General features: G+C 43.6%; 1 protein-coding gene and 2 pseudogenes across 1 annotated transcript; 2 read left to right on the top strand and 1 right to left on the bottom strand.

Moving 5' to 3' along the window:
• Positions 1-8,594: 8,594 nt before the first annotated feature.
• ATP8B4 (ATPase phospholipid transporting 8B4 (putative)) lies at positions 8,595-90,080 on the bottom strand. Its single transcript, XM_066635425.1, has 27 exons — positions 90,047-90,080; positions 88,913-88,971; positions 78,408-78,521; positions 76,504-76,602; positions 74,470-74,531; positions 65,706-65,778; positions 64,611-64,681; positions 58,702-58,784; positions 51,761-51,919; positions 51,319-51,407; positions 47,837-48,033; positions 45,075-45,283; positions 43,810-43,853; positions 41,434-41,599; positions 35,841-36,029; positions 32,893-33,008; positions 28,732-28,896; positions 26,747-26,858; positions 26,114-26,219; positions 24,438-24,579; positions 22,972-23,155; positions 18,918-19,141; positions 14,200-14,283; positions 13,618-13,863; positions 13,034-13,172; positions 9,821-9,951; positions 8,595-8,798 (listed from the first exon to the last, which is right to left on the bottom strand). The coding sequence occupies exons 1-27, from the start codon at positions 90,078-90,080 to the stop codon at positions 8,595-8,597; spliced, it is 3,501 nt and encodes a 1,166-aa protein (XP_066491522.1).
• On the top strand, positions 31,105-31,224 carry LOC136659536 (5S ribosomal RNA; annotated as a pseudogene).
• LOC136659713 (5S ribosomal RNA) lies at positions 43,078-43,190 on the top strand (annotated as a pseudogene).
• Positions 90,081-111,450: the final 21,370 nt, after the last annotated feature.

The raw sequence follows: 111,450 nt of genomic DNA, 5'->3' as shown, positions 1-111,450 counted from the left end.
GTGTGCACTAGCCTCCTCGTATGCAAACGTTTGGTGCAATGGTTGCATATAGTTGTCAAGCCAGTAAAAGACCTCAGGTAGGAATGGCCTAGGATTTGGAAACAGAGGCAAGGATAGGCTAAGGGTCTGTGGTCCGGTCCACGAGCCATCCACAGCATAGCTCCAGTGTGAGAATAATGCTTGATTTGGCCCACTGTTAATACAGAATAAGTGCTCAGCATGAGTAACACCCTGGAATCCAGCCACACGTGGAAACCACGGGTAGATCTGTTGCTCGTACTTCCCCACACAGAAACCCACACTGGGTTTCCTTTGCACCCAGGTAGCAAAGGATTCTCATAGAGACTTCGAGAGGCATATCTGTTTCTGAGTGCATTGGCAAATCTAGTCTATCCTCCCACAATAGTCAACTGCATCTTCAGGCAAGGCAATTGGGTGTTCACACTTTGAAAAACCATCAGTACGCTGACCTTTAAAGAACAGTATTTCCTAGACACCAGAGTCACTGATACCAATTTTCAAAAATGAGGTCTGCTCTGTTAAAGGTCTAAAGTCTTTATAGCACATGAACACCTACTTTGTTCTTTCCAGAAAAAGAGGTTGAAATGCACTTTGGGTCACAGAGATAATGGAAAGGGTGACCCATTGGGTAAAAGACAAACACCAGATTTTTATTACGTCTTGTAACATTCAGCCAGAGGGCTTACGGGCTTTGCCAAGGACAAATGAATAATCCATTTAGTACAGTCACATCCTGCATATAGGACTGTACAATCTCATGGCAGAAATATTATTTTATGTGCTTTGCGGGTGGAATTTTACAAGACAAATTATCATTTAAATATTAAATGACTGAAACCAACATTTGCAAATCAAAAGAACATCTGAAACACACTTACAAGACTTTTTCTTACTGTGATGAATGAGCAGATAAAATATTTCCTACAATTTATTTTTTATTTATCACGTTTATTGGCCACTTTTCTGCTGAAAAATTACCAAAAGTGGATTACAACATTAAAAGTCCAAGCAACAATAATTCAATGTTTGAACAGGCAATGAAGATGTATAAAACAGTCTAAAAAGAAAATATAGCTAAAAACTAAAAAGTAGCAGTGTTTCAAATCTCCATATAAACAACCCCTTAGTAGCTTGCAGGCACATGAAGCTGTAGGAAAAGCTTTTTAGTATAAAAAAAAGTTAGAGTGCAATTCGGTCTTGGAGTCAACCCAATACAAGTTCCTTGCTCCAGCTTCTGAGTATTGCAAATGTGCCATAAAGCATATTTGTGCCACTGCAGGAGTTGCGGATGCCGAAGCAAGGACACACACCGGCCTCCCATGCCAAATCCAGCAAGTTCAGTGAGTTCACCAAACTAATGACCCAGTGAGTTCAGACCTGGTGAGTTTATGCTGGCCGAGGGGGTTGAGCTGGTGGAATGGGTTTGTTTTGGAGTGGGGGAAGGGTGCAGGGAGGGTGAGGGAAGTGTGGACTGGGTCCGGGAGGGGGTGGGACCTGCCTTCGGCACTTAGGCCAGAGTGGGGTTAGGCCAGTGAATGGACATGCGCAGGCCTCCCTACGCCGATGTGGGCCATGGGGAAAGGGTGAGTTGCATCGGCCGAGCCTGGGGCGGGGGGGAGCGCAGGCAGCGGATGGTCCCAGGGGTGCGTGGGCAGGGAGTGGGAGGCAGGGCCAGGCTCCGTCTCTTAATGGGGCAGCCTCAGGCTGCTCAGATTTGCGCCACCGATTTTGGTGATGCAGATCTGAGTAGCCCCATTGGGGCTGCAGTGGCTCTCCACAGGGTAAGGGGAAACGATTCCTCTTGCCCCGGGCTGAGGTCGGCGCCCACCCAGCGGTAGCCTGGCGCCAGCCAGCGCAAAGCTACCACCGGCACTCGCCTGGCAGTAGGGCCCACAAATGTGCCTTATGGCACATTTGCAACAGTGCACGCCGGCAGTGAGCCAGTGCACCGAGCCCAGGTTTAGGCTATCAGTGACAAACTCCTGCCTGTCTTCCAGACTGCACCTTGACTAAGCCTTTGCTTTGCCAGTACAGACATTGCAAAGGTAATTGCTTCTGATGCATATCCTTTTAAATAATTGCAAAAGAGGAGGGGGCGCACTGCAGCTCTCTTTGCCGTTTACAACTGGAAACTTTCACTGACCAAACCACTGATCCACAAAATCAGGCATCTTCAGCTCAGGCTATTCCCATAGCCATGAAGCATCACCAGGTGCCCACAACACCAGCCCATCTAGCCAACATATCAGACCCAATGTGGCACTCACCGTTGATTTTTCTTCTGGTTCCAATTTCATCTCACATGAGTGTGTTTTTGTGTGGGTTATTTATCTGGCAAGGTTAAATATGTATATGTGAGATCTCCCTGTGGGGGGAGGGGAGGGCCCACCTGGCCTTTCCAAGGGGGGACCCCCTTGTGGAGGCCTCACAATAATTCACCAGAAGAAGGGGGGGTTGTGTCACCCAGTTCCCTCTTTGGGTTGGCAGCATTTGCCAGTCAGGAGCAGGGGCTGCCAGCAGCAGATCCCCCTGCCTGCTCTTCTAACTCCCAACTGCCTTGTCCTCCCTGGCTTCCAGGTTTATGTAGGGCAGACCCCTCCCCTTTGGCCCCTCCCCTTCCCTTACAGGGATGGTACAAATAGGGCCTGTCTCTGGGACTGCCCTCCCCTGGGATTACCACAACTCCTCCCCTCCCTCTCACCTGGAGCTGCCAGGGTTGTTCCTGAGAGAGCTGGGAAGGCTACTGCCTCTGCTCTGGTCTCTGCCTTTGGGGGGCGGGCTGGCCCTGCCCGTCTGGGTCCTGTAGCTCTGCAGATGACGTCGGGAGGTCCAGTTGTGGGCCCCCTATGTCATAGCCAGGTGCCCTGCCTGGCAAGGCAGGTCCTGGCTGGCTGGGCGAGGGAGTGCTCCCCTTTTCCCCCAAGGCAGGGGAGGGGTGGCTGCCCAGCAGCTGAATGGCCTGCGTCCTGTCTCCCCCCTCCCTCTTCCAAGGTGGAGGGAGAAGTGGGGGGTTCAGTGCGCCGTGTTCCTCTGCTGCGCTTTGCCACCTACAGGAGTGCCCAGGCAGCCTATGGGGAGGTGGCCCCATGTTCCACCAGCTTCCTTCCTGATCCTCTGGTCAAGAAGCCTTCTCCTTGGGTAAGTTGGGGACTTGTGGGAGGAGGGGAAACCCGACAGTGTACTAAAATGTGGGCAACTGGAGCATGACATTTAACCAGATTTTAGAAGCCTAAGAAGGTATTTAATTATGATCTGTACAGAATAATTCCAGATTAATTCCAGATAATTAATCTGGAAATAATTCCAGATTTAACCAGATTTTAGAAGCCTAAGAAGGTATTTAATTATGATCTGTACAGAATAATTCCACAGATACGTCTGTTCCATTGCTGGGAGTTAATGGAACAAGGTCTTCTTCTTCTTATAACTCTGGAAAAGGAGTAAAAATCCACATAAGAAGTGTGGATGAAATAGGCTGCCTGGAACTAAAAACATCTGGCTGAAACACCCCCCCCCCACCCATCGACCCATACATGTAGAAATGCTAGTTGTGTTGCTTTAAGTGAAATTGGTAGACTTCAAAATTATAATTTAAATAAAAGTGTACAGAAGCCCCCTACTTAAGAACATTCAATTGAAGAACTTTCAAGATACAAACATGCCTGGCCATATGTCCATAGGTGGTGTTAATGCCCACTTCCAGCATTCCAGAACATTCTTGGTCTTATTCCAGCCAGCTTCCACAAGTACTATTAACCTACTTTTCAAGGTAAGACCACACAATACAGAGTACTGTAGGTGTATTTTTCATACACTTTTTTCCATATTTCACAATGTGTTTGCTAGAGTGATGTTGGACTTAAGATCAAAACAACTTACACAAATCCCAGAACCTAATCTGTTCTTAAGTAGGGGAGCTTCTGTACTAGCTCCAACAGGGCATTTTTCCCAAGTGAAGTAGCATCCACAGGGTCCTGATCAAGACGGGGGTTATGGTGGGGACAAAGCATGAAACCCCCTTTCCCCTTACACCACAGTCCCAATCCAGGTCACATGACTTATAGTTAGCTAAATAAAACAGGCCCACAAATGCCAATTGTGTGCTTTCCATTACATGTAGTTCAGGTAACTTTAAGTATCTACAACCAACTTCCTCATGTCTGGAGTTAAGGGCTTCCTAGAAGGATTAACACCTATACCAATACTTCATTTTTTAAAAATACCACACCAAACAGATGATTCAAGTGTCTAAATATTTTATGGCACAATCCTACGCATGTTTACTTGGAAGCCAAGTTCTACCATGTGCTACCATGGCGCTTCTGCCGGAAACGGTAGTTGCAAAGCTGGATCCAGGAGAATCCCTCCAAGCTGCAAGTCTAATCTTTCAGGGGCAGTACAACAACCCCATCAAGAACAGGTTGCAGAACATGTCCCAAATTGGGTTTCTTTCTGATCAACAAAACATTAGTCTTGATTGGATTAAGTTACACGCCATATCCAATCCTTGACAGCTGTCAGGCAGACAAAATTTTCAGTCTAAAGAGTGTTAGAGATTGTTAGAACATAGTTTGAAAATCTCTGAACTAAGGTCTATCTGAGGTCCACCTACCTAAAGCCTACTACCCCCCCAAAAAAGACACAGACGCTTGTAAGCCACTTGTATGTATAAAAACTATATTTGTAGAAAATGTTTAATATATACATGCCACATAAAAATGGAACAATATTTACAAGGTCATCATAGACTATAAACAGGCTAGTAAGTGACCCAGACACTGGAGTTTCGGGAGGGGGGGGCAAAACACTACGTTTCTTCAGATGCCTGGCCCCTGGTGTAAAGTAGCCCCTCCTCATCTTCAGAGCTATTTGCAGTTGCAAAAGCAGAAGATTTTGCAGCTGCAATTGGCTGTGAAGGCAAGAAGGCCAGGGGCCAAGCTGTGAAGGTGAGACACCAGGGGCCAAGCACCTGAAGAAACTTAGTGTTTTGCCACCCCCCCCCTCCAGGAACACCAGTGGACACAGATAGTTTGAAAGTCAACAATTTTTAAGATATATGAAGGTATCTTTGCTGCAGGCAGGGAGGATTTTATGTACTGTATGGCTGAAAATTGTCCACATTCCACCCCCCTCCACTTCCTGTGTCTGAAATGGTGTTTCGAGTGTATGGCTGCACCAACCAAAATAGTCTGGGTTGTGTTCAATTCTGCTGTAGACAGATCCAATGAAATCAACACAGCTGCAACTATGCAGTTGTAGACATCTGCTACTTTTTTAATGTCTTCCTGAATTATCACACATACAGTTGCTAATTTTTTTCTGGCAGGACTCATATCCTTAAAAGCAGATTTAGATAGAAAAAATAAACCATGTGATTTTCCTCATCATTTTGGCTTGGTTCAGATATAATGTTTGGAGGATCAGGAAGGAGACCTCCACTCTAATGCTGCTTTCTTGTTCCACTCTTAATGAACAACTTCCTAATTTTTCAGTTTTCATTTGAACTGGAAAACTATAGTTTTCATGAAAAAGCAAACCCAGTGGTGGACCTCCCATTATGGACAATGGGGCAAATGCCCCAGGCATGAGCATTTAGGACCCCACAGAAGCCCCTCTTAAGGCTCCTGATGGGGTTGGAAACTGTGCTTCCAGAAAAACAAAAGCACAGTTTAAAGCCTTGGGGAAGCCTCAGAAAGCTTCCCTGATGCAGCCTGTGGTCGAGCGAGGCTCTGTGAGCCTCAGGTGAGTGGGGGGGGGCAGATTTGATGGGGGACAGCAGCATCCTCCTGGGGGTGCCATCTTGGACCTTTGCCCCAGGGCGCAAGGCTGGGGAGGTCCACCACTGAGCAAATCACAGTGCAATCCTAGGCATGTCTAATCAGAAATAAGTTCCATTTGTTCCCTGGGCTTACTCCAAGGAAAGTGTGTCTAGGATTGCAGCCCAAAATTGCATACTGCAGCTCTGTCCTTGTTTTCAACCAACCATAGCTTGTTGTTACATCCAAACCAGCAGACAATAGTTGACATCAATCCTTCAAATCAGGTTTGCAATTCTGATTTGAAGAATTGATGTCAACCGTTGTCTGCTGGTTGGGATGTTATGGCAAACTATGGTTGGTTGAAAACAAGGACAGTATATTGAGCACACAAGGGGCTCAGGGAGAGAGAGGAGGGAGCACACAAGCACAGAGCTCATTTTCTCTCTTCCAAAGCATGGTTTGGGAAATGTGAAACATGATGTCTGAACCAAGCCTTTATACCTATGCCATGAAAAGCATCATCTCTTAAATTTCTGCACACCATTAAATGCTCATGAGCAAGGCCAGAAAGAAATAGTGCTAGGAACCTTAAATTATACATAATTCTCTTTGCTGAGTGCAAGAACTTCATAAATGAGGCATTACAAATAAATTGTTCAGATGTGTCTCTTGCAAACCTTATGATAACAAAACCAGTCTTCTCTTTACACTCGCTATGAAAAGGAAGAGTCAAGCCCCATGAGATATATATTGGAAAGGGAGAAAAACAGATACTATTTGTTATGCCAGATCCCATTTTGCAAAGCTTTTATAAGATGTCTACTGAAAAACACATTTCAGAATCGTTGTGCGGAGGTCTGCCATGGAAGGCTGCTGTCTACAAATGCTTCTGCTGCAAGGATCAAGGAGGCCCAGTCCAGTTACTTACCTGGGCTGAAATTCCAGTTCTTATTCTGGAAGGGACCCTTTTCATTGTGCTTATAAGGAAATGTGGAACCTCATGTGGACAGCCATATCAGCAGAGGTCCCAACACACCAACACACACAAACGTGGTGGGGTGGGGGTAAGATCTTGCAACTTACAGCCCAATCCTGAGCTGTCCGGCGCCCAGAGAAGCAGCAGCGCCAAAATGGCTGCTGCAGCATCCTATGTATGCTAGGCAGCTGCTGCTATCTCCTTGTGGGAAGTGGACTATTGTCGCCCTCCTCTGGGTAAAGGTACAGTACCCACAATGGGGCTACTCAAGTCTGCGCCAGCTATTTTGCCAATGCATAATTGAGAGGCCCTGTGTTGGGCCAGAAGGCCTGACATGGGGTTCAGGATATGGTGGAACAGAGCTCTGCTGCTCCTGCCCTTTCTCATCCCACTGCCTCCCCCCCTCCCAAATTGACTAACCTCTCCACTGCCCAGAGCTCTTCCCTTGCTCTGGGCAGCATGCAGTGGACCTCCAGCTGGCACTGGACTCAGCACAGACTGGTGCTGAGCCAGCGCCAGCACTGACCCAGCGCTGACTGTTGCAGACGTGCCTTACAGCACATTTGCGACATTCACCACTGGCGTAGAGCCCATTGCTCCCTGCCCATGTGGGTGGAATCCTCATGTCACATTTTACATTAAGAGTATCATAAAGGGGATATGTACAGCCTGGGAAAAGGATCTTCAGCCAAGATAAGCATCTGAACTAACCTTAATTTGTAAGGGGTCACAAGATTCTTAGCTACCTTCCTGGAACTTAAAGCGTAGTCCCTTACAGATATTTTTATGCAGCAAACAAAATTGGGGGTGGTGGTAGTGGCGGTGTTGAATTTTTTTTAAATATTGTCATTGTACACTTAAATATATGTATTATATAATAAAGATGCTCATAGCCTGATAGGAATTTAAACTAAATTAGTATCAATGCCGCTAATGCAGTTAAACCCACCTATTTCAGGGAAACCAAATCAGGTTCAATCCAGACTGTAACCATATCATGTAACTGCAACCAAAAGGGTGGAGACAAATGAGTAGTTTTTAAGCAAATTGACAGTGGTACGATGGAAATTCCACTGTCATTGAACTGACTGGGCATTTCTTTTGGCCCACTGTCATCTCTAGTTAAAAAGATATTGCAGGGTTTTGAAACACTCCAAAAACTTGCAAAACCTGTCAACCAGAAAATTTAATGAGAAGAGTCCAGAAGCCATGGATAATGGTTCCTCTGTCATATCACCAACACTGGGGTTGGGGGACTGGAATCTAACACCAGTCCAAGTCACATATAACCAGCTCACTGTTTGCTTCACATATCAATTTCTCAAATGTATGAAAGAAAAAGGGGTAAAGACTGAAAGAATTACAGCTAGTAGCATCTCTAGGGTTTGTGCCACCTGGTGCAGGAGAACAGCGCCCCAAGATAGACCTCCTCCCATACAGTGGGCGTGGCAACACACCAGGCAGTGGGCATGGCAATGCATCATTGCCCCACCTTTGCTAGATTTTTGTGGCTATAACTTTTGATAGAAAAAAGACATTTCAACCCGGTTTGTCTCATTGCATTTTGCCTGAGATTGCATATCTAATGATATATAACATGATGGTATTATTCTTAAAAACTGTGGTTTTAACAATTTTGACCAGTAGTGGTGTCACCCACCTGGGGACGTCACCCAGTGTGGCCCGCACCCCCGCATCCCCTGGCAACATCGCTGATTACAGCTGCACACTGAATAGCAAATGTGCTTATTCATAGGTTTCTTGATCAAATGTCATGCAGTCCTTTTGCAGCTGAAGCTATTCACCGGGCATTACGTTTTCTTTTGCAGGTTCTCAGTTCAGCTATTCTGCATGGCTTTTTCTGTGACTGATACTGAATGTAAATTATTGACACGCATATTTTTTCCTGATGTTATCAGCTCCCCATAGCCCTCTTGATGAGCAAAAGCATACGCAGATCTTCGCGAGCTCGTTCTGTGTACTTGGTGCATGTGCCTCTGAAACGGTGTCTCCTTCTTTTTAGCCCTGTGCAAGCTCCGTACCTTAGAAGAAGAAAGTTTGCATTTGATAAGAAAAGTGTTCTTATATCATAATCCCTGGCTGGTTTACAGATCTGAGTTATTTATTTTACTTATTTAAAACATTTATACCCTGCCTTTCCTAAAGCTGAAGGCAAAAGTTGACAAAACTTAACACGTAAAGCACAGCATAAAATTATAAAATAAATAATTGAGATCTAGAAGATCATTTAAAACCAGCACAGCAGTAATATAAAAATTCCAAAAACCCATAGGAGGTGACAAGTAGAAAAAGCAATATACAACAAGCTAATAATAATAATAATAATAATAATAATAATAATAATAATAAAAAACTTTATTTATATCCCCCCCTTCTCCCCGAAGGGACCCAGGGCGGCTTACAACATATTAAAAACAGATTAAAAACATAATTTAACTGCAAATAAAAACATATTAAAAACACATTAACAAATACCCATAAAAACCGTAGTCAGATAAAAAGTCAGATAAAAAGAGCAAAACGCAGCAATCATAGAGGAATCAGGCCTGTAAAAATACTAAAAGATATAGAAAAGATGTTTAAAAAGGCCATGAACTCAGAAGGCTTCTTTAAACAAAAAGGTCTTCAGGCCTCGCCGAAAAGTCTCAAGAGAGGAGCCATTCTCAAATCAAGGGGAAGGGAGTTCCATAATGTTGGTGCCACTACTGAGAAGGCCCTTTTTCTTGGCGCCTTTATATATTCATAAACATGTGAGTATATAATAAAAACAACCTACATAAAAGAAAATTAGGGCTGTTCATGAGCCTTGAAAGTTTCTGGTGCCCCAGAAAAAAGGCAGAAGTGAAGAACAGGTCTTAGGCCAGAAACAAAAAAAAATATGTCAGCCTGCTCAACTACACAAAATGGATTGAACTTTATCAGAGCTGAAAAGCAGAGTTTGCCAAGCTAGATGGGCAATACCTGCCAACTCAAAAGGTTAAAAGGGGTATACCAAAAAAGGATGGAAACCATTATTTGCTTTTTTTTTTTAAGTGAGCCATACCTGATCACTGAGCGTTGGATTTATATCCACCTTCAGAAAACGATGTGTTATCACTGGCATGACCGAAACCACAGTAGTCAAGAGAATGATGAGCCAAACATTTATTTGGCCTAAAGAATTCCAAGCATTTCCTATTAGCACAGGAGAATAAAATATTTTGGTTTTGGAATATCAGGTAGATGATGGTCGTTGGCAGTTGTGTGATATGCTAAGTTACCTTTAATTCATTCGTTAACATATGTTTCTAGTTCAAAGTAATTAGATTTTTCTAGCTATACACAAAGGTTCATTGAAGAAAAATTAAAGAAATAAAGGACAACATTTTTTTGAAACCTCTAAAAATCTGATGTCATACAAAATACTGCACAGGTTCCAGAGGATGGTATGTGTTTAGTATTGGTATGGTCATGGTTCAGATGTTTGCAAGGGAACTCTCCCTATGGAGATGTCCTATAGAGCACATTTAGCACTGGGACCCACTTTTTAGAATGAGAATCTGTCAGGATCCACCGGAAATGGTGTCACAACCGGAAGTGACATCATTAAGCAGGAAAAATTTTAACAATCCTAGGCTGCAATCCTATCCACACTGATCCAGGAGTAAGTCCCATTTACCATCATTGTTAAAAGAATATACATAGTAGCTTGTTAAAAGCACAGGTCTGTAACATTTCCCCAAATGCAGTCACATGCCATGGTAGCATCAAGTCTAATGTATTAAAAATAAAATATTGAAATGAATAGGGACCCACCTGAAATTGGTTCATGTCCCAACCCACATTTTAAGAAATGCTGCTATAGAGTAATCAGTTGAGAAAACAGGAAGAGCCAAGGTAAAGAAAAAGTAGTATGGCAGAGTGACCCTAAACCTACATAGAGTGGGAGGTGGTTCTTACTTTTGGAGAACCTCATTGTAAATGCATTAATATTCCACTTTACATATATGCACAGCCCTGTTGGTATTTTATTTATTTAACTTGTTAGGTATTTGTATGTAAGAAGTCCAAGACAGTACTGGTTTGGTTCCAAGTCCAAGAACTGGTTTGGTTCCATGAGAGAGAGAGAGAGAGAGAGAGAGAGAGAGAGAGAGAGAAGACCTTGCTCTTGGGTGTGCCTTGGCCAGTGATTCCTTTCTGCCTCACCTCATTCCCACCTCTGCTTTGCAGTGCCTTGCTTTGGCCTTGCTGCCCCTCTCCCAACTTAACAGAAGCTGTGGCTAACATAGTGTTCAGAGATGACCCAACTCAATCAGTTTCCAGTTCCATGAACAATGGAAATAAGAGCTGTTTGGACAACTGCTTGGACCACTCAGATTATATTTGTTTTGGGATGTCAGTGGAGGCACACTTCCTAGCCATGCAGTGATCAAAGTTTAAGTGGAAATGCAGAATGCATAAGCAAAGTAAAACTGGGAGATTAAAGATGACTGGCCAAGGGTTAGTTAATGACAGGTATTCCTGTTCTGAGGGTTGCCAACAGGGTCCAGCTGTTTTTCCTAACATAAACTTGTTTGTCTCAAATCTTACAATGGGTCAGAAAACCTCTTTTTTTTCTTTCTTTCTTTTTTTAAGTATCTGCAGCTTCCTGCTGCAAACTTCTGGCTACCAAAACTACTGCATGAAACAACAGAGTCATTCTCCAAGATTAGTCCATCTGGGGTGTAGCAATTCCTGGCAATGCCTTTTGGGTGAATGACTTCTGCCAATAGTATGCTGTCCTGACCACACTGAACATGGCATAACTGGAAATGAGATCCACAAGGGCTCCCAGAGGGCCTTCTCAGTGACTGCCCCTCAATGCTAGAATTCTCTTTCCCAGGAGACACAACAAAATCCAAGCTTGTAGGTCCTCTTGAAGTGGTGAGTTGTTGTTTTTAAACTGGCTGTCGGTGGCCAGAGGTAGGTAGAACATACTGTTATTTGGGGTTTTTTCCCCCACATTTATATTCTGCTCTTTATCCATGGAGAACAGGACACTTGATATGGTTCCTCCCTTTCCTTTCATCCTCACAAAAACCCTGTGAGATAGGATAGGCCAAGTTGTAGCAACTCACCTATGGTTACCCAGTAAGCTTCAAAACTGAGTGGGAACTTGAACCCAGGTTTTCCTAGTCCAAATCCATTAGCCACTACACTGCCATCTTAAGTCCTTTGGGTGGGATGGGCTATAAACTAGTCTTATTGTATTGTATTTATCTTATTGAGTTTTTTAATGTATTGTTTTTAGGTATTGTAAATTGTTTTTATTATGCTACATGTCACTTTGAGCTTCTGGAAAAGCAGACTATAAATCTTTTAAATAAATAAATTAGCTAGCTAGCTAATCTGACAATTCAATCCTATCTAAACCCCTCGCCCAATGCAGCGGTACCACCAGAGTGCATGCTGGATTCTTGGGGCGGGGCAATCCCAGAGATTCCTCCAGGTATGGGAACATTTATTCCCTTGTCCAGGGGTAAATCTCTTCTACCTGAATGGGTCTACTTAGACCTGAGCTAGCATTTTTCCTGTTTCAAGTTCAAATGGACCCGGAAAGGTGGATTGAGGCTGGAAGGGGGTAGGATAGAGGCGGCACTTCTGCTGCCAATACCACCCCTTTCCAGCCATGACACATACTCCTCCCCACCCCAGTCTCTGCCATGTTCCTCCCCAGCCCCATTTCACCTCCACACACCTCCCGACTTAGTGCCGGGGCTCCTTTGAAAGCAGCTGACTTGTGGTCATGGCTGCCTGTTGCTTATGACAGTGGCCCAGATGCTGTGGCAGTGGCCCAGCACATTGCCTTTTGTGAACACCATAAAGCACACTGTGCTGCCAGAATGTGAGGTCTATCAGCACAGTGTGCCCATAGGACTGGGCCAAGAGTGAAACAGCAATTCAATGTGGATGGCGCATTGGACCTGGATGAGGGTTAAAAATCATGACATCCCTGAAACCGATGGGCTAGCCTTGGGAAGTCATTCTTTTAAAGCCTAATCTGTTGTATAGGGGTTTATTGTGAAGAGAAAATGGAACAACCCAATATAGACTGCCCTGAGCTCCTTGGAGGATGGGTGAAGTAAAAATGTCACAAACAAACAAACAAAGCTTCATTCTCACGTTGGCTATTGTCTTAAGCATCATTAGCACTTTATTTTCTCACCAGAAATATAAATTTTTTTGTTAAGCAATGAAAATGTTGCATAAGCAGCTCTGGACTTAGTCGGAGACTCACCTACAAAAGGGAAATAGCTGGGAAATAAATCAAAAATTCCATAAGAATGTAGTATGAATAAGATTGCAAAATACAGAGCAATGCTACCCCAGATGAAGAAATGATTGATGCCTGTCCAATAACTGGTATCCAAAGCAATCTGTAAAGGAAATAAGATAGACTTATGTCTCATAGAAACCATATGCTAGTCCTGGAGCTAGTATAGCTTATGTCTCACTGGCAAAGTCTAAGTGGAGAGTATAAGTTTCTCTGTGTGCAGACCCAGCAGAGATGCATTGTACCCCCTAAGGTTCCCTGCCAGATTAGAGTAGCACTGCATGCTAACACCTCCTAGGTTCTTGCCTTCCTTCACAAACCCCATGCCAAACTAGCCCAGTTTATCTGTCTTTGGCAATGCAAGATGTTATATCAGAGGATACCAATTACACATCTTAATATTGTCAAGCTCCTGAATGCAAATTAAAAAGGGAAAAAGCTAAATAAATAAACGCTGAAATAACATAGTCTACGGTGAGAAGAATAAGGTGTTTCAAAAATTAGATGATGACCAAATACAATTATAAGTCTCAGAATTTCCTTTTTACCTGAACACTGACTACTATGATCAAAGAGGTTGCGATGGTGACGGCAAAAGTCTGGTAGTCAGTAATATGCTTTCCATCTTCTCCGGCAGCATCATAAAATGCACCATAAGGGACGAAGAAAAGAACAGCTGAGGTATAGATTCCATGTGCTATGCAGATGAAAAATCTGCGCTTGTTGAACAGGAGATTTAATTGCCCGGGTTCATACAGCTTTGGAAAATCAAGACAATCTTGTTCATCCACATCCTGCAATATATAAATTCACCGAAGTGTGAATTCTGGTGCTGACACTGTATATTTCCAAACTATGTGACTGTGATTGCAGTTGTTTGTTACATGTGGTCTGAAAAACAGATGGGCATAGGCAGGACCTTTTCTCATGTGAGGCAAGACCTCAGGTCCTAAAACCCATTACTTTACCCTTGAATGACCATGTACAACCATAGGCCAAACTTATGTTCTACTATATATGTGGCTGGAGGTACAGTGAATTTTGTGCTGGGTGAAAGGTGGCATATAAATGTAAAAAATAAATTAATGAATTGAAAATTACATTAAAATTAGAATTTGTCAAGTGAGTACCTGATCAAACAATCCCATGGCCAGCACAGGCATAGATGTGTATACAATGTTGAACAGAGTAATAAACCACTGGTCATAAACAGTCTGCAAAGATAAGACAACTAGTGAGTGAAAGTTCTCGTCATCCACCATCACATTCACTGTGTTCTCTTGCAACATTTTAATTTTTGCTTGAGGATAACAGCTTTAAGATATTAGGACAAGCAAGACAACAGCATCTTGAAAACAAATTAGACTATTTCTTTCAGGGAAATGGATTAACTGACAGCATGCATATCATTTTGAATTGCTATATAACAGATGATGCCAATCACAGCCCTGAGATCATTTATAGTCATGTGCTGTCCAAGAGACACCTCTAGAAGCTATTCTGTGAAACACCTTTCAGGCTGTACACAACTTCACTGGTGCCCCTAAAAATAGGTGTCACTTTGAATTGACTGTGCAGTCAAGCCGGCCCTGGTTGCACTGCATGCTCGATCTCCAATGACAGTAGCTTTCAAATCTTTTTGGGTCAAGGCTCACTTTTAACGTCCGCCTACAACATAGAACCTGTTTTGGTTAGCATTGTTAACTATATATGCCTGGCTTTCCGCATCCCTCCCTCCTCTTGTTTTTCCCTTCTCTCTCTTTGTCTCCAACTTATTATTGTTTTATTTGTAAAAAAAATAATTTAAAATTTCTTTTAAGTAATATATAGATAAAAAAATGACACAAGACCCAGGCACAGGCTTATAATCTAACATACACATAAAAGGGAAAGAGTATGGGGAGAGGAGAGGAAGAGAACACAATTCAAACGGCAAAAATATTCAAGTTACAACCAGTTCTACTCTTCCCACTTTCCCCTGAAAAGAGGCAAAAAGCAGAATTTAGCACGAGAGATCCAAAGACTGATATCGCTTGAGTTCTCCCTGAAACCCGAACTGGACCAACAGGAAAATATAGCAAATAATCCTTCACCACCACCCCCCAAAAGATTCTTCATGAAGATCAGTATTGATTTATTTGCAATGTTCCTTACTGCCTAGGTAAACAGGGAGCATATCTGATAAACTCCTACCAGTAAAAATTTGCAATATTACCTACTTAACATTCCATTCTGTGAGAATGACCCCCTAACAATCTATCCTGTAAAAGTCATACTTATATCTTTACATTCCCAAACTTATAATGGGATTTATAAACACAGCCTGAAGAAACAGCATTACCATTATAAATAGGAGGTGCCCTGCTCATGTGTTTCTCATTGAGTCAATTAGCAAAAAAAGGCGCTGGAGAAACGAACGGAACTGAACAGCAAGTATTTCTTCTGAAACATTAGCCAGCCACTACATTAGCCAAAGCCTTTGGGGAATGACACTGGGTGGGTTAGATGACTATTTCACAGATCAGAATCTGTGAATCTATTATCAGAATCTATGACATTATCAAAACCTTTGAGAGTTGACAAGCGCTCACATCAATTTCAAAAAGCTTTCCATCCAGAGTTTTTATATGGCCTTGGCATTAACACAATTGTTTAAATACTGTATATTCATGGATAGGATAATAGCTTCCACATTTTATTAAGAAAGCTTTTCCTCAAAACTGTTTCACAGTGACAGATTGTCATCAGCCTCATTTACAGGGCAACATTACATGTCACTGGCTTGAACCGCTACTTGCCAAAAACTATGGTCAAACAGATTCGAACAAGTAACTGATACGTGCCTGCCAAATTCTGAACACCCAAAAGACAGGGATATCTACACCACAACTAAGAAACCAGTTTAATTGGTTTGGCTTTCCCCCAAGAATCCTGGGAGATTTAATTTGGTGGGTAGGCAAGTAGGCAGACGTGCCTTGGCTGGTGGTCAGGCCAGGCAAAGGGGAATGTGAGGACACCAGAAGGGTCCAGATCTGATGGAACTGGAGTGCAACAAATGCTCCAGAAGGCAGCTTCCCCTCCCCCCCCACACTAAAAAGGACCAAAAAAGAGGCTTCAACTGATAAGGGGAAAGTTTTCTATTTTGCACTTGTAAAGCCAGGAGGGTCTTTACCTTGATATGCTTGAAATAGAAGAACTTGAAACTGGGCACTGGGGAGGGCTAGAAATCTCACTGCTTCTTTTTGGGGGGTTGTTATTGCAGGCAGACTACAGAGTAAGCTCCATTGACCACTATGGGACTTACTTCAAAGTAGACATGCATAGGATTGGGTTCACAGGCTGCAATCCTACCCACACTTTCCTGAGAGTAAGCCCCATTGACCACAATAGGACTTACTTCAGAATAGATTCACTTGCTGGAACAGGACTGGCTCCCCTTTATTTAATTATTTCTTTTATTTTAATTTAATTATTTATAATTATTTATTTTAATTTGCTTGATGATGTCACTTCTGGCCATGACATCACTTCCAATGGGTCCTGGACAGATTGTCATTCTAAAAAGTGGGTCCCAGTGCTAAAAGTTTGAGAACTGCTGCAATAAGGTGTTAGTAAATTGACACAGGTGTGTGTGACTCTTGGTTGTTGGCAACCTTCAGTCTCGAAAGACTATGGTATCGTGCTCTGAATGGTGGTTCTGGAACAGTGTCTAGTGTGGCTGAAAAGGCCGATTCGGGAGTAAGAATCCCTTCCACACCGGGAGCAAGTGCAGTCTGTCCCTGGTCTGTCTCCCTGGCTATGGGCCTTCCTTCTTTGCCTCTTTGCCTCAGACTGTTGGCCAAGTGTCTCTTCAAACTGGAAGAGGCCATGCTGCACAGCCTGCCTCCAAGCGGGCCGCTCAGAGGCCAGGGTTTCCCACCTGTTGAGGTCCACTCCTAAGGCCTTCAGATCCCTCTTGCAGATGCCTGTAGGGCGCTTTCCCTGCACGAGTTCAAGTTTTCAAAGTCACTAAAATCAGAATTTGGAGGAATAATCCCATCATGTTATATATCAATCAATGCGTAATTTCATGCAGAATGCAATGAAACAAACCACATTGAAATATCTGTGTTCTAAGAAAAGGTACAGCCAAAAAAACCAGTGGGGGTGGGGCGATGGTACATCACCACGCCCACCACCTGGAGCATTGCCCCGCCCACTGCATGGGGTGACACGCAGGCCTCCCACACAGGGTGATGCGAATCCTAGTGACACCCCTGCCCACAAGTCATTTTTGGTTTACTTTAAGCCTGAGGCCCTGTGGGAAGCTGTGCCACAAGAGATATTAGACAGGAATTCAGTCTGGTGCCACCTCCTAACTCTGGCTGAAGAACAAACTGCAGGATATCCAGCTGGATCAGCAAACATCACCCATAGGTCAGAGTAGGTGATGTAGTATGCTTCATTCAATACTTCCAGCTCAGGCTTAATCTCAAACCTAGGCAATATATGGGTCAGTCTGCCGCTCCATTCCCCAGCAAGCTTACATAGACCTTGGGTCTACCTCTTCCTGGATCTTGCTTCCCTCCACTCAGATTTGGCAAGAGTCAAGTCTTTTGTTTGTAGGTGGCATGTTGAGTAACCTGCTTTTCACTTCAGGAATCTACATTGTGAATTCTGTGGCAGCATGGCATGCTGTTGTTCTCTCATGACGTCATGATTGATGACACTATATGATAATTTGAGACACAGCTTGATTGGAGTCATTAGTTCATTCAAGTAGTTTGTGAGGGTGCCAGAACTGGTGCTCTTAGAAGACTGTCTAGGTTTTCAGGTGTCTATGGTGGTGTCTCAAAGTACTGGCATCCTTTGCCTGACTGGTTTGTGCAGCTGCAAAAGTGTCTAATTGTGCCGAGACAATCTAGGTCAGTGGTTCTCAAACTTTTTAGCACTGGGACCCATTTCTTAGAATGACAATCTGTCAGGATCCACTGGAAGTGATGTCATTAACCTGGAAGTGTTGTCATGACCAGAAGTGACGTCATCAATGTAGGCTTCAAACGTAAGCTGCAATCAGCCAAAGGTCCCATTACACAGCACACTCATGGTGTTATTTTTCATAGCTCGAAATTAAAACATTCCAGCTCTGAAGTCAAAGCAGAATGCAGAATTGAATCCTTCTCCAACCACACAGTCTTCCCCCCTTTCCAACATCCCTTCTTTCCACCTATTCAGGTCAAAGCACCAGGTCTCTCTCCCACAGGGAGCTCACACTGCCCAGTGGCTCTGTACCCTGTATTTTCAGTGGCAGCTGACCTAGATGATACGTGACCAACCTGAAATTGGGTCACAACCCACCTAGTAGGTCTCGACCCACAGTTTGAGAAATGCTGAACCACATGTTTAGATCTCTGTAGTCTCTAGTTAAAATCATGGGATTTTCTTTCAGACAGATGTAGAAATAAACACCTTATAACATCCTACTTGACCAAACTTACCATGCATCAATGATGTATCATTAAGAAATAAAAATAACAGATGTGGCAATGTTTGCTTGCTCCTATATCCATAGGAGTCATGTCTGCATTAGCTCATATTTTCAATTTTTGGTGAAATTAGAAAAAAAAACAACCCACAGTGTGACATGCAGAAGAATTGATTTTAAAATGATTACAAACAATCAATGCATTTTAAAACCAACATCTTGTGAGTTTCACTTAACTTCATTGGTGCTAAAATTTAGATTGCATGGTTCACTACTTTCACTGTAATGTCTCTGACCAGTAACAAGTAAGCTTTAAGGCTGCCCTATTAAATACAAAGAAGGCATGATTCTTCTGGCTTATAAAACTAAATGCCAAGAGCCTACCTGAGCTGAAAAGCCACAGAAGAAAGCAAACCAGAAGTGCACAAGAGTGAAGGCAACGTTTTTGTAGAAAAAATAACACAAGAATTTGCACATTCGGAAATACGACCACCTGCCATGAACGAGCAAGAGCCTCTGAAGGTATCTGAATTGAGCAAAAGAGTAATCACTATTCCAAACAGCTTGCCTTCCTTCCTGGCCGCTGATGCCAACACCTATGTGGGCACCTACAGGTAAACAAAAAAGGCAAATGAGAATTCATAAGAAACATGAGAAAAATAAGCTAAGGCCCCAATCCTAACCAACTTTCCAGCACTGACACAGCAGTGCCAATGGGGCATGTGCTGTATCCTGCAGTTAATACAGGTTGAGTGGCAGTCACGGAGGCCTCATCAAGGTAAGGGAACGTTTGTTCCGTTACCCCGGAACTACATTGCCCTTACCTTGGTGCTGGAAAGTTAGTTAGAATTGCACCCTAAAGTAGCTTCTTCCACTTCACTTATATGTACTTGCAACTGGGTGGAGCAAGCAACATGTCAAATTAATAGAATTAAAAACAATCATTCCCTGCTTTTCAGAACTTTTCAACCACAACTATTTACATTAATGCATTAAACTCTTCTATGGAACCACTTGGTAGAAACTTTGGGGTGGCACAGTGTCATAGCTAAAGGGGGTGCAAAGCACTAAGTTTTGCAGGGCGCCACACCACGTCGTGCAAACAGCCCTTCCCCTTCCCTCTGGAGCCGTTCCTAGCAGTGGGAGCAAAATGGAGGCAAAAGCTATTTAAATGCCTCTGTTTTGCTCCTACCTCTGAGAATGGGGAGGGGGCGAGGCCACTTGCATGCCGCGGTGAGGCTCCCTGCAAAACGCACTGCTTTGCACCCCCTCTATCTATGCCACGGGGATGGTGGCACTGGAATTTTTGAAAAAAATTCTTGATGCAGCCAGCATCTAACAATTCCTTTAGCAAGGGAACAAAACAAATTGGGGGGGAAAATGCTTCAAGATTATCAGTATTAATAATAGGGATTACACTAACTGAGATATTTTATGAAACCTCATTATACTTTGTCCTGAGGAATGTTTGCCAACTGGAGCATTAATTCTGTTGCCTGTGTACAATTAAATGATACTCAGGAGGCTACGTAATTTTTGTAATGTTTGGAGACCTACAGTCCTCTGACATTTCTAAAAAATCTTTACTCCCTGCCAATGTGTAGTTGAAAGTCCAAGACTTGAAATCAACCTCTTGCTTGCATTTGTAACATGGCGGAGCATTCAAATCACTGGTCACTGTTCTATTCCAAAAGAAACAAGCAAACAAAGACTGTTTTGTGGCAACTTCTGCTGGAACCCACCCTACAATCCTGAGTAAAGAATGCTGTTGTTTTTTTAAAAAAATAGCAGCAATTCTAGCATAGGAAGATATGAAGCTGCCTTATACTGAGTTAGATCGTTGGTTTCTTTAACATAAGAACAGCCCCACTGGATCAGGCCATAGGCCCATCTAGTCCAGCTTCCTGTATCTCACAGCAGCCCACCACATGCCCCAGGGAGCAAACCAGATAACAAGAGACCTCATCCTACTGCCCTCCCTTGCATCTGGTCTTCTGACATAGCCCATTTCTAAAATCAGGAGGTTGCGCATACACATCATGGCTTGTACCCCGTAATGGATTTTTCCTCCAGAAACTTGTCCAATCCCCTTTTGAAGGCATCCAGGCCAGATGCCGTCACCACATCCTGTGGCAAGGAGTTCCACAGACCGACCACACACTGAGTAAAGAAATATTTTCTCTTGTCCTAACTCTCCCAACACTCAATTTTAGTGGATGTCCCCTGGTTCTGGTGTTATGTGGTGTTAGGTGTCTAGCCTAGAACAGTGGGCGCCAAACCCACAGGCCAGATCCAGCACCCATACAAACCCCTCCCCCATGTGAACAGAGCTTATCATTCTGCAGGGGAGCCTCTGCAAAGTGCCTCCATGCACCCTCATTCCTTGCCAAATCCAGCTGCTTCCCACTTCTGATACCCCAGCAGGCTTTGCATCCAAATTTCCAGGCAGAAGTGGCTGGACGTGGCAAGGAATGGGTGCTCCCCCATGGAATGGCAAGAGCTGTCCATGCTGGGGAAGCCCTTGCCAGTGCACAGCAGTCTCCACTTTGGACACCACTTGCCTAGAACCATTAACTCTGACTGGTAGTAGCCCTTTCTTAGTCCTGCTACCAAAGATCCTTGGACCAGACAGCAACGGGAAGATTTGAACTGGGCATTTCCCTTTTATTGCATTGTTATTTATTTTTCCTTAGATGGGAGTGGGATGGGCTGAGCCTGTTGATGGCACTGGAGAGATACGAACTGGGCACTTCCCAGTTCAAGGCTCAGATTCTTGGCTGTAATCCTAAATACACTTTCCTGGGAGCAATTGGGCTTACTTCCAAATAGACATGAACAGGAGTGTGCTGTTCCATTGCAATCCTATGCATGTCTACTCAGAAGTAAGTTCCACTGAGTTCTGAATGGCTCACTCCCAGGAAACTGTGCATTGGATTATCACCTTAGCCATTATGTGACACATCTGTCATTATGTTATCATGGATGTGACATCATCAGACATCTTCATGGATGGAAATTAACCTCCTGAGGGTGTCCTATGAATCTGCCTGTGAAGGCCGTTTGGTATCTACTTGTGAGAAATGGTTGGCATAAGAACATTTTGTCTTATCTAAAGACTCTTTGGCTTCCTTCTAAGTTCCTCAGATGTTTTAGCTAAATAGGGAAGCCCCAAATTCATTCCAAAAGCCACTTCGGGCACAAACCTAACCAGATCTACTCAGAAGTACATCCTATTTTGTTTAATGGGGCTTACTCTCAGGAAAGTGTGGTTAGGATTGCAGCCTTAATAAGGCAACATTTCAGTGGCAATTCAAGCAACTGTGAAAAAGTATCCCTATTTTCTTCATTAACACAAATGCCACAGTATGTCCCTCTTAATCCTGAATATTCCCTTTAAAACACAGCTTCCCAGTTCCAAATTCATTTATGAACAAGCAAGTCCAATGGACTATTATGTGGAAATCAATCAATCCTGGTGTGCTTAAAGTCATTCTTCAAAAAGCTAAGCAGATGGGATTTTTTCCAATGGTACAATATTCGTTACATGAAGTGATCCTTAAGAAGTGATTCTGTTATAGAAATTCAGCCTGTTTTGGATGGGGCAGCCCAGTTTGGGTGTGTTTCTAGATCTGGTGGCAACTGCAACTGGAAGTACCATTGCCCAGCTTAGGCTGCTGTGCCAACTGCATTTTTGGAGAAGGCCAACATGGCATTGATCACACATGCCTTAGTCATGTGAAGACTGGATTACTCAATATGCTGTATGTCGCAATCCTTTCAAAGAGCACTCCGAAACTTCAGCTGGTTCAAAGTGCAGTGGCAAGTCTCTTAAAAATAAGTCAGGGATTTGCAACAAACGATTCCTCCCATATACCAAGTGCACTGCCTACTGGTTAGTTTCCAACCACAATTCATAGCATTACTCACCAGCTTTCAAGCTCTAAACAGCTTTGGACCAGGATACTTAAAGGCCCATCTCCTACTTAGGAATCCTGCCTGTTCATGATGGTTGGCGGGAGAGGCCCGCTGTGCGTCATGCAAAACCACAGTTGATGGGGACAGCAGAAAGGACCTTCTTTGCTCTCTTGTCCAGGATGTGGAGCTCCATACCCAGAGAGATCTGACATATCCCCTTCCTACCCCTTTCTATCGCTGACCCTTTGTATAATTTTTCTTTGCTCCCTCCTAAAACTGTTTTTTTAGAGTTTTGTAAACTACTGGGTTTTTTTTTGTGTGTGTGTGCTTTTAAGATTGATTGTGTGCTTTTAAGATTGATATTTTTATTGCTATATTTACTTTTTTATCTGTTAGCTGCTTTGACCTCTTTGTTGTGAAGTAGGACAGGATACAAAACCCAATACAAAAGGCGAACTGTAATATGTAACTAGATTTTTTTCAGAATTCCTCCAAATGAACGGCATATAGAACACCCTCTTACTTTTGATCATGCCAATATCATTGGCTCCGTCTCCTATGGCCAAAGTGATGGCTCTCCTATGTTTCTTAACCAGCTCCACCACCTGTGCTTTCTGTAAGGGAGTGACTCTGCAACAGATCACGGTTTTACAAATGCAAGCAGCTTCCACGAACTCGTGTTCCAAATCAGCCTCGAGTGCATGAGCCTGTAGATAGAAAGAATTATCAATCCAACAGCTGCATTTCAAGGGCCCAGCTAACTCTGGAACATTATTAGGCCTTCACTTGGCACTGCTGGGTACAGGAAGATGTGCAGAGGAGACACAAATCAGCAGTAGACCCCAACAGGGATAGAATTGAGCTGTCAATTAGGACTCATGACCTCTTCTCTCCGCCTCCCCCAGCGCCGCTTCTCTCGCGCACGCGCTTCCAGACTCATGACCTGATTTGTCTGTTGATCGCCTAATCATGCAGATCCACTCAGTTGCTTCTCAAGTATGAGGCTGTTGGCAGGCAAATTTAAAGAACTAGTGGGTTTTGCCTATACCTACAATGTTCCTGAAAAAGGGCGCTGCTTAAAACTTATACATGTTATAAAATATTCAAATATTATATAGATATAATTTTCCCCTTGAACCTTTGTGCTATTCCCCCTCCCATTTTTTTTTTTTTTTTTGCACTGCTGGGGTGGGGGGGGCACTTCTGTTTTCAGCTTGCTATTTTTAAAAATGCCGAAAGAGACATTTCTTCTACAAACCAAAAAGGGAGAGGGGAACCCTTACCAAAGCGAAGATCAAAGTGAACATAGCAAGTTTATTCTGTGCCTTCGTAACAAGCTACATTCAGAGTTCAACCAGAGCTTTTTATGGTCTTAGTAATTCAGGAGAGCATTTCTGATACTTGTTCAAGAGCTGGAAGTTTACCAACATACAAGAACAGCTATAAAAGTAAGATTTTTCTGTTATGACAAGAACCAGGTTTCTTAATCAAAGCCAAGTATTTTGGTATCCCTCTAAAAGGCTGATATTTAGAAAAACCACTTGAGGTATCTTAATGACATTAATTTGGTGCAGTAATGACTTTCGGGTCAGTCTGTGCTCTCAAATAGCAGACATCAGGAATATATTCAGCATTGCAGCTGAATAAAAGCCTGCCCAGGCTTTGTTGCTTTTGAGAGTAATTGGCAATGATTTGTGATATTCCCCTCACACAACTCCTTAAACAGGACCAGTGGTCAATTTCTAATTAAGGCAGTTAATTTTTTTCTTTTTTTTTTTAAAGGCTGCCCTGAGTTACTAATGTGATTTTCATCCAAAAGTTAAGATGTCTTTTCTAATTGGTTTTTCCAGTTCAACCAGCCTTTGTTTCCAGCTTTCTTGCAAAACAGTTCTGGAGTTTTGCAAGAAATCTGCCATGATCAGAACACCGAGGGCACACAACTATTAGTAGAGAGGTGGGGTGGAAATAATCCAAGAACAACTCACTCACAAGGCTATGTCCATTTATCACTAATGCGTAATCACCGGTGACAATTTCTTCCACATTTTCCAATGATTCTTGACGTTTGTCACTGGCGGTACTGCCACTAGAAGAATCTCTGCTGAATCCAAATATATGACCTTTTGCTTTCCTGAAAAATCAAAATAAAAAACATGTAGAGTGGGACCTCGGTATCTACTGGAGTTCCATTCCGGAAACCTTAGTGCAGTGGTTCTCAAACTGGTAGGTTGCAACCCACCAGTTCGTGTAATGCTTCCCCTGTCCCTTTAAAGGGCGGAGGAAGAGGAAGGAGGCAGTGACGCGATCCCCAGGATCGCATCGCTAAGGGTTACTTGTGGGGTGCTTGTGACTTACTTTCAGAAGGTAGGGCTGCAGCAGGCTGCAGGAGGTGAGGGGAGCCCTGCACAGCTCTCCCAGAGGCTTGGAACATTCACTAAAAGCGGGCACAAAGCACTTCCGCTTTGCAGGAATGCAAAATCACATTTTTTAATTGATTTTGATTTTTGAGGAGCGCAAAACACAAATCTGTTTTGCAAAATCACATACAGCTTTTTGGGGTCTGGTTAAGGATTTAGATGTGCACAATTTCCAAAGAATAGAGCATGTCCTTCCGAGTAAGCACCTTAGTCTGTCATGTGCGCAGATCTGCTGATAGGGAAGGGTGCCATTTCCAGCAGCAGACTAAAGCCTCTCTGTCAGCAGCTCTAACAATCCAAGCAACTCACAACTACCATTTCAAACAGGAGGCTATGCTACTTACTCATTAAATGCCTTCAGATATTGTTAGAGAACATCATGATGAACGGCCCAATTCAATGGGCCATTTATGCTGCCAGAGTGAGAATTCTGGTGTGGCATGAACAGCCTTATGGCTGTCACGAACATGACAATGCTAGCAAACATGGCCTGGCTGCCACCATAAGTGGTGAGAGGCTGGGTTCATGTGATGACGGACACGGGACACCTACCACCAACCATAAGACTGTGTAGGTGAGTAGGGGGGTAGAGCAGAGTAGAGTGGGCAGGGGGGGGGATCTGGGGCAGGGAAGAGGGCAGATCGGGCCCAGGAAGAGGACCAGTTCAATGGCAGCTGTGCCCATCAAATTCGAATGCTCTTCTTAGGCCTGACCTGCCTTTACTGGTCAATGCAGGCTTGCACTAGTAATATCGCTGGTGTGGGTCTGAGTTGACCTACAGGGGCTTACCTCAGGAGAAGGGAACAAACATTCTATTCCCCCAAGGAGGCTCCCAAATGCCCAAACTCCCCCATGGGGTAAGGTGAGTGCCACGCTGGTGCTGTTTCATCAGCATGCAGGAGTTAGGTAAGATTGGGCTAGAAATGAGATCCTCATTAACCAGGAGGATCAAAGGTGGAAGTGAAGCACTTATAAGGGATGTTTTGTCATACACATTAGAGGCCATCTTTTTTGTCAAGACATAGCCCAGATTGTGCTATTTTAACTGGCTATCCACACCATTTATAACATTTGAAGCCCGTATATCTCCCCACGGGGGATACTTGCAGGTTTCCTTATACAATACAACATCATGCTCCAGAAAGTAAAAGTGTGGTATCTAGTAAAACCCAAACTTTTATGGAAATTTCCTACTGAAAGGAAAAAGAACACTTTCACAACAACTGAAATAGCTTAAAATACGGATACCTAAGTTCTTCACAAACTTCCTTTCTTGTGTGACCAGTCACTATGAAAATCTCATCCATGGCATCAGTGAGCATACCACAGGAGTAACCAATATTCATAGCTGTTTCTAAAAGCAAATTAAGAGTGGCTCAATTAAAAAAAATCACGATGATAATGTCAATTCCCAACGTAAACTGTAGTTTCTCAAATACGCACTTGTGCTATTGTCCTTGAGAGCAAGAACACATCTGTCAATCGGTATATAAACAAGACTCTGCAACATGCTCTCTCTCAGAGCCCCTCCCAAGAACACTTTCAAGAAGCTCTGGTTCATATGGAAGGAGAGCCCCTAAACAGAATGGATGTTGAAGTAACTGGTTGAAGGGCTCTCAGAACTGTGTCACTGCATCAGATTCAAATGTTTCCATCTTTCTCTTAGCTTTCCCCAATGAGAGTTTGATTAGGGTATTCACAAAATTGTGATTCCCAGTGTTCCCCATTAAATGATTCCAGCTGTAGTGCAAATACATCCAGAGAGGAATAGATCCCCTTGTTCAGACTTTTTGCCTTATTTCTCCATTACGATCAACTGGTTTGAGAGTCTTCGATTAATCCTTCCCAGAGGAGCAACTTACACACAAACATGAAATTTACCTTGTTTGTCTCCTGTTAGGACCCAAATCTTAATATTGGCTAGTAATAAGTTAGCGATGGTTTCTATGACTCCTTCCTGCAACTTGTCTTCTATAGCAGTGGCACCTAATAACTTTGTAAGGAAGTAGAACACAAAATTGAGTGTGCCATTAATATGTACACAATTGTCAGTAAGCAAGTGCTTTGAGCTACAAGAATGAGAGCCCAATCCTGTGGTCCGCAGCATGGACCACAGTCGCAAACGTGCCATAAGGCACTGGGCTCCTGCCGGAGCTGGCTCAGCTCTGGCCGGCACTGAGCCAGCGTGCAGCGGGCACCCGCGTTCCATGGCTCGGCGGTGTCTGTGACTGCCGGGCTGCGGAACGGGAAATGGGGGCGTGTCTGGGGGTGTGGGGGAGGCGTTCCGGGGAGGGGGAGGCATAGCTGGGGGCATGGGGGAGGTGTGTTGGGGCGGGGGAGAATTAGATCCACAGAGCCGAGCTCTGCAGCATCCAGGGCGCTCGGGCAGGGCTGCACACCCTACACGAGCACCTTCACTTTAGTGGCAACCGAACAGTCTCCGCTAAAGTGAGTAGTCCCATTGTGGGACTGCATGCCTCACTCGGGGGAAGGGGACGAATGTCCCCTTCTCCTGAGGAGCCTCCCGTGGTAGCACGGGAGGCTCTGGATCCAGCGGGAGCCCTTTGTGGAGCCGCTGGGTCCCACAGCTCCGGGCAGCTCAGGATTGGACTGTGAGATTCCTTGTATAATTTGAAATACCTCAGCCAAATGACAACTTGGAGCACAATCCTATCCTTCCCCTCACTGGTACAGCTGTGCCAGAAACAGTTGCAATTTTCCCGGGGGGGGGGGGATTGAAAGCCCGTCAATATACTCAGTGCCGTCGCCACCAGGTGCAGCGGCTCCAAAATTGATATCACTGAATCCAGCGGCACTGCCTTGGCTGCTGGAGGTCTCCTTAGGGGAAGGGAACAAAATTCCCCTTTCGTTTCGTTCCCCCAGGAAAGCCCCAGGCCCCACAATGGGTTTTCTCAAGTTTGCGCCAGCTATTTTGCTGGCAAAGACTTGAGAACCTCCATGTCAGGCTTTGCAGGAGCAGGGCTCTGTTGGTCTCACCGCAGTTCCTGCCCCAGCCCAGCCCTCTCCTGTGCTTCCCCAATCCTGGAACACCTCCCCTGCCATCAAGACCCTTACCGCTACCCAGAGCTCTTACCTTGCTCCAGGCAGAGTCCACCTGGTGCTGGGCCCAGTGCTGACTGGCACTGGCCCAGCATCAGTGGTCCCTACTCACTGGTTGTTGTAGGTGTGCCTTACGGCACATTTGTGACTCCCAGCACTGGTGCTGGAGTTGACCACCAGTGCTTGGCCCACATATGATTAGGCCCTGAGAAGCTTCAACTGGGAAAGGTGATTTAATTCCTCTTACTCCTGTGTACGCCTCCAGACACACAAGGGGTCTCCACGTACTTGTGACAGCAATTCTGCAAGTGCAAATCCAAGGAGAAGAAGGGGGCAGCGAGTCTGCTGCTGGAGGGGATAGGATCCAGCACGTGCCTTTGGTGCCAGAGCTACCCCCTCCTGCAGCTTCCCCCTCCCCACCCCGTTTCACCCTCTCCCCACCCCCGCTGCTACCTTTCCGATTTCAGCCAGAAAAATGGTGTGGGGAGAAAGGGCTAATGTCCAAAGGCTCAGCACTTCCGTCCTGACCCAGTTTGCATTTGCATTTGCCATCAACTGAGGTCCAGTCACGGATATCCTACCCTCTTATCAAGTTTGGCCCTGAATAAATAAGTATATAAAGTGCCAGCACCAGATTGCTGGGTTGAGCCTTCTGTGGTACATTGAGTGCTACCAGTAGTACTGGGGGTTCAGAGCTAAGCCCAGTCAGGTAGTGCCTCTGATGAGCATGGGCCCTCAAGCCTGTGCTGGCTGGTCCCCAATGTTACTCCTGAGAACAAATGTACAAAAATTGCCTTGCAAAATACCTTCAGATCTCGCTCGATCTCTTCACATGCTGAAGCAACCTGTTCATCCCTGCAATCCTGTGACGCGTTTGCCATCTGATAAACTTCAAACCACTCCTGAAAGTGCTCTTGGTCCACAGTTTTGTATGCCAGGGCTAACGTTCGGAGGCCTTCTCCAGCAAACTCCTATTGTGTGAGCATAACAAAAACACAAAGGTTGTAAAAGGGTTACTAAATAAAACAGCTATTTATTTCAGCTTTGCTTTGCTTTCCTTTTCAAGTTACAGGGTCATCAAGCAATCCTAACCTTCCCACATTAGAGCCTGTCTAAAATATTCTGCTTTAATTCACTTAGACATGAATCTGAGGATAGTTTTTCCTCCCACAGTTACATTTTATTGTTTTAAAACACAACTTGAAGATTTTGTGCTGGTTTCATGTGAAAGAATGCACACACAAGAATGCTGTGGTTTATGATTGGACTTCCAATGCTTTGCTTGGCACTTGACCCTCGATGCAAACAGCAAACTCAAAAAGCCAAAGCCTCATCAGCTTGATTGATGAACAAAAATGGAAAGTGCTAGTTGGTTGCATGGAGCTCCTGGAAACGAGCTTTGCTCCTACTGACAAAAGTTGGTGTCACTCATAAACTGGGATGCAAACATTTTGTGGTTGCAAAATTTGACCAGTAGATTTGTCTTGTACAGTGGTTCCCAACCTGGGGTACATGTACCCCCAGGGCTACTTGCAGGGCCTCTGACAGGAATTTTCTTAGGGGGTACAAAGTTTCTTTCAGGCCGCTTTGCAAAGTGGGAGGGGTGAAACAGAGAGGGGGAGGGTGGTGACAGGCAAGCAGAATAGGGGCAGGGAGGGGCAAAGCAGGGTAAAGGGAGGGTAGAGACAGCTGGGAAAGTCTTTGGAGCCCAGGTCTACCCACCCACGTGGCATCAGTAGTGTCCCCAGCATCACCAGTCATGGTAGTGTCCCCAGCATCCCGTACGGGCAACAAGTCTGAGTAGATAGGAAAATGTCAGATCCCAGGAAATTTCTGGGGCCCCTCCTTTGGCTCCTGGGCCCCCATTTTGACCCTGGGCCTGGGTACAAATTACCCAGTGGATAGGGATATGCTCTTTACACTCTCACATAATACCAGAACCAGGGGACATCCACTAAAATTGAGTGTTGGGCGGGTTAGGACAGACAAAAGAAAATATTTCTTTACTCAGCGTGTGGTCGGTCTGTGGAACTCCTTGCCACAGGATGTGGTGCTGGCGTCTAGCCTAGACGCCTTTAAAAGGGGATTGGACAAGTTTCTGGAGGAAAAATCCATTACGGGGTACAAGCCATGATGTGTATGCGCAACCTCCTGATTTTAGAAATGGGTTATGTCAGAATGCCAGATGCAAGGGAGGGCACCAGGATGAGGTCTCTTGCTATCTGGTGTGCTCCCTGGGGCATTTGGGGGGCCGCTGTGAGATACAGGAAGCTGGACTAGATGGGCCTATGGCCTGATCCAGTGGGGCTGTTCTTAAGTTCTTATGTTCTTACCCCCTTTACCCCCATCTCCTAGGCCCTGGGTACTTGTCAGGACCTTTAGGGGTACTCGAAAAAGAATTGAATAATGGTGGAAAAATGCAGGTCTGTATTCAAATGCCTTGCAGGGCTGGTAAGGCAGGGAGGAAGGCAGCTAGCTGGCTGTGAAAGTCCCAGCAACTGCTAGTTTCTGGTTATCAATTTGTGTATTATCAGGTATGGATCAGTAGTTGAAAACACATAAATTTGAACGACAGCAACTATATTCATTACAAATATTTTGCTAATATGAGGGGTACAATTTATGGAAATGGGCTGCCAAAGGGTACACAAGTGGAAAAAAAACATTGGGAACTACTGGTCTAGTACCTAGACTGGAGAATAGAAGAGATGGAGAGGTGGGCTCCTGTTCTTAATGGTGCACTCTGACCTGGTCTCTTCCTCATGTTTCATGGGGCCTCCCATTGCAATATTTATCAAGAAATGTACCCCCCCCCCAAAAAAAAAAAAAAAAATCTGGCTATCTCATGCATTTAGGAGCACATCATGCTTTGACCCTTAGCATAATTAACGACTAATGGGATTTGCTGAACGTTATCCTAGAAGAAAAAGCAAACCCAAATCCATGCATACAAATGTCAGCATCAGAACATCTGATGTACTAAATGCTCAGGGACTAATGACAGTGGATTTGTCTTCTTCCAAAGTCAGTAAATTCTGTTGCAGAATCATGGATTTGCGTAGATTCCTATTAGGCAGTTCCATGCTTGTCGGATGGTTCTACAACATTAATTGACAGCCCAATTCTAACCAAATTCCTGTGCTGCTTTGCAGCGAGGCTGGTATGGCTTTCATCACATCGCATGGGAATTGTGTTACCCTGCACATGCCCGATCTCGTCTGATCTCGGAAGCGAAGCAGGGTCAGGCCTGGTTAGTACTTGGATGGGAGACCGCCTGGGAATACCGGGTGCTGTAGGCTTATACCATAGTCTTTCGAGACTGAAGGTTGCCAACCATGGGAATTGTGGCTACTGGAGATCTCCTTGAGGTAAGGGGACCTTTGTCCCCTTACACCAAGTAAAGCCCCAGCAGCCTTGACGGGGCTACTCAGATCTGCACCAGCTCTATAGCTGGCACAAATCCAGGTCATCAGCTTTTCAGGCTCAAGAGGGAGGATAAGATATGGTGGAGGCTTCCTTTGCTGTCCACTCCCCCTCCTGGGTCTGATATGTCCTCCTCCCTGCCCTCTTCCCCACCTTCCACCTGTCCAGAGACAACCCCCCTGTCCTGTTGCACTTTCCCAGCACCACCCAGGAGACAGCCTACCTGCTCCGGTGGGAGCTGGCCTCTGACTGGCGGTGGAAGGCTGGTGCAGGCCTTTCTGTTGGCAGGACAGGCTTCCTTGCAGCCCAGTGTGCCTTACTGCACAGGCTGGCATAGGATTGGGCTTCCCCGTTGGAGCCATCTTACAGGTTGCAAATCACTTGTCATTTTGTTTTATTATTCAGAATATATTTTGTTTAATTTATATATAAACAGTGTGAATACATTTTAAACCCCACAGAATTTGACTTTTATAGTGAAAATTGCAAACACATTTGATTTTGACCTTGCTGAGCCTAGCAAAAAACATGAATGGTTTATAACACTTCACTAAATGCAGTGTTTTAAGCCATAGATGAAAAGCAGAGTGTGTTTTATTTTAGGAAACAAAACTGTTATAAATGAAGAAATAAATAGGAATAAAACAAGTCGAGCTTTAATGACCTTGAAAAATGCTGACAAAAAATTGCCACAGTCTCAGTTTAGCTATGAAAATATGAGATGTCTGGAATGGCTGTGCTATTTTCACATATAAATGTAATTCCCTTAACTTGACTGGCTGTGTTATAAAATTCAAGGTCTCTATATTTTAACCGCAAAGTTCAAATTCTTGCGATTCTAGCCTTCCTTTCGTTAAAGAAAATAAAAATATGGAACTTCTGGAAAAGATTAAAAGAAAGCCAAGAAAGTTCTATTATGCAGACAAACATAATAGTTATGTTTGTAACCAATATTACTAAACCATCATACTGTATACGAAATGTCAAAAGCGTATTTTGGTTAGAAAGTCATGGAATGGTTTGTGTTAAATGTGAACACTTACAAAGAACACAAATTCTAATTTTTTTTCTAAAAAGGATAGGAGAACTTTATCTGGTTTTCCTTGAAAGTTCACATTAGGTTAGAAATGAGTAAAAGGTGTTTTGAAGAGTCCTTAAAATGCAGTAATTACCTCTGAAATAATTTCTGTTCCAGAAACCATTGAAGCTTGTGTACAAGACCTACATAAACAACTGGCATGTGGAGAAACTGTTCTTGAGCTAAACTACAGGAACTGCTATTTTCCTCCACAAGGAAATCCTACAGAAAGAAAACTAGCCTATTAGGCAGAAGGATTCTAACCAAGCTTGCCTCTTGATGTGCTAGATTTTATGTTCAGTATATAGATCTGGGGGTGCAGGAAGCATTAGATAACATGCTCCTCTTGCCCCAAAAGATCAACTTTATCATGTGGTTTGTGTGAACCATGGTGAAGTAGTTCTTAATGCTTCCTTCACACACAATGAATTTCTTGGGACAGAGGTTAAAAAATTAAAATACGCACCGCAAGATGGTCTGATGTTAAAGACATTAGCTCTTTACTGGATAGATGAAGCCTTTCAAACAAAATTGTATCTGCTCCCTTGGAGTAAAGTTTTATCTGTCCATCAGGGTTTTGAACTGGAAAGGAAAAATAGAACAAGAAATATCAGTGAAAACTTGAACATTATTCCAAGAGAGGTAGGCAGAAGGAGGTTGGGGTTGGTCTGTCTGTCTGTCTGTCTGTGCATGCATATGTGTGTGTATGGAGGTATGGGAAACTCCACAGATACCATTAGTGTATCATAAATACAGTATGTTCTTTCTTATCTGGAAGCTATATTTCTTATTTGCCACCCAGGGCAGATAATGTAATAACAAATAAGGTAAAAATTATGGAATGCTTGGTACACTTTTTTTCCTTACCACTTTTTTCCTTACACCCCTTTTAGTTTTGTTTTTTTAATGAGCTTTATTAAATAACTATTATTTTTCCAAAATAAGAGAAAAGATTATAACTTAAAAAGAAAACACTTTTTAAAAAAGGTAAATATAGTCAAATAAATATGACAGTAATGGCCGGAAGTGCGTTTTGCATTAAAGTTTTATCCTACAGGTGAATTCTGCAGGCTGAGCAGCAGGGAAAGGAATAGGAGAATTGCAGTCAAAACAGGTAAGGATTATGCACATTTGTGTATCAGAGGTACATGCTCAGAGATATAAATTATAACCAGACTGAACATCAATACATTGCTATAGCTGGGTTCCTAACTTGCTGAATTAGCTTGTACACTATCATACATTCCCAAATCTACTCCATCCATTATTTATGATGAATTGTTGGGCTGTTTTTCACAGCCTAGCAATGCAAATTTTGGCAGCTGATTAAAGGTTTACAGCATTGATCAATGGAAGCGATCACTTGCTCAGTATTGGTTCTCCGGCAAATGGCAAAGACTACTTTAGACAGGCAAGCTTCTGCAGAGTAAGTATTCCCAGACTGCACTGAGAATTTATGAAAATTGTTCAGACATTTTATGATTTTTACTGATGTTGCTTTTTTATTGTTGTTTGCAGAAAACTGCAAACAAAAACTTTTATCATTAAACATGCAATGAAAAAATGTTTACATTTTTATATTGATTAGGCTGTTTGTCTCTTGTTCTGGAGACAGGGGCCTGCTAATGGGGCCAGCTGGGGCATCCTAGCCAAGCATGGAAAAATGCAGGTGAGAAAGCAAATGGTCAGGACCATGGAGAGCTGACTGGTGGGGGGGCAGGATTAAAGATCAAACCAGATACCAAGCTCACTCACAATCAGGAGCTTGGAGTGGCCCTCTATGATCTAGAGCCAATTCATAATAGGTTCTGCAGAGAATGGTACACCTCCTTGGAGAGACACTGTTCAGGAGTTAAAAGGGCTATGGAGAAGTGCACTTCTGCAAGGTTGGAATGTCTCTTGTGATCACTGGGCTTGACAGGGTGATTGAGAAGAGTTTTCCTGGACTGCAGGTGCTTCTGTGAAAAAGTTATCGGAGTCAGAGAATGGACTCATGGGATGGAGTCTTCACTTTTTCCTGGGGCTCCTCCTCATCCATGGAAGCCTCCAGTTGAGCAGCCAATGTGCTGATTGCCTCCCATGTGATGCAGGAACCCACTGCTCTTTGTCATTGGAGTCATCACAGCTCTTTCAGACAAGGAGGGCTTTCATGAGCCATAATAGTTTACTGGACCATTAGTGGATTGGGCCATAGCTCAGTGATAGAGTAAAAATTTGCATGAAGTTCAATCCCTGGCATCTCCAGGTAGGGCTGGTAAAGAACTCTGTCTGAAACCCTGGAGAGCTGTATCTAGTCAGATTAGACAACACTGACTTCATGCAGCCATTGCTGCTGCTGTCCTAGGGATTACCTTAGAGCCATGTGACAGGAGATGGATAACCAAGAGTCAAATCAAATAGTTGAGTTGGATTATCCTGACCTAGCATGACAAAAACATTATGTTCTTATAGAAAGGCATTATGTATTGGAATGCGGGGAGGGTCTCAGAATCATGATATGATATTTTAATATTTTATGGGTTCATGCAGGGTTGGAATGATATGGTACAGTTTTATATTCTTGTATAGTTACTATTTTTACTATACCCTGTCAATGTCAAGAGGCTAGAACACAGAAGAATTGCTCAGATTAACCAGGGTGGAGTACACATTGAACAGGGCCAAAGTGAAAGATGCTTCCCCACTGTCAGGATAAACACACCAGTAGTTGGTTTACATAGAGGAGTAACTGCCTGGCTCAGTATCACAGTTTTCACATTATATTCTATTTTTATAGTTTGATCTTTAAGCACAAATCAACCACCAATTTGAAAGGAAGATTTTTTTTTTTCAGCATGACATGTCTCCATGACATGTCTCTTATACAGCTTTATAATCATCCAAACTATTTTTTTTTAAGTTGTGAAGGTATTTAATTTATTTTTCTTTAATGGGGAGAATTGTTTTGTTCCACCATTTTGAGGGCAAAGAAACATTTCAGATGTACTGCTATAAAGACATCAAACATAGTATTTTTTTTTTTTTAACAAGAATTGGTGGATAAAAAGATTCACCCATTTGAAATGTAAGGTTTATTTGCCCTCTTTTAATTTCCTGTACTTTTTCCCAACGGACTGTGAGTCCCTTGGAAACAGAACTACTACTAATATGGACAAACGAAAAGTAATGTCAGCTGCCTTAACTACTAATAGGAGTGTGCACAAACGTGTGTGTACTATTGCATTTTACACTGTTGTACAATGTTTTACTATTTTATTAGGATTACCACAACTTGCCTTGTGACTGCAGGTGGAATCTGGGTACAGGTTTTATTAAAAACAAATGAGCAAATCCTAGTTGCAAAATCCTTTGAATCTACCAGCATGTTTTCATAACACATAAAACACACACAGAGAGAAATGTAGAATTTTGTACCTATCACAGACATTCTTTTCCTATCATTATTGAAGTCCAAAATAGCCAAGAGTTGGTAAGTCACAAGTTTGCCCATCTCTTCTATCGTGATCGTCTCCGGGGTCCGAGACTTAAAGATAAACCCAAAATTCCTGGCAGCAGTTACGAGAGCACCTTCATCTGGTGATTGTGCTTGGTAGATCAGCTCACCTACAACAATGAAAAACCAAAATACCAGTTGAAGAAACAAAATTACTCATCATGGCAAACAATTACAGCTCTAACAACAAATGAAGTTCCATGCAAAGCCTATTGCATCTCCAATGGTTTCCAGGTAATTTGGGTGAGTTGCACGGAAACAGGAAAATCATGGGTAACGTTTGCTCCTGGACTGCACCACTTCATCCCAGGTGGGAAGGAAAAAGGCATACTTTGTGATTATAACAGTGGACAAAGGATCAGACTTTGACCAGAGAGATATGCAACCTAATCCCCACTCATCCATGAAGCTCACTTGGTGACTCTGGTCCGGTCACCAGCTGTCAGTCTAATCTATCTCATTAGGTTGTTACAAAAATAAAATGGGGTGGGGAAGAACCCTGTGTGTATCCTGAACTCTTTGGAGGGAGGGTGGTTTAAGACTGTAATAATGGGAATATCTTGGACAACTTAACCAAGACAGGTGAGGCTAGCATGCTGTAAAACGTTTCAGTGGGCCTTGTGGCTATTTTGAAGGAACAGTCCATTTCAAAGACATAATCCTTTGGGAACTCTTTTCCAAGCAAGCTACATTATAACCAGCTGAAGAAGAGATTTAATTCATTTTAGAGAGCAATACTAACTTGCGCTGGAAACAGGTAGGCCAGCATGCCTGTGCTGTATCCAGCGCAAGTTTCAGGCAACCAGAAGCTCGGCCAAGGCAAGGGGAAACTTTTCCCCTTACCCTGGGGTGGGCCACTGCAGTCCCAATGGGCTACTTGGATCCAGGCAACCTCCAGAGATGGTGCAAATCCTAGCAGCCTGGGACTGCCCTGGGCTGCCTGGGGACGGGGTCAGGATCCAGCATAACCGCTGGGTCCTGGCCCCACCTCCCATTCCCCACCCCGCTGCCCCAGGAATACCCACTACTTGCCCTCCCCCTGCCCCGAAATGCCTCCCTCCCACCTCCTCCCCGCCCTCCCAACCTCCCCCCAGACCCCTGCATCAGCCGAGCGCGGCCGATGCAACTCAGCCTCTCCCCAGGCCTGCAGTGGCAAGGGGAGGCCAGCACACATCCATGCGCTGGCCTATCTTCCCAACAAGTGGCACAAAAGTACTTTACGGCACTTTTGTGACACTCCCAGGCTGGCGCAAGGGACTCGTGTCAGCCCCATTGTAGGGTTGCACCCTTAATGTTACATGAACTGCAAAATACAGAGAGACGCTAGGTCAGATGTACATAGTGCTGGTGTAGAATTAGTCTAGATCCCACGTAGTGGTTGCTTCATAGTATATGTTGTTCCATGACGCAGAGCAGGGATTTGGAAACAGAGAACTCAGATGCTACCCAAGTGATTCAGTAAATACACATAAAAAGATATCCTTTTATGGCTGAAAACTGCCTCTGTGGAAAGGTCAGGAGATTTTGTATGAGATCCAGCCAATAAACAGATAAAAATGAGTAATTTCCTCTGTATCAAAGTTTAGTCATAGTAACATAAAATGCCCTTCTAAAGCATGTTTGTGTGACAGCGGTAGGGATTAATTCAAGCCTGGAACCTACTTCTCTTGCCAGGATTTAATTAAACCCAATACATGTCAAATGTAATATAAATTAGTTTCTATTCAGGACAAGCTTATAATTTACAGCTCTCCTGGGGTGAATAGGAATCACCCAGCATGCGACCTCATGAGCCTCTGCACTTTCACTCTTCTAGAAGAGAGGGAGAGGCCAAGCCACAGGTGCTCTTGTATTAGTGTACAGTTGGATTCTCCCTCTTTCAGGCTGCAGTGGGCTACTGGAAGATGAATACAAGCAGTGTGGGTGAGCAGAGCAAAGGGGCACTGCCTCCCTTCTCTAGTAAGTGCAGACCAACCCCCTCCAAGAAAAGGTATGCATCTTATAGAAACTTATGTGGCTTCCCTTGATCATTCTCAAATGTTTCTTCTTTGGAGGACACCTACAGGTTGCTGAAATTTCATTTTTTTTAATGTTCGGCGTCTACCATTCAACAATGACTGGAAAGGCTATGTTAGTTTCTCCTGCTAAAAGAGATATCTCCCAGATTTTGTTTGCACCCTTCCAGTCTCACTGCTGCTCCTGAACAAAAGGAATACAATTTATGGTCTATGTAATAAATTCACAAAAAACACCAATCAATGGGGTTTTAGTAACATTATAATCAGAGCCAGGCCTGTTGGGGTCTTGCCTGAACATTCCTAATCCTGCCCATCAAGGAGAGGAAGGAGGAACATGAGAGGTCAGGGAATGCTAAGCTTGCACAAGCCCTCCCAAAAATGCTACCAGTATCCATGGAATCTCCGACACAACCTGTCATCCATGAATTCACATCCTGACATCAGTGCATCACAGATCCAACACGGTGTGAGACCATCACGTTATATACATAGATTTGAATTGTGACACTCAGCATCACAAATTTGTCCCTGGTCAGATTCCACCACATTATCCACTACACTGTGCATGCCCTTTTACAATGGGTAAATGTAATAAGAATTTGCACAAAAGTCTAGGCCAGGGGTGCCCAAACCCCGGCCCGGGGGCCACTTGCGGCCCTCGAGGCCTCTCAATGCGGCCCTCAGGGAGTCCCCAGTCTCCAATGAGTCTCTGACCCTCTGGAGATTTGTTGAAGCCCGCACTGGTCCAACGCAACTTCTCTCAGTGTGAGGGCAACTGTTTGACCTCTCATGTGAGCTGTGGGATGAGAGCTCCCTCCACTGCTTGCTCTTTCACATCTGTGATGCAGCAGTGGCAGTGAAGGAAAGGCTGGCCTTGCTTTCTGTAAGGCCTTTTATAGGCCTTGAGCTATTGCAAGACCTTCATTCATTCATATAAGTTCATCTTTAATATATTAATTTATGTGAACTTATGTAAATTTATTCAAACTTTAAATGCAAATTAATTCCTTTTTTTTTTCCCCCGGCCCCCGACACAGTGTCAGAGAGCTGATATGGCCCTCCTGCCAAAAACTTTGGACACCCCTGGTCTAGGCAAAACTTAAGAATAGTTAATATCCTGATCCCTAAGAGACATTTTCCTAAAATATACTTGTACCTTCACAGCATCAGCACCAGCTGCATACTAGCCAACACAGCTCATTTCTAATTGCTCGGTGCTTTTGAACACAGAATCCCTGACTTTTCCTAGCCAAATATATTCATCAACTTCAATCAGTTTCAAACCAGCAACAAGGCTTTTCACCATAAATTGCAGATTTTGCACTGTTTGAAGTAGAAATATCTGCACCCCTACAAACTGAAGCAAGACAATTACACATTATGAGATCATGTCTCAAAACAGATATGTGGAAGTGCTAGCCAAGATGTGTTGCATCCAAGTTAATCACTAGAGTATGGGCCATTTTATTCTCTTCAGATCTGCCACAGCAGCAAGAGGACTATGCTTTGTGATCTGGTTAAAATAAAGCATTCTTTAGTGGACATGCTTGAATCACAATAACCAAAAACAACCACCACCATCCTGAAGATATCAGTCATATACACAGGAAGTTTACTAACCCGTCAAACCACTGATCATTTAGCTATACAGACTAGAAACAGCTTTCCAGGGTTTCACAGATTTTTTTTTTCCGCCCTGCCTAGAGATGTTGGGGCAAAGCATGCAGTCTTACACTGAGCTATGGCATCTCCCTGAATGTTCAGACCACATTACATTAGGTTTTGTATTTATGAATTCACCTTGCAATCATTAAAAAGTGATGGCATTTCTGAACACACGACAGGAATGTATTAGTCTCATAACATGTCCATTTGTTACTTATTTCCAGGCCCAGTCAAAATGCCGGTTTTTAGTTATAAAGCTATAAATGGCTAAGACGTGGGACTGCTGCCTTCCATATGTTGATAACAACACTCAAAAGTTCTTCACCTTGCCACCTGAGGCTCAGGTACTGGATACAGGAGACAGGGACTTTTTAGTCATGGCACCTTTGGTATGGAAATCACTTTCCAGGGAAACCTGCCTAACCCCATCATTGCTGAACTTTTAATTGTGTGGTGAAGAGTTGACTTTTTTAGATGTAATGACTCTTTTACAGTGGTTCTCAAACTTTTTGCACTGGTACCCACTTTTTAGAGTGACAATTTGTCCAGGACCCACCAGAAGTGATGTCATGGCCGGATGTGACATCATCAAGCAAATTAAAATCATTATAAATAATTAAATTAAAATAAAACATATAATTAAATAAGGAGAAGCCAGCCCTGTTCCACCAAGTGAATTTTCTCTGTAGCCTGCCTGCAATAACTGTAGCTACACTAACTCTGTAGCCTCCCCTGCAAAAGAAACCAGTGAGATTTTCAGCCCTACCCAGTGCTCTGTTCAATTTAAGTTCTTATATTTAAATCATATCACTGTCAGGACCTACCTGGCTTTGCAAGTTTAAAAAAGAAAAAAAATTCACTGAACCAGCTCAAGCCTCTGTTTTATTATTATTATTATTATTATGGGGGAGGGGCTGCTTTCTGGAGCATTTGTGGATTCACATTCCTCTTTGCCTGACCTGACCATGAACCAAGGCATGTTTGCTTACCTGTGAGTAAACGCAACCATGTAACTTAGTTTCGCTTTCCATAGGGCTCAATACATTCGTCAGCTTGGAGGGAGGGACACTCCTTCTCGGGTGTTTTTTGCGGGCTGCGTTCATCAGATTGGGATCATTCTGGTGTTGCTGGATTCCTCTCAGCCTGCCCTTTCCAATGGACTAGGGCAAGTTTGCCTACTCATGAGTAAACGCACAATATGGCTCAGTTTCACTTTCGCTAGGGCTCTATTCCCCTTCTCAGCTATCAGCTTAAGCGGCTATTGTCAACCTTTTTCATCTCATGGCACACTGACAAGGAACTAAGATTGTCAAGGCACACCATCAGTTTTTGGACAATTGACAAGGTACACCACACTGACAGCATCCCCCAGTGGCCCTGCTAACAAATTGTACGCTCCCAATCTCCTGTGGCACACCTACAGACCATCCACAGCACACCAGTGTGCCATGGGGTTGAAAATGGCTGAGCTAAAACTTCGTGACCCACCAACAATCAGGTTGCAACCCACATTTTGAGAAACACTGTTCAAACAGATTCAGGGAAATCTTGTGTCCAAATACACAAGCTTACGCTGGCTTATTTGGTACCCTCTCTCTTGGCAATTAATTTGGCTGACCTTTTCACACATCCTAATAAACTGTAATATATAAGTTGTGAATTCATTTTATGTACTGCCTTTATGCACTACCTATGGCCAATATGAAATAAAACTGAACTAAGTGCAACCTTTCCACAGTGACACGAAAGGGGGATGAACAGTGGAGCAAGCATATAGGCCTGAGGGCCCTCCCAACAAGGTCTGAAATATCCCATTTTTTAATTAGGTTACCTGGAGTTTTCTCTTCAGGCATGACAGTGTGGCAGAGAGAAAGAAGCCTAAAGAACTCATGTACTTCCGGATTTCCTAATTTAATAGATTCCATCAAGCTGTGGTCATAAAAATGAAATTTGCTGTTTGCTAAAGGGTTAAACGAGAAGTCTGCTGACACTATTTTCTGGATAGGAAAGCAAGAGAGAGAGAAAAGCTCAGTGACAATAGAGGAAAAAATTACAATGGAACATGATAGCTTATCTTAAAATATCTAGATTTTGGCCCTTTTCTCAAGGATATGGTTCCAATCTGTTGCTTATGTGGTGCTTGTTTTTTAAGCATGGACTCAGATATTCATTAACTTTGGGCAGATTCTGTTGACTGTTTTAAAGAAAACCCAACAGAGCTGTGGCTGCCTGACATTAGAATGACTGTTTCCTTGGACACAAATTGCTTGAATGCAAGCTGGATCAGGGCCTACAGCAGAGCAGTTTAAGACAGATTTCACACACTGAACTAGGCTGTGGTGAGGTCCAGCCTTATCAGATACGCATTGCATCGGAGCAGTCAGACAACCAGCCACCACAATCACAGCTGATTCATATGTTGCAAGAGCAATACAGAGTTGCTTCCCTGCCACTGTAGAAATATATGTAAGAAGCAATCATGTGTCAGGAAGGTGGCGCAGTTATTCCCAGGGAATTGCAGCTCCAAGTCACAAGTCGAGCCACAAGTTTCCACCCCTTCACTTGAGTTGCCAACAAGTCATACCAGGCGGCCATCGCAACTTGTCCAGAACTGTTTTTCAAGTCATTTTGACTCAAGTTCAAATCTTTTTGAGAAACAGGTCAAGTTACAGAAGCGGCAAAAAAAAAAAAAGGAAATACACAAAACAGAGTCACAAGCACACACAAAAGCAAGACTCGAGTCTATTGGAGTCTTTTCATTTTTAGGGTTAAACCCCAGATTCACAAGTCAGTGCTTGAGTTTTTGACATGTGTGACTCGTGTTGTAACGAGCTGCAAAAAACACACTTTTTGGCAACTCGAGTCAAGTCCATGAGTCAAGAGTCCCCATCCCTGGTTATTCCTATGCCAGCATTATGGTAACACTGATGCAGCATGGGAAGTAACCCCCATCACCAAATATCTAGGCTGACTGAAGCCTTACTTGATGAAATAGACCATTGTACATCTACCCCACTTTTCAAAAACAGCTACAGACCCTTTCAACAAGATCTGCACATAAAACACACTGTTAATTCCTGCAGCAGTGGGTGGCAAACATTTTGGCAAGAGGAGAATTACAGTTGGAAGGAGGGGCATGTCACTCAACGGAAGGCTTTGGCCTTCATGCTGGCAGGCTCAGATGGTGCTCTGTCACAACGTGCTTTACAGCATGTTTGTGACAGACTGTGCGGTGGTGCACTCATTCCACTGGAGTAACCCTTCCTTAGGACGGTGCCAACAATCTTATTCCAGTAATGGTGAAACTATTGGCAGGGATTAAGAGACAGAGATAATTTTTAAAGCATCATATGATGCAATGGAGAGTGGAGTGGGGCTGGTGATCAGGAATGACAAGTAAAAAGCCCTGCAATCTCTAGATTACGGCTATTATCATCTAGGTTTTGCTCATGTATAACTGAAAGATCATACAGATGCCTGTGTTACCCTGCACATGCCCAATCTTGTCTGATCTTGGAAGCTAAGCAGGATCAGGCCTGGTTAGTACTTGGATGGGAGACCGCCTGGGAATACCAGGTGCTGTAGGCTTATACCATAGTCTTTCAAGACTGAAGGTTGCCAACCATACAGATGCCCGTGTGAAGGTTTTAGATCCGGTGTTATCAAAAAAGAATGTACATCTGGAGCGTGAGGTATTGATATATATTTTGTCAGTTAGTTACCCTGAGTTAATGGAAAGGTAGCTGCCTTTCAGAAACTTGTAGTGAAGAGTAGTAGATCAAGACATTGGGTGTTGGGGGCTCATCAAATGTTTCATTGTCGTGACTTGTATTTATAACTATTTGTATATAATGTATATGACAATAAAGGTTCTGATGATAATGATATAACTGAAAGTTTGATTTTCTATGAAGTTTAATAACTTAGGCCCAAATCCTAACCAACTTTTCAGCACTGACACAACGGTGCCAATGGGGCATGTGCTGCATCCTGCAGTTGGGATGGCGACATGGAGTCCTCTTCAAGGTAAGGATATGTTTGTTCCCTTACCTCGGAGCTGCATTGCTCTTACCTCGTTGCTAGAAAGTTAATTAGTATTGCACCCTTACAGGATATTTTTTTTACACTATACTATGGTTACTGTACAGCCAAAAGTAATAAAATGCAAAATGAAACATTTTACATTGTCATCAAGTCACTACTTTACCTTGCTAATCATTGTTTTCCGACCAGGATCATCCTCATTTTCACCTGCAAAATTCACATTTACATTTGCAAAAGTCAGAGAACAGTCAGTTTAAATTCAAAATTTAACCAGCTTTCCTTTTCTGAGGGTCTGAAGGATTAAGAGAGAACCTAGCAAACCCGTTCCTCTCACATATTGTGATCCAAGTAAGACGTTTGAAAAAATCTTCTCACAAGGCGAGTGTATTCTCCCTGCAGCTTGAAATGCACTGGAAAGAGGAGACTTTTGAAATATCAAAACTTATGCCTCAGGTTTTGTACTTATGGGTCATTTTCCTATAAGAAACAATTTATCTACATGTACTAACACAATGGGAGCGAAACATATTTGAGGCGAGGCAATCCTGAATTGGAGAGTCATTAATTTGAAAGTTCTCCCACATTAAATCTGCACTTTAGTTGAAGTATCTACCATATCAGAAGGAAGACTTGAAAACTAGCCTTCTGCCTGAGAGATCAAGCTTTCATGCAGAATGTCATCTATCATTCACACAACAGCAGCCATGCCCAAACTGTACCCACAAGAGAACTGTTCTATCTCAATCCAGCATTTCTGATGTATAATCATCTGTTTAGTTACTTCTATTAATAACATAACAAATTTATATAAAATGTTATATTTTACTACTTTGCACATATCTATCCCTTACTATCCTTTGCCTCTCCCTTTCCCTCTTGTTCTCTCCACCATTGAAATGTGGATTGAAAGTGCCTCAGAGCAAGGACCTTTTATTAGGGCTTATTACTCTATAAATTGCCATGCCCAGGATGCAAAATAAATACCCAGTGCCCTATATACTTAATTTAACACACCTGTAAGGTATAATCTGTGCATTACATGCAGAAATCCAGTTTTAGTTCTTGTGTCCTCCCTCCCACATTGATTGATTGTTCTCAATCAATCAATCAATCTTGTGTCCTCCCTCCCAATTGTCATTCTCTCGTCAGCATCCCACCTCTTCTGGTTCTCTTCAGTCCCTCCCCAGAATTCTCAGGCTTGCCTCAGAGGCACTCCCAATGCTCTTTCCCAGAAGAGAATGTGTACTACATCCAGAAACATTTAAGTTGGACCTATGGTGGTGTTTGCTTGCTTACATTCTCCCAGAAGTGCTGTTCATCTTTTCAACTTAAATCGTAATGTGAATAAAGAGAATCCCAAAAGATCTCAAATGAGATGGACATTTTGAAAGAATGTAATATTGGTCAAATTAAAGGCCACTGACTTACCATAAACTTTCCCGTTAATTGAGCACTTCTTAAAAGTCATGATGTTTTGAGTGAGTGTCCCAGTTTTGTCTGAAAAAATGTACTCTATTTGTCCCAGTTCCTCACTGAGAGTTGTTGTCCAAACCTGAGCAGGGCTATCTTCTTTGGAATAATACATTTTGCGATCCCAGTTGACAAAGAAGCTCTGTCCAAGCCGAATGATTTCCACACTTTGAAAGAATGCAGACAAAAAACACTTTTAAAATGTTTTGAATATTGCAGATAAAAAAGGGTCAGTCAAGCAGCTGGCTGAGAGAGGTGTAAAAGATAACAATAAATAGTTATTAACAGGCAACAAAAGCATGGGACATGTAACAAAAGCATAGTAGTATAATAACGTACCCACTTCAGTGATATTTCCCCACCCTTTCCAAACTCAGCAATGAATTCCAGTGATCATCCCAAACAGGCTGGTCTTACAATGTATCTGTAGGTGCTCAGATTTGGACTTTGGATTTGGCTTCTCTGAAGTTGGAGAGAGTTCTATAAATGCTACATTGCCATTCTGAATAACCCAGTTTGCATTACAGGTTGTGCCTAGTTATTACAGGTTGTGCCTAGTTTACATTACAGGTTATGCATTTCAGGTTGTGCCTAGTTCTGTTCCAGAACCCCCAGTGGATAAAAAAAAATTAGTGGATACCAAATCAGTGGGAAAATAGCTTTAAAGACCCACTTCAAGGTTTCTTGCCCCTCTATTGTCACCCAGAATACATTTATGTCATGCATTCTATTCCATGCATTCCAATGAAATTATTCCATTATTCACCCCATCTAGTGGCTCAATGTGGTATTGTGTCTATACCAGTGATTTTCAATCTTTTTCATCTCATGGCACACTGGCAAGGCACTAAAACGGTCAAGGCATACCATCAGTTTTTTGACAATTGACAAGGCACACTGTGCTGTCACATCCCCTAATGCACCTACTAATAAATGAGCCTCTCCCAAATTTCCAGGGCACACTTGGGGACCAGTTGCGACACACCAGTGTGCCATGGCACAGTGGTTGAAAATAGCTGGTCTATACTGAAGCATTCTAGCGTGACAATGGAGGAGCAAGCAAGTAACCTGGAAGTGGATCTTTAAAGCGATCTTTAAGCCTGAGTCATAACACAGTCCTGGAGTGTGCTGGAATCCCTAGCATGTATGCACTGCTGAAACAGAGACGCCTGCGTTGGCTCGGTCATGTTGTGAGAATGGATGATGGCTAGATCCCAAAGGATCTCCTCTATGGAGAACTCGTGCAAGGAAAGCGCCCTACAGGTAGATCACAGCTGTGATACAAGGACATCTGTAAGAGGGATCTGAAGGACTTAGGAGTGGACCTCAACAGGTGGGAAACCCTGGCCTCTGAGCGGCCCGCTTGGAGGCAGGCTGTGCAGCATGGCCTTTCCCAGTTTGAAGAGACACTTGGCCAACAGTCTGAGGCTAAGAGGCAAAGAAGGAAGGCCCATAGCCAGGGAGACAGACCAGGGACAGACTGCACTTGCTCCCAGTGTGGAAGGGATTGTCACTCCCGAATTGGCCTTTTCAGCCACACTAGACGCTGTTCCAGAACCACCTTTTAGAGCGCGATACCAGAGTCTGTCGAGACTGAAGGTTGCCAACATGTAAGCCTGAAAAGCTTGTAACCAGTGTGGTTTAACAGCACAAAGGTAGAAAATTGGATTTTAGTGCTTTTTTCCCTTGTTACGAGGCATTTAAAGGTGGACCCCAGTATCAATGGATGCCAATCAGTGGATACCGAGGTCCTATCTGTATTTCTATCCAAAGTCCAAACCAGCCACATGGACATAGTAGTAAAAGGTCACTCTCAATGGATTTTGGAGGTCATAATGGGGTACATAAGAGGAGAGAGTGGCTTACTTTGTTGTGAAATTCTGCATAGAATAGCTGTTGATTCAGTCTTGAATAGTTAAAAAAAATATCTTCGTAACTGAAGATGAGTCAGTAGGAAATAGCTTCACAATATCCTATTCTTACCACAGCACCACTGGCAATTTGTGGTGGGGCTTACTACTGCCAAATGCCATTGCAGGAAGCAACATTATCCACTGCCTGGCATCTGAAGAATTTGAGCAAACAAAGGGCGGGGAAGGAAACTTATACAGAGTTTATTCTACCACAGCATACTATTTTAACTTAAATGTAAAAATTGTGCTAGATGTTACATATTTATATCTATATGCCCATCACAATTATAACTAACTGTTTGCCTTTGCTCCCAACAGCGAGCCAATGACAGATGAGGAACGGACCAGCCCACTGAGCAAATCAATGTTATAATTGATTATGCAGAAAGATGGAGAATCTAGCTAAAGCAGGAAACTTCGGGAAATTTCTAGAAAAACATGTTATACCAAAATGAAAACGTGTTTTCTCACAAACCAGAGTACCTCAAAATAACTCTGTAAGAAACTTCCCCAACCCATTTTTATGACGATTGTCATCTTCCTACTTTCCTCTTTTGTGTATAAAAACTCAAAATAAAAGAATTGTAAACATTTGTAAAGGGCAAATCTCAGTTCTTTGAACTCAATGATATACAGCCAAGAAGTACAGCTGAGGATCTTGGCTTCCTAGGCAGTAGACATGGCAAATGTCCCTCCATGTCCCCCCTCCCACACACACATACACACACAGTGCTGCCCTCTGCAGGGAGAAAGCAGGATTATACACGTAAAGTTTAATACATATTAAAGAACAATCTAACATCTTACCTCACATATAAGGAAATGGGCACAACTGAATTAAGTACAATAACATATGACCAAAATGTTAGGAATCCTGAGAATAGAGAGCTGTTTAGAGCTTTGTTCCAATACAGGTAAATTTGGAAATGGATTCCAACCTGATGCTCCCAAACCGAATTGCCTACTGCAAGAATTAGTCCCATGAATATCAAAAGTCCAAAGATCTGAAATTAGAGTTGATAAATTTATTAGGTTTTTTTTTTGTTCCTTTTCAAAATGACTAATTTTAAAGCTTATCTGTGCAATAAATTGATATAGAATTATCTCTCTACTTCCTGTGTGACAACAAGGTATGCTCTTGCATAAGTAAATAAGTACTTTAGATAGAACTGCACAGGATGCAAGAAAAAGTCAACTCAAACAAAAAAAAAAAAGAGAGGAGAGGGTTTCCATGCCAACCATTCAATATTCATCAGATCCTGCCCAATTCCACTGGGCATTATTTCTACCATAACGACCTACATATCAGCTTCATATCCTGACCCCATTCCCTGCCCAATTAGGGACAGTACTTCTTTATTCTTTTATAAGGTTGCACACTGATAGGGGATCTGACTTTTTTCTCAGTTGGCTATAGAGACACATTCAAATTCGGAATCATTCATTAGATTTTGTTGTTATTTTTTTTAGCAGGCATATCAGGTACCATTAGATAAAAACTGTGACACCAGCCTTTAGTATGGAGGATCAGCGAACCACCCTGAAAAAATTGAAGGGCTGTGTACAAATTCAAAATGTAAATAACTACAACAGGAAACTGGAAGACTTAGTTGGAAGGCTAATTTGAAAACTTTAGGTAATTAACCTAATAGGTATATAATTTGTATCCAGTCCTTCTATTTTGAAATAGACTTGTAAAACTCATAACTTATTAGGAACTCGGAGTCCCATCTAGATAAGGCACGGAAGTGGTGAAACAAAATTCCTCTTCCCTCAAGCATTTCTGATCACATAGGATCACACTTCAGGAGTGCCAATGTTTCTAGCCTATGTACTCATTCCACACATCAAGCGTGTTTTATATTTACAGCATTGTGCTTATCCTACAACAGTCATAAACTGAGCTAGGCCTAAAAGAAATTGATGCAGGTAGTTAGAAACGTAGCAAATTTGCAACCCAAACCTAAAGGCGGCGGCAGCACTAAAGCAGCTACCGGAGATCGCCCCGGGGAAAGGGACTTTTGTCCCCTTCCCTTGGTGAAAGCCCCAAGCTCCACAATAGGGTTTCTCAAGTCTGCGCCAGCTATTTTGCCAGTGTAGACTTGAGATGCTCCATGTCAGGCCGGAAGGCCTGACTCAGAGATCAGGATCCGGTGGAGCAGAACTCTGTCGGTCCCACCCTCTCCCACCCCAGTTCTGCCCCAGTTTCTTACAGTGCTCCATTGTAGGAATTTGGGAAGCACTGCTCTAAAGGAAATTGTGCAAATATACACATACATCAAAAATTCCCAAATTGTTCTGGAAACCAATGCAAGAAGGCTCCCTCCCTGTTCTTTGTACAGTGTTCAAAGGCAGAGCAGAATTAAAATTACAGAACTCTGTATTCAGAAGAGATGCTTCCTTCCTTTCTACAGTGGCCTTAACTGGGATTGGCATTATATAGTCCTTGTGTATGCCAGAACATTTAGGGAGATCCTCCTAAGACAAACTGTCTCCTTAAATTCCCTCCAGAGTGACATTATTCCCTACTGCCACCTTGAGAGGTACTGCCTCACAGCAGATCCTAGTCCACAGCACAGATTTTAGAATTTGGTCCCAGATCAGTGTAATCCAATATTAAGCAAATACGTGAAGAGCTGGCAAAGATAAAAACCTTTCTATTGTTTTAGCAGCTAACGAAAACCATGATGACTACTTAGTGCAAATATTCTAATAAATGTGGGTTTAACTTGTATTTTTCTAAGTAATTTCATTGAACAAATAACATTAATGGTATGAAGGGAGTTGCCTGGAAAGTCTACAAATAATGTTGAAAATGCAAATGGAAATTTTTCCAACAGGACAGAGTTTGCTTTTCTCACATTAATGCTCTGTCTTCATATGCAAGATTTCTGAATTGACATGGAAGCATTGCAAAAGCCTATGATTTCTTCAGTGACCCAAAGGACAATGCCTTGCTTTAGAAATCAACCATGTCATCAATTAGTGGAGTGGGGCAGTGCAGGAGGAGAGAGGTTCTCCTGAATCCGAATGTTGTGATGTGTGCTGCATGCGGAATGTTTGTTATACTTTATTTTTCTATTTTATATCCTTCATCCTGAAAGGAAGCATTACCAAGCAATGGAAATTTGTCTCTGAATGCCACCTGAATGCCAACATTTGCAAATACCTTTCTCTCTTGCAAAGGCATCACTAGGGTTTGCACCAGCTGGTGCGAGAACCGATTGAGGGTCAAAACCTATCCAACTTTCTAGTGCTGCTGCAGCCACAATGTAGCCTCGAGGTAAGAAAACAAACATTCCCTTATCCGTGGCAGGACTCCGTGGCTGCCTCCCTACTGCAGGATACAGCACATGCCCCATTGGTATGGCTGCATCAGTGCTGGAAAGTTGGATAGGATTGGGCCCTAAGTCATTCCCATGATGGACCTCCTCCCTTACCAGACCATACAGGATAAATTACAAACTCACACACACAACCTAAATGCAGTGGCATCACTAGAGTTGGTGTAGCCCCCATTAACTTTATTTATTTTAATCTATAACAGTACAGGTCCCCCAACAAATCACTAACCAACAAAAAACCAGTAGCCAACTTGATGACACACAACTGAATAAGAGTTCTAGCATTAGCTCTGATTCATGGAAATGAGAGCTGACTCATACTAACACCTTATTGGTTCCCTGCTGTGTCGTAATAAAACCTCATTGGCTCTCAGAACAATCAGTCTCATTGGTCAGTTTTGAGTAAAAAAAAACCCACTTTTTGTTACATAAGACAGTTGTGTTTTCCTTTTCTGGTTATTTTGCCATAACTTTTGACAGAATACAGATATTTCAACGTAGTTTGTTTCATTGCATTCTGCATTAAATGACTCATCAAATGATATATAACATGATGGTATTACTTGAAAATACCAAGATTTCACAATTTTGGCCAGTAGTGGTGTCACACACCACCAACTGTGTCATCCAGTGTGGTCCATGCTCCCCCGTACCCCTCTAATGATGCCACTGCTCTCCTGTTCATAGCTGGTGAACCACTGTAGGAAACAAGATGCTGGACCAGATGGGCCTTTGGCCTGATCCAGCAGAGCTGCTTTCATACTGAATTTCTTGTGATTTGTAATTAGCAAGGACCAGCATGTGTCCATGCAAATCCTTCAGGAGATTATCAAAGAAAGGGCAAAAAGAAACATGATTGCAAATACATTCCCCATTATGAGATATTTTAAGATGCCAATATGCAACCCACATATTTTTATGGTCTCAGTGCAGCAATGTACTTACCCATAATACTAAAGTATTCATCAGCTGATCAATGCTTGTTCGTTTAAGTTTTGTTTTGCCACTGTTCTGCATTAATTTAGTGTCAGGGCCTACAAAAATAGCAATAATATTCTTTTTTAAAGCCTGCAATGTTTGCTCAACAGAATACTGTCCATTACTTTTTTTTATTTTAGATTATTTGCCCATGGAGAAAATGATTAATGGGAATACTACTGCTTTCCACCATTAGGTTTCACAGTTCTGTTCACTGAGGCACAAGTCTTTTTGTACTTTCCTACTGTTTTCATGGGGAGGGGGCAGTATAGCTGTTATGATTTGCTTTATGATGATTTTATGTATTGTAAATTTTTTTATCTTCCATATGACACCCAGGGCAATCAATTACATTGGAAAGTAAGCTTATAAATGATTTTAATGAATCATAATAAAAGTTCCACTGTACCTGCAAAAATGACCATTCCAAAGCACCAGGCTGTATTTCTCAACACACAACCACGTAGCAAAATTTTTTCAATGTTAAGACAATGTTTGTCATCGTTCCAGGAAAGAATTCCTGCAAATCTATCAAACTTGTCATTAGGAGCTTCACAGTCAACTGTTCCTAAAAAATGGAGATCAGGTACACTGGTTATTGCTTTGTATATCCTGTCTGGTTCTGATATTTTCTTATGTTCCACATTTATTTAGGTTGTATTTCTTTCCTGTATTAGGAGAAAAGCTCTGTCTGGCTCACTAGTGGATGATACGCTTCAGCAAAAACCCAAACTTACTTATTGCTAGTTCCAAATAGTAAAATTAGAAACTCACAGGCTAGGTGTGATGGACCCCACATGTGTTGCCTGGTGCAATTAACCCCCCTTGCACTCCTTTAGCTATGCCACTGCTCCCAGCTGTCTTCTGAGATTCTAGTTCTAACTCGTAGTTGAAACTCGAAACTACTGTACTGGGTGTGTTTATCCAATACTTTCTGATTTTTCTGTGTTAGAACTAGGATGTCCTACGACGCAGTTTCTAGTTTTAACTAGTCATAACTAGAGTCTCTGAGGACAGTTGGGAGTTTTCTTGTTTGAATCAATATTTTCTTGTTGGAATTAGTTCAGACTGAATGTTGGGTTTTTACCGTAATGGATACATACGGTACATTAACATTAATCAACAGAATTTAGGACCTATATAAACGCATGCATTAGATAGCAATTCATGTTAATGCAACGCCATGACATAAATGACCTTTTTTTTAATTAACATACTCATCAAGAGACTGATTTGAAGGATTGCTTTAATATCACAGAGATCTGTTTCAAGGCTGAATGGAATTTTTAAAAATGTGACAAGCTTCATGTGAGAAGATGTGTAAATGCCCCCATGTAAGCAAGTCGAGTTTCCATACCAGAGAAAGTTATTAAAAGCTAGCATTTTATTTGACATTCATGTTTTTCATGTGAGATCTATTTCAAATAGATGACACCTCATACAAAAATGTTGACTGACATTTTTGCTTTGTCAGAACATGGTGATTTGGGAATTAAAAGTATGGGCAAATAACAACTAAAATGATTATGAAATGGGAAAAAAAAGTTTCACTGAAGAGATGCGACAAAGAGCAGCTCTCCTGTGGCGCAAATCTCATGCCATTCCCAGAAGTTATGTATGAAGGAACCATGATGTTGCTTTTTCCCTCACACAAAACATTCTCTTTCCAAACCAGGCAACATCTGTGTGGAAGAGCGCCATCCTGTTGGCCACATTCATGTGGTTCTCTGTACACATGTTCCCAAAGTGTTGTGGGGCCACACAATACAAAATTGATCTAGTGTCTCCAAAGACTTCCGACCTCAAATTACTGAAAACCTGGTACTTGATTGGCCAAAACCCACTAGTCCAATGCAGCCCCACTGGAATTTGCATATGAAGGAACCATTCGGACAGTAGAGATGAGGATGTGGCTTCTTCCAACAAAATGTTCTTCTTACAAAGGAGGCAACATTTGTGGGACAGAACTGTGTGGTTGGTCCTGTACACATAATGGTTCCCAGTATTGTGGTCTCATGAGGGCTTGATAACATGCTTGACTTTGAAGTCCCATGAAGGCATCGAAAACAGATTTTACTGAGCCCTGGGTGGTCCTCTATACAGGGTTGGTAGGCTGTGCTTTGCTTGGTGGATCACAAGTTGTGCAAGCCCCAGTTAAATCAACAGTGTAGCGCTTTATACAGCTCTCCTTTGGTTTCACCCCTGCTAACTGGTTAAGAGGCACTTTTTCAAGTGGGTGCTCCTCTTTTATTCAGCAGGGGGAGAGTAACTGGCCCACCTCACCCCAGCAGTGTCTTTTCTAGTGGCTGTCTGCTGGTGTTGCATCTTTTTAGATTGTGAGCCCTTTGGGGACAGGGAGCCATTAGATATTTGATTTCTCTGTAAACCGCTTTGTGAACTTTTTGTTGAAAAGCGGTATATAAATACTGTTGTTGTTGTTGTTGTTGTTTCTCTTTCTTCCACCTAGGCCTCCCAACTAACATGAAGGGCATATTTAAAGAATTGAGCAGGGGCATAGTTAAGGAGGCATGGGAGAAAAAAAGACTTCTCCAGAACCTCTCATATAGTAGGAGAGGTGATGTCATCAGCAGGAGTATTCAAGTTCTGCTTTTGCAGCCTTTATCAAGGGACCTTAGCCAAGAAAACACATCATGTTCAGCAGGATGCAAGCTGAAAAATTTGGCTAGGGGTACGTTATGTTCTAGGTCTGCATGGGAGATAGTATGAAGCTCATATGACATTAACAGTCCAATCCTAATACCCACATGGTGATGCAGTGGCACCAATGCAGCGCCCACTGTATGCCATAGGGGAGTTTCAGCCTCCAAACACCTCTTCGGAGTAAGGGAACATTTGTTTTTTTGTTTTTCCATAGACTTGATTGATTGACTGTAGGATAGCCTTTTTTGTTTTCCCATAGACTTGTAGAATAGCCTTTGCTATCGTTACAGGTTGCCAGGTTGAATGTATGAAACAAACTTCCACAGAATCATATCATTGGGCTATCTAGGTCAGTATTGCCTACACACAGGGACCAGCTTTCCAGGTAGGGTCTTTTCCAGCTATACATGGAATGTCAAGGATTATATCTTCTACATATAAAGAATATGCCCTGCCACTGAACTATAGCCTTTCCTATTTTGGAAAGAAAAAGAATCAATAATATTAAACACATAAACACTATTAATGGCATCTCATTCACCAGGGTAAAGAGAAAGAAGACCACACTGCAGGCAGGTGGGATGAGTGTATTTAAACTGGAAATGGCATCCCTTAATTGGAGAGCCACCAAAGGCACAGAGAAGAAGTCATAGACATCCAAAAGTTGCACACATGCCCGTGGTTTTGGTCATGCCTTTCAAATTTGCAGTCCATCTGACCATAATCTGCATGCCCCAAGGGTCATAAGCTTGGCTGAGCATTCATTGTAGAAGCTGAACTGCACAAGACTATGTGTAGGATGCTAAATATTTATGTAGATGAACATAAAGTAGTATTAACTTGCTGGATTGTATGAAAACTCATTCGCATTTAGCGTCACCAAAATGCAGTTGTAGAGGTTATAGACCCATTTCGTGTCCAGATTTTTCTTAATGTTTTCCCATATTTTAGATATTGTCAATAGTAAACCAACAAAGTGTATTGGTTTCCTGTAATATTTTGTTGACACGTTGAAAGTAGACATTACAAAAAAAGTTTCTCAGACAGCAATTATAGATGTGTGTAAGCCCCACTGAATACAATAACAGCTCAATCCTATCGGGCTGTTCCATCACCTGAAGGATGCTGGCAGAATGTCACTTCCACCGGTGAGCACTGCAAAGCCACCAATGCAATTGCTGGTGGCCCAGCGCACTGAAAGGCAGAGTGGACAGCATCCACTACTGTCAGTGAGTTGGCACGGAGAGGGTGAAGCAACAAGGGAGTTTCTGGATAGAGAGGGGGCAGGGAGGGAGGCAGGATGAAGGGCCAGAAAGGCAGGTTCAGCAGCACTTGCATGCAGCCAAATCCTACACTTTCCCTTTCAACCCTCTTCACTTCTCCGTCCAGTGGCAGCAAAATAGCTGGTGCAGGACCAAGAAGACCCATTAAGAACGTAAATGCTCTTGCCAGGGCAAGTGAACCAAAGTTCACTTACGCTGAGGAGACCTCTTAAAATACCCCCCACCCTAGGATGCAGCACACGCTCATTGGCACAGTATGGGCAGGGATTGGGATGTAAGTTACTCGTTCAGCAAGTCTATAGCCAAACCCAATACCATGTCCAATTTACTGGACTAGTCAACATACTAATAATTTAAGCCATTTGTGCACCTTACTCTGCCTGCTTGCGGCTATATGAGTGTCTTAAATGCTTTCCATTCCAGGTGCAGGCAGCCAAAAATATTTGGGTTTCTTGTTCTCAGCCTTTACTCAAGAAAACCAAAAGATTTACATTTAGGATTTTCTTTTTCTTTTTTAAAATATTTGACATCCAGAGGTTGCACACAGGTATTTGGAATTACGAGTTGTATCGCAAGGCTTCAACTGGAAATCTGCAAGTCATGCGACGTGGGTATGGCCCTTTGCCCCTCTCGATCGCTAACCATTCATGTTTTATATTTCTGCTTTTGGGTTGCATGATGTGCTGTCAGGGCGACCACAAGATAGTTGCTGTTTCCTGCAAGACTCCTGTTACTAAATGCTGTGCCACCATAAGGCTTAACAGTCATGCAAAATATGTAAACTTGTCTGAAGTGGCAAAAACCAGACTACCACAGCAGTCAAAATCTGAAGATGGAAAAAAAGAAAAAGAAAACCCAACTGGCATTAAATAGGAAAAAAAGAGAAAAACACACATGTTGTAATTTTTTCATCAACTACAATTGGAATCGTAGCTGATCGAGGGCCCAATCCTATCCAATTTTCCAGTATCGGTGCAGTCGCAACGCAGCACCACGGTAAAGGGACAAAGGTTCCCATACCTTAAGGAGGCCTCTGTGACTGCTGCCCCACCACAAGATGCAGTGCATGCCCCATTGGCATGGCTGCACCAGCACAAGAAAATTGGATAGGATTGGGCCCTAAGTTGGCTGTCTGTCTTATATTTTTAGATCCCCTCTGGAAAACACTTTAATGTCTGTAAAATGCTAAGTAACAAACTTAGATTACGACAAAACTAAACTGAAATACATACCACAACTTTAGGTTTACAGGAGTTTAGGTAATGCTAACAATTCTTAGAGAAAAATTCTTCACCTCTTTTATTTAAGAGATAGGGAGGGGGCATGTGGGAGGCATGTGGGGCATGTGGGGCCCAGGAGGGGGGCTGGAATGGCAGAGGCTGCCTCTGGCAAATCCTAACCCCTGCTACCAGGCAAGGCAGCTCTACACGGGCTTCCTGGATTTGAACCAGCTATATAGCTGGTGCCGATCTGAGAAGCCCCATAGGGTGGCTGGGGCGTTACTCAGGTGAGGGGGAAAATATCCCTTACCCTGAGGAGACCTCCAGCCTGTTCCTAAACTGCACTGGGAGCAGCACAGGCCATGTGGCCTGGCTGCAGCAGCGGAGCTTAGGATTGGGGTGTGAGATTTCTTGGAGTCCAAAGTCACGTGTCTTATTTTGACTTCTGTTTAAACTATTAAATATGCTGTGACTGTATGAAGTTGTCCTGTGTATTGTATTATACCTCAAAGAACACCTCTGGTTCATGAATGAATCCCCCCCCCCCATCCACAAACCAGAAAAGGCATGCTCAGCAGGGCTGGAAAATCTTTTTAATTGCAAAGACCACATTTTGGAACACCTAACCCCAGGAGATTCGTGTTGCCCCCCCCCTCCACCAAGGTAATTTTATAACACTTTATTCTAACATGTCTTTGATGTGAATTTTTCTTGATTTTAACCTGGCCCTGCTCGATAATGTTCAAAAGTTGCAATTTTAGTTTGCTGTTACGGTTTTTATTTTATTTTAATCGGTGTGTTTCATTTTTGTTAGCTGCCTTGGGTGGTCTGTTTTTGGACAAGAGAAGTAGCATATAAATAATAAACAACATCATAAATAAATACCAGCCTGTGGGTGCCATCTGCAGTCCATTAAAGTTTTTACCATCCCCTGAGTTGTGAAAATAATATTTCATAAGACCACAGGGGCTTCAGAGAACACTGAGAGATTAACACAAAGTTTTGCTAAGGAACTCTTCCATCTTTCACTCTGCATAAATAATGTCCAAATAAACCATTGTCAAGTCATCAGGAAACAACATAATATTTTCCTGAAAAATCTCCCAGGTTGTGTCAAACTACTGTGACCAAATCTTTAGAACACAATTATTATTATTTTTTTAAGTAGCAGGTTAGATTCTCACATACTGACACATAATAGTAAACTTTACTATCTGTATTTTCAATAATCATACAATAATTTTATAAGTATTTGCACTACTTTCTGTAAAGAGGAGCAAGAAAACACAGAGGTATATCAGGGTGGATCAAGGAGTCAGATCAGATCCCTTGGACATCTAGAATGAGGAGTGAGGGGTCACGGAGCTTTAGCACTTCCCCCACCATTATCCCAACCCAGACTGCCTTTCAATCTGGCAGCAGTGGAAGCTGGATTCTCAAGGATTCATGGAAGTTATATGAATTGGGACCATGGCAGGTGCAAAACGTTCAATCAACTTCTTGCCTCCCAATTTGCCCCCCATAGCATGCAGCACACTAGCAACCCAAGGAAAGGGGTCAAGAGAGTCCTTTGTCCCCAGGCGGCATGCTTGGCTATCTCTGAACCTGATCTTCTTAAAACGTGATGTCCAAAACAGGATGCCGTATTCCCAGTGAGGTCAGACTAGTGCAGAATACAGCGGAACTGCTTCTCATGCTCTGAACCCAGTGCCTTTTTTCATGCAGCCCAGTATGCATTAGCAATTTATGCATCAGCATTGCACTGGCCCAGTTCGGCTAAACTATGGTTTATATGTATTAAAATTATTTGTGAACGCTTAAATAGGATCTGAGGGTGTCAGCAAACACTGGATTTAGCTACAGTTAAGATACTCCTTTACTGCAGTTAAGGAGACAAGGGGGAATCTGAGGGGGAACCTGGCTGATAGAATTTCTTTCCCCTTTCCAAAGTGAGAGGCATGTTCCATAACTCTTTGCCAGCAGCTGACTTCAGGCTCAGTTCTGCACTTCTGGTCCAGGAATCAGTCAAAGCTCTCACCATATCCCTCCTTGGTGGCTCAGAGCCCTTGCACCTGCACGAAGGAGCTGGCCTCCATTATTAGACACATGTGTGCACCAGGATTTTTTTGTTACAAAACAAGAAATTTATAGTAATTGAGTTTATAGGAATTAACTTCAGTGCTTACCATCAAATTCTGCAAGCCTTCTAAAGTCAGCTCCAAGTTCTGAGGTGACTGGTAAAGCCTGACGAACCTTTAGGTTGGTTTCCCTGTAAAAGAAATTAATATTTCTATTTGTACATAAAACTGTTTGTAACCTGCCCACTTGCCCATAATGGCTGGAGACATACAACAGAATTGTTTTCCCCCAGTGAGATAACAGAGTACCCCACTAACTTCCCTGATCAAACAGTTTCTGTAGGTTTTGGTAGATCTTCAAAAACCTGCAAAATCATTTGACCTGTAGCAACAGCAGGATAAAAAAGGTTGTAAGTAGTACAGGTGCCCCCCCCATATCTGCGGATCCAGTGTCTGGGGTATAAATTATCCACAGTTCCAAAATTCCCCCATCATGCAAATGCCTTGTCTGCTTTTCATTCTAGCCTTCATGTTGCTGTTGCTAGGTTTGCTGGCTATGGAAGCAGGGAGCACTCACAGCGAGGCAGAGGGCTGAAAAGAATGTGACATGCATGAGTTTAAAGAGCTTAGTGCCACATTCCTCACTTCCTGTGAGTGCTTCCTGCTTCCAATTTGGAGATAGCAAAGAGCCATCAAGTCCAGGAACAGTGACAGGAAGGCTGGAATCAAAAGTTGATAAGTTATTTGTGTGATGGGAGGATTTTTGAACCTCTTTTTAATGGGTCATCCATAGTTTCCATATCCGTCGGAGGTGCAGGGAACATATCCATCGTGGGTATGGGGGCATGCCTGTATTACCATCTCAAGCGATCATGGCTCTAACTTATTGCCATTGACAGCACAATCTTAAGCATTTCAGAAGCAAGTCCTTTTCAGTTCAGTGGGACTTACTCCTGTGTCAATTGGATTGCAGCCAAACTCTCTTAACAACAATGTTGGTATTCATCCTTTGTGACTTGTGAAGAATGGAATTGGACATTATGATAATCTTGTCTTACAGCCAAAAGCAGCAGCTTTGCATATCCAGCTTCTTCTCCTGTAATATTTAGTAATACCAAATGTATGACATGACGTTGTTGCATTTGCCCCGAAAGTGGCAGCCAATGGAGGACAGCAATGGATGGGGAAACCCACACCATGATTATGTCATATCACGTTTTGTTGTTTGATGTTCATTAACTTTTTCCAATCTAGAAATTATATCACCTAAATCACTTACAATAAAGAAAACAATCTATTTGGTTATACAGTCATAATTATCATTCCAATTTGATACAAACAAAACACCTCAGGGGGGACATGATTGAGACATACAAAATTATGCAGGGGATGGACAGAGTGGATAGGGAGATGCTCTTTACTCTCTCACATAACACCAGAACCAGGGGACATCCACTAAAATTGAGTGTTGGGAGAGTTAGAACAGACAAGAGAAAAGATTTCTTTACTCAGCATGTGGTCGGTCTGTGGAACTCTTTGCCACAGGATGTGGTGATGGCGTCTAGCTTAGACGCCTTTAAAAGGGGATTGGACAAGTTTCTGGAGGAAAAATCCATTACGGGTTACAAGCCATGATGTGTATGTGCAACCTCCTGATTTTAGAAATGGGTTATGTCAGAATGCCAGGTGCAAGGGAGGGCACCAGGATGAGGTCTCTTGTTATCTGGTGTGCTCCCTGGGGCATTTGGTGGGCCTCTGTGAGATACAGGAAGCTGGACTAGATGGGCCTATGGCCTGATCCAGTGGGGCTGTTCTTATGTTCTTATGTAAAACCCATTTTTCAACAAATCTCTCCACCATGTCATCTTCTTTTGCCTTTTTATAATAACTTAGTTTTACTAAGTCAATGTTTGTCCTCACTTTCTTTAACTACAAGAAGTGCTGCATCAGTTTCTTCCAGGATCCTGAACCTACCATTAGTGGCATCACGAGGGTTTGTGTCACCTGGTGCGGGAGGCCAGTACGTCACCCCCATGATGGACCTCCTCCCATGCAGTGGGAGGGGGCCACACCCCGGCTGGTGGGCATTGTGACACACCATTGCTCTGCCCCGCTGGTTTTTTAGCTATCACTTTTGATGGAACAGAGATATTTAAACACAGTTTGTTTCATTGCATTCTGCATGAAATTATGCATCAAATAATATAGAACACCAGGATTTTAAACATTTTGGCCACCCCTCCGTGTGTATCACTTGGTGCAGCCCACATACCCCATAGTGATGCCACTGTCTAATATTCTGACTACATTTGGGGAAATTACAGATCTGTACTTTTAACAGGCTATTATGTATATGCTTTTAACAATGATAGTAAATGGGACTTACTCCTGGGTAAGTGTGGGTGGGATTGCAGCTACGATTGTTAAAAATATTCCTGCTTGATGATGTCACTTCTGGTCATGACATCACTTCAGGTGGGCCCTGACAGATTCTCATTCTAAAAAGTGGTTTGAGAACTACTGGTATTATACGTTTGAGAACTACTGGTCCAATTCATATGTTCATAGAAGTAGGAAGATGAACAGACTTCACTAACATTCCTAGGGCGCAATCCTAATCAACTTTCCAGCACCAACGAAAGGGCAATGCAGCTCTAAGATAAGGGAACAAACATTCCCTTACCTTGAGGAGGCCTCCATGACGGCCACCCAACTGCAGGATACAGCACATGCCCCATTGGCACAACTACGTCAGCGCTGGAAAGTTGTTGGGATTTGGACCCTAGATGGTTTGGCTTCCAAAGGCAAGCCAAACCTTGAAATTAGAAGAAAGGGCTTGAGCGCCAGCCAAGACCATCCAGCACCAATGCAGCCATGCCAGTGGGTTGTGCACTGCATCCTGCGGTGGGGGGGCAGGCACAGACACCTCCTCAAGATAAAGAATATTTGTTCCCTTACCTCAGGGCTGCATTGCAGCTATATCAGTGCTGGATATTTGGTTAGAATTGGACCCAACAAATGTCACACAAAGAACAGCAGGGGTCGATTTGGTACCCAATACCCTCAGTTATTCTCCTGGAGATTCAGACAAACCCCATGCCAGTTGATAGACTGGCTTAGTATGCTCAAAAGTCCCAGGGTTTCTTAAGAAGAACCCCTTTCAATGTGTTACTGCTTAGAGCCCAAAGCTGTTCAACCCAAAGGCCGGGTCTCTATAACAAAGAACCAGTCATGAAAGCCATACTGGAGATATAAAGCTATATATATGAGGGAAGCCATATTTTAAAAAATTGGCCCATATAATGTCAGTCTGCGCAGGGAGGCCCAAACCCCGGCCCGGGGGCCACTTGCAGCCCTCAGGGACTCCCAGTCCGGCCCACGGAGAGTCCCCAGTCTCCAATGAGCCTCTGGCCCTCTGGAGATTTGCTGGAGCCTGTGCTGGCCCAACGCAACTGCTCTTAGCGTGAGGATGACTGTTCAACCTCTCACCTGAGCTGTGGGATGAGGGCTCCCGCCACTACTTGCTGTTTCACATCTGCGATGCAGCTGTGGCAGTGAAGAAAGGCTGGCCTTGAGCTATTGCAAGACCTTCATTCATTCATATAAGTTCCATTACTAATAAACTCATTTATGTAAATTTATTCAAATTTTAAATGTAAATTAATTCTTTTTTTCCCGGCCCCCCGACACTGTCAGAGAGATGATGTGGCCCTCCTGCCGAAATGTTTGGACACCCCTGGTCTATCACCCCAAACATATTCCTTCTGGCAACCAGTCAAAATCTGTTATGACCCACTGCACTGTAAGAAAAACCAGAATGCATGGTGCAGAACTAAAGCGTTGCTACAGATTGAGGCCAAGCCTTCTTAGGAAGGCCACAAGTGGACCAGATTCCCCCTACCCAGTGCAAATAGAAAAGCAGGAGCTGCCCTAAATGGAGAAGAGTTTGCTTTTCCATTAAAAAACTGGCATTGTTCATGTTCGACATCTGCACTCCAATGTTTTGTCTTGAGGCTTTGAAGAAAGAAAATAACAAAGACCATTTAGTCAGGCCCCATCCAGGCTGTCCCACACACAGCTTGCAAATTATATCAGGAATGGCAAAGCCACTGCTAGGGAATAGAAGTTCACCCACAGACGCTTGAACTGAGGAAAGGATTTTTACTTCAAAAGGGAAATTAAATATAATTTTACAGTAGCAGCCACCAAACTGCAAAATACGGGATTTGAAACAGTTGTTGGTGTCGTCCCTGTCGTCCCCAGGAGGCATTAGAAAGAAATCTTTACAGCTAAATACCAAGTTTTGGTGCTTGAAGCTAGTTGTTAAATCTGTATTTTGGCAATGAGTGCCAAGGTTTTAAACGTTTTAAGAATATTGGTGCCATGAGCAGAGATTAAAAGCTGTTTTCTGCTTGCGTGAAGTCGGTATGAATTCAAACTACAGGTGTCCCTCCAAAACCAGTTTGGTTTAAAAGGTGTAGGAAGGGCAATTTAGTTTGAAATTCCCTCCCCAATGGCCAACTTGAAAGAAGGGGGGAGCTCTGAGATGAAGCACAGGAGCAAAATCACTGAACTAAAATCACCAAGCTGCACCACTGCCGAATTGCACTGCTGAACTAATTAAGAGAAGTCTTGCTACCAACACGTCCCTGTAAACAAACCCAGCTTCACTTGAAGAGCTGCATTGTCTCTACTGCAATCCTTCCTAGGTTCTGGTGGAGTGCAAGGTTACTGGAAGGTAACCACTGGGTTTGAGAACCTGAAAGGGAGCGTTCCTAATCCTTCAAAGCCTTGTGGAGAGTGAGGCACCGGCAAAGCTAGGAACTGGTGGTAGTGGATGGACAACCAGACAGCATCAGACATTTCAGGATCCCAAGTCAGGATCCAACCTCAGTTGGTCACTCATACTTCTTGCTACACCCTGCTGGATCAGGCCAAGATCCCATCTAGTTCAGCTTCCTGGATCTCACAGTGGTCCACCAGATGCCTCAGGGAGCACACAAGACAGAAAGATCCCTGTGTCCTTTTGCCACCCCCTTTAATCCAGCATTCAGAGAGAGGTTACCTCAAAAACCTGTTGCATATAGTCATAATGGCTTGTAACCGTTGATGGACTTTTCCTCCATAAATCTCTCCATTCCCCTTTTTAAAGGCATCTAGGCCAGGTACTATCACCACAACCTGTGGCAGGGAGTTCCACAGGTTACACACTGGGTATCAGTCACTGTACGGTCCTTCAGAAAAACAGAAGCGCTATGTCACTTGAAAGTAGTTTTTATGAACAGTAGCATAGCTACAGGGGCCAGCATGATAAGTATGGTAGGCACCGCAATGAACCATGTAAGCATCCCCTCCCACTCATCGTTGCAGCCATTCTGGGCAACCATGGCAAGTTTTTCATGAGGAGGGAGATTTCAGCCAAGGGATGCTTTTAAACAAGTCATCTCCCTGTGCAGTCTGACGTGGTACAGTCCTCTGTGAAGAAAATGTCTAATTAGAAGCTACGTATCTGAATCTGTTCCCATTCATGGTCCCCACTGTGAGAAACATCAGCTCTGTTCCCAGTTTGCAGAGAACTGACTTACTGAAGGCTCTTCAAGCAGAACAGGAATCTGAATGCATGTCGCACCGGTTGGCAACCTTTAGTCTCGAAAGACTATGGTATAAGCCTACAGCACCCAGTATTCCCAGGCGGTCTCCCATCCAAGTACCAACCAGGCCTGACCTTGCTTAGCTTCCGAGCAGACGAGATCGGGCATGTCACACCATCTACAACCATATGCTTAAATCATAAGCTAAACAGGTTGGTGGTGCAAGTTGCTGAGCAAAGCAGAAACATGACCCTCTCCTCCGCCACACAGCTAAAGGAACATAAGCATCTGAACAAGTCTTTGCAACGGGCCTATACATCACAAGTACAGCAGGGGTCTACATCTCCATGCTGAGTTTTCCATCCCACCCTGGCGTAACATTTATGAGAACTTACAACTCTCAAAATTAAAACTTGAAAAACATACCCATCGAGTTCAGCAGTTTCAATGTAGCAGAGACCATGTGGCTCACTACTGGAAAGCAGTAACAAGTCAGCCTGCAAAAGAAACAGCATTAAGGTGATGGCAGTAAGAACTGGCAGTCCAGTCCTGACCTGGCTCCTGCCGGTGGGATGGGCACACGCGCTGTCGCAAACGTGCTGTGAGGTATATACCAACCAGTGGAGGTATGTATCCACTGATGTTGGAGCGGCACCCACCAACCAGGGTAAGTCCGGCACTGGGCGACAAGGAGGCAGGGGGAGGGTGGAGCGGGGGATGGGGATGGAGAGGAGGCCATTCAGGTGCAGGCGGGGGCAGAGACCTCCATCACATCCTAACCCCTATCCCCGTCCTAAAAGCCTTACATGGGACTAATAATAATAATAAAATAATAATACAGGTATTTATATACCGCCTTTCTTGGTCTTTATTCAAGACTTTATTCAAGGCCGTTTACATAGGCAGGCTTATTTAAATCCCCGTAGGGATTTTTACAATTGAAAGAAGGCTCTATCTTTCAAGAGCCACAACAATTCAGATGTTTCATTCTGATCTGGCCTCCATCCTGGCCTCCATCCTCCCATGCTCAGAGCAGATGGAATAGCTCGGCTTCAGCTTGTCAGCTGCTTCAAGGTCGCACGGTGCCGGTGGCCTCGAACTGGCGACCTTGTGGATGTTATCTTCAGGCAAATGGAGGCTCTACCCTCTAGACCAGACCTCCTGCCAGTGATTAGCTGGCACAGATCCAAGTAGACTCATAAAGACTGCTGGGGCTTGACGTGGGGTAAGGGAACAACTGTTCCTTTATCACCTCTTTGCCCGCACAGGATACAGTGGTGCTATTTCGGCAGTGCTGTAACACCACATGGGCAGCCCAGTTAGGACTGAGTTGTAAAGCACTACCACAAGAGTTACAGGGATGCCAAATAAATACACTCTCTGTGGGGCCACAGCTCCAGCACACTGCCTAGCAGGACGAGGTGCATGTATTGCCTCTTCTCACAAAGCGCGCTCTGGTGCCAGAGTGGGTATAGTTCTCCGTTACATACATTGTAAGGTAATAAAATCAAAATGACTTACAACCACAACCTGGTTATTTTCCAATTTAATGACATCTCCAGCTCTCACATTCATCCATTTTTCATTCTGTAATCTGGAGTGAAAAATACTTTATCGTTCATTTAGCATTTATGCTATTGATCCTGACATTAGCAATACTTCTGTCTCACACTTCTTTGCTGGAACCGATATTTATACATGAGAAGTAACAACCCAGACACACAAAAAGAGAAATTGAAAGATGGAAAATATCAATGGAGGCGGAGAAACAAGCATCAAGTTGCTTTATGGATTAAGAAATGCTTTACTGTATCAGTTTCAGTTAGGAAAAAATATAAATAGCTGGAAAATGTAGAATTAACCCAGAGGATAAATACTTAGGATGAGATAAGCCTTCCAGCACATGTGGACACTTTAAACTGAAACTGCAAGTTAATATTCAGGTTTGGATTTTTTTGTATCTGGATACAAATGGCAAATAAAGTTATGGTAAAGGTGGTGTCGCATAGTAGATTACTAATTAGGAAGTCTCCAGTTTGACTTTCATCTCTGCCATGAACTTGCAAGGTTGCTATAGGCAAGCTACTGTCACGATCATTTCTGCTGTTGGTGCTATGGAAATAATAATACTGGCCTAGAGATTACTGAGCTAATGGGTTGGTTGAAATACCACATTCCTTGCCTGAGAAAGTCATACCATTACAACCAAACCAGGCAAACCATTCAGAGGAATGAAATCCAGTTTGAATTGAGTTTCCAATTCCTGGTTTGCAGGCAAGCCATAGTTTGCCCACTTCAAAACCAACAGCAAACTATAATTTACCCAAACAGGGAAGAGGAAGCATACAAGACTGTGGCAGGATCAGAAACCTGGACCAATCCAATTTCTATGAGGGGTATTGAGTCCCTGAAGACTGCCTGGAATTTGCAATTGGTGCAGAATGTGGCCATGGGCGCTTAGTGATTTGACTTGGTCAACCACTACTCCTGCAGCTGTACAGGAGTTTGTTTCTGGGCACAAGTAAAAGTAATGGTGTTGATATTTAAAGCCTTTCATGGTTTGGGACTAAGGTACTTGAGGAAATACCTCACCGATGGCCTATACTGTAAGGCAGGGGTCTCCAAACTTTTTGGCCAGAGGGCTGCATCAAATACCTGACCTGGTGCTGAGGGCCGGAAAAAAAACTTAAATATAAAATTTAAATAAATAACTTAGAGACAGAACTTAGATGAGTGAATAAATGAATGAATGGGCTCATTCATTCAACCTCTCTGGCCCTCAGAAGACCCTCCAGACACAATCAGAGCACAGTTCTGGTCATGCTCAGTTGAGTGGGCCAGAGGCTTTCAGGGGACAAGAGGTTGGCCACGGGCCGGAAAGAAGCTTGCTGCGGGTCGCATCTGCCCCCGGGTCGGGGTTTGGAGACCCCTGCTGTAAGGTCATCTAGGGGCCTTCCTACATGTGCTACTACTAGCTAAAATTAAGTTTGTAGACCTGTGGAGTAGGGTTTTTTCTATGGAAGCACCACAGTTGTGGAACTCTCTCCTTTTGGACTAAAGAATCTCATCCTTTTAAAAGGATTTAAAAGCTTTCTTAGGGCCCAATCCTATTCAACTTTCCAGTGCTGATGGAAATGCACTGGGCATGCCCTGCATCCTGCAGTGGGGAGGGGGGGTCAGCCATGGAGGCCCCTCAAGTTAAGTGAACATTTTTTCCCTTACCTGGGGGGCTGTATTGACACTAGAAAGTTGGATAGGATTGTGCCCTATCTTGCCTGTCTTGCCTTCTCAATGCTGTTTTTATCTATTGATTACTGCTCCTGCTATTATTTTGCTGTCGCTATTGCTTATTAGAATCATTTTTGTTGTATTTTATATTTTTAATTATTCTATAAGTGCTTTGGGCACCCTGAATAGAAACTTAAATATGAAACATCATTTCCCCCTCATTTGCAATGCAAACTGGGGTGGAGTTAAAGGAAGCCTTCAGGAAATCAGGAGATGTGAGCTTGAGTGAAAAATACGGGACTATAGTAAAATCCTAACAACAGTTTTGAAAAACCTCTCAAATTAGGTAGGCTGGCATAGAAAAGCAGACTGGAAGTAGATTGTTTTTCAGATATTTTAAAACCCAACCAAACAATTACCCTAATAAATTTTGTTTCTCCTTGTGATGATGAAATATTAATATATGTTTCTTTCTCCCTAGCAATAAATATAGCACTTACAACCTCAATAAACTTCAGTCTGTGTGTCATTCTATTAAAAGGTACAAGAAAGGTAAACAATTTGATTTATTTTTAGGTTACATTTTTTTCCCCAATTCTCCATGCTTTATAGGCTTTAAAAAAACAGCTAAATATTTATACAGCCATGAGAAATGCCCTGTGCTATCATCTGGCTAGGTCATTCAGCTTACATTTTTGAAGACCTTCTCTTTAATATCAATCCAAGGACATGTTGTCCTGGAAAGTTTCAGCTGCAACATTTTCATCTAGAGCCAGCATACCACTAGCCTTCCATGCCTATTCACTTCTGCATTTTATCTTGCTCAGAGGAGAAAATGGTATTAGTTGCAGTAGACTCAGCCTCATTCTTAAACTATGTGTAATATCAAGGAAATAACTCAGGAGAATAAAGTCTCCAGTATTGTTTGTTTGCATAGCTTATGTAGCAAGATTTGAGAAGAAAGCTGTCATCAGCTGGACTTCTTAATTATAGCTACGAAATCTTCAAGCAGGTATCCAGTGGGGGTGACAGGACCATACCACTTAGGGAACATGCCCCTTGAGGAACACTTCCTTGGAGGGAAGGGAGGGAGGAAACACTCCTGTTCGGCTTTGCATGCAATGTGTATTTGTTTTTGGAAGTTGTGCATAACACAACCCTATTTGTTGTGCTGCATAACTAGGTTTTTCAGATTCAACAAACATGCTGCTCTCTCTTGACCTCCTTTAGCCCAGGCTGATTGGATACAAAGCTCACTTGGGGCTTCTGAATGGCTAATCTACGGTAGCCTTGGGCATTGGTACCAAGGCTGGTCAGGCTATTCCCTTCCGTAGGGAGCAATGTTGCTCTGTAATGGTGTTTTTAAAGTCCTAAATTCTTGAAAACATAACCTGATAAACAGTGGTGTAACCAACACCAAGTTTTGAGCAACATTTATGACAAGATTACCTGATTTTCATTAAGTGCCAGTGTCCTCAACAACACCCCATTCCACAAGCTTTCTCATAGTTGCCCTATCGAGCCTGGGGAAGCTCCAAGAGGTGTTTGTTTCATTCACGCAATTAAACAGCCTTCCATTTGTTACACCAGGGGTGGACTGACTTCTGGGAACTAGGTTCACTTGCCAGAGCCCTAGAAGCTACCCGTGCAAAAAGGGAACCCAGATCATGTTCCAAAATGGCAACTTGTACAATATTTTCACATTTTGGTTGAAAGAAAGTGTATTGTACAATCAATAATTATGCACGTGTTCCAAACAAAGCTGGGCTAGGGTTTGCATCTGGGTTCCCAGGAGCCAGGGAAAAACCAAGGATAAACAATCAAACCTCCTGGACTAGGGGGTGGGTAGAAGATTCAGGAGTGATGCTGGAGCACCATCAAAGCTACTTATAGCTCCAGAATAACCTTTTGCCCATTACATGGTGGCAAATCCAAATTGCAACTCAGTTTACAACAGACAGGACCCATCAGCTAATCTTATAGTCCAATTCTATTGGGCTTACTGCATGCGCTCTAGCCTCACAGCCGGCTCCAGGTGTCATAAAAAGTGCCATAAGTCACTCCAGTGCTGGTGGTAAGGCCGCAGCACCCACGCTGAGGCACTGGGCCTCAGTGCTGTGAAAATGTGTCAGAGGAGCACCAGGTGGTGAGTATTGCTGCCAGTTGGCAGCGAGGTTTTGGGGGGCAGGGGGAAGATGTGGGAAGTGGGGGAGGGCAGAACTGGAGGGAGGAAGGGAGGGCTGGAGGATCATGCTTGGGAGGGGGCGGAGACAGTGGCAGGGACTGCCACCAAATCCTAAACCTCCCTTGAGCTGCGGAGACCAACACGGGTCTCCTTGGTTCTGTGCCCGCATCCAAGTAGACCCATCAGAGCCACCTGGGCTCGATACTGAGTAAGTAAACTGAGGAGCTTCCCTGGCCCCACAGGATACAGAAGTGGCCACTGCTGCTCCTCCAGGGGCTGGGGAAGGACAGGACTGGGCCCTTAGTGTTCTAATCAGTGTGCCTTTGATCTGTTTCAGGGTTCCCAAACACATTTGCCTCATTCACACAGCATTCTTCAGTATACACCCAAAATATCTTAAGAATACATCTTTAAAAAAATGTGAATTGGCCCACACACTAATGATGTTTGAAAATGCTACTTATGCTTTCCCGCACGGGTTATGAACAGCTTGCTCAATGATATCTGATATTACACCATGACATTCACATGGGTCAGCACAGCCCATTTACAGAATTTTTTAATGCCCGTTCTCGTTACAGCTGCAGTCTGTTAATAGTGTATTTACAATCTTAAATCCCATTTCAAACAAACACAGTCTCAGAAAATGACTGGTTTTTGGTTTGTTTGTTTTTTTTTTAACTACTAAACATGCTATTTAAAACAACCTAGCATAAAAGTTGAGAGTTCAGTTTATCCTCCCCAAATTCAAAACTGGGAACAACAGTCCTTCTTTCCATGTCCTCTTCCCAAACCGTATAGTAGATAAAGCCAATAAAACAAATTGCATTATCCCACTCACAAGCAGACATGTGGACAAGTGCCTTACACGTGTGCCAGCATGTACATCTGTAGGTCCTCAGAAGCAACTGAGAACTACTATGTTGAATAAAAATCATCATAATACTGTTTATTTAAGGGTAATGGATCCTGCCATTTGGTGTTCTTAGAACTTGATCCTGAAGATTCAGTATTGGCCCTCTGATGTTGCTAAGTGTTGCAAACGTGCCATAAGGCACACCCATGAAGCTCAGCACTGGGTCAGCACTGACACTGGCTCACCACCACTACCCACTGAGTTAGCACTGGCCGGAGGCCTGCAATGGACAAGCTCCAGGCAGCAGAGAAATGATTCAGGGCGAGGGGAGGTATTCTGGGGTGGGGAGAGGGTGGGGGGAGGGAGCAGTGCAGGCCGGCAGAGCTCTGCTCCACCAGATCCAGAACCCCGCGTTGGGCCTCATGACCCAAAACAGGGCCTTAGCTGGCACAGACACAAGTAGCCCTATTGCTCCCTTACCTGGGTGAAGGGTATAAATGTCCCCTTCCCCCAAGAAGCCCTGCAAGCTGGCAGCTGCCCAAAGCACTCAGGATTCAGAGGTTGCCATTTTAGCACCATTCCTCCTCTGGGCGCCAGAGGATTAGGCTGCTCAACCAGCATTTCTCAAACTGTGAGTTGGGACCCACTAGGTGAGTCACAAGCCAATTTCAGGTCAGTTACATAGCACCTAGCTCAGTTGCCATTGAAAATACAGAGCTTAAAAAACAGGGAACAGGACTGCTGGGCAGGGCAGACTGCCAGTCGGAGAGAGGCCTGGTGCTTTGCCCTGAATAGGTGGGAAGATGGGATGCTGGAAAGGGAGGAGGGTTGTGTGGTTGAAGAAAGATCCAAGTCTGCATTCCGCTTCGACTTCTGAGCTGGAATGTTTGAATTCTCAGCTATGCAAAATGAGACTTTTGGTTGACTGTGGCTTCGGTTTGAAGCCTGACTTTATGAGGTCACTTTCAGCTATGACATCACTTCCAGAAGGTCCTGACAGATTGTCATTCTAAAAAGTGGGTCTCGGTGATAAAATGTTTGAGAACAGACTATTAGACCGTCTTAGACTATTTAATGCTCTCTGTTGCTCATGAAAACATTGAGCACCTTGCCAATTGTCAAGCCTACTAGGAAATACGTTTGTAGAACAATCTTCTGCCCCAAAGGAAAAAAGATAATCAAGCTTGTCCATAATGACCTTCCCAGCATGGAACCTATTTATTCAAATTTCACTTGTATGAGGCATAAGATATGACAATACACAACTTGATGAACAGACTGCTTTTCATTAGCGCTCCATGTGTGACTTACATATGTCATTAATAAAAACAACACAACATTTACTGAAGCATTGATGCCAGGACGTTCTTGAGCAGAGTTCTGAAAGGGAATCTTTGGCGGTGGTTGCGTTAGCCCTTTACCAACACATTTGTTGTTCATATCCTAAAAGCCGATTCACATATGCATGTATATCACTCACAGTCTCAGCACTTAATAATGTATCTCTGTGCATTCATCTGAACTTGGAAATATGCCTTCATTGAAAGAAACATTTGGCAACCGCACATGTCATGAATGAAAGTTTTGTCTGTGGCATTTCATCAGTTTCACTCATACAAGTCATCATTTAACATTTTAGTCACTGAATGTTTCTTTGCTCAGTAAATATTTCTTTACTCAGCGTGTGGTTGGTCTGTGGAACTCCTTGCCACAGGATGTGATGACAGCATCTGGCCTGGATGCCTTTAAAAGGGGATTGGACAAGTTTCTGGAGGAAAAATCCATTACAGGTTACAAGCCATGATGTGTATGTGCAACCTCCTGATTTTAGAAATGGGCTATGCCAGAATGCCAGGTGCAAGGGAGGGTACCAGGATGCAGGTCTCTTGTTATCTGGTGTGCTCCCTGGGGCATTTGGTGGGCCGCTGTGAGATACAGGAAGCTGGACTAGATGGGCCTATGGCCTGATCCAGTGGGCTGTTCTTACGTTCTTATGCTTCAGCTGAGACCCCTAACACCTGCTTCAGCTGTAACAACACACTATTCATAAGCAAGCACAAGCCTCACACTCTCTCTCCTCCCTTTCTGCCTCCTTTGCATGCAATTGGAAGTTTCTATACAGAGTTTCTAACAAACCACAGTTTCCCATTTTATCCAAATAAAGGAAACTGTGGTTTATACAAATCATCGTTAGTTAACAGAAAAGGATATAAAACCAAGCCTTTAACCAGGCTTCTGTGGTTGCAAGTTCAGCAGAAGACCTACACAATTTCAGCAGAATGTCAAATCCTATTTCAGGGCATTTGCATTAACAGAGCCAGTTTGTACCAGACTCCCAGAAGTATCTTTGGTATCTATCTACTAATAATGATCATCCATCCCAGCTTTCAGAATTTCCACTTGTACTTTCCAGGCTGCAGTCCTCTCTCTCTCTCTCTCTCTCTCTCTCTCTCTCTCTCCACTTGTGATTTCCTCCTTTTTCCAGCCTCCCTCCCTGACACTTTGAGCACTTAGGAAAAGTGAAAGTGTAACATGCAAGGGCATGATCTGGTCACACTTATGCACTTTTAAATTTCATTTATTTCAATGTGCTTTGCTCTCTCCTATGCAATAAAAGTGCTTTTTGAAGTGCTTTGTTATAGCCCCAGGTGCTATGTTGGTGCTGTGTTGGGATCAATAGGATCAGTTGATCTCCACTTTGTGAACTTTTTTTTCAAAAGCGGTACATAAATATTACTATTATTATTTTGCATATCACAGCTGACCGCTGGACTTGGCGTTATTTACTAGTCAGGCCCCATACTAGTCAGGCCCAGGACATCATAATATATTACATAACACCATATGAGGATGAGGATGATGATGATGATGACCAGTGACAACTGTCAACTTGTAAAATGAAGTCAAATTAACTATCACCCAAATTAACTATAAAGAACATGATAGAGTTGCCACTATGATTCACTGCAATCTTGAAGATTCACTGAATCTTTGCAAACAATATAATTTACCTTCACACCAAAATTCCTGGGATTATAACCTGATGGGCAACCCATTTGTAACCTGCGCTGTAACAGGCAGGCAGGCAGGCCTGCACTTTATCCAGCACAGGGTTGGGGCTGGTTGCGGCTCAGCCCAGGGCAAGGCGAATTAATCCCCTTACTCCGAGTAATGCGGCAGCAGCCCCAATGGGGCTACTCAGATCGTTGCTAAATAAATCGGATATGCAGACCTGAGCAGTCTGGTGCTGTACTGCTCCCTGTTGCCTAGGAGTGCAGTTAGGATCCAGCCTAAGTGCCAGATCCTGGCTCCACTCCCTGCCTGGCCCCAGGCCGTCCATAGACTCACCCGCTGCCTGCCCTCCCACCACCCCAGAAAGATCAAGGTAGATTCTGCTGGGTGGCACTAGGATTGGGCCCAGGAGGGGTTGGGCCAGTGGTAGCAGCACACACCGAATCCTAACATCCAGCCCGAGCAGCCTTACACGGGTTGCTTGGATTTGTGCCAGTTAAAGAGCAGGCTGGGACATTACTCGATAAGGGGGAAAATATCCCCTTACCCCAAGGTGACCTCTAGCAACTTCCAAACCTGCACTGACTACTGTGTAGGCCATGCAGCCTGGCTGCTCCAGTGCAGGTTAGGATTGAGCTGCCCATGACTTTAACTGGAATAGATTTTAAACTGCCAGATTTGTTTGGGATTATTTGTATATTTTCCATTTTTTAAAAGTTCTTATGTGAATCACTATGGACAGATATTATTCTGGAAAAGTGGTCTAGAAATGTATTTTTATTACTATCACTGAATCATTCAATTAATAATATAGCTGAGATACCTGCTCCAGAGTTATAGAGAAAAGTTATTTTTTAAAAAGGGGGAACATACAACGCAGAACAAAACAAATTATTTAAATGCTCAATGTCATGATTCTTTGAAAATGCCTGTTTACTATGACTGGATACTGGCAAGGGGAGTTTGGTCATGTACATGAGAAGTTATGAACATGTGCTTCTTACTTGCCATCAATGAGCACTTCAGCTTGCCGATTGTTCACCTGGTTATCAGTCTTATGACGAAACTGCAAGGGGTAAAATATAGAAACAATTGGGTATTTCGGATACATGGAATTCAGTAATTAAGTCCCATCTAGCTGTTTTTTTTTGGGGGGGGGGGAACATACTCAAGGAAGAGTACCAAAGAAATTACACGAGAAGTTACTTGAACAGAACAGATAAAATGTGGGTTCCACTTATAGTTTTCCATATCTTTGGCTCTACCATGGCCTGAATCAGATTCAATCCTTGACAGTATATCCAGGTAGCATTGAGAAAAAATCCTTGCATGCAATCTTGGAAAGCTGCTCTTAGCCAACATCAGGTTTGGCTTTAGGCTAATTTGACCAATTAGGCCAAATTGGGCCCCACTCCTGGGGGGGGGGTGTTGCAATAGGCCAGCGGATTGTGGCACTTGCCTGAATCTGACAGATCACTTCCAGGAAGCACCATGCCAAGCTGCCCACAGCTGCTTCCATGCCAGGGCATCTCAAGGAAGAATGCAACAAGCAGAGCACTGCTGCTGGACAGTCCTCCTGCCCACCCCTTGGTCCAATTGGCTCAGAATCGGTGGGGGGGCTTTGAAGCAGTTGGCACTGATACTATTGCACTACTGCCACCTACTTCCAGGTGCTGCACTTTCACAGGGCACCATTGGCCCTGCCATTGCCACTTGATCTGGTGAGTAGGAGGGGAGGCCCCCACAAACTATTTAGCATTGGACCCCGAAGCTCCTAAGGCCAGCCCTGGACAACATATTCAGTTAATCAAGTGATCCACCTATGTTCACCATAAAAATCATTCTTCCCTGTCAATGGGTTCCTTTACCTCCAGTACCACTCCACTCTCTCTGCAGTGGCAGCCTACAGGGAAACAGTACCCTGTGCATTAACATATTAATCAAGTCTCAAACGCCACACATTTTCAAATCATGCTCTGAGGAGGTTTCGCCTCACTTCAAAGCATTTTCACTTGAAACCTGCCAGCCCGAGCAGTGGTCTGTGGCTTTGTTTGCTGGGCCGGGGCAGGAATTGTTCTGCATTTGTCTGGGAGTTCTCAGAAATTGTGCAATTCACTGAGAGACTTAGGAACTGGAATTCCTCTGGGGAATTGTCTCTGGGGCTCCGTGGATCTCACTGCAAACACAAAACAAATGGAAACCAGTTTGAAGGAACCAATAAAAGTAAAAAAATAAATGAAAAGAAAAACTAGAACCAGAACCCTGATTCTGTGCTCTATTGTTTCCAGACAACCAGGAACAGATACTTGTTTTTAAAGATTGTTGCATCTACATTGGATTCACAACTGAAATTGGCAAGGTTACCTGGTGCCAAAGGATCTCTTCTATGGAGAACTTGTGCAGGGAAAGCACCCTACAGGTAGACCACAGCTGCGATACAAGGATATCTGCAAGAGGGATCTGAAGGCCTTAGGATTGGACCTCAACAGATGGGAAACCCTGGCCTCTGAGCGTCCTGCTTGGAGGCAGGCTGTGCAGCATGGCCTCTCCCAGTTTGAAGAGACACGTGGCCAACAGACTGAGGCAAAGAGGCAAAGGCCCATAGCCAGGGAGACAGACCAGGGACAGACTACACTTGCTCCCAGTGTGGAAGGGATTGTCACTCCCGAATTGGCCTTTTCAGCCACACTAGATGCTGTTCCAGAACCACCATTCAGAGTGCAATACCATAGTCTTCCGAGATTGAAGGTTGCCAACAACCTGGTTCCATATCACAATGACCAACGATTCCCCCTTGCTTCCTGTTATTAGTACTAAAGCAGGACATTTGACAATTATTGAGATTTTACACTTTCTAGAAGGAAAAAAAACCCCTGTGTAATATTGCAACCTAAAACACCATTGTAAATAACATTGCCTCATTGATGTACAATGGCGAAGGAACCAATGTAAAGTTATATATTTGTTAGACACTGATATTGTCACATTGCTGGTTTCCTAAAAAGACAGTGCATCAGTGAATCATAGTGAAGACTTACATAGTCATCTGTGGCATCTTTGACAGCTGTGATGGTTAAAACCAGCACTAAAGGAACAAGCGTGGTAAACCAATATAAGGAGGAGATATCTGGGATCAACTGAAAGAAAAAGAGATTTTTTTTTTAACTGTGGAAAATAAAACCTTGTACCGAGTAATTTTGTTTATTTTATTGATTGATTTAAGATATTTTCTGCTTCAAGGTCTTCAAAGTGATCTATAATCATAAACAGCCAAAATTTATATTCAGACAGGAGAACAACAAACATTTAAAACCAACTACCAAGAAAAAAACAGATATAAACAGCATCAGAAATCAATAGAGCTGTAGTGCAGCGGCAGAAAGAATTGAAAGCCTTGTTAAATAAAAAGGTCTTAACCTGATGCCTAAATAATAGCATCAGTACCCAATAAATAGGTTTCAATAGGGTATTCTCAAGAAGCTGTGCCATTATTTAAAGGCCTTCTCTCCAGTCTATGTAAACCTGCGGAAATAAAACTGTCTGGGGGGGGGGGGAGTGTTTGAAGAGAGAAGTTGTTGGATCACCAGTTTCAAAATCTGAAGTCCATCTGGGAGGTGATCAAAGAGCTTTGATGTATCACAACTCTCTGTTGAAACCAATTTATATAACCAATTTCAATAACCTGCCCAGTTATTGAGTTCTGCCTCGTTGCTGAATGATTCCCACCAAGGATCAAACCATGCTTACAGCACAATTCTATGCAGGTCTATTTAAAAGTAAGACCCATTGTGCTCAATGGAGCTTACTCCCAAGAAAATGTATATAGGATTGCATATTTAGAAATTGACCCAAACAGGATGGAGCCTATTCTGTACCTCAACTCAGAATCCTATTGGTTTAGGACAGGCATCTCCAAACTTTTTGGCCAGAGGGCCACATCAAATATCTGGCATGGTGTGGAGGGCCGGAAAAAAACTTAAATATAAAATTTAAATAAATAAATTAGAGATGGAACTTAGATGAGTGAATAAATGAATGAATGGGCTCATTCATTCAACCTCTCTGGCCCTCAGAACACCCTCCAGACACAATCAGAGCACAGTTCTGGTCATGTTCAGTTGAGTGGGCCAGAGGCTTTCAGGGGACAAGAGGTTGGCTGCGGGCCGGAAAGAGGTTTGCTGCGGGTCACATCTGGCCCCCGGGCCGGAGTTTGGAGACCCCTGGTTTAGGACTAAGTAGTTACCAGACTGTTGATCTTTGGGGCCTCATTCTTAAGAATAATTGGAGTGCAATCCTATACATACTTACCTGGAAGTAAGCCTCATTTTCTATAATGGGACTTATGTCTGAGTAGACATGTATAGGATCAGGTTCAAAATTTCTTACAATACAGTGGTGCCCCGGTATCTTTGGGGGATAATCCTTTTCTGGAATTCTCCCCCCACCCTCCATGGACATTGGAAATCGCAGAAAAGCCCTCAGCGGCTTCTCTGGCCTTCATAATGACTTTTAAAGGCATAAGAAGGTCACTTCCAGTTTTGTTGAAAAACAGAAGTTGCTTTTATTGCTTGTAACGATCATTCTGAGCACCATGCAGACTGTGGGAAAATGCGGGGTGGCGTGGGGGGCCCACATTAGCAGAACCATGAATAAGTGAAACCACAGATATGGGATCCACAGATATGCCCCCCCCATTTGCATGGTTTTAAAAATGGGTGGAAAATAGCATTCCCCCCCCAAAAAAATGGTTGTAGTTATAGTGTGCAAAAGACCATGAAGGAGGTCAACTAAAGTGAAAATTTGTGAAACCATTGGGTAGCTATCTATAGCATGTCTTCAAAAGACAAATTGGGAAGTCATGTTGAACCACATCAGTTATATTCACATTAATGGCATCTGCCATTTTATTGGCTTTCAAAATAAAATAAAAACTAAATATAACCTGCAAAATTAAGAGGAAAAAAAAGTAGGCATTGGCAACCCGTTGAAACTGCTCAAACAAGTTGATAGGCAAAAAAGTCAGAATGTTGTACTTGGATGTTCGGATGCGATTGTTCTGAAAGATAAGAACAGAGAAGATTGAAGACATGTTAGATCTTCTTATTCTCTCATGCTATCTTAAACAGGAATGTTAGAAAATTAATCCATACAAACCCCCGACTGGAACCCTGGAGAGTTATTGCAAGTAGGTGTAGACAATAGTTACAGAGCAATCCTATGCATGTCTACTCAGAAGTAAGCCCCACCAAGTTAAATATTATTTACTCCTGGACGTGTGTGAATAGGATTGCAGCCTAACGGGACAAGCCTAGATCAGTGTTTCTCAAACCATGGGTCGCGAGTCAATTTCAGGTGGGTCCCCATTCATTTCAATATTTTATTTTTAATATATTAGATTTGATGCTACCTTGTATGTGATTGCATTTGGGGAAATGTTACAGACCTGTACTTTTAACAAGCTACTAACTATGCATATTCTTTTAACAATGATAGTAAATGGGACTTGCTCCTGGGTAAGTGTGGGTGGGATTGCATCCTAGAATTGTTAAAAATGTTCCTGCTTGATGATGTTACTTCCCATGATGACATCACTTCCTGTGGGTCCTGACAGATTCTCATTCTAAAAAGTGGGCCCCAATGCTAAATGTGTGAGAACCACTGGCCTAGATGATTACTCAGATACTCCACTATAGTCAATGGGGCTTCTTCTCAGGTAAGTATACATAGGATTGAAGCCTAAGATTGATGGATGGGCTCTTAGTATGGAGAACCCAGCTTCCCCTACTCACTGTATACTATTGAGTCATATCTTCTAAGCTGCATTCTAAGCTGCACTCCACAAATGGAACAAGTGACTAGTATATGGGGAGGGGGGAAGTAAGGTGGATGCCAAAGGTTTCTCAGAATTCTTAGCAGATGGGACCAAAAGTCAGGTCAGACAAGGGCAGAAGACCAGGTGTCAATAAATTATTCTCACAGCATATGCCAGAATCTTTTTCCTTTCATGATTTAAATATATCTCCACCTCCACAAAATTGAACCCTAAATTGTATTTCCATCCCTTACTATGAAATGCTTGACAATTAGTCTCTGGTCTTACAAGGCTGCAAACAGCCTGTATTCCCGCATGCTGAAAGAAGAGGGATTCTGGTCCTTATTACAATCTCTGTTCAGTGCTCTCGCTTGTTAACCACTGTGGCTGATTTTACATGGCAGACACCCAGTATTATTTACTTTTTAAAAAACCAATGAAGACACACGCACACACACAGGCAATTTTTTTTTTCTGCAGAGGTTTAAATGTGTTGTTTTCAGTCTTTAAAATAAAAAGGAAAGTGCTTCAGTAAGGATGTATATGTTTCCCTAATTGCTACCCAGACACAGACCAAAATAAGGCTGACCTGACATTTACCCATTTGCTGGAATTTCCAATGAAGTACATGCATGGCTCCAGGCCACTGTTCTTAGCACTCAATTATGCCAACCCCAAATTTCCTTGCAATATTGACTTAAACTTAGATGCTGTCTCTAACAGTGGTTATTAGTCAGACCGCTTAGTCTTCAAACCACTTGCACTATAATCAGAAGTCAAGGCCACATATTCTGACTGGGCTCCAGCGGCGTATCAAAGGGGTGGCAAGTAGGGACATTTGTCCTGGACGCCACTTGAAGGGTGGCACCGGGTGCAGACTTAGCCATATTCTACCAATGGTGCATTTCCACACACATAGCTAATGATGTGCTTTTGCACCTGTTTCAGGGGACCTCCAAAAAGAGATAAATGAACACTATTTTTCAGTTCTTTTTAGGGGGGCTTAGTACCTGCAGATTTTTGTATCAATTCATTTGGAGGAACAAGGCTGACTTCCCACGCCATGATCTCCCCTTCTCTGTTTGGACAGGAGTGCAGTTTCATTGTGCCTGCCATGGGTGCCATCTTCCCTAAAATATGCCACTGCTGGGCTCAATACATAGGTGGTGCCAGAGATGGGGCAAGACCTACCCCGGGCAAGCAGCTCATTCCCATTGTAGCTCAATCATAAACCGGAAATTAAAATACAGCTGCACTCCTAAGCATGCTTACTTCTATGTTAACTCAAAATCTATAGGACTTCCTTCAGAGAAAATATTATTAGTATGGGAGGGCCAATGTGAAACACACCATTGTAAATGCTAAGTAAATATTTAGTTCATGATCAGCTGGACTTACTGGTAGTTTGTTAATACCGAAAAGAATTTGCCAAGTCAACATATATTAATTAAATCAGCCGAGAGAGTCATTTTCAGTCTTTTAGATCTATGGAGAGCATCATCGTTCTCTTCTCAAGAGTCTAATTTCCTAACCATATGTAATTAGCAATGGCACTGAAATTCCTAATTAACTGGCTCGGTATACAGATTTGTCCAGCTTGTAGTGCTCTGCTGTTGTACAATCAAGCACAATTTATGTTCCCCAGAAAACCATCTCCAGCTCAAAACTCCAAACATGGCTCTATTCATGCGACTTTACCAGGAGACTACCACCTCTGGAGCCTCCAGACATGCTCCCTTTCTCTCCCCAGACACGCACTAGCTATATAGTTGGTGCAGCTCCAAGGAGACCCATTGGCAACTGAGAGGCTTATGGAGGAATAAGGGAAAATATTTTCCCTTACCTCTCCCAAGCCTCCTTATTACCCCCTTCCCCACTATAGCATGTAGTACAACCTATTTAGGCATGGCTACATGCAACAGAGGGGGAAAGGAAAGCATTGGGTTATAGTTTCTCAAAATGCCCCAATTATGAAATTGTATGAAATGTAAACATAGCTACCAATTGCACCAGCTAAGCCAGCCAGAACCTGCCCACATAAGAAGGAGCCCATCAGAGGTTATTTTGACAAAGGCCCCTTCAAACCTAGGGCTAGCTCTGGATCTGAGGGTATGTGATACTAGTTCACTGTTTTCACTAAAGAAAAAACACAGTGTGGAATCCTCGTATCTCATTTTCCCCCTTCCTCCCCTGTGACATTATCCTACCCTCACTCCACTCCAACCTCACTGCCAGTCAAAGGTGAGTGTGGAGAAACTTATGACATGACTTTATGTCATGATGTGAAGAAAAAAATGTCCCAAAGACAGAGGGAAAACTGTGTCACAAGGATTCCATTTTGGGGCAACCACAAAATTTAGCTGAGACGTGAGCTGGTCCGAAACTGCTTTGAGTCTGAACAGGGAGACTGCCTGGAAGGATTGCACAAGTTTCTCTTGACTTCTCAAAAGATGAATGGGACAGAAATGCCATCAATAATGGGTTTTATCTTGGAAAATGCATCCAAAAACCCCATTCAAGGGTGCCCCCCCACCTCATAACTCACAATAAATCCATCTAGGCACTCGTTTTAGAAATGAAAGAAGCTCCTTTTCAGCATGCCTGGCTTGATGCTGTTTCTCATCTCCAGTAAATGATGCGCTGTGCAAATGTAAAGGTCCATATAAATGATAAACAGTTGTACTTATAATAGCCTAAGGCTTCCATGGCTAAAATAAATGTCTAGACCAGCAAAGCACACTGATATTGGTCTTTGCAGACTCACTGTGGGATTTGTGAGAAACAAACACAAAGATCTCATGTTGGCTCTAGCAACAGTATGAAGCAAAACTGTACATGTTATACGTGCACAGGGTAACTCCCAGCTCCAGCGCGAACACAATGCCTGCATTCCCTTACAAACATCTGGTCTTTTCATGCAAATGAAGTGGTGCTGCTTGAGCAATTTTAGAATCTCCTGTTTGGGGCGCTGCAGTGCTCAGAACATTGGACTTAGACCAAAGAGACCTCAGTTCAAATCACTGATTATCCAGGAAGCTCAAGGAATGCCTTGGGAATTCCCTCGACCCGACCTACCTCATAAAACTAGGGGAGTACATGGAGTTATCTGAAGCTCCTTGAAGAAAATGTTGGGTGCAGATGTTATTTTTTTTTTTCCTTAGCTGTGTTGTGAGCCACTTTGGATGTTTTTGTTAAAATGAAAAGGCAGGAGAGAAATCCGGATGAATGAATGGATGGATGAAAAATACTGTAATAATAAAATAACAGCAACACGCTTGGAAAGGAGGGACAGAATCTTTCATTCATCCTTATGAACAAATAGCATCACAGCCACCAAGAAGTGAATATTAATCTTTCACATGGGCAGAAGTGGTGGTTAGGATGTTGTAGCGAGTGGAATGTAGGATGCAAGAAAAACCTCTTGTGTTGGTGCATAGGAAAATGCCTTCTACTGAATTAGACCATTTATCTAAGTCTGAGTTATCTACACCACATGGCAGAAGCAGTTCTCCAGCATTCCATGCAGAGTCCTTGACCTGGGGATCGACATCCGACTGTACTTAGGACCAGTGGCATAGCTAAAGGGGTGGGGGTACATTACCCGAGCTGCCATGCCTTCAGGGGATGCCAACCCACACCCCTGCCGGCAGAACCCGAGGTGTCTGGGAGGTGATCTGAGGCGCAGGGAGGCCATGTGTGGTCTCCTGAGAAGGCCTCCTGGAGGCCTTAGAAAGGCACTTCCAGTTTTTGTACAAGCACTTCTGAAGCATGGAGAGGCCACTCACAATCTTCCTGCACCTCACACTACCTCTCAGACACCCCGGGGGGGGGGGAGAGGTGTTCTGGGCATCTGGCCCCTGGGGTGTGTTAACAACCTGAGGGGGAAGTTAAAAATATGTGTGCCCCTGGATGTCAGATCTCTTAGCTACACCACTGCTTGGATCCTTCTGCATGCCAAGCAGGTGTCCTTCCACTAAGTCATAGCCAATTCCTGAAAGTTAAGCTCCCCAGTAAGCTTAACAGCAGAAAACTGTGCATGTCTACTCAGTAGTCAGTCCCCTTGTGTTCAAAGGGGTTTGCTCCCAGAAAAGTTTGTATAGGACTGCAGTCCAAGTCTCTTGGCTTTTAACGGAACACATGGATGGATACATAACTTTCTTTGCATTGCCCCATTGTAATTGTTGCATGCATGAAATTCTCTGTTGCGCAGAAAGCACGTCTTATCGCACGAACTTTTTAAGAGAAAAATGAGCAAGAAACTCTGGGAATACATTCTGTCTTAAGAATTCTCAAAAGAAGCATGTTGCAAACATAGTAAGTGTCATAATCTTCCTCTTTCAGTAAAACCATATTTCTCAACTTGAAAATTGACGGCAGAATATACCACCCATGAGGAACACTTGGTGGTTTTTCCCTGAAGTACTGTGAACGTTAGATTTGCCAAACCTCCACTCAGGTTTGATGGATCGTTTCCTAAGAATATATCTTCTGAAAAACAAACCCTATTTTTTTCCCCTTCCTGTTCTGCCCTTCTAACATGCTGTTTTGAGAAGTACTTCTGGGACAGTTGATGTTCTGAACTGGGGCTTGCCTATAATTAAGGACTGGACATGGGTTAATAAACGGAAACTCAGTGCAGGCAAGACAAGGTTCTTTAGGGCGGTAGATCAGCCGATCCAGAATTGGGAGTACAACCTAGTCTAGAGGGGGTAGCACTCCCCTGGAAGAACTAGATTCACAGATTGGGAGTACTTCTGGATCTGGCCTTGATTCAGGTGCTGGCTGTGGCCAGAAGCACATTTGCCCAGCTTTGGCTGACAATCCACTAGCACCCATTTTTGAAAAGAGTCTATCTGGTCATGGTTCTCCATGCCATCCTTGCATTGTGTTTGGGTAATTGCAAATTGTTATAAATTGTTAATGTATTGAAAATGATCCAGAAGTTTCAAGTAGTACAAAATGAGGAGCCTGGGTCCTTTTGGGGCCCTGTCAGACTGCATTGCTCCCATGTTTTATCCGCCACACTAGTTTCAAGTACATTTCTGGACCCAATTCAAAGTGCTGGTTGTTGTGTTTGAAGCAGGGCCGTAGCTGGGGGGGCCAGGGGGGTTTGCCCCCCCCCGAGCCAGCAGTTTGCCCCCCCCTAGAATTTTTTCCAAACCTGTCCTTTTTTTGCCTAGTCTGGCATCAATTGGGGATAATCTGAAGCCCTTTTTGCAACTTTTTTCGTGCATAGGGAGAAAGAGGGCTTGGTGCTTCTGGCAGGGATTGGAGGAAGAGAGAGAGAGAGTTTGTAGAGCGAGAAAAGCAGGGCCCTGGAGGGCTCCTTAGAAGTTATGACCTCTGGTCACCCTGCTCCCATCTAGAGCACATGGAGAGCGGGGCTGGTCAAGAGAAGCTACAAGGAAGGAAGGGAGAGATTTCTACTTGTACTGGCAGCGGGCGTGGGTGGGGAGGGTGCTATTTCTTCTACTGTGTAACATGCTAATTACTACAAGGTATTGCTGCGGAGGGGCAGAGAGAAACGTTTGTTTGGATAAATCATGGTGGGGTTTTTGCCTTTCATATATATATTTTTAAAATTAATGGCTGCTGCCTGGGGACTGGGGAGACCCTTTTTCTGGTGGAAAAAGCATGGAAAGCATTTGAGCTAAAGAGAACCGAGAACTTAAGTGTGGAAAAGGTTCTAAGCAGGGGCGGATCCAGGAGAGGCCATGGGTGCATACCCCTACCCCAACTGTCCTGCTAGCAGGGAAGGGCACCCACCGGGATGGAGAGCAAAATCAGGCATCAGGGAAACACCCACTGGGCAGGTTCCAAGGAGAATGGTTGGAATGGGAGCCCAGGTCTACCCACCCAGCAAACAGCCTCAGAGGCTATAAGCTCAATCTGGAGCCCAGGTCTACCCAAGCATGTAGACCTGGGCTCCAAGTCCAGCAAACAGCCACAGAGGCCTGAGGAAGGACATGATTGAGACATACAAAATTATGCAGGGGATGGATGGAGTGGATAGAGAGAGATACTCTTTTCCCTGTCACATAGCACTAGATCTTGGGGTGGCGGTGGACAGGTCGATGAAAGTGTCGACCCAATGTGTGGTGGCAGCAAAGAAGGCCAATTCTATGCTTGGGATCATTAGGAAGGGTATTGAGAACAAAACGGCTACTATTATAATGCCGTTGTACAAATCGATGGTAAGGCCACACCTGGAGTATTGTGTCCAGTTCTGGTCGCCGCATCTCAAAAAAGACATAGTGGAAATGGAAAAGGTGCAAAAGAGAGCGACTAAGATGATCACAGGGCTGGGGCACCTTCCTTATGAGGAAAGGCTACGGTGTTTGGGCCTCTTCAGCCTAGAAAAGAGACGCCTGAGGGGGGACATGATTGAGACATACAAAATTATGCAGGGGATGGACAGAGTGGATAGGGAGATGCTCTTTACACTCTCACATAACACCAGAACCAGGGGACATCCTCTAAAATTGAGTGTTGGGAGAACAGACAAAAGAAAATATTTCTTTACTCAGCGTGTGCTCGGTCTGTAGAACTCCTTGCCACAGGATGTGGTGCTGGCGTCTAGCCTGGACGCCTTTAAAAGGGGATTGGACAAGTTTCTGGAGGAAAAATTCATTACGGGATACAAGCCATGATGTGTATGTGTATTTCCTGATTTTAGAAATGGGTTATGTCAGAATGCCAGATGCAAGGGAGGGCACCAGGATGAGGTCTCTTGTTACCAGGTGTGCTCCCTGGGCATTTGGTGGGCCACTGTGAGATACAGGAAGCTGGACTAGATGGGCCTATGGCCTGATCCAGTGGGGCTGTTGTTATGTTCTTAACCAGGGGACATCCACTAAAATTGATTGTTGAGAGAGTTAGCACAGATAAAAGAAAATATTTCTTTACTCAGTGTGTAATTAGTCTGTGGAACTCTGTGCCATAGGAAGTGGTGATGGCATGTTGCCTAGATGCCTTTAAGAAGGGATTGGACAAATTTCTGGAGGAAAAGTCCATCATGGGTTACTAGTCATGATAGGTATGTGCAACCTCCTGATTTTTGGAATGCCAGATGCAGGGGACGGCACCAGGACACAGGTTTTGTCTTGCTGTTTTTTGTGCTCCTTAAAGCATTTGATGGGCCACTGTGAAATACAGGGACTGGATGGGCCTTTGGCCTGATCCAGCAGGGCTCTTTGTATGCTCTTATGTAGGCTATAAGCTCAATTGAGAGCCCAGGTCTACCCAAGCAGACCTTGAAGTCCAGGCAGAAGCCCAGGTTTACCCACCCAGCAAATAGCCACAGAGGCTATAAGCTCAACCAGGAGTTCAGGTCTACCCGGCTGATAGACCTGGACTCCAAGTCCAGGTGGCGGGAGCCCAGATCTACCCGCCTGGTTGACCTGGGCTCTGATGGTAGTGCTCATCCCCCCCCCCCCACACACACACACTGGATCCACCCTGATTCTAAGGAGATTCAACTCTCAGAAAGATAGGTGAATTCAGCTCTACTAGGTAGATTCAGTAATTCAAATCTTCTGTTTTGCTTTTTAAAAGTAATGAATATTTAAAAAAAAACTAATGTTCCAGTGGCATTACTGTATCTGACTTGCATATCTTTCCTCTTGCTTTTAAATAAAGTAAATAAATTTTATTTTAGTATGTCTCAATGCATCAGCAATGTGTCATCAGCTAATGAAAGGCTTTCAATACAAGCAAATACTACCTGCATCACAGTGATATGTTTTACTTTTGCAGGGATGCAAGCCTATGTATTGTGCTGGTGTGTAAAATGAAAGGATATGTTGCCTGTTATTTCTATGTAGACAAATACATTTTACATTGCATACAGAAATGCATTTTACTCTATGCAAATTATTGTTACATTGCTTTATAGATAATGAATGCGTTTTTCAATAACCCCTCCCCCCCAAAAAAATATTTTCTCTTCATGAAATTTGGGGGAGTTACAGGACTTTGATGTTTCTCCATACTTATCCCTTCATTTTGCACAGCAATATAGATACCCAACACAATTGCCCCCCCCCTGAAAAAGTAGTCGCCCCCCCCCCTCTAGAATCCTGGCTACGGCCCTGGTTTGAAGCCCTACATGACTTAGGCTACTTGATTCCTTTCCTCATATATATCTGCCCATATACTTCATTCTACATCTGAGTTGCTTCAAGTTCTGCCTTTCAATGAAGTACAATAGATGGGAACACACTTTTTGGTGGCAGCACCTAAACTGTAGAACTCCTTCCCACAAGAAACAAGATAGCTCCCTCTCTGGTGTCTTTTAAACAGAGGGCAAAACCTTTTTATTCCAACCCTCTACTTATGAAATTGGCTTTTTAACAAAACAGAAATCTGACATAATTCATATTTGACTTATATTGCACTTTTTAAGATCTGCTCACATGTCTGATTATAAATACTTGTTGTAAGCCATAGTGGTATACTGTTGTAAGCCCCTGCAAGTTATAGAAAGGCAGGAAAGTCTCCAATGCTAATGGCAGTGTTTTTGGCACCAGGAGCCCTAGGGAAAGCATTTTCTCAAGACATTTTAGTCCTTAGTGAGTAAGCTAGATACCCTTTTGTGCTAGGGGATGTTCCTGAGCAGGCTCATAACAGTGGTCTAGGCAGGAGGGCAAGTTGTTCAGTCTCTGTTAAATGAAGTCCACCTTTCCAAATTGGGTTAAAAAAGAAAAAGAAAAAAAGAGAACAGAGCCCACCCACCCTCCTGGATGAGACTTGCTGGATGAGACAGTATGAGACTTGCTGATTGCTTTGGAACTGAGTACGATTTTTTTTGCTCTCTCACCATACTTGCCAGGGTGAGGGTTTTCTCAGCCTATTTCATGCTGTGACACTGGCAGGTTCTTAAAGATCAGTTTTTCAGATCACAGCAGGAGTGGGCACTGTGGTCAGAGAGGATGAGGATAGGATTTGCGAGCATCTTATTGGCAACCAGGGTGAGAAAAGGGTTGGACTACAAGCTCCTCGGGCTGTACAGCAGGGTCAAGCAATCCTCTTGTTGCACCTGCATTTCACATCCTCAAAGGTTGTTCAACTTGGAGTGTAGGGGAGTGGGACCATAGCACTAATGGGCTGATTCTCTTGCCAAAGGGGGGATTCACCTGAGTGGAGAGGCAAAAGGATGGGAACATCCAGGAGCCCAAACTGAAGGATTTTTGCATAAGAGTTAAAAAATTAGGAATTTCACTGTAGTTGTATTATTAATAAAGCCATGGCCCATTTTGGCCAAAATTATTGCTTCATGATTTTATTGGGTGTGGGGGCAATAGCTCCACTTCTTGAAACCAATTCCCAAATCATCCATCCCTAGCTTTAAGGAAAACCTACACATTCCATACTGTCCCCTCTTCCCCAGATAATACCCTTTCAAGTATTCGTAAGGAAGCATATTTGAAAACAGGGAACGTGGAAAGCTAATCTGAGCAATTAACCTGTCACATGCAAGAGTTCCTATTCAACATCACAGAAATGTTAAGCATGAATCTAAAAACTGTGTTTGCTCCAACACCTTCAAGTGACCCTTCCGAGGGCACTCCACACAACTCTATAAAAATAAAAGTGTATTTGTGCAGGATTTCATGGTCAGAAAATGTTGTACTCACTGCATATTGAAATGTTTCATTATATTCCCGATTATTGGCTTTCACCCTCCGCCTCTCCTCTGAAAAATTAAAATGAATGAAAGCATAAGGAAGCAAACCAAGACACAGAAGCACTATTATTTTAAACCATCAACAATCATTGCCATATTTGAAAGAAACTCAGGTTTTAAGAAAAGTACAGTCAGAAGGGAACGAGGATAGATTCCCCATCGGTCACATGTATGTATAAAGCAAAAGGGACCTGGTTTTTGGGACTTCCAGAAGGTGGGCTGTCTCCCCAGCCCTCAGAAGGCCCTCTAAGGCCCTGTAAAGGGGCCTTAAGGAGGAAGAAAATGGGCAGCAGGGAAGAGATCATGGTGGTGCCTTGGGGAATTTTGTCCCCTCTGAACCCCTCCCCAGGTACCAGTGTGTGGGTGGAGAAGTGGCTTAACCCACCCTACCTATAGCTCTTCTCCTTTCAGTCTGCGCTTCCCCCAAGCACTTTACTCATCAGCTGGGCTTCAATATCAAATGTGAGCTTGACTGGAAGAAAAAAGCTTAGGGAGAAAGGCTAGCAGGCAGTAAGCAGGGGACTGCATGAAAGGCTCAGATCCTCTCACCTCATGCCCTATTTTGCTCTAGAAATTGAATATGTCTATACACAAGTGCATGCACACTTCATATGTAATTGGGACAGGCTCCAGGTTAAACCATCCGGGTCTGCTACCATTACATCAAGCTACCATTACATCAATTAAAAAAAAACAATCCTGATAGCCATTAAGGACAATTAAGAATGATCCACAGGCCTAATGATTTCTCAGCTTAATGCAGGGCTGGGCCACCCAAGGCACCAACTAAAAGTTGAGCATCCAGCAGCTTGTTGGCCGGGAGTGGCAAACTGACAAAGGATGCTTGGACCTCACATCTGCCTGCTACCTCTCCCCCAGCTCTTCACTCACCATGCCACTTCAGTGGGCTCTCTGATTCTCTTCCCGCTCACTAAGAGCAAGTGGGAAGAGGATCAGGGCAGCCCATTTCTCAAAGTGATAGACAGTCAAAAGAAAAATGTATATATAGGTTTATTAAAAGTACCCCCAAAATCAAGAGGTGACGCCTTCTACTGAGAGCAACAGCAAAGCCTCTTTCACTCACCGTTATCAATTGCAATTAGTCTTGCATCAGACATGACCGGCACAAAGCTTAATCCTAAGTACTTGGCTCTTTCTGAGGATGATCTCAGCCACAGCTACTACAAGCAATATTTATTTTGCATATCAGTGGTTTGAGGGGCTGTACTACACATGTGATGCAAACTTCCCATGGACTCATTCCTGTTCATTTTCACACCTGCTCTTCTCTAAGCAGAACTCCAGATTTCAAGTTCACTTCTACAAAAACACTTCTCCCTCCCCCTTGTCCCTACCACTGCAACTACATCCTTTGGCTGGTATCCAAAGCATTGTGAAACTGACTAGTGCCACACAGCAAGCAGGTTTTGATCTTGAGTTTCTTAAACAGCAGTTTCCTTTGCTGTAAAATAAGAAATGTGAAATGTCACTTGAAACGGGGGGGGGGGGGTTTGAAAGCAGTATGCAATATGACACAGTAGGTTGCAGATTGAAGGGAGGGAAGCAAGAGTCCCACTGGGCAAGATTGGCCTCTTGTGCACACTTAAAGCACCTTTTTGCATCTCAGCCAATGACAAGGAGGTGGATATATAGTGCTTAACTTAGTAACATTGGGAGGAAAGAGTGATAGTCTCCATAATAAATTTGAAATAAGGTGGAAGAAAGTAATTTAATGAGAGATTGTAGCTTCATAGCACCTGTTGCAGACAAGCTACTCTGCAATGGCTGTAGCTCAGAGGTAGAATACCTGCTTTGCAGGCAGAAGAGTCAAAGTTCAATTCTTGACTTGCCGAGATAGGACAGTGGCATAGCTAAAGGGGTGCAGGGGGTAGACTTGCACTGGGCAAGAAATTTTAGGGGGACAAAAACCTGAACTTGACACTAGTGGCCAAAATAGTGAAAACCTTGGTAAACTGAATTTACTATTACAGTTGACTCCTGACTCAGTGCATGAATACTGAAAAGATAAAGAGGGTTTTGGGAAGAAGAAAAAACCCTCAAGTTTCAGTTTCCATTCCTCATATATATCAGAAGATACGCAGCAGAAACTGTACTGTACGTGAAAGAAACAAAACTCAGAGCGGGAGGGAGAACAGCTTGGTGTCCTAAATAGCATCCCAGCTACTGCCTCTGCTGCTGCTCCTCTTCCTTCCACTCTCTGGATTTGAAGCAGGAAAATGGAGCAGAAGAGAGCGTGGAGGAGATGAGAGTGATGGATTAGAGCAGGGGCCTTCAAACTCTGGCCCACGGGCCACATCCAGCACTCCACAAAACCCATCCAGGCGCAGTACGGCAGTGGAGAAGCCATTCCGCGCTGCGGACTCCCCTTTTCACAGCTGATCTACATTGCAACTCACATCAGACAGCCACTCCCCCCCCCCCCCCCACAGAAATTGGGGCACAGAGCTTACTGGAGCATTGGACAGCTGCTGCCTGGTGTAAGTTGAGACAAAGATCGGCTGTGCCACTAAGGCTTTGCCACTACAGCGCTTGAACGGGTTATATGGGCATGCAGCAGGTTGTGGTTTTGAGACTGCTGTGTTACAGTGCCATCCTAGTCTACAACCTCACTTGGCCTCATGGATGCACCAGAACAATATGCAAACACAGCTATGTTACTTACCTAATATTTTCTTCTTTCTACAGAGCATTATTGCATCTGGTTATTTTTCACAGGGTCCCAGTAATTGCCCTGAAAAAACGTAATTACAAAGAGTTATAGTAATAAAGAAAATATATACATTTGTAAGAGTCCTTACCAATAACAAGAGTCATTGAAGGGTTCTTTCCATTTGGGACTAAAACATAAAGGCTTGCATCCTTTCAATGGTGCCTAGCTTCTTAAATGTGTAATGTATATCAAATGTGCAATGTATATTTCCTTTCTATCAGTGTTTCATGCATATACGTTTTTTTCTGTTTTGATTATAATTATTAGGCACATTTTCATTTATCACTGCTGCTTTGACTTACAATAAATTGTCAATCAATTTTGAAAAAACAAGAACTCCCTTGCACCCAGAGCACAAGTCAGCAGCAATGAGTGACCAGAGGACCATTCTGAGAGAGAAGGGAGAAGGACTCTATGCCCCATTATGAAAAAAATGGCTCATGGCTAAATGCAGTTGTTACATATCCCTACCCATTCAGATCCCTTTTGGCTTCTGAGATTGGCAACTGACGGGGGAGGGGGGGAGAGGAGAGGGCTAACATGCCAGACTTTCGTCAGCTGCTAACCTACTTATTTCAGATCATACATATGGAGCCAAATTATTCAATCTTTGACTTCAACCTAGGTTTTTATTTATGCCATGAGATGTTATCCCCATAGGAAGATGTTAGCATATGGCCATCAATCAATTGCAAATAGCATTAATCTATTAATGCGTGGTATGTTCATTTGATTGAAAAAAATTTTAACATATGAATTCCTGTAAATACCAGAGCTTACCTAAGTAATCACGGTGGTTCTGGGTAGTGAGCTCCCTGGTATCATCCCAAACAGACCTCATCTTTTCCTTTTTCAAAATGTCTCCCAGTTTTGGAAACTCTATCTGAAGTATAGAGGGAAAAAGAAAACATCTGTTAAAGCCACCCTTCCCCTGCAGAATAGAACCTCACCACTCCTAAATGTTGCTTTATTATTTATTATTAGTTATTTATTATTTATTAGTTATTTATTTAGTTATTTATTAAAACTGAAAGTGTAACTGAATGGATCTAGACGGGACATCTGCACTGGATGATTAAATGAATGACAGGACTATTGCGTCCTGAACAACTGTGACGCAGGCCCAAATCCTAACCCACTCTCTAGCACTGGCATAGCTGTGCCAATGGGACATGCGCTGCATCCTGCAGTTCGGGGGGCACTCACGGAGGCCTCCTCAAAGTAAGGGCATGTTTGTTCCCTTACCTCAGAACTGCATTGCTCTTATGTCAGTGCTGGAACATGGGTTAGGATTGCGCCCACAGTCAAAGACATCCTGATAGTGGACATTTGCATTCATTCTTTTTGCATCCCAGACATTTATGGCCCAATATACGTATATTTATATTAGATGCACTTTTTTAAATTTTAAGATGTAATGGTAGGGTTAGGGTTTGGGTTTGGGCTAAGGCTGGGATGAGAGGCTTAGGATAAATAACATGGGGTTTGTTGCCCAATTATAGTGGGATGTCAAAAAACCCAGACACGAATGTCCAGGGAAGCCAATGACCAGGACACAATCGCCCATGATACAAATACCTTAGTACTAATTTAAATGCCTACGATAAAGCCATTTCTTGCTCCAGGTACACAAAAGCGTAGGCAGCTGTAGACACATGCTACCTGATGTCTGCAGAACACTTTTTAAGTGTTGCAAGCTCATCACACACATTCGCTAAGTAATTCCCACAACAACTGCGCAAGGTAGGCCAGATTTATTCACATTGCAGATTCAGTAGAAATGAATCTGATATAATAATTTCAGATTATCTAGTGTGTTCATGGTCGACATGAGGTGTGAAATGAGGACACTTCCCAACTCACACCCTTATTCCCCATGCTACGCTAGTACAACGACACATCTAGACACCAGTCCCCAACGTTCTGTTCCACATTTCTATACTACTCTCGGCTGACCAACAAATCATAGCAGAATCATAGCAGAGTTCAGCTGATTGGCCAGGCTTGTCTTTCAAATGGCTCCTACTGAGCAGTAGCAAAAAGGCATTTGCCCGTTGGGCAAAAAGGCAGGGTATAAATTAATAAAATAATAATAGCATTGCTACAGGGGACGCAGTAAATAATACAGGCACTGCAACACACTTTGTGTGCAACCCTTCCTGCTCTCCATCAGAGCCATTCTAAGCTGCACATTGCCATTGCTGCCTAGAATGGATCCGACGGCAAGGGGCCAGTTATACAGTGTGTTGCATTGCCTGCAATACTTACTGCGGTAGTGCCCCCCCATAGTTACACTACTGCCACTGAGTTCTCTTGGGAAAGAAAATGGGCTGCCATCTGGGATACAACTTAGGGCCCAATCCTACCAACTTTGATATCTAAAAAACATATCACACCCATTAAAAGTATTACAAATCATGAAAAACAAAATCAATAACAGAATACAGCAGAGCTTTCCAAAGAAAAACAGACCCAAAGAACAACATCTAGTAGCCTCATCCCAGTCCAAAAGCCCTGGGAAACAGCAAAGTCTTCATAAGTTTCAGAACTGAGGGCAGGGCAGCGGCCAAGGAAACTTTCAAAGGAAGGGAGCTTCAGGACATTAGGGCCACCACTGATAAAAGTCCTGTTCCTGTGTAGATGCTTGCCTTACTGTACCAAACATATGGAGTAGCACATTGGATGGGGAACAGATTTACAACTATAGTGGCCCCTAGATTTAAAAAAAAATTGCTCATACTTCTTCAAATGACATTGCCAACCTACACAGAATTCAAAGCTGTTCCGTAATTTTGTCTATTCCGTAGCTGTTCCGTAACTATTGTCTCCTTAGGGCTGATAAAGCATTCGTGACTGTTTCCAATACGTGCTTTTTAAAATTTCCATTTCAACAGTTAAAGTCAGACCACCAAATAGTATAATTGCTGTTTATTCTATATCCCAGATGAAATTTTTCCACAACACCTGGGGTGGCTGGGGCTGCATTTGGACTGTGGTCCAGCCACACAACTTTCTGTGTTCCTCATTTTTTTCTCATCTGTTTCCTTAACAACCAGCAGCTACCGATCTCCATACCCTTTGCAAAGAAAGTTTTCCAATTCACCTCCTCGTGCTTATGCAGCCCTTGCCAACATCTCCGCTCACATGCATTTGCTCTTTAAATGAACAACAGCTTTCCAGGCAGAAACAACAAAATGATGCCCTTTGCCAGCACTTGTTGTATTTTTTAAAAATGTGTTTTCTTGCCCCATCTTTCCATTTACAAAGGCCACAGACAAAAGGCCATTTACAATAATAACTCACTGGGAAATCATCAAACCAAACTGGAGGGTGCAATTCTGTGCCAAGAGATGGCAGCCCCTCCCAAGTTAATTAAAGGTGAGAAGGAGCAGCAGCTGTAAGCATAATCAACAGGGGGATTGGAAGCCAAGCAATTAACTTGAATTGACTATCTAGCCACAGGTGTCACGGAGAGCTCCTATTTTCAAGTCCAACAGAGGGGCAGCAAAGAGATTTCAGGAAATGAGGGGAGTGGAGGGAGGAGGAGATGTGGGTTTAGTTCCAGCAAGGTTCAAAGACCCGTAAGACTTGGATATATTTTTTAGATTAAACTACAAGACAAACTGACAGTGTATTTTAGGGGCATTTGTTGTGGTGACATTTTTATACCTATTCATAACCAAAGATACAAGTGCTGCTGAAGACAATCACATGCGGTCTGAAACTCCGGTTGGGGAGCAGGGAGCAATGCAACAGTCAGTGCACCGCTTCTCCCTAAAAGGTGACACTATCCTTTCCTCCACACTTCCTCTACTGCTCCATCACTTCCTTTTCCAATCCAGGAAGCAGGAGAAGGGGGAGAAGCAATGGAGGTGAGTGGGGAGACAGAGGTGGACACTTTCCACCACCCTGCTGCCTGAGGACTCATGGATGGGACGACTCTGGGGGATCATGATACAGCCATCCAGTGGCAGACCTGGGCAAGGGCGAGGAGGGGGCAAATGCCCCAGGAGTCACACTTGCCATGTGCTCACTGCACTCCTGTGTACTTGCTGCCACCTTCACCCACCGCGCTACGCCATCTGCCTGTCCAAACCGTTCCGTGGGCAGGTGAGGTTCTGCACAGCACTCAGCAGCAGTTCAGAAGCCATCTGAGGCTTCCCCTACTTACTTAAGCGATACTTAAAGAATACTTAAAGTTTCGTTGGGAAACCAGAAGTATTGTTTAAAACAGCAGGAGAAGCCTCGGAAGGCTTCTGAACCACTGCAGAGCATCGTGCGAGGCTCTGTGAGACTCTTTGAGTATCCTGGGGAGGGGGGGCGGCATGTTGGAGGCGGATGGCATGTCATGGATCAGGGTCTAGTCAATGCCTGGACAGGAGACTTCCTGGGAACTTTATGTAAGCCACCTTGAGCTCTACCATGAAATAAGTGAAATAATATTATCAGATTTATTTATTTTTTTAGAACTTAAGGCTGTATGAAACAGGAACAGTTGCTTGTGGTATGTACACTCATTCTGTATTCATCTTGGGTAAACAGGTTTTGTAAGTTTCAATACCTGCTTCACCAAAGGTACAGCAGTGGGACAGAAGAAGTTTGCACGTAAACCATGGGAAGCGGGGTCAACAGCAGCAGCACATGGCACTTTTGGCAGCTGACGGTGCTCAAGTGCCACAAGTTGGTCTACCACTGATGCAAGGGAAGATTGGGCCCAGTCCTGGGGAGGATTGGGCCCAGTAACAAGTAGTTGGCACCAGCTAGGTGGGCCCTACTCCCATCACCTTGGCAGCAGATGTGGCAGCAGGCATGGGAGAAGAATAGAAACTCCTGTCTACTGCAACACCCACCAGCAACAGCATAGCTAAAGGGGGCGGCACAGTAAGTATTGCAAGCTCTGCAATGCACCATGTAACTTGCCCCTCCCACTCACCATTAGAACCATTCTGGGCATTGACGGCAGCGCACTCATGTTGCTGTCGCTGCCCAGAATGGTTCCAATGGTGAGTGGGAGGGGCTGGTTACATGACGCATTCCAGCACCTGCAAAACGTACTGCGCTACCCCCTCTAGCTACACTACTGCCCACCACCAAGACAAAGGGGAGGGGACTCACTGAATTAAGAGAGACCTGCTGGACAGTGCCTTGAAAAGGGCTGCCTCAAAACTGCCACCAGCCTGATGAGAAACTCTGTCCATCCACTGTCAATTCTTTCAGAGTCAAACAAGAAACTGTGAGCCCTGGGGTCTGATAAGTTCACAGAGGCTGAACTTGGCTGGCGCAGGGGCCTGGGGGAGTCATGAGGAGGACAGAGAGGAAGTCTTTCAGGGTGGGGGAGCGCAGGTGGCGGGGAGGGCAGGCAGCGGGAATGGGGTTAGGGTCTGGTCCCACCTCCCGCTCCCCACCTGCTTTCCAGGGGCAGGCGGGCAGGGAGCAGGAGGCAGGGGCCAGGATCCGGCACTTATGCCAGATCCTAGCCCCATTCTTGGGCAGCCAAGGGCAGCTCCAGGTTGCTCGGACTTGTGCCACCGATTTAGGTGGTGCAGATCCGAGTAGCCCCATTGGGGTTACTGCCACTCTCCCCTCGGTAGGGGAAAAAGTTTCCCCTTGCCTCAGACCAAGCCTCAGGTAGCTCCAAACTTGCGCTGGATACAACGCAGGCCTGCTGGCATGCCTGTTCCAGCGCATGCTAGGATTGCGCTATTGGAGTCAAATGCGGTCAATGCTTCATTTCTTTTCTTTTAATTCTTATTGTGCTTCCTGTATTGCAGCAGACATAATGCCGACACCATGCAGTAATCATATCTAAACTAAGAAGTGGCTAGATAGAAAAGACATACCATACCGCTCCAAACCCACACTCATTTTTCAGCTGCTAATATGACACTGCTTTGCTGGGATATGGTATGACTTCTCCACAGAAGTAAGAGTAGCACAGAAGGCCACAACAGAAAAATTCATTTTGCAATTCACTCACAGCCATATTATGTGCAAGACAGAAGGACCTCCCTACAGTTCATTTGCAAGTTTTTGACAAATTGGAACGAGTAAAGCAGGGGCATTGTTACTCTTACCCTTCTCCACCGCTGTCTTTTGTGCAACGGTTTTTGCAGGATGTTGAGACACTACAAAATGTGAAAGATCTGTTCACTAGAGTGGATGATGGGATAAGTGTGTGCAGTACGGGCAACAATACCTGTATCATACCACCTTCGACACACTGAAAAACAATTACCTGGCTCCAGTTTAAGTTTGCCTCAAAGACAATAACTAGTTGCTCTGCTTTGCCCTTAGCTCTTACTCTACAGCAGGGGTGCCCAAACCCTTGCCCTGGGGCCACATGCGGCCCTCGAGGCCTTTTAATGTGGCCCTCAGGGAGCCCCCAGTCTCCAATGAGCCTCTGGCCCTCCAGAGATTTGTTGCAGCCCGCACTGGCCCGACACAACTGCTCTCAGTGTGAAGGCAACTGTTTGACCTCTTTGTGTGAGCTGTGGGATGAGGGCTCCCTCCACTGCTTGCTGTTTCATGTCTGTGATGCAGTAGCGGCAGCAAAGGAAAGGCCAGCCTTGCTTTGTGCAAGGTCTTTTATAGGCCTTGAGCTATTGCAAGACCTTCATTCATTCATATAAGTTCATCTTTATTCATTTATGTAAACTTATGTAAATTTATTCAAATTTTAAATGTAAATTAATTCTTTCTTTCCCCGGCCCCCAAAGCAGTGTCAGAGAGATGATGTGGCCCTCCTGCCAAAAACTTTGGACACCCCTGCTCTACAGAAATGATAACCTATACATAAGAATGAATAACCACCATTAAAACCAGGAGGCTGACAGGGTAGAATGTAATCAATCCTCCCCGGAGGCAATACCCTAAACTTTAGAGCAGTGGTTATCAAATCTTTTAACACTGGGACCCACTTTTTAGAATGACAATCTCAGGAACCCACCAGCAGTGATGACATGGTCATCATCAAGTGACATCATCAATCAGGAAAATTTTTAGCAACCCCCATACGACAAAATCAAATCAATTAATGAAGTAAGTAAATTAAAAAGTTTACAATAAGTTTAAGCATTTACTTAAAATAAAGAGGAACCCTCCTAAACCCTCCCATGTAGTTGCTGATCTCTTTTTAAAAAATTCCCCAAACATCCCAAAGGCTGCAGTTCTATCCATGCTTACCCAGGAGTAAGTCCCATTGAGTATCATTATTAAAAGCATATACATAGTAGCTTGTTAAACGTACAGATCTGTTAACATTTCCCCAAATGCGATCCCATACCATGATAGCATCATCTAAGATATAAAAAAAACAAAACACTCATTGAAATGAATGGGGACACACCTGAAATTGACTCACGACCTATCTAGTGGGTCCCAACTCACAGTTTGAGAAACACTGTGCTAGAGGGTAAAGAAACAATAGTAATTACATGGCCCAGATATGGTGCCAGTCCCTGGCACAATGGGAACAAAAAATCCTGGTCAGCTACATCAAGTACAGTGGCGGTGTTCATACCACTAAGAAGGTAGGAGTATTGCTAACTAGGAGTATTTCCAGAATACACATATTTAAAACACACACACATGCTCAAAGTAACCAAATTAGCATCCTTGCCAAAAGAGCTGCTAGAGCTGGAAGGCACAGACTTTAGAAAACACACACACACAAAAAAACAATCATGAGACCCAGGTCATCCAATGCACACATTTTGCCACTTACCACCGGAAAAGCATCTAAGAGGAATAATCATCACTTGTCAAGAGAACAGTGGATGGAAGTAAGATAAGGAAGGAACAAGTGCACAGTTACGGATGAGATAATAGGGAGATCACGGAACAGCAGCTGCTCTCCACGCCACAGCGGTTGACACTTTGCTGTTGTTCTCTGTGCCACACCTGCTTACCCACAGCATGTTCCAGGAAGGAAACATGCCCTGGGAGTTTCTTTTGTTTCGCCTCCAAGAGTTCAGTATACCATGTGCGGCTTACACATGAAATCCAACAGATAGCAGGGGGATTGAACAGCAACAGGTTCAAGTGTCCCAAGCAATAAGAGATAAGGCTGTGAATAAAGGTGGCAAATCTCCTGCTGATAAAACTGTGGGGAATAGCACGGCAAGCCCATGTTACTTGTTGCCCAAGAAGAAACATAGCGTGGAAAAATTATAGCCAGAAATTATTATGGTGAGGATGTGTGGCAAATTCATTTAATTTTGACCCCATCTCTAACAGACCAAAAAGTTAACCCTTGATTCTAACACAAAACTAGGCTTCTAACAGCACAATCTTATGCATGTCTACTCAGAAGTAAGTCCAATTGTATCTAAGAGGGCTTACTCTTAGGAAAGTGTATACAGAATTGCAGCCTGCAATCCTATACCAGTGGTCTTCAACCTTTTTCATGCCACAAACCCAATAAATAAAATACGAAACAGGGGACCCATCAACAATCCCACCTCACTTCCAGAACCTGATCCACCCATCCATCAGCGTCATGACCACCCACTCCTGCCTGCTCTATTTCCCCCTACCTCTTTTGTCTTCACGGCAACCCTGTGAGATAGCAACCTGAGCAGGGCTGCCTAAGCAGGGCTGGCATTAGGAGCTGCTTGGCAAGGCAGCAAGGAGGAGCTGCGCAGGATTAGATGAAGAACTTGGTTTTGATAAGGCAGTTTTTGATAAGGCAATCCATTATTGGATTGGATCCAAGCCCTGTCTTGCACAGCCTTTGAAAGGTTGCCCAGAGCCCCCAAATGAGTGTTCATGATCCCATTGGGGTCCAAGCCCACAGCTTGAAGAACACACTTTTCTGGGAGTAAGCCCCATGATGGGACTTCTGAGTAAACATGTGAAGGATTGAACCAAAAGCGCCAGTACCGTTATTATTCCAGCAATTCAATCAAACCTAGAGTAACCAAACCCTCAAAATGTCTTTGTTGAAGGTCAATTCAATAACAGAAAGTTCTGCCGAAGAAAAAAGAATCTATTCTGTACAACATGATCATTATCTGTCTTCAGGGTTGTTCCATCCGTGAAGCCAACTGACAGCTCAATCCTATGTCAGCTACTGCTGAAGGGACAGGCATACATGTGGTCGCAAATGTGCCATAAAGCATGTTGTGGCCATGTGGAGGCCAGTGCACTGTCAGCAAGGCCTGCGCTGGCATGCCTCTGCAGGAGCTGGAGTGTTGCCTGCCAACCGGGCTAAGGGTACTGCCAGGAGGCGGGGAGGGGGTTTTCTGGGTGGGGGAGGGTGGCCCGGGAGGTGATTCAGGCCCAGGAGAGGAGTAGGGATGGCAGCAGAGGCAGAGAAAGCAAGGACATAAGGGGTTAGGATTGTGCCCTTAGAGGTGCTCACGAGTACTCTTCCGTTCTTGACCTCATTCAAAGTTCTCATTCAATGCTAATGATGTTTTGACTACAACAAGGATGAACTTTCCAATGCCAGCAAGTAAGAGAGTGGCTATTTATGTATTTTGAATGAGAATGTGTAAGTAACTTTTGTACCCCAAAAGGACATTCAGTGGCTTACGACGATCAAAAGAGAACACCATTAAAAGAATTCAAACCAAATAATAAACAGCAAGCCTAAACAATAAAAATATGTCCGCAGCAATGGAACAAGAACAAGAACAGCTTCATCAGGCTGATGATGGACCACAGTGGGCCAAGGATCAGGGCACCCCCTCAAAGATCTTAGCGCTAAGCTACATGAAATCATTTGTCATGAAATAAAGACACCTTATGACAAAACATACACACTTAGTAGAGGTGTTCTTATGCTTGTTCAGCTAAAACTGACTTTCCTTGATGCCATCCTCAGAAGTGTGCTATTTCCCATCAACCGTTTATAAATGCAGCCCGTTTATAAATGCAGCCCGTGGGATTTTTTTCTCCCCAAGTCAAATATTAGCAGTGGGGCAGAGGGAACGATCCAGATCAGGGTTGTGGTGGAGCACCATGTTAAACCACCTCCTGCTGCACCTTGATCAGAATCCTCCGGGGGGGCCCAAATCACCTGCTATTTACTGGATAAAAATCAAGCGTGATCGTTCAAAGTGATGTCTTATGTGACCCTCAGTAAATACCTATAAAGTGAGGTGGGTGGTGACAGGCGAAGCTTGAAACATTCATTCTCTTTTCCCAACTCCAGTGCAACATGCATAGTGACAATTGGCACATCTCTATCAGAATAAGATAAATGAGCTTCACATAGATCTCCCATAAGTAACTTGCACATCATCAGTTGCTATTTCTTTGTAGCATCTGAAGGTTTCTCTTACTGCAGGTCCAAATGTGCAGAAAAAGCACATGGTACTGTACTCCAGGGATGTACCACTTCAAGGTGCAAGTAGACAATAAGCCAATTCTCTTTCACATACACACACACTCCAGTGAGAACTAGCACTGAAGTGAAGTAAGAATGAGGTTCTGAACTGAGGCTCTAATCTAACCCATCATTCTCCTCTTCTGTGCACTTCCTCTTCTTCTCTGTACCCCTCTTCCTTTCAAAATTCAGAGAGCAGCAGAAGAAGCAACAGTGGAGGTGGGCAGATGCTGTCATCCCTACCAATCCTACCGCAGTCAACTTCACAGATGGGTTGGCCTTGTTCTTCATACTAACCACTTTCCTTATTGAGCATGAAACTGATGGAGGGCCCAGTCCTAAAGATGGCACCACCACCAGGTGCAGCAGCACCAAAGCAGCTACCACTTGTATTGGAATCGTGGAAGATCTGCTGAGGAGGGTCAGCAGTGGCCCCTTTAAGGGTAAGGCCTGGGCATTCAGCAGGGAGTGTACTATACAGCTGCAGCCACTTGAAGGCAATAGGGCCCTCAGGCATAAAAGCATCAGATGAAGGGAGAGTTTAGTGTAGGCAGTAGAAGGAGGAAAGCTTTAGGCTGGAGACTGATGGACTTCTGAGGACAACTGGAACTGTTGATGGTCTTTGGAGCAGACTAATGGACTCTGGAGACACTGGAGTTTGGTGTGTGGCTACCATGCCCAAAACCTGCTGAGGACTAAGGGGCTGCTGTAGTGGTGGGAGGCTGCTGGCAGGAGAGAGGATCTCTGCAGATTGAACAGGTGAGCTACCCTGGTGGTGGGGTCCAGCAGGACTGCAAAGCAGAACGTCATTGTTGGGTTAAAAAGGGGAGCTAATTAGCTAAAAGTGAGCATGGGTTCTCTAGGCAGAGCTTGGATTGGGAATCTGGCAAAATACCACTGCATCCTATGGCAGCTGCTGGAGGTCTCCTTAGGGGAGGGGGAAGGAGACTTTTGCCCCCTTCCCCCAGAGAAAACCCCAAGCTCGCAATGGGGCTTCTCAAGTCTGCACCGGCTATTTTGCCAGCTTAGAGTTGAAAACTGAAAGGCCCAACATGGAATTCTGGATCTGGCAGAGCAGAGCTTCACTGGTTCCACACACCACCTGCCTGCCCTCCCCCCACCCTGATGAACCTTATCGCCACCCAGAGCTCTTCCCTTGCCCTGGGCAGCTTGCAGCAGGCACTGGACTCAATTGGTGCTTGGCTGGCGCCAGTGCTGACTCAGTTGGAGGTGTCATAGGCATGCTTTACAACATGTTTGCAACACCAAGTACTGGTGGTATGCTTGTACTGCCGGTGCTGATGAACTCAGGATTAGATTCAAAGGCAGGAATCAACCTTTCATATTAGGCTCACATGATTTATTTAATAAGTATACTAAGGCTGCAACTGGAACTTAATTAGGGTGCAATCCTAACCCACTTTCCAGCATCGACATAAGGGCAATGCAGCTTCTAGATAAGGAAACAAACATTCCCTTACTTTGAGGAGGCCTCCCAACTGTAGGATGCAGCACACATCCCATTGGCACAGCTATGCCAGTGCTGGAAAGTGAGTTAGGATTTGGACCTTAGACTTACTTGGAGGTAAGTCCCCATAAGTGCAATGGGTTTAGTTTTGAGTACGCATTAACAGGATTGAGGCGTAAAGCAGCAAAACCTTGCAAACAAGGATACAGCAAATTTGAATCACTTTCATAAATTCTTTCTAATGCTCCCTATCATTAAGGTTTCATAATGGCAATATATGGTGAGTTTTACCGAATGCACAAGGAATGAAGTTTTTCCTGTGCCAACAGAATGAGGTAATAAGTTGAGTATTTACATCTGGCAGCAATTTACATAGGGTCCATTTTTTACAGAGCTAGGATCATACAAAGAATGATATTGCTATATGTACCTGACTGAATTGCCTAATGAAAACCACAAAAAGATGAGGATTTTTTTAAAGAACAAGTTCCAAAATAGGACACCAAAAAGCACATACACCTTGCAGAAAAATCAAGACAATTCATTTGTGCACAATCATACTCGCGTACATAATAATGTATACCAACAACCAAATTGTTGGTCTTGACCCACTTGGTGGGTCGTGACCTGATTTCTGCTGGGTCCTGCACAGCCTCCTATGTAAACAAGGGTGATTGAAAGATCAGATAACTAATAGCCTCAGGCCCTGAGGCTTTTCAAAAATCAGATAGCTGCCAACTGCCCTGCAAGGTGCTAAGCTCCTGCAGTTTACAAGAAGCTGAGACCCTGTCCTTTGCAAGCTTGTGTATATAGGGAGATAAATGTTGAAGTGTTTTTTTCCTGGTCTTTTTTTCCAAGTCCATCAATGACAGAAAGTAGGGGCAGGTGATCACTTAACTAAGTGGATTAAGTATTTTTGCAAATAAGTGAATAAAATATTACTTCTAAGTAAATTTTTCTAGATCACCTTTTGAAAGTTTTGCAAAGTTAGCTGGGTCCCAATAGAGTGTCACTTTAAAAAGTGGGTCCTGGTGCTACAACATTTGAGAACCACTGTTGTATACAGTATACGGGCCACAGAATTCAGCCTCGCTTGGCAAGGCTATGGAGACAGCCCTGCCCATATTACTGCACAAGTTTTCAGTGCACAAGGTAGAAGTCAGGTGTTGTCAGGGGCATTGAGCACAGGTGGATTGAAACACAGATCTGCCTGGAGCAGATGTTAATTGGTGAGTACAAATATTAATTTGGGGGGGGGGAGGAGAGACACTACTTTATTATGAATGGTGCAGGAGATCATACGAGTATTAATGAGGCTCATCGTGGAAGAAGGTTGCCCGTTTGCCCAAAATGACATTATTTCTCCAGCTTTTCGCTCTTTTCCTTAGGCATATGTATTGGTGTAGCTAGAGGGGGTGCAAAATGTACACCTCCGTTTTGCTACCACTGCCCAGGATGGCTTTGAAGAGGAGGGGGAGGGTCGCTTGTACTCTGCAATGAGGCTCCCTGCACCCCCTCTAGCTATGCCACTGGCCTTATGGGTGACATATGGAGCCTCCACCCCCCCTTTACTACCCCACTACCACATTTTTCCCATGTTTCAAACTGTTGGAAGTCTTAGAACATCACAGGTCCAACTCAGAAATCCCAGACTAGATCGATTGCTGTCCATTGCAGGGGAGCTTTCACTCAACAGCTGAACACATGAGGTTCCAGCAAGTCTGTTCCTATTTTCTAGAGCGATGTTTGTTCGAATGGGTCACTGTAATAGGAAACAGAAGAGAAGATATAAAATGACTTTTCCTTATGACCTTATGAATTGGATTTTGCTTATTATATTGTAAATTATCTCATACTTCCTTCCTTGTCAACAAATGCAATTAACTGGGTGAAAGGGAGATGATTAACCAACTGGAATGTACAGTATTTGTTCCATTGGCTGTCCTGATGAACAGCAAGAAGCTCTTAATTATGATGGCTCATATTCACTTGTTCTGGATGAGGCTGCACTCCCCACCCACCCACCCACCCCCAAAAACAATTAGGTTAACAGATTGGGGATGCTCCTAGAGCCAGTGTCTCTAGAACCCCATGAAATGACTTTCACAACTGGGAGTAGTGTGCCAGTTGTGGCTTCTCCTGGACAGAGATGCCCTGGCCACAGTCATTCATGCTCCAGGATTAACTGTTGTAATATGTTCTGTATGGGTCATCCTTTGAAGATTGTCTAGAAACCACACTTTGTTCAAAACAGAGGCACTATGCTACTAGTTTCAGCCAGGGACTGGGATCATATGTCACTGGTACTGAAAGAGCTCCATGGATTCCCAGTTCATTTCTCAACACAATTCAGAGTGCTTGTGCTGACTTTTATAGTGGTACAAGGTTCAAAAACTGGTACCAGGAAGAGGATATGCTCCTACATCAACCTGTTTGCAACTTCATAACCCCTACTGCAGGAATCCCTGCCACTGAAAGTAAGGCAGGTGGCAAGTAGAAAAGGGCCTTTTTGATGGTAGTGCCTCAGCTGTGGAATACTCTCTACAGGAAGGCCTGCCTTACTTACCTACCTTGATGTTACTTCTGCACTAAGCAAAACCCTTTTTATTTTCTCAGGCTTTAAAAATTTTTCTTTATTTTTTATTTTTCTTTTTTTTATTTAAATAATTTATACCTTACCTTTCTACCACAGTCAAAGACACTCCAAGTGCCTGAATTGCTTTCTTGTTTTAATAAATTGCTTTTATTCTTGTTTTAATTGCATTTTCCACTGTGAGTTAACTGCTTTTACACTTTTTAAAAAAATAGATCAACCTTGAAACACCATTGAAAGGCAGTATAGACAACCATCAAATAATATATGAACCATGGATTCTAATGGATGCCACAGATACAAGAAAGAGGGCATTCTAGAGTATATGCCTATTCATGGTTATGTAATAAATACAAGTGTTATGGGCTATATTCCATGCCTTGTGTTAAAGATCATGGCTCAACTTTTGGACAGTTTCAGGAGCAGAGCCAATGCAATTAAAATGGATTACTTCCAGATAGAGAAGAGCTATAAGGTTAAATACAACACTAAAGTTTTCTTGCACCCAATATTACAATATATGCTTGATAGCAAGCTTCTTTCTCCTTCTGGCTAAGCTCCACCAACTGTGGATATAGCCAGGGATGGTGTCAGCCAGGCTGGGCACTGGTCAGTTCATTCCTGAACTCTAAGTAACGGTGGCAACAGGAATACCCAAGGAAATATGAAAAGCCCAGGGCAGCGATTTGCCCAAGAACTCTCAGGAACAACAGATGTTGCTTCCCTGTTGGTATGAGCCAAAAAAAAAAAAAATTGACCATTCTACATACCAGCCCTTTAATTCCAGTAGAACAAAAGAGAAGCCCACATTTTTAGCAGCTGAGTTGGAGGCTTGAAATGAAGGAACTGCACTAAGCAGCAGGCAAGGCAAATGACAGCAGGGGGTGTCTGTTTTTCAATTAACAGTAAACTTGTCCTAGTTCAAATTACAGTTTATCCAGATTACATTTTTAAAGGCTTCAGGCCACCAGGATTCTCGATCAGGACCTTACTGTTTCAAATGTTGCTGCTTCTGTTCTAACACAGCTCCCCCTGTTAAAAAAATTTTTTAATCCTTCAAGTAAAAAAAAACCCAAGCACATCAGGGAGAAATGTGCAAGTTTCCTACTGAAGGGAGTTGTTGGTTTAAAAAAAAAAAGGAAAATATGCAAAAATGTGATCCACCTGCAGTCTGAAGTGGTACAATACGTTCTGCCACCCTTGGACCCGACCATCACATTGCCACCTAATTCTGGAGCTTAAGGACATTCAGCCTATGTTAATTATTGCCTGCGCTGGTATGAAGGAAATGAAAGGCACTGCATTGGAGACCCTGTTACGCTAAAGGCAAAACATGCCCCTATCTCTCACCCTAGGGAGGCTTGATCCCTTATGGATAGGAATCCCAAGGGTGGGCTGATGCAATGTGTTGCTCTGCCCAGAACTTTATTGTGTTGAGATTCTTTCTCAACACAATAACACATGTTTTACCCATCATGCTGAAAGCATTTTGCTAGCATTCTAATATTCAAGGACTCAGAGGCTACTTTCCCAGCCTCCAAGAGATCATTTCTTATTTTCTTAATTATGCATCATTGGAGTGCACCCCAAAGCACTGATTCCAAAAATCAGGTTGTTATAATTGCCACCGAAAGATGACATTTTCTCCAGACCAAGGCACACCTTCCTCCCCCCACACTCCTCTTAGCTCAAGCACAACACCTACACAAACAAACAATCAGAAAATCCAGTGCTGAATTTTTCACATTGTCCTGATTACTGTGATGCTAACCATGCATCACATGCCCTGGAGTTTAAGTAAATAGGACCACCCCCTCTGCTTTTACAGTAGTGCTTATAGAAACCATGTGTTTGGCACTTGGTATAATGAATTGCACAAAACAGTGATTGCTAGGGCTGCCACCCTCTTTTTCTGGCTAGGTCCATGTGACTTTCACAGTTGCATGACAGCCCAAAATTCAACAAGCATTTTGAACCCCACAGGCATTGGGGAAGCCACTTGATGGAGTGAATGATCCGGAGGTGGGGAAGGTTGCAGGCTGGGAAAAGGTTGAGCAGTCCTCTGACCACCCTCACTGCTGCCACACTAAATTCTTCTTCCTTCCAAAGCTGTAGTTTGTAAGAGATTTTACAAAAGTCTGTTTTTTTTAAGAGAAAGAAAACAACCCAAAGTCAAGGATTTCTTACATGTATTTGCTTGTAATGATACTGTAAATCACAACTCTAAAAAAACTTTTGAATGGTTGTGCTGACAGATTCTAGTGGGCCCATCTTGAAAAGTGTTGTAACTAGAAAATGTAGCCCATGGCCATCTCCAATTTAAAAAAAAAAAAATCTCAGATAGCAGGTTTAAGACACAGTGCTGGTAAAAAGCTCCTGAGAACCTTGCACTGGGTGCTCCATGATTGCCACTTGCCAACCTTCCTCCCCCCTTCCCCTGTGCTACTTGGAGTACTACTGCACTGATTCTGGGGCCAGTCTATGCAACAACAGTCTGAGATTGCAATCCTAAACACACTTATTTGGGAGTAAGACCCATTGACTCAAATAAGACTTACTTCTGAGTAGACATGCCTAGGATAGGGTTCTGATTCTGGATAAGGTACACAGCTTCATGTGTTCATATTAAAGTAAACTTGACAAGGCAATGAAGAAAGTTAGCATTGTGAAGGCCTCATAAGAAAAAGCAGAAAGGTAGAGACCCTGCACATGATTTTAGCACTGACTGTATCATACATTTTGATTTGAGACCGCATCTGGTGAGAAGCAGCAAATGCTCCCTTTAAAATCCCACCTCTCCAAGATGACTGGCATTCATAGCCGATGTTCAGCTGCCATCTAGTGGGTGTTAAAAACACATACAAGATATTTTCATTTAATTTATGTGCTATGGGCACTAATTCAGATGGCTTAGTTTAGTAAGAACTAAATTTTTTTTAAAAAACGTGTTTGAATTGCCTATTACTTTTATATCATTCCATTCCTTCCTTCCATTACAGAGCTCATGATGATGCCCAAGGGCCACTTAAGTGATCTCCTGTCCAGAGCTGTAGCTAATGAAAGTGTAACCCAGTGCTGAGTGCAAAATGATGCCCTAGAAGTGATGTCACTTCCGGAAGCGACATCACACCCAGACTTTTCAAAAAGTGAAAAATGGGGCAGTGACATAGCTAAGGTATCTGCTATCTGGGGTCAAAGAAGATTTTGTAGTGCCCCCCCCCCCCACAACAAAATCAAATTTATTAAGTAAATAAATAAAAGGTTTTCTGGTTAATTGGCAATAACTTTTGATAAAATACAGATATTCCAGTGTGGTTTGTTACATTGCATCCAGCATTAAATTACCTTATCAATGATATATAACATTATGGTATTATTTGTACATACTAAGGTTTTCACAGTTTTGGCCACTAGTGTCAAGCTTAGCTTGTTGCCCCCCCCCCCCTAAAGTTTGTTGTCCAGTCAATTGCCACCCCCTGCAACTGTTGGCAACCTTCAGTCTCAAAAGGCTATGGTATCGCGCTCTGAATGGTGGTTCTGGAACAGCATCTAGTGTGGCTGAAAAGGCTGATTCGGGAGTGACAATCCCTTCCACACCTGGAGCAAGTGCAGTCTGTCCCTGGTCTGTCTCCCTGGCTATGGGCCTTCCTTCTTTGCCTCTTTGCCTCAGACTGTTGGCCAAGTGTCTCTTCAAACTGGGAAAGGCCATGCTGCACAGCCTGCCTCCAAGCGGGCTGCTCAGAGGCCAGGGTTTCCCACCTGTTGAGGTCCACTCCTAAGGCCTTCAGATCCCTCTTGCAGATGTCCTTGTATCGCAGCTGTGGTCTACCTGTAGGGCACTTTCCTTGCACGAGTTCTCCATAGAGGAGATCCTTTGGGATCTGGCCATCATCCATTCTCACAACATGACCGAGCCAACGCAGGCGTCTCTGTTTCAGCAGTGCATATGTGCTAGGGATTCCAGCTCGTTCCAGGACTGTGTTGTTTGGAACTTTGTCCTGCCAGGTGATGCCAAGGATGCATCGGAGGCAGCGCATGTGGAAAGCGTTCAGTTTCCTCTCCTGTTGTGAGCGAAGAGTCCATGACTCACTGCAGTACAGAAGTGTACTCAGGACGCAAGCTCTGTAGACCTGGATCTTGGTATGTTCCATCAGCTTCTTGTTGGACCAGACTCTCTTTGTGAGTCTGGAAAACATGGTAGCTGCTTTACTGATGTGCTTGTTTAGCTTGGTATCAAGAGAAAGAGTGTCAGAGATCATTGAGCCAAGGTACACAAAGTCATGGACAACCTCCAGTTCATGCGCAGAGATTGTAATGCAGGAAGGTGAGTCCACATCCTGAACCATGACCTGTGTTTTCTTCAGGCTGATTTTCAGTCCAAATTCTTGACAGGCCTTGCTAAAACGATCCATGAGCCACCCCCTGCATGCCCTTAGCTATGCCACTGCTCCCATTTAAAGCTAGACCTGCTTAATATCAACAAAATAGCTGTAACTGGTGCATCTTAATCCATTGATCTACCAACAATTAGCTAAGATATAGCTGAAGGAACTTCCATGTTGCAAGACAATATACCTGTGAGTATCAGATTCTGGAAACTCAAGGGAGCAGTGCCAGAATAGCATTAAGGCCTGCTCCACATGGAGCATAACAAGGCGGTGGAGTGCTGAGGTGGTATGGAGGACTGTACCACTCTGGACTGCAGGTGATGGATGCCACTTTATGCCACATAAGGAAGCGTTCAAAGGTAGGGTGGTGGGGAGAGATGTATGAAGGACAAAATGCTCCAAGTGCAGTAAAACAGGCTACAATCCTTTCTACTCCCACCAGGGAGTAAGCCCCATTGACTATAATGAAACTTACTTCTGAGTTGACATGCATAGGATTGGGCTCCTAGTGTTGTGCTCAGAAGGCTGAATTTCGCAATATAAATTTTGGGATTCAAGTCTACCTGAAAGTCATATTATCTCTGCCTTTAGATGTGCTTAACTTCTAAAACCTGATGTGCAGAACCTTGGCTGTGGCACTCACACACACTTCAATACCTTTATTGGCATATTAAGAATTTACAGAGAATAAATAACATAATAGAACAGCTTTAAAGATATTAACTTCAGACTTTGGCCTTAGAGACTACCGCTAGAAATTCTGCCACCAGGTTGGTAATAGGAGGGGAATAATCACTAAGAAGAATTGGGAAAAGATCAACAAGGGAAACAGGAAGGGCTGTGGCACTCTGTACATGCACAGTAGTTCTGAATAGTGGTTCTGAATTACTGCTTTCAGGGCTTGCCACTGAAAGCAAACTTCAGGGCTGAAAAAAACTCCAGCGTCCTAGGAGAAAGCAGGCTTAAACCTATGAAGTT

The sequence above is a fragment of the Tiliqua scincoides genome, chromosome 8 (assembly GCF_035046505.1).
Source record: "Tiliqua scincoides isolate rTilSci1 chromosome 8, rTilSci1.hap2, whole genome shotgun sequence".
Lineage (NCBI taxonomy): Eukaryota > Metazoa > Chordata > Lepidosauria > Squamata > Scincidae > Tiliqua > Tiliqua scincoides.
The sequence above is the reverse complement of the archived record's forward strand: the minus strand, read 5'-3'. Positions and strand labels throughout refer to the sequence as shown.

What these genes read in the sequence shown, in the direction of transcription:
- ATP8B4 (XM_066635425.1), bottom strand. Translation starts at nt 90,080, where the DNA reads ATGTCTGATGCAAGACTAATTGCAATTGATAACG. An exon ending in TTTTCCTCTTAATTTTGCAG is followed by an intron (nt 76,603 to 78,407) that starts GTTATATTTAGT and finishes TTTTTCTTTCAG; the next exon opens with TTGATCCCAGATATCTCCTC. An exon ending in GGAAAACAATGATTAGCAAG is followed by an intron (nt 41,600 to 43,809) that starts GTAAAGTAGTGA and finishes TTTCCTATCCAG; the next exon opens with AAAATAGTGTCAGCAGACTT.